At 43.8% G+C, this 121928-nt stretch overlaps 2 protein-coding genes across 7 annotated transcripts in view; both read left to right on the forward strand.

The window, feature by feature from the left end:
- hmg20a (high mobility group 20A) overlaps window positions 1-1032 on the forward strand; it is a 6674-nt gene extending 5642 nt beyond the window's left edge. For 3 of the 4 annotated variants that reach the window (XM_070544506.1, XM_015952168.2, XM_070544504.1), the window contains 2 exons: window positions 522-654; window positions 745-1032. In XM_070544506.1, the coding sequence (XP_070400607.1) occupies window positions 522-654; window positions 745-748 (137 nt within the window). In that variant the 3' untranslated portion in view covers window positions 749-1032. Of the gene's footprint in view, window positions 1-521; window positions 659-744 lie in introns of those variants that run through there. The other variant, XM_070544505.1, reaches the window with a different exon arrangement.
- Window positions 1033-8698: 7666 nt separating this feature from the next.
- Window positions 8699-112031, forward strand: peak1 (pseudopodium-enriched atypical kinase 1). Of its 3 annotated transcripts, none has more exons than XM_054743105.2 (7): window positions 8699-9120; window positions 56350-56431; window positions 83750-86885; window positions 86964-87177; window positions 96591-96817; window positions 105774-106576; window positions 107729-112031. In XM_054743105.2, exons 3-7 carry the CDS (start codon window positions 83873-83875, stop codon window positions 109007-109009), a joined length of 5538 nt encoding a protein of 1845 aa, XP_054599080.1. In that variant the 5' UTR covers window positions 8699-9120; window positions 56350-56431; window positions 83750-83872; the 3' UTR covers window positions 109010-112031. The 3 variants fall into 3 exon arrangements, with proteins under 3 accessions (XP_054599080.1, XP_015807657.1, XP_054599078.1); XM_015952171.3 differs by adding an exon at window positions 52088-52158 and having other exon boundaries at window positions 8701-9120; window positions 83750-87177; XM_054743103.2 differs by having other exon boundaries at window positions 8701-9120; window positions 83750-87177.
- The last annotated feature ends 9897 nt before the right edge of the window (window positions 112032-121928 follow it).

The following is a 121928-nucleotide window of genomic DNA, read 5'->3' on the forward strand; positions in this document are numbered from 1 at the left end:
TTCACATCTGGCCAGACAGAAAGTGAAAAGCTATGTAAAACATCCTGACACTTTCAAAATAAGTCATGTTCAGATTTCCAGTTGTTTAACTAGTAAAAAGGTATTTAGTTTCCTGTGAAACCTCCGTAGCCGAGTAAACGGAAGAGAAAATAAACCATAGAGCTTTGTACATACATGCATCCGTCTTTCTTTTTGCTTGTTATCGTGTGAACTGCTATAATCACATGTGGTCCTGCAATTCTTCTATGATTTCCTGACCTTACAGGACCAGCTGGGTGGAATTTTTTGGCTGCTGTTTCCATCTGAAACGCTTCCCATAGAAAGGGAGCTAGAGGGCAGAACATGTCATTATGCACCGCCTATGCATCCAGTGGAAAGTCACTGTAACGGGGTTAATGCATCACACTCGTTAGATCACTCCAGTACGGCTGTGTGACAGTTAGAGGGGAACTCTGAACATCCTGGCCCACAGTGACCTCTTGACTTGGAGTTTGGGAACTGACTATTTCTGGTGTTTGTAGGCAGCGGAGAGACGCCCACACTTGACACCATTGATTCTTACATGAAAAAGCTCCACAGCGTTGTTGTCAGCAGCCCGCAGGAGCACGAGCATCTCATCAGCACCGTGAGAGACGTGGTCAACCGCCTGGACAGGTAGGCGCTCCGTAGAGCCTCACATCTGCTTACTGCTAACCCAGTTTAAACCAGTTCTGATGTCTTTGTGTCTTCTTGTTGTTGGACCAGATAATCAAATGAAGGTCTGACGACGACTCCTCCCATCATGCCTCTCAGCTGAACACCATGAGCTCATTGTGACGACGCGTCTCACTTACCGTTATGTTATGAAACCTGTTTACGCCTGGGTGACATGCCTGTAGACATGTGAAGATGCGTTCTACTCGTTAATTCCTGTTTGGGTCCAACACAACAAGGAGTGTTCTGTTTCTCATAAACAACTTGTGCCATTGTTTGTTTTTTAGTTTGAAACATGTTTGTATTTTTAATAAATGTCTTTTCATTGAGTTCAAAACACCTCATTAGTCCCCGTACTTCCTTCCAATGTTACTGAATCTAGTCCTAGCTGGTTCCAAGTGGTCCTAGTTGATTCCAACTAGTCCTAGCTGGTTATAACTGGTACTAGCTCTAACTGTTCTTTGCTGGTTATAACTGTTCCTAGCTGGTTATAACTGTTCCTAGCTGATTCCAGCTGGTTCTAAATGGTTATAACTGGTCCTAACTGATTATAACCATTGTAATACCAATGCCCTATACACTGGCACTGGTTACTGAGGCGGTTGGTAGTCTTTACGTGCATTTAAAAGAATTGCAGCTTGTGTTTATTTCTGATGATGTTTATTAATTTGTCTTCTTCCAGAAAGTCCAGGATCCATTCACTGCAGTTAAAGTGGTTTTCAATGAATACGTTACTTGCCCCAACGACAGTCCGCAGAGTCCATTACACACAGCCACAGTCCTCGCCACACAGTAAAAAACTGCTTGTCCCGTCACAGCCACCTCGAGTCTAATCTGCATTGGCTTCAGTAGGCTGGTCCTTCCACAATCAATTTACCAATCAAATGAGGCCAAGCCTCCTCTCAGGTATGCAGAAAGAAAATGAAACCAACACATATGACTCCTACACCTGTTCCTAGCTGTTATAACCGGTCCTAGCTGATTATGACTATTCCTAGCTGGTTATAATTGGTCCTAGCTGGTTGTAACTCGCTGGTTATAGCTGGTACTAGCTAGTTCTAACAGGTTCCAAATGGTTATAACTGTTCCCAGCTGGTTATAACTATTCCTAGCTGGTTATAATTGGTCCTAGCTGGTTGTAAGTTGTCCTAGCTGGTTATAACTGTTCCAGTTGGTTATAAGAGGTCCTAGCTTTTTCCAGCTGGCCCTAGCTGGTTATAACTGTTACTTTCTGGTTCTAATAGGTTCCAAATGGTTATAACTGGTCCTAGTTGGTTATCATTGTTCCTAGCTGGTCATAACTAGTAGTAGCTGGTTCTAACAGGTTCCAAATGGTTTTAACTGGTCCTAGCTGGTTGTAACTGTTTCTAGCTGGTTCCAAGTGGTCCTAGTTGATTCCAACTGGTCCTAGCTGGTTCTAACTAGTTCCAATTAGTCCTAGCTGGTTATAACTGGTACTAGCTGGTTATAACTTGTTCCAACTAGTCCTAGCTGGTTCCACTGGTCCTAGCTGGTTCTAACTTGTTCCAGCTAGTCTTAGCTGGTTATAACTGGTTCCAATTGGTCCTAGTTGGTTCCAACTGATCCTAGCTGGTTGTAACTGTTCCTAGCTGGTTATAACTGGTACTAACTGGTTATAACTGGTCCTAGCTGTTTATAACTTCGTAGTTGATTATAACTTGTTCCAAATAGTTCTAGCTGATTATAACTGGTACTAGCTGGTCATAACAGGTTCCAAATGGTTATAACTGGTCTTATTAATCAATCAATCACGTTTTTATAGCGTTTTTCGACACCATAAAAGGTGACCAAAGGCCTTTACATAATAAAATAAAACCGTAGTGTATAAAAATAGAGATTACAATAAAAAGTTTTGCTCTGCTTGTCGGTCTTGCCACACAGGGTCACCATTTGCCCAATCATTATTGTGTTATGCCAAGCACAGTGCTCTATCGGTTTGGTGGGCGGGATGATGCAATGGAGTAGACGGAGCAGAACAACTAAGATGGCAACGCCTCAAAGCTCTGAACAAACTTTAAACCTCACCTGATGTCAAATCAGTGACTGTGTTGAGTCTGAAATCCAGTAGAACCCAGAATATGTTGTTTCCTACTTCAGAACTGGACCTTCTGAAACCAGATGTGGAGAAACCAGGTCTGATGAGCAGGAAACCTGAAAGGTATCATCTTCTCCTGATTAGAGCTGCAGCTTGCACAGGACCAGGAGCTCATATGTTCATCCCTGGAGTAGTGGCAGTAAAACTTTTTCATGTGCTGAAGACTCCCATCTTATTAATGTTGTTTACTTTTAAACTGGGGTCTCATCCTTCACATGCACTCTCCTGGTCTCTGAGCTAATTTGTATAATGAGCTTAACTGGAGCCTGATCTCTTTGATGTGGACTCAAAACTGAAAGTGATGAGGAGGAACAGGTTCAACATCTCTGCACTTTTCTCAATCCTTTCATTCTCTGTTTCATATCCATCTTTTAACAGAACCGGGAGTTTTATTCCTGCAAACACCTCCATGTCTGATGCTCTGCAGCCTCGAAGTGGGGGTGCTATGAGCTGGTTCCAGCAGTTCCTAGACCCAGAGAAGGGATGGGGGTGGGGGGTCTGGACGGTTCCTGATCACTGCTGAGTTTGACCCAGTTGGGTTTTTGTTCTGCTATGGGAGTCCTCCGTCTTTAGTAGAGATACAACAGACTTTAAAGAGCAAGTCACCCCCAAATCAACTTATTTTATCTGATAAATTATATAAAGGAGTGTCTAGACACGTGTAGTCAATAATTTGGCTCTTTAGTGCATCTTAGTTAAAATTTAAATATTCTGCCTAGAATTGTGTAGCGCCGAACAGTTTACTCGCAAACTTCAAAGCGATCCTTTTCAAACTGGCAGAGTCTTGGCTGCGGCATGGCTTCCTCGCTGTGCTCTTCGCTGGACTCACGAGATCACAAGGCCCCTCGAGACTTCGGGTCATGGTTTGTTCAACCGAACAACCAAAAAGAAAGAAATCACGTTATCACTGATGTCATATATGATATTGTTCCTCTCCACTGCCAGGATTAAAGCCATGAAAATCACACCGCTGCACTTCCGACCGGTGCTGTGAGTAAATAAGCCCTTGGGTCACACGTAAACTTCATTTGTATGTGTGGCACGAAACGAGGTCCCGGGCGCGATTCGATCCCCAGACTTCCGGGTGAGAGTCATGCACGCTAACCAGTCAGCCAAAGAGACATCGCCTTGGCCATGTAGCCGGGGTGCATGATCAGTCGGGACACTGAAGGACGCTCATGCTGCCACATCTGAAATTGCGTTGCTGCAGTATTTTATTTTGAAAATTATCGGGGATTTAACACTGAAACTGTGTGTGATTTCCTGTCCAGCTCTATGTTAACTGTGTAAATTGACATGTCTCAGAAGCAGCTCGCGGCAAAAATAGAACCTGATCCTATCTGGCGGCGCAGCATGCCGCTTCTGGGACGGGCCTGGAAATTGCCGCATTGCTGCTGGTTTGAAACGCTCCACAGACCAGTTATACTCAGTAGGTGGTCCGCAAGGCCCCTTCTTTGTGGCCTCAGGTTCACCAGCACCACCCCTCATTGGCTCTAGCATCGGCGGGGTTGAGCTGACGCTAGTGTTTAAGGGTCTGGCCCGCTAGGCCCCTTCGTTGTGGCACCTGGTCCACCAGCCCGCCCCCCCCCCCCCCCCCAACATCAAAGGTTTGAATTTGGGTACCCCTGCCATAGACCATAATGGATTCTCTTTGAAGCAGTGATGTTCTGCTGCCGTTGATGCTTTCAGTGTGAAACCGGGTTTGTACTCTGGAAGGGGGTGACTGGCTCTTTAACAAACTTCAGTCTGAGCAGTGGGATGGTGTTACCATGGTGACTGATTAGTGCTTTTAAGCATCCTTCATTGTCAGCTGTAGCTGTAAAAAGAATCCTTTAGGATTTTTGTCAGTTGGAACCCCAGCTGGAACGGGTCAGTCCAGCTGGACCCGTCCTGACTGACTCATGCGTTCCTCTGAGTCCGAATCCTGCTCTCCTCTCCGGTCCGGCGGTGACACCAACGCTGATCTGAAAACTTTGGGTGAACAGAGAAAATAATAAAAATGCATTTAAAGCCCTCAAAGTTTTCTGTGTTTTTTGATCTTCCTGTCAGATGTTTCTATGGTTACGGAGGGACCATAATCACAAGTATCCCATGATTTTCAAGGCTTAAACAAACATTTTGATAAAATTGCCCCAAATACTCAGCATCTTTTGGTCCTCTGTAGGTCACCCTGACCCCTGCCATCCAGCTTCTGGTCCAGATCCTGGTTGATGGAGCTCGTTCTCTATCATCAGTGTTTGGAGTTTGAGGTTTTGTTTGTCCCTCTGTCTCTTCAACCAATCAGAAAGGAGGTTCATCACAGGACGATGCTTTAGTTTATGGCTATAGTGGATTTTGTAATGACTGTCAACAACTCACCTGATGCATCTTCTTCCTGATGTTCCTCCATGAACACGAGGCAGCAGCAGGATGGAGCTCTTCTGAACGTGACCAAAGAGGAAACTAAGAGTCATCCTTCCTCCTCCTCCATCTCTCCACTCCCCCACCCTTGGAAAACTCTTGGCGTCTGTGTTTAGGATCTGGGTGAGTGAGGAGAGGGAAACAATGCCTGGAATGTAAAAAAAAAACCGAGTCATTCCCACGTGTCAGCTTGCTGCTCAGCTCCGCCTCCTCTCTGGTCCTTGTGACGGCTGCCCTAACGCTCAGGCTGACGAAGACCATAGCTGTACCCGGGTCTGTAGATGCCTCATCTACAAAAATGGTGTTAGCTTAGCTTGCTGGAGCTAACAAACACCAGGAGAACTGGAGGCTGGGGGGGGGGGGGGGGGGGACTTAATAACTTTGTCTTGACTCTGTTCAAGCTTCCTCTCTCAGGTCTTTATGGGAGGAACAGATTTCCTTTTCTGGGGGTGATTCCTCCTCAGACTGAACTCTTCTCTCACGCCAGCGTGTTAGCTCCAGATGCTGTCCCACACAAACCCACTGGGAACTAGAGCACGATCATTAGTCACTTGATAATCACAATGCTGCAATACAACACAGGAATGGTTACTGAAAGGAACGGCTTTACACCCATAAAAGACTCGTACATGATGAAAAACTAATCTGAAAACCTGCCAGAATCGACAATCTGGGTCAAAATTTATTACAGAAATAAATCTAAGTGATCTAAAAGATTCTTAATGACCTCATAAAGGTTTGCTACGCTTAAAGTTAAGAGTCAAATGCTCCAAAAAGGCACAAAATGATGAGATACAACCACCACCTAGACAGTTTCACATCTAGATGAGATAAACCGAGGTTTAGATCTTTCTGAGGGTTGCTCAGCCGTGTTTCTGTGGTCCCATTTTCCCTGCTGCAGAGGCTTCTGAACAGCCTCTGCTCCAACAGGAGCTACCGACCAATGCAATATAACCTAGAATGCTGCTTAACAACAGTCTGTGTAAATACATCTTTGTCTTGACAAGATTGACTTGCTAACAGCTAGTCTGAGTGCGGACAGTCTCAAAGCGTCTGGTGAACGTAGAGATCAGTGGTTATTTGTTAACAAACGCTAGCTTTAGCACATTTAAAACAAATGGAGCCCTACGGTGTTTCTCAATGTCAAGGCGCCTGGCCTCACAAGGCGATGTTCTGCGAGGCCAGGCGCCTTGCTTACAAGGACGCTGTCCTTCCTCGGTCAAACAAAACAGTTAAATGGAACAGACTTGCATCACGTGACCGCGTAACGTAGCGTGACATGGAAGATAACATTATATTTTATACATGTTAGTTTCAATATTAAAATATATCGAGCCTTTTACTTTTTAACTTGTTTATATATTTATATATTTGTTGTAATAAATACATACGTGAGTTACTACCTGCTAGCCACCGAAGCAGCAACTAACCATAGATAACTTTTTTGGATCTAAGAAAAAAAAACATTTTAAATTAGTTGACTTACTTTTAAACTTGAAATTTGCCTCTGAAGTAGCTGCCGGCTAGCCTCGGTAGAACATGAACATTGGAACACATCTTGGCGGCTCCCGATGATGTTTATCCTAGTCAACCAGTGCGGGGCCAAGACATCAAGGCGAGGTTCCTTGGCATTGAGAAACACCCCAAGTCTCCTCCGTTTCCAGTCGGCTCATGGGTCCCCGGAAGGATGAAAACATGAATGCAAGTCAACGGGGATAAAAACGCTAATTTCTAATCTGCTTAGCCTTATGCCCTGGATCACGCATATGCTGTTCTGCAGTTTAAATGAAAAGTAATGATGTTTGTTACGATCACGCCATTCAGGCACTTTGAGATTTATCAGCTTGTAAAGGTTCGTAACTAGCATGACTACAAATCGGACATCGGCACGTCGCATATGTGACGTTACCACAGTAGCGTAGCTGCTACTTACGACATGATCAGATTTATGGTGGTTCTTTCCTCCTGAAGGAAAGATTTGAAGTTCTCTGAACTGACAGCCATTTTCCTTCAGTTTTCTCCGTCTCTGGTTCGACGATGTCACTTTTGTGAAGCGCATTTGTAGTCCTGGAATTATTTTCACACAAAACCTAAAACAACGTTTTCCACTGTTTGAAAAAAAGCGAGTTCTTGGTATCAGAATGCATCTTTAAAATTCACGGACATCATGTGTGAAATCCATGGCACAAAACAAGCGGGATTAGAAAATAGCGTTTTTAGCCCCGTTGACTTGTATTCATTCTTTCGTTCTTCTGGGGACCCATGATCCAGAAGTAGATGGGTGTGGCTTGGGCTCAATATTAATGTGCTTTGGCCCACTCATACTAGCCTTTAGCTCATCAATCTATTAATTATTTCTTCAAACGGAGGCCCTTAAAAGGCCTTTCTCAACACATTACTGTTAAAATCTTTACCTAACTCACATCATGTCTAACGTTTCAGGTTGGTTCACCCCTCAGCATCAAACTGTCATGTACATCTTTTCCTGTCTGAAAATCACCAAGGATGGTCTTTATTTTCCTGGTGGAATAACCAGGAAAAGGAAATGTACAGAAGTGTGAAGGTTTGTGAAATAATATATTCATGAGTCACTTTAAAAAAGTTTTTACACCTTTACAAAAATCACTTTGAATCTGGATTTTCAGTTTTCCAGTGGCTTCATTTAGCGATGTGATCATTACAGATCAACATCAGTCATATTTTAATGCTTTTGCAGTGGTTTCTGATAGGAATGAATGCCCCGTGAGTTGCTCTGTGGGGAAAAAGCTCAGATGTTTCTGTTTGAGAACATAGAAGTCAGCTGGAGAAAGTGGCAGAAATCAGGGTTTAGAGTCTTGTTTCCTGATATTCAGACATCTCTCCTCTAATTGGCTAACAACAACGTGACTCCACCACTGACTTTGTTTGCTCTACAACGTTGATGTTTTATCTCCACAAATAACACTGGAGGGGTTCTACTGTGTGGTGGAGCTAATGCTAACAGGTAGCTTCTACTAGCCCAGACGTTCTCTGCTGTTTCCTGGACGCTAAGCCACCAACAGCCTTCCCCGTCGTGAGTCCAGATGGGTGAGTCCATGAATGTTAGTGACAGTGTGACGTAGATCTGTCAAGCTTGTCTAATCCTCGAGTTTCACCGTCTGTTTTCCATCAGAAGCTTAAGCAGGAGATAGGTGTAGGAGACTATTTTCATGTTCAGCCTGCATGAAACACTCAAGAGTGAGTGATCATTTTCACAAATAAAACTGGTTTCTCTGTTAACCTGGCCTTTAAGCCTACACGTCATAGTGCTGGTTTCAGTTAGGGGTTCAAACACTGAAGATGCAAACTCTTTCAAACACCAGCAAACCTCAAGCCCTTGTTAGAATTAGAAGCACCTGCAAGATCCGTTAGAGGAAATAATAATCGCACGGTCCTGGAAGCGTGTGGAGTCTGGGAAAAGCTATTTCATTCAACTGAGGCCATTCCAGCAGGTTGGTGTAATCCAGTATTTTTACATAGAAGGCCTCCCAGTGTGGTGTAACTACACATGAACCGGGAGCACTTTGTGTGCTGACTTGTACATTTGTCCAGGTAACGGTTAAAGGTGAGCGCTTGTAAGTCTCGAAATCTCATCCGAGTCAGTTTAACGTCTTTTAGGTGACGCGCGTTCACGAGCCTTCCTGGCCGCCCTGTTATGCCGTGGAGCTCGCTCCCGCGCCGCGCCAGCCACGCAGAGGGGAGACGGTTCGGTTCGGAACACCTCTGGCTCTCCCGGAGTTCGGCTTCGGTTCTCCGCTCCACGACGACGGTTGTAAAAATCCGGGATCTGGAATTGTTCGAGAAGCCGAGAGGAGCCGCGCGGAGAAGCTCCGAAAAGTTGTTCAGAGCTTCCTTCCGTTCCTCTGAGGAGAGAGTCTCCGCCACAAGTCACGGTGGGTTCTGCTGGTTCTGGTCTGGTCTGCGCAGCGGCGGAGTGTGTCTGATAGATCATAGAGGTGTGTGTGTCACACACATGATGAGAGTGTTGGTTCTGCGGTGTGTGAGGACAGTGGAACTTCAGCAGCTCCATCTGCTGCTCTAGAACACGGTCTAAAGACCCAGGAACGGTTCAGATGAGAAGTTTAGCCAGAGCAGCTGATCAGAGAGGAGCCTGTGTGGGACGGGGCCCCCGGGGGGGCCCGAGCACCGCAGAGGGGTTCAGGCCTGACCAGGGGCTCTCCTAGGGAGGGGCACACCAGGCAGAAGGTCCTGCATGGTGGTAGAGCTCAGCAGCAGCTGTGACAACAACAGTTATTCCTAAGTGGACAAGAACAACACAACAGCAGTCGTAAATAAAAGCGGCGTGTTGTCCCGGGTCAGCGCGCACCAGAAGAACTTGTGTTGCCAGTTTGTGGAAGATGATTTCGCTCCAGCTGTGTCTGTCTTTTCGCGGTGGAACCCATCTGCATGGTTCTATCTTTGCTGTTCTAAATGTTCTGCAGTGTAACTGCTCACCCTTTCACTTTAACGTGTTCTTTAATGACATTTTCTGTCACACCGCTTTAATGTTCTTGTTATTGTTGCTGCTGGAAAGCACATGGAATTACCTCTGTGTACAGCTGCCTCGCCTAAACCATTAAGGCTCGAACCCGAACCCTAAAAACACCTGTGTCATGGTCTGCGTCTGCCCCTTCCTTCATGTGCCTCCTGGCTTTTCTCCATCCCCTCCGGATTCCCTTTTGTGTCTCTTGGTGCCCTCATGTGTCCTTGTCCTTGTCATGTGTCAGTTAGGTGTCTTATGTTGTAGGCTTTAAAGTCAATTCCTCCCAGGTCCTGTGCCATTCCTGTGCTCAGTGTTTGTGTGTATGTGTTTGTGTGAGTCCTTCCCTCAGTTTTAGGTTTAGTTTTGGGTTTGAGGTTATCTGCCCTCCATTGGTTCTGTTTCCCCCATTTAGATAATTGGTGTCACCTGCCTTCCCTCCAGCCCTCACTCCACACACACCTGTTTCCTGTTTCCTTAATTGTTCTCCCTGTGTATTTAAGCCCTGTCTTGTCTCTGTTTGGTGTCGGTCCATTGTTTGTATGTTGTCAGCATTTGCCCGTGCTCAGTGTGAGGTTATAGTCTCCAGGTCTTCGTGCTCTTGGTTGAGCTTTTGGTCTCTAGGTTTTTGGTTCTCTAAGAGAGCTTTGGGTGTCCTGTGCTCATGGACGTAATTTTGGGGGGGGACAGGGGGGACATGTCCCCCCCACTTTTTCCAAAGTCAAGTTTTGACCCCTGCACTTTTTACCATCCAAAAACAATATTACGCTATATTAAATTGACACTGGTTGAGCTCTAGGACCAAGCAGAAAGCAACCGTTTGTGTTGAAGCCTGTTTCCCCTTAGAACATATTGTAAAGATACCCCCCCCCCCCCCCACACACACACACACTTCTAAAGTGAAAATTACGTCCTTGCCTGTGCTCCAGGACTTTTTGGATTTTGGCACGCTGCCTTAGATTTATTTCTGTTTCCTTTATCCTGCAAATAAAAGGATTTTTACTTTGAACCAACTTCTGCCTTGTTTCATCCTGGGTACTGCATTTTGGGTCCTACCAACACTGAATCGTGACAACCTGAATGCTGCTAAAGCTTCAGGTCAAGTCACGGTGTTCAGTGTAAATGAGTACACCCTCTTTAAAAGTACAACTGTAATCTATATCTCAATGAACATGTTCCGTAGAACTATATGGAATCATGGCTGATATAAGTTTGACCACAAAATCTGCGGTTTTACCTGAGTTAGCTGAAGCAACAGTGCCACAACGTAAAGTACTACCTCCAGTATTTTGTAGGGAAGTCCCGTTCCACTATCGATATCGGAAATAACGTCCCACAAGTACTGTATCAGATTATATCGGACTGCATCAAAAGTGTATTTCCTGTTAAAGTCTAAAAAGACAGTTTGGCTCAGTGCTACACTTGTCATGCACAGGTCTCCCGTGGTGGAACAGAACCGCTGCGTGTCATTGTCATGTTTAAGGTTCACATGTCTGCAACCAATGGTTAATAACATGGTTGCTTTTTTCATAGCTGCTGTTGCTGGATCTCTGTTTGAGTGATGTCACTCGATCAAACCTTTTGTACGTTCCACACAACAAAACAGGTAGAAGTATGGATGATTTGTGCCGATACCTTATCAGATTGATCTTGGTATCGGTCAGTATTGAAGGCTGCAATATCGGTACGGTATTGGAAGTGAAAAGGTTTATCGGGACGTCCCAGTATTTTGTACGACTGCCGTGATTCCTAAGGACAGAACCAGTGACGTGTGGTGAGGTCCATGACTGGGGAGGCACTGACTGCTCTGGAGTAGGACTTAAAATATATGATCCTGAAATAGAAGCTTGTATTGGATTTTTGACCTTGAATGAAATATTTTGTTGTTTTAAAACTTCTTGGTTAGGATTTGAATGATAAGGAAACTTAAAGCAACGTCTGAAAATGTTTTGGCTGAAGTGAAACACTTATCTGAGGCCAAACCTGATCACAACTCAGTGCATCCACCACACACAATTTTACACTCGACCCACTGAGAACTAAATAGTTAATATCAATTATTTACAGTCAAATTAATGAATCTTATAGAACAGAATTCAACTTTATTGGCATTGCACATGTACAGGTACAGGGCAACGAAATGCAGTTTGCATCCATCCAGAAGTGCTTTAGCCGTGATATAGATGTATTACAATATATATTAGCAATAATATAGATGTGTAAGTATGTTACAGAAATGGATCTATTACGCATGTTATAATGTACACAGTATGAAGTATGTTATGAATATTCTATGACTATAAGTATGTACAGGCTGTAGTTAATACAAGCAGTCCATGAGTTTAACGTGGGTCAAATGTCAGGAGGCAGAGTTCAGGAGTCTGACAGCTGTTGGTAAGAAATTGTTCTGGTACCTGGTGGTCTTAGTCCGGAGGCTCCTGTAGCGCCTCCCAGAGGGCAGCAGGGTGATCAGTGCATGTGATGGGTGACTGTGGTCTTTGATGATTTTCCCTGCCCTTTTCAGACACCGCTTCCTGTAGATGTCCTTTATGGCAGGAAGTGGTGCTCCGGCGATGCGCTGGGCAGTTTTCCCGACCCTCTGCAACGCCTTCCGGTCCGAGGCGGAGCAGTTCCCATACCAGACTGTTATACAGTTGGTCAGGATGCTCTCGATGGTGCAGCGATAGAAGTTCACCAGGATGTCTGAGGATATTATACCATTTGGTGGATTTATGAGTGTCACTGTAGTAGCCAAACAAATCCACCCCACCCATGTTCTTGTTGTAATCAACAACAGCATCAGGAACCAGAATGTTTTTGGTCTGCCACACACCAGCTGTTTTCACCCCGTGCTTGACAGACTGTCCACTGAAGGCTGCATGCACTGTGGAGCACATGGTGACCTCCCGTGTGTCCATCCACTTCACAAAGCATGCCGTCTTTCCTCAGCCACCGCAGATCTCCCCCATCAGCCTTTTTGGGTAGGTCGTTTTCTTGTGTTTTAGGAAAACCAATAAGATTTTTTCGTTTCCTAACCATTTTATCGACACAGACTGGAAAATGAATACAGGGTTTTTCCTGCATTCAAATTAGCGTGGCGGCCGCCTCCAGCTATTTTTGTGCCGCCCCAGCCAGATTTCACTCTGGCCCCAGCTATATGGACGTTATTTTAACTGCAGTGGCAGCGTTGCACCACTAGAGGGACGCTGTATCAGCAGCGGTACAATGAAAAACGCTAAAACCGCTGCAGACAAAGAAGATCAAAAACAGCTTTTCTCGCTAGTTGGTACATATCTATGGTTGGTGCTACTGACGTCCTGATTTTCCCCCAGGCTCTTCCATATAAGCCCTTTATTACACTGGCCCAGCTGTTGTCAGAGGAGACTAACACATCCCTGATAGCGGCCTTCCCAATAATTGAGAATTTAAAAACATGTCATCTTGTTGTCACAGGTAACGATAGTCCAACAAAGGAGAAGATGAAACTTGTGCAGGAAATAGATAATCGATGGAAACCAGGGTTTTTCCTGGCTCAAACTGAGGCAGAGGTGGTACCACGCTGACCATGCGCCAGAACATGCGTGCTCTGTGCATTTAACTGCCTCACTTTTTTAAAGGCTAAATATTTTTTCGTTAAGTGTTCTAATCTAAGCTTCTGTTGATTAATATAATATTCCATTTGACAACGTTTCAAGTGAAACAAAACTGGTTTGCTGCTAAAAATATGAAATAAAACAACAAAATTATCAGGCTGAAATAACAGACTCTTATTATGAAAGGCTCAATAATATGCATCAGATTGGTGTTTAGTTCCCTTTCACCACCTGATATTTATAGTTAAAATAATTTTATATATTTGACCTGCATTTCAGTAACATTTTAGGTTTGTATTAATAACACTCATCTTAGTCAAAATAACACATAAATATATCCAGTAAAATATAATGCATGTCATTAACATGCATTTGTATTGGAAATGGTAATAACATGTAATTTCTGCTGCTAACAATGTAATGGTGGCATGTCTATTATGTACGGGTTGGCCATAATCCAGTTTAAATGACGTTCAAAGATAGAAGCGTTTGTGAATTATGTACTACAACGGCTTGCTGTACTTCCTGCTCCTGTGTGTGGAGCAGTAATGTGACTGGTATCTGCAGCGGTTCTGATCCGTAGCACTGCAGGATGCAGAACAAACAGGATGGTGGGGACTTTTCATCTACTTGTAGATTTTAGTCTTTCTTAGATTTACCATCGTCATACATTTTTCTGTGCGCCACTTGATCGTGAGACTGTTACCCTTTAGCTTTAGCATTAGCCAATCTGCGTGTAGCTGCACTTTTGATCCCAAACTTTGGACCGGTTCTGCCTTTGTGCCTTTGCTGGTTCCATTATTTTCCTCCACTGCATCCAGATGACCACACTGTGCACCAGTAAAAAGCATTTTTCTAACACGTGACTTACTTTTGTTCAATAAAGTTCTGGGGAAAATAGTAATTCAAAGGTGTTGCGCCAGTGCTACGTTTAAAAATAAACATACACGCACAGACAATTTTTTTCGTCGCACTGTACAGCCCTGCTCTGATATGGAAGAGCCTGGGGGAAAATCAGGACGTCAGTAGCACCAACCATAGAGATGTACCAACTAGCGAGAAAAGCTGTTTTTGATCTTCTCTTTCTGTAGCGGTTTGAGCGCTTTTCAGTGCACCGCTGCTGATACAGCGCCCCTGTAGTGGCACAACGCTGTTGCATTAAAGCCTGATTTATGCTTCTCCGTCTGCGTTAGCGCGGAGACACGCAACGCCATTATCCGCCCATGCATAGGGCCCCGGCAGGTACGCAAGTACGTACGGAGTCAAGCCCACTTTTTTAAACATCCGTCAAACGAGATGGAGAATGCAAGCTTGTGATTGGTCAGGGCACCGTTGTCGTCTACACCGCCGCCATTGTAAACAGAGCCGAGGATAACTAGCGGCAGACACGGAGAAGCTTGAAGAATACCTCGTGAAAAAACTCTAAAATATGAACGTTTAATTCCCCTGTGACTGGAGGAGTGAAAAGATGCGCAGCAAGTGTTTCATTTGTGGACGGAAATGACAGGAAACGTGGGTTTAGATGTGGTGAGCGCATGAAGAGGTGGAGGAGGATGAGAGACAAATATGTCCATGTTAAAAAGTCTCTTATATACAAAAAACACGATATAAACACACTATCTTGGACCGATACATGACAGGATACCAGAGAATAGCGCTACGCCCTCTGTTGTCTTGCCGGGGAATTGCTTTGCAACACTCCAGGAGACGGAGAAGTATGAGAGCAAAACGCTTCCGTCAATCCGTGTGTGTCTGTCCCTTGCGGAGCTGATGGAGAAGCATGAATCGGCCTTTGTTTGTTTGTTGTCCTAATATCCAGCAGTTTGTATACAATTACCCCTTCTTTCCACCGGACGTGAAAGTGTAACGCCATAGCGGCGTTTTACCCACAAACCTCTGACTGGGAACGTTTCAGACACGAAACGACAGGGAAAGCTTTTCATGCCACTGGTCCTGCAAATTACAATATCATTAGAGAATTACAACACCACGCGTGATCTCAGAAAGCCACACATTAACCGGCAAGGCGAAAGATGCCTGCGTGTATCCAAAGAGGTCCGTGGTTTGTTTTCTGTTATGTTTGCATCAGCTATGGTGGTTTCACACGAAGGGAAGTACGTTTTTCTGCATGTGACTTTTATTTTGAAAATTTCCAGTTTCACCATGTAAAAAAATAAACTTTTGTTCATTGACTAAACATTTTTGCTAATTTTTTCGGTATGTGGACTACAACGAAACAAAAGAATACACGCCAATAAAGACCAAATTATGACAAGCATTGATTGACATTTTCATTGATGAATAAAAACGATACAAAAACTGACAGAAATGAAAATCCCGTCAGAAAATGGAAAAAATGGGAGACTAGAAAAAAAGAACCAATTAGCAAATGGAACAGGCGGGACTAGACCAGAAAAGAACCAATCACAGTCCAAAGCTGAACAAGCAAACAAGAAAAAAATGTAACCTGCAATTTGCTCTTTATCATATCTATAGTTATGCAGTGGCACAGAGTTAGATCTCTTTACTCCACACAGAAAAAGCAACGTGTGCGGAATGACATCACTTTGTTGCAGAGATGTTATTGGTTAAAAGCTGGCAAAGTAGAACACAGAAGCTACCTCAAAGAAGTGCTCTGTTTGTTAACGAGGTCGTAAAATGATGTAAAGTAAGTTAAGTAAAAAATAAGGATCATTCTGGATCTGTTTCATCATATTACAGAAGTATTGGATCAGGGTTTGGGATTGGTAGACACTCAAACTCAAATTACTCGGACTTGAGGGCAAAAAACCCTGATTGGGACATCCCTACTTGAAACGTGAGGACAGCGTCCATTCACGCTACACTTAGCTGCTGGTGGACAGGAAGTCATCAACCATAATGGCCGCTAATTGCTGTGAAGTAGGTTTTGCGGCTGTTTTCACGTGTGGTGGAGGGAAGGGGTTAGTGCATCAGAGTAAGATACCATTATTATCGTTTTGTGCCACACTGAATAATCAGTGAGGTTATTGCGATGTTTGGCTCGTGTCAGGGACAGAAGGAGTATAAAATAGTAAAACTAAACTGAAGAAGTCAGTGGACAGAAGCTGTCACGTTTATAATCAGAGACCACCAGAACCACTGAATCTGTTACTGATGATCAGAGCTGTGAGCTGAGGGCACGTTCCATTAGTCTGAGACACAAGTTCAAGTGAGTGTAAGTAAACTCACCAGAGCCCCGGCCCTTCCCCTTCTATCCTCATGTTGTAACTAAAGAAGTCACCAACATGGGCGCTCCAAGATCCCTCCATGTCCTGCAGACACATCCCAGGATCTGTGTGGGACAAATATTTGCTGGATCCCTTCCCTACAGCTCTCCAACGGGAACATACCACTCATTCTTGTAGCGAGCAGCAGGAAGACTCTGTTTGGTGTCATTTTGGTCTCTGTGGTCAACAGTCCTGCTTGGGCGTTGGACTGTCTGATAATGTCGGTCAGACATTAGCAGAAGTGAATTAAACTTTCTGTTTAGCTGGTTGTCGCTGTTCTTCACTGAGATCTGATCCCAGGTCTGAACCAGTGCTTGTGTGGTGGATGTCACAGATGAGTTACTGTCAGGGAGACCAGAGCTCGGGGTTTCTCCTGTATGTGGAAGATCTACAGGATGTTACGTAAAGTCTTCCAGTTCTTATTCATGCATCATTTGTGAAGAGGTGTGTATTAATTTCTGTATACTGAGTGTGTATAGACGTACTGCATAACTAAAGCAGATGCACCACAGACCTCTCTGTCTCTACCTCAGATCACGTGGAGCTGCTCCAACACCAAACACCTTTCGTGTCTCCACCCCACCCACAAGCGCCTCCATCCCAGTCTCGGTTATCGTCTCTTTGAGGAACTGATTAATTCATTCAAGTTTTTGAATCTTTTACTTTGACGTCCCATAAAACAAGTTGAACAGGTAAAACATATGGTTTTAGCAACTCATCAAATGACATTTAGTGTGTTTTATTGGTTTCGCCCTGACTGGGTCCGGTTCTGTCGCATCACAAACCTCAGATAAACACACGAGTAAGGATTTATGTTTCATTTGCACCAGCGGAGATCTTTAGAAGATAAAATAAAGTCGAGGTGAAGACCAGAGACAATGGAGGGGTTTCACGACTGCGGTCATGTATTCGGATGGGCTCTGTTACAGATTAGTGATGGATGTGTCATGTGACACCATGGCCTCTGACCCAGGCCCCTCTTTCTGATCCAGGACTTTCAGCAGGAGAACAGGTGTGATCTAGAGGTCAAGGGTCACATTAATACACGTGCATGCGCACAAAGTAGTAGTAGCACATTCTATGTTGAAGAGGGTAAAATGTTAATATCAGGAGAGGGAGACTGATGGCCCCCTCCATGAGGCTACCACAGCTCAGCGGGACAACATAGTAGCTTCTTCTGGGAAGTATAAAGTTAACAGCTGAAATAGCAGGAAACACAATTATGCAGATGTGTGTCTCCACTCTCCAGGTTGGTCTAGCCATGCACCGTTGTTGTCTCAGCTGGCTGATAATTCTTTGGGGTCCCAGTTGGTCATGTGATTCCTGCGGGATTCCCGTGAAATGGGAAATAAGATCACGTTACTGGGACAAAACAGGAAAAATAATCAACAGGAGTGGGAAGAAAAACACATTTAGGTTTTTGTTCAACGTGAAACTCTTGTGTCGTTTTAATTCACGTTTAGTTCTGTCCGGCCTTTCTGACTACAGTGGTTGTGAAAACACGCAGGACATGTTCAAATCCTCGACGTGGCCGATGCCTCTGTTCTTAGCTTGCCAAAAGGAAAGAATCTTCCTGAAAGCCACACATGGAGGCGGTTGGTTGATAATCTGCTCAAATTCGGTGACACGGACTTTATTTTCAATAATCCATCACAGATCTCTGGTCTCTGGAGCAGCTGGCTGAGGAGCGTTTCTTCCGAGCATCTTAATAGATCGGTGCGTCGTTAACCGCAGCTGCATTACAAACGCGAGGTCGTTTCTTCTTATTGTGATGTTTGCGCTGAACTAAAGCACCAGACAGAATGACCTTTTGCCCATAACGGCGGTTTGTTAGAGTAGCGTAACAAACAGCTGAGACAAACCCGCATCTCCGACTTTCAGCTTCAGCACCGTCTCTTAAAGGAACAGTAACATTAGACTGCATGCCTCACAATAACCCTTATGAACCATTACAGCATGTAGAAATGTTTTCATATGTATTCTGATGTTTCTGGTGTTTCATTATATTGTCTAATAAAATCTCATAATTTTATGATAAATTCTGTTGGTTTATTTTCTAATCACATTGATGGTTGTTTTTCTTATTATTTAAGCATTTTATTGTCACAACAAAATAAAAAGGTGCTTGCCCTTTGTGGTTCAAAAATATTTTCTGCCTGTTTGTTAGATGTGGCTCAAACATTTTTCAGACTGCTCACTGACTAGCAGCTGATTTGTCATTAGAAGAGGATCTTTTTTCATCTTTGTGCTCATGCCCGAGTGGCTGTGTGGCAAAAACAAGCTGTTATCAATACACGGCGTACACTTTTAAGACTTAAGACACCATGTTTGGTTCTGAACCGAGGTTCTACCAGCTGTTGGTTTCCAAGGGATGTCACAGCCCTGTTGGGTGTATATATACAGGAAGATCGGACACGTGTTCTGGTCCCATGTCACTGAGTGATTTATAAACCAGTAGGAGCACTTTGAAGTCTATTCTGTAGTTTACTGGTAACCAGTGTAGGGACGTAAGAACAGGAGTGATGTGCTCCGTTCTCTTAGTTCTTGTTAAGACTCTAGCAGCAGCATTCTGAACAAGCTGCAGTTGCTTCACAGCTGTTTTGGTAAGACCAGTTAGGAGACAATTGCAGTAGTCCAGCCGACTAGAAATAAAAGCATGAATAAGTTTCTCTAAGTCTGGTCTCTGTGACACTTGATGTTTGATGAAGGTGATAAAACGCTGATTTAGTTTCAGCCTTAATATCTCCGGGGAAGCTCAGGTCTGAGTCAATAACACCAAGATTTCTAACCTGGGTCTTTGTCTTTGTTGCCCTGGAGTCTAGCTGGCCAATAACATCCATTCTATCCTTCTTGTTGCCAAAGACAATAACTTCAGTCTTGTCTTTGTTTAGCTGAAGGAAGTTTGACTGCATCCAGACGTTTACTTGTTCTAGACACTGACAGAGTGAGTCCAGTAGACGACAGTCACTAGGTGATGCCTTAAAACACCTGCTGGGACTGGGAGGGGGTGGGAATAATGTTATTGGGATTGGGACTAGACCATTTTTTTTACGATGGGAGTGGGTTGGGAAAGCAAAGAAAATCCATTCCCGTGTCACCCTCTAGTCTCAATAGTTTACCGTTGTAGAGGAAAGAAAGCATTTACACCTACTTATGAGAAATTCACATTTACGCTTCGATCTATAAAACTATATAATTGCTTTAATAACGACAATTAATGGAAACCAAAATGGACACTGATTGAAATTGTGTCTTTCAGTACTAATAAAGTAAACAAATCTGTATAATGGGCAGTAATATTTGTAAACATGACAGGAAATGACATCATACCATCAAAAAATTAAAAGGTGTCAGGTCTGGGATGTACTTGCTGTTTAACGGCGTGGCGCGTACACTTGTTAAAAATGGTCGCCACGTGTAACTTGAGATAAAACAAGGGGGTGTACAGTGGTGTGAAAAACTATTTGCCCCTTTCCTGATTTCTTATCTTTTGCATGTTTGTCACACAAAATGTTTCTGATCATCAAACTCATTTAACCGTTAGTCAAAGATAACACACGTAAACACAAAATGCAGTTTTGAAATGATGGTTTTTATTATTTAGGGAGAGAACTAAATCCAAACCTACATTGCCCTGTGTGAAAAAGTAATTGCCCCCCTTGTTAAAAAATAACCCAACTGTGGTGTTTCACACCTGAGTTAAGTTTCTGTAGCCACCCCAAGCCTGATTACTGCCACACCTGTTTCAATCAAGAAATCACTTAAATATGAGCTGCCTGACACAGAGGCGTAGACCGAAAGCACCTCAAAAGCTAGACATTAGGGCTGTTATGTTTCCTAAATTATGTTTTTATTTATTTTTGTTAATTGTTTTTATTTACTGTTTTATTCACAGTTTTTATTTTACAAATTTTTTGTTTAAACTTTTACAATGTTGTCAAGCACCTTGTGGCTTATGCCAGGGAAAGGTGCTACACAAATAAAGTTTACTTAATTACTTAGCTCATTAGCTCTCCTGAACAGTTCACGTAAACAAGCCTATGCAAACACGTGACTATAGTGAAATCAGCAGTGGACTAAGGAGAGGAAAAAGTCACACATCAATCAATCCGATCAATCGGAGCACCCCTACTGACCAATCATAAACCTGTCTCGTGGATCTCACCCACTCATAAAACCACGCAGCCATATCCGTAGTAGATCAGGGGCTGCTAACTCATGCAGTAAGCGTGAGACACATGCATGTCACTCTTCACACCCTCTTGCGCCACACCTACAATTTATCATGCTGAAAAATACGAGTTCATCAATCTGATTGCATTGTACTTTGCACCCCCCCCCCCCCCCCCCCCCCCCAAGGAACCGCTGGAGACTACAGCCCATTGGGCTTACCAGCGTTTGCCAGAGGAGCTGTCGTGGTATTTGGCCCTACATTACCTCTGAGACTTTTTTTTAATGCACATATTACAAAACGTATTACATAGTACAAACTGAGTTATGTGATTGTTCCTGGACGATTGGATTGTTTCAACCCTACAGTTATGTAGGCTTTTTGAGTGTCTGGGATGATTTTTGTCTTCGTTGTCTGACACTAATAAGGCAGAATATTACAAAAGTCTTTTTATGGATGCATTGGTTAAACGTTAGTCTCAAGTTGCTGACATGATGCTGAAGGATGGAGAAGTGAGCTGTGGTGTTTCCACAGATGTTCATTAGTTAAGGTGTTTGAGGAACATCTCCACGTCAAATAATTACACAGTTTAGTGAAGTAGATGCTGCTCTGTGCAAACATATGCTGTAGGAAGAAGAGACATTATCTAGTACCTGTCTAGGTAAGAGTAACCAGGAGGCATCAAAGGGTGTTTCTCAATGCCAAGGAACCTCGCCTTGATGTCTTGGCCCCGCCCCGGTTGCCTAGGAGATACGTCATCAGGAGCCGCCAAGACGTGTTCCAGCGTTCATGTTCTACCTAGGCAAATTTCAAGTTTAAATGCAAGTCAACTGTCAACTATTTAAAAAATGTTATTTTAGATCCAAAGCAGTTATCTGTGGTTGGTTAGTTGCTTAGTAGTTGCAGCTCCAGTGGCTAGCAGGTAGTAACTTGCTTTTATTTTTAATTTAACAAACATAAGCGCAGTTTAAAAAGTAAAAGGATATATTTATATTGAAACTTACATGTATAAAATATAATGTTATCTCCCGTGTCACATGATGTTACATGACCGCCGTGGAAGCTGCGGTCACGTGATGCAGGTCTGTTCCATTTAAGCGTTTTCTTTGACCAAGGAAGGACAGTGTCCTCGTAAGTACGGCGCCTGCCCTTGCAAGACATCGCCTCGCAAGGACAGGCGCCTTGACATTGAGAAACAGCCTAAGTCTTTACCTGCCTGCCTCCTGTGCTCATCTGCACCTTTGGTCCTCCCTCTCCAACCAGGAGAGAATCCAGAGACAGCATTTGCTTCAAAGGCAGCTGGAACAACACATCTGTCACTCGGCCTTTTGTTAAGCCATAACGCAACATTCACCGTGAAACCGTGTCCCACCAGCCACTGGTAAACAAACACGGCCTGACCGTTGCTGACTCAACGTGTGTTTGATGATTCTGCCCAAATGAAATCAGCAGAGTCACCCATCTCTGCTGGGGGGGGGGGGGGGGGGGGGGGGGTCTCAGGTTACCAGCTCACTCTCATTAGCGGGAGTCTCCGGGTTCTCCTGGTCGTTAGGGTTTGTTGGTGTGTGTCACCAACAGGTTCAGACCAGAGGATTCTTTCAGGCAGCAGCCTCCTGCTGGGAGGAAGGGGTGGGGTGGGGGGGGGGGGCACTCCGAAATATATTCATCATTTATATCGGTCACAGATTTCTCTCCTGTTTACATTTGACTTCTATGTGTGTGTGTGTGTGTGTGTGTGTGTGTGTGTGTGTGTGTGACAGCGAGGTCCTGCCCAGATACTGGCATTCAGCCACCAGATTTAGGCCGGAGGAGGACCGGTGACTGACAGGAACAGAGGCTGCATACAAACCAACCAGGGAGCTTCACGCTACTAAACCAGACGCTCCTTTACCCACTTTTGCTTTCTGACGTATCAGAATTGGGACGGCATGTTCACAACATCAAAGGAATATGTCATCTTCACACGTCTGCTGTGCTGGATTCTTCCTCTGGTTTTCACTGGCACCATTCAGTTACTGTTCAGCTTTCCAAGTGTTTCTTTGTGTTGCTGATGAAGAGACGAGGTTTAAAATAGAAGCACGAGTTTACTCTGACATGCATACTTCTGCCTCTGCCAGCGGGCCTCCTGCCCTCTCGGCCAGGGTTCCAGGAGAACACCTGCACTGGGTTGGCAGATAGCAGATCATAGGAGCTCTGAGTGATTGTCATATTTCATTACACATAATTAAAGTGGAAATACCACAGAAATGGTCACCATCATGGGTGTTTCTCTCTGAAAATATAAAATGGGTTCAGCTTGTGTGACGGGTAGATCCGTACTTACTAAATGTATGAGTCATCATGAAAGATTAAGATGTGTGTGCGTGTGTGTGTGTGTGTGTTAGCGAGAACTTTATCAGGATGCTCAAAGATATAAAACCCACATTTGAACATCTGTGGTTTAATTCAGGATCACAGGTGTTGGTTCTGATTGGATCTCCATCAGAACAGCTGAGTATGAAGAGCACCAACATCTTACCCACCCTGGACCATGGGTGGACTTTACAGAGGTGTGGACTAGAGTCACATGACTTGGACTCGAGTCAGACTTGAGTCCATATTTTAATGACTTCTGACTTGACTTGATTAAATCTAAAGACTTACGACTTGACTCAGACTTGAATGCCGACGACTTGCGACTTGAATCGACTTGCATCTGTTGACTTGATGATGACTTGAGCACTTTTGATATTTTAGCACAAAAGTGACCCGACATGGACAAACATCTGGGTGTGATGTTGTACTCCTGAATGCAGCAGCACTTTGTTTAGAACCAGCTTCAGTTTCTGCTTGTTGGAGCAAATAAACGAAGCTTTAAGAAGCTTTAATTCTGGAATTTATTTATTATCATTAAATTGAAGTTGGACAGATGAGTTGGTGATGACTTGAAAATCCAAAGTTAAGGACATGGACTTGACTTGAATTTCCACACCATTGACTTTGGACTCGACTTGGACTTGACTCGAGACTTAACTGGAAAGACTTGTGACTTACATGTGACTTGAAAAGCAGTGACTTGGTCACACCTCCGGGACTTTTTACAGTTGGACCATTTGGTCTGCCATGAAAACCAGTACTAGGGGTAATCTGATGGCTGCATACCAGAAACACACACACACACACACACACCATCAGGTGGGCGGGGCTTACCAGCACAGGGTGAGCAACCATTCAGTAAGCTCTGTCAGCATGATCCACCAGAACCGCACCTGAAGCTGTGAGCTAATGCTAGCATCTCTTTCAGCGAGCTCCCACATCTGATGAAAAGGCTGATAACTGAAACTCTGGAGGCAAAAACACAAGGCTAATGACAGGAGAAGGTAAAATAAGACCCGGAACGATTAAACAGGGAAGAGAATAACCTAAACACACGAGTGTGACATGAACAACAACACCATCAACGACCTGGAGCAGAAACCTGACACAGGAGCAGAAGAAAAGACGCATGCTGGGACAGAACTGAGCCACAGACGAGGGAGAAAGAAGGCAAACAAGCTGAAGGTCTGGAATATAAAAGAATAAACTTGGCATGAATCTGGGGAGTGAGAAGAGCTGAGGGTGAATATGATAACTGCACAGCAAGTGGAAAAGTGAGCGGTAGATGGGAAGTGGGCAGGTTTGGAGAACAAGGGGAGCTAAAGGGGGCAGAAGCACAGGAAAAGAGATGAGACGTGGAAGAGACTGGGAGACGAGGACACAGACGGGAGAAAGTCCTCATCAGTGAGTCGAACAGGATGTGATTAGAGTAAAAATGGAGTTTCACACCAGATCTGTGTAATATCAGTTAGGAATAGGGTTGTCACGGTAACCGGTGTAGCGGTAAACCCCGGTAAAAAAGTTGACAATAATAGTAACCGTCTTGTTTTTTTAAAAGTATATTATCTTGGTGGGTTACCGTGGCTGCGGTGTAGGCGTGGTGACCCTTACCAGCCACCGTATCATCTGCTGAAGTTGCCAGCGGCACATGCGCACTTTGTTGTTTACGACCAAACGTTTCTTGAAGCTAAAGCTGAAATAATGGCCAAAGGAGGAGACGGCAGCACTCAGCACATTTATTATCCCTCAAAGAAGACAAAATGGGAAGTACGGGCATCTTTTGGACATTTGAAGAATGCCGAGGGCCAGTTGATAGAAGACGGCTATCCTGTTTGCAGCACGTGCAGAAAAAGTGTCTGTGAAAAGCAGCAATGCTTCAAATCTCATGATACATCTGCATGACCATCACCCACAACTCTACAGTCAACGCAAGGCAAGCTAACGTTAGCGTTTTAGCTAAAATGCGTGATCCGAGGATTTGGGTTGAGGGAGAAAGCAACGAGTCGCTATATAAAGCAGCCGCAGCGCCGCTACCTGTATATAAATCGTGTCGCGGACACCCCCATGTTGAAATGATGCTATGCATTACGGGGCTCCCAGGGGCAGATAAGAGTTGGTCTCTCTCCGAGAATAATTATGAATTTAACAATGATTACCGCCTGATGACATTTTCCCACATCTGCAAAGCTCACTGGAAGGACACAAACCGAGGACAATATTTTCCTGATATAGGGTTTATTACTCAAGTAAGGGTAAAAAAGTATCTGATTAGAAGGCTACTTGAGTACTGAGTATCATCTGATCTAATATTTTTAAAATGATGACATCAAACAGACAAAAAAATAAGGAGTTATGGGCAAATATTGGTATTTTAAAGACTAAAGGGGAAAAATGTAAACAAATAAACAACATAATTACAAAATAACACATTTTAGGCTAAATTTAGACACAAACTGAGGACAATATTTTCCTGATATACAGGGTTTATTTAGTTTTCTGAAAATGTAACACGTTTAAAAAAATACTGCGATAATACCGAAAACCGTGATAATTTTGGTCACAATAACCATGAGGTTAAATTTTCACACTGTGACAACCCTTGTTAGGAAGTGAGCTTTAAGTGCTTCTGCTTTACAAACAGGTGACTTCCTTCCCCTCCCATCTGATTTTTCTCTTTAAATAGAGTTTATTAAATGGGGTTCCTTATGAGAACGTTTGTATGACGTCATAAATGTCGGAATTACTAATAGAACAGACATGGGAACGTGCACCGCTTTCCTCTGATGCCTTTTGTCTGTCACAGTAATGGCTACCTCAAGGTTTTCACAGGTGAACATGCATTAATGTCAGCAGTTCAGCTCGGACTGAGAGACCATCTACAGGCTCTCTGCTGCTGTTCTGGATTCATCAGCTGATCAGACACTTTAAGTCTAGAGTATTGTGATTGTCTGAGCTTTAGAAACGGGTGTTTTCATCAGCTGGAAGCCACGATCCTCACTTATAACAGATAAAACATCTGGATTTACCTGGAATGAGTCCGTCTCATAGGTTAGTTTCACCTTTTAAGTTGGATTAGTGACATAAATGAACTTTTACACTTACACCTGTAACACACACACACCATAGCAGTTAGAGCGGTGTTGAAGGCCTCCTCCTGTACGAGAGGTTAGGTCTGCTGTGTTTCACTCTGCAACAGTTTAATTGTCTGTTTCCCTGCCTTTCTGTCAGAACTTGTCCTTCATCTTCTTTGTACCAACCGGAGCTTCTAAGGCTTGGCGAGTCTGCAGAGCTGCAATTAGTGCCGACCATAAACAACCAGGATGGCTGTGAGAGCTGCACGGGCGGCTGCCCTCGCAGCGGCAGTCTGGAGTTTCCCTTGTGTCCTCACGTGTCAGACGTAGTGCCAGTTGCCCACCGTGACACTTCAACTGTGCTCAGAGACTGCTGGAGGGTCACAGGAGAAACATTCAGGGTGGAAAACGTGCTTCTCCTGTAGATAGGCTGCAGACAAGGTGGTTGGCTCATCAGACCTTTCTCCGTTGATGATTACATCAGTGGATGGCCGTTTCCGCGGTCTGAGCTCCAGTCCAGGCCTCAGGCTCAGAGTTAATACCGCTGTTGTAGGGCTGGGCGACACAGCCTAAAGTCAGTATCACGATATGTCGAGGATTTCACCGCGATAACGATTAGTGGACAACTACAGGCATGCGCAGAGACAAAAGTTGTCCACTAGAGGGGGCTGTCACATTTTACGTGACTCAAGGTGGTCCAGCTTGTTAAAGGGACGCGAACGGTGCCAACCTACACACATCTTTTCATTTTTTAATATGAAATTCATCCACATGGGAAAAATTATCTGGATAAGGGTCAGATTTAATAAAACCGTCGACAGCAAATTCAATTAAACTAACTAAACTAAGCTAATGGTGAGCATCCCCTAGCTAACGTTACGGGTTGTTAATATAATATTTGTCACGAAGGTTAGTAGTTAAATTAATAACATATCATAAATGTACCTAAACAAGATGTTTCTAGTGTGTCACAGGGTAAGACAAAAATGCCCCCTTAGTGCTAATGTGTGGTTACTATAGCAACAACCCAAAACTATGACAGGTACGGTCCAGATCATTCTACAGAACGTTCCTGCTCCTCTAAAGGTTCTGCATGCAAGAGTTAATGTAAGGAAGTGGTCCCACCGCTGTAATGAGAGGTTAGAAGGTCATGCGTAGGTTAGGAGAACACATCAGGGTTTGAGGTACCACCTTCAGGGATGGTAAGATGTTGTTTCTGTGTCCACTCATCTCTCGAGCTGAGCTCCTCACACACCTGTGTTTCTCACCTGTTTTTGTATTTTATTCACGCCTCAGGAGGGCAGCTTTTACATTCCTACATCATATCCTTTAACACACTTTTGTCTCCTTTTTGTTCCTCCTGTGGAATGTTTTCCAAAACGGAGGTCCAGTGGAGTCCTGAAACTACAAGCTGAATGTAATGAAGCAGCCCTCCTTTAGCTGCCATAAGGAGATAGGTGGAGCCGTTCAGCCGTCTGACTGTTAGAACCATGACCCCTGTTAGAGCAGGAGAAAGGAAGTGGTCTGCTGGGTCACAGTAAAGACGGTCCTCGGGGACTTGGACCAAAGTGGTTTCAGGATTCTTTAGACCCATTACTGCGTTTAAAGACCTTCACTGTGGTCTGTTTGTACTAAAACGAATTAACTGTTCCCGGGTTATCAGACATTAAGAAGATAGTCAGTAGTTAAAGTAGAGTCCTAGAAAACGAGCCTTAACCACATGTTCACTGCATGAATGGGTTTTCACCAAGGGGCAAAAATGCACTTCCCCCTCACGCACTAGGGGGTGGAGCCAGAAAGAAGAAGAAGAAGAAGAAAATATCATTTCTATAGCGCCTCTCAAGATAAAAATCACGAGGCGCTTCACAAAAACAAATAAAACTGTTAAAATATAAAAAAGCATTTAGAAAATGTTTAAAAATATATTTTAAATGAGCAAAAATAGGCAATTGGGATTTAAAAGAAAAAATGTTAAGAAAAAGAGAGAGTGAATAGGAACGAGGGAAATCAGTGGATCCTGAGGAGGGTGGAATAGGTGGGGAGAGCAGAATAAAGAGAGAGTGGTGAAGAAGGTCATCCAAAAGCCAGCTTGAACAAGTGAGTCTTCAGCTGCTTTTTGAAGGAGACCACTGAGTCCACTGATCTCAGGCTCAGGGGGAGAGAGTTCCAGAGTCTGGGCGCCACAGCAGCAAATGATCTGTCACCTTTGGTCTTTAGCCTGGTGCTGCACAACCAGTAGGCTTTGATCACTGGACCTCAGGGACCTGCTGGGGGTGTAGGGACTAAGAAGATCACTAATGTAAGATGGTGCTTGTCCATGTAAGGCCCTATAGACCAGAACCAGGATCTTGAAATGAACCCTGAAGTTGACTGGCAGCCAGTGAAGCTGGAGGAGAAGCGGGGTGATGTGGGTGTGTTTGGAGGACTTGGTCAGAAGCCGAGCACAGACATTCTGAACCACCTGTAGACGGTTCAGGGAGGTTCTGCTCAGACACGTGAAAAGAGAGTTACAGTAGTCTAAGCGTGAGGAGATGAAGGTGTGGAGAACAGTCTCAAGTTCAGAGCGGGACAGAATGGAACTCAGCTTAGCAATGTTCCTGAGATGGAAGAAGGAAGAGCGAACAAGAGAACTGACATGAGAATCCAGGGTGAGAGCTGGGTCAAAGGTCACGCCAAGATTCCTGACAGAAGGTTTGGTATGAGAAGCAAGCTGACCAAGAGAGTCTCTGACTTTGGGAACCAGCTTGTCTGGGGCACAGATGAGGATCTCAGTCTTATCTTCATTCAGCTGAAGAAAGCTCCCAGCCATCCAGGTTTTGATAGAGTCTAAGCAGGTGCGTAACAGCTGCAGCTTAGACATCTCATGGGGCTTAAAGGAGATGTACAGTTGGATGTCATCCACATAAAGATGGTAGGAGATTCCTTTGAAGGAGCTCAGAATGTGCTGAAGAGGAAGCAGAGAGAGGAGGAAGAGCAGAGGCCCCAGCACAGAACCTTGTGGGACACCATGGGTAAGGGAGGTGGTGGAGGACCTAAACTTGGAGACGGCCACAGAAAAGGAGCACTCAGAAAGATAAGAGGAGAACCACTCCACAGCAGATCCTGATAGGCCTACCCAGTCTCTCAGCCTCTCCAGTAGCAGGTGATCGTCAACAGTGTCAAAGGCTGCAGTCAGGTCCAGCAGGACCAGAACAGAACAGTCCCCTGCATCACTGTGAGTCAGAAGGTCATTAGAGACCCTAAGAAGAGCTGTTTCAGTAGAATGAGCTCTACGAAAACCTGACTGTAAGCGATCATAGATGTTATGTTCATCAAGAGCAGCTGAGAGTTGTTTAGCCACAACCTTTTCCAAGATCTTGGAGATGAAGGGAAGTTTAGAGATGGGTCTGAAGCTGCTATGGAGAGAGGGGTCGAGACTCGGTTTTTTAAGAAGCGGGTGGATTACAGCGTTCTTAAAGTAAGCAGGGACCTGACCAGAGACCAGAGAAGCATTCATTATAGAGAGCACGCTGGGACCGATGGACTGAAAAGCACTTTTAAACAAAGATGAGGGTAAGATGTCGAGGGGGCATGCAGAGGTCTTCATAGAGTTAACTAGTTTGGTTAACTCAGGCAAAGAAACAGGAGCAAAGCTATCTAGGATGATGGGCCTGGTTGGAGTTGGGAGAGGCAGCGATAAGGCTGAAGGAGAGATGCTAGATCTAACCTTATTGACTTTGTCCACAAAGAAAGACAGAAAGTTCTCACAGTCTGCAACAGAGTGGATGGAGGCTGTAGGAGAGGCAGGAGAGACGATACTGCTGATGGTGTTAAACAGCACCTTGGGGTTCCCTTTGCTCTGGGACACCAGGTTGGAGAAATAGGAAACCCTGGCATCTCTGACTGCAGAGTTAAAGGATGACAGAAGATCCTTTAGGTGCAGCAGATGGACGTGGAGATGGGTTTTCTTCCACAAACGCTCAATTTTTCTGCATTGGCGCTTCAGGCTGCAAAGGCTGTCATTAAACCAGGGAGTAGGGTTCACTGCAGGAACTGATCTGGTTCTGACAGGACAGATGTTGTCCAGAATGGAGAGGCAGTGCTCGTTAAACTGAGAAGTTAAGGTTTCTGGGTCGTTATCAGAAGAACAGGGTGGATAAAAAGCAGCTGAAAAATTGCTAGCTGTGCTCTCATTAAGAAAACGAGAACTAACCATACAACGAGCAGGAGGTGGGGACGCAGAAACTGACAAGATAAAGAAAATGCAATGGTGATCTGAATTATAAACGTCCTCAGGACAAACACTATCAGCATTTAGATTCAGGGTAAAAACAAGGTCTAGAGTGTGCCCCCTGGTGTGTGTGGGGCTGGAAACATGCTGGGTAAAGCCGAAGGTGTCCATGAGGCTGGAGAAATTCATGGCAAAGAGATCGGAGGGATCATCAACGTGGATGTTAAAGTCACCAACAATCAGGACAGCTTCACAGTGGAGGATAGAAAGTCACTAAACTCCTGAAGGAAAGAACTGTTTGGACCAGGTGGACGATAGACCACAGCACAGTAGAACGGGTCCTTAAGCCCGACTTTAATCAGCTGCAGTTCAAAGGAAGCAAACTGACCAGAGGTTGTAGAGCTACATGGAAGATGGTCTCTGAAAATAACAGCTAGGCCTCCACTACGACCAGAACCCCGGGGCTGGCTAAGAAAAGAATAACCACTCGGGCAGAGTTCAATCAGAGCAGAATAATCAGATGTTTGCTGCCAAACTTCAGTCAGAAACAGAAAATCCAGGTTTTTAGAGAGAATTAGATCATTGAGCAGGAAGGTCTTACTGTTAACAGAGCGGGTATTTAATAGAGCCATGCTGAGTGAGGTGGAGGAATCAGAAACTACAGAAACAGCTGGAGTTAGTGGACGTAAATTAGCAGGGCTAGATCCACGGTGTTTATAAAAACCACTTATGGAGGGAACAGGAGGAGAAACCACTGAGGAATGAGGATAAACCGACCTTAAAAAACTTGGACGGATGAACCGCGCTGCAACGCGGCCTGGCGGGAATGCGGAAGTGGCACTCAGGTCGCCAAACAAAGGACAAGAAGCTAGAAGATCATGCCGATGTTTACTAGATAAACCACGCTTTAAGAGAAGTCTTATTCTCACCTGGATTCCTGCTCGTTTACCTCTTTTCCTCCGACGTTTTCCCGGGACCGGACAAACATCGCTAGAGGTGCGTAGCTCGTGATCGTCATTTGGCTCTGGACCAGTGCGCCGCTCAGATAACAAACAAGGAGGTACGTCCTCGGTGCATCTTGGGCGATATTGAACGAACGGAAGGACAGAAGAGACTGGCGATCATAGGAGATGGTAGCAGGGACACTACTGAAGAGGATCGCAGTTACCAAGTTTAAATAAACCAAAAATACCCAGCAAACAGACCAGCACGGAGGAGAGACTGCTACCACAAAAACAGCTCTCCTAATGTCTGAAAGAAGCTCCTTTATGAACGGAGAAACGCTCCCGGTGATTTTCTACATCTGCGGTAGAGACGAAGCAGCAGAGACCCCGGAAGTTGTTGTCCGTTGCCGGGAGACGAAGTCGGGCAAAACAGGAATGGGATCTAGTAGCGGACGGACATTGTTCCGGGTCTTCGGTATTTGGTGGAGATGTTAGTGAAGGCGGAGAAGAGGGCGAACTAGAGGAAAAACTGTCAGATTCCTCCTCTATTTACAAACTCCTGGGGATGCAACAAGTGGGCGCGGTGCGCCGACTACCAGATTTGACGTCGACAAATTTTTAGAATCCAGCCGTCTACGTCACTGACGCTTCGCTACAGCTCTAGCGCTCGCACACACACACACACACACACACACACACACACACACACACACACACACACACACACACACACACACACACACACACACACACACACACACACACACACACACACACACACACACACACATTAACCGACATGGATGCTTTGTCATCCTTTCTTACTATACTCAGAAATATGTTTAAATTCACGTTCAGCTTCATTATGTAATAGGGACAGCAGTAGCTCAGGAGGTACAGCGGGTTGTCCAGGAATTCAATTCAATTCAATTCAATTTCAGTTCAATTCAATTCAAAAATACTTTATTAATCCCAGAGGGAAATTGATTAAATTTAATCAAAAGGTTGCAGGTTCGATCCCGGCTCTGACCAGAGAACGCTGTTGTGTCCTTGGGCAAGACATCCCGCCATGGCTGCTGGTGGTGGTCGGAGGGTTTGGTGGCCTCAGGCTTCGCCTCTGTCAGTGCGCCCTGGGGCAGCTGTGGCTACATCGTAGCTCATCACCAGCATGTGACTGGGTAAATGACTGATGTGACTGTGTGTGAAAATACATTTAATTAATACCGTTGGAACATGGGAATGTTTTAGAACACTGGAACAGCGGGTTCGCTGTGTGTTTCTGTTTCCTTTGTCTTAAAGTGGTGATGTGTGTTTTCACAGCGCAGGACAAACACGTCAGACACTGACGTGTTTTAATGTTGTCCAACGAAAACGAAAAACGTTAAATGAACAGCGTGCCTCTTCCCAAAACTTGCCAAAACAAAACATGTTGATAGTTTGCTCTGATTCTGTGACAGACATTTTTTCAATAATCCTTCAGAGATGGTTTCTGGTTTCTGCAGCAGCTGCCCCAGGAGCACTTCTTCTGAGCATTTTAATAGATGTGAGCACTTTAAGCAGCTGTACTCCAAATGCGAGGTAACTTAAGATCATTTCTATTGTTATGATATTTGTGCTGAACTAAAACGCCCATCAGAATGACTTTTTGTCCTAACAGTGGTCCAACAGCTGAGATAAACCCGCATCACGTCTCAGTTTACTCTTCAACCAGCCAACGTGACTCTTAAAGGAACAGTAACGTAGGCTACAACAGCAATCACAAGAAGCCCTTACTAGAAATATTTTCATATATAGTCTGATGTTTTATAATAATTTATAATCAATCAATCAATTTATTTATAAAGCCCCTTCCCACCCCCAATCAAGGGGGCCCAAGGTGCTGAACAAGGTGCAGAGAAGCAGCACAATAAAACAGCTCTATAATAAAATACAGAGATAAAAACATTTAAAAACCAAAAAAGAGCTAAAAACAATAAAAATAGTGATCAAAACCATTAAAATGTGAATAGAAATAACTAAGAAACAGACCTAAATACAGCTTAAGCCTTGCTTTAAAAGCGGGCAGCGATGTGGACGGCTTGATTTCTTGTGGGAGTTGGTTCCAGAGCCGAGGACCCAGAACTGCAAAGGCACGATCACCCCTAGACTTACACTTTGATCGTGGTACCACCAAAAGGTCACTCTGACCCGAACGCAGCGATCTTCAGGGACGTAACGGGTCAGCAGGGAGGCTAAATAAGGTGGCGCTGATCCAGACAGGGATTGAAAAACTATCATTTATAATTATCTAATAAATTCATGATGAATTCTGTGGGTTTATTTTCTAAGCGGAGGGACTGTCTAGTCCTCATTGTCTGAATTTTGCAGACAGTCACATTGATGGTTCTTTATTCAAATTATGCCAACAGATTATTGTCACCACAAAACCCACTGTTAAACACAAATGTGAAGCACACGAGGACATCGTCCTACGTGGTTCAAAACTTTCCTGCGTGAGACACTCCCACGTCTGCCAGTTTGGCAGGCATGGGTCAAAAGTTTTCACAAACACTTCTATTAGTACTATTAGTACTACAACTACTACTACTAATAGTAAGACATTTAAAAAAAGGACCTACCCTCTGGCACAAGAACGTGGCCATGTGCCATAGATGCCCAGAATCCAGATTTTCAGGTGACGTTGAGGTGATCACACACTTTTCACAGCCAAGCCGGTTGTTTTGTGGGGGGTGCGCGGTGCGGCTCGGCTGGCAGTGTGCACCTCCACAAATGTTGGCCCTAAAACAAGTTGATGAACACTCCCAAAATGAGAAAACCTTAGATAATGCTAATAATTTTGCCATGGTGAATCAAACAGCTTAGAAATGGAGGTGCACACCTCCCACGGCCGAGCCAGTGGTTTTGGTGTAGAATATGTAGGGTGCCCGCTGCTGTTTGAGCCCCGGAACGATAATAAAGAGAACAACTCTTCCGCTGCAGAATGAGGTACCCGCCAGAACGACAGGTACCTCATTAATGATGAAGATCTTGTCTCTATCTCTCACTCTTATGCTGTTTTATCCTCCTTTAATGGTTATGTCTGTGTTTTATATGGTGTTCAGCACCCTGGCTTAAGGTTGTGGTCCAGTTAATGAAAACAGTAGCCGATGTAGAGACGTTTAGACCTTTCTCAGTGGCCTAGTGGTAGAGTGTCCGCCCTGAGACTGGGAGATCAGGGTTCGATTCCTGGTCGGGTCATACCAAAGACTTTGAAAAAATGGGACCCAATGCCTCCCTGTTGACACTCAGCATTGGGGGGGTTAAACCAACAAATAGTTCCCGAGCGCGGCTGTGTCTGCAGCTCACCGCTCCCCCAGGGGATGGGTCAAATGCGGAGGACAAATTTCGCACACACACCTGTGTGTGTGACAACTAATGGGACTTTAACTTTATGGTGACCCTTTAGATCTCAAACAAGCACAAACGTTTGATCCAACTGTTGGGAAGCCCAGAGAGCGCCATGGGAAATCTTAGATGTGGTTTTATGTCCAGTTAAGAGGTTTTTAGTAAAATGAATCCAGGATCTTCATCTGAGACCAGACTGTCATGAACTCCTCCTCTTAACCTCCTCTGCGGGCCTGGCTGGCACTGCACTCCAGTTCCCAGCATCCCTGTCACCGACGCTTCCCGGTGACGTCATCCCGCTGAGCCTATTTAAGGACCTGTCACAGCTGAGCTGGCACTCAGTCATCATCTCACGATAGATGCCAACCTATTCTAAACGACTAAACCTAATCTGCCAACTCTGAAAACCATCCGGGAAGAGAACTTCCCACGCTGTAATCAGTCACGACCAAACACCAGTCTCTCCGCGCCTGGGTCTCAAAGCCACACTCCAGCTCAGCCGATCGTACCTGACACAGACGGAGTTTCTGAGCCTCAGGAAAGTTGATGTTTATTGATTTTCAGCATAAAACACAGAACATTGATTCCTGGAGGCTCGCTCTGCTTATGGATGGTAGCATTTCCCTGATCTAATTGTCTGTGAGGATGAATGAATCAGTGTCCGACCGGAGCTTCCTGCCTTTAGTGGTTGTGTTTCCAGCGTTACTGAAGCTGCCCGTGACATCGTGCTGCTGAAGCTGGTTTTCCCTTCGGGGGCCGATTAAAGAGGTTTGGGTCGATAAATCCTTAAAAAAAGTGGACTTTCCAGGAAAAGGGTTTTGTGAAAACGGGAAAAGCCGGAGCTGTCCTTTGGGATGATTAAAGGAGCAGGTGTCTGGAATGTGTGCTGGTCTGCAGCTGTTGGAGGCACCATCACAGTGCCGACGTCTGTCGGATCCACGGCTCAGCCTGCTGCTTGCAGCTGCTCAGAGTATAGTTTTACATTTTTGAAGTTGCAATACTCAGGTGGTGTCTGTCTTTATTCTGTACCAATTATTGATTTCTGATTGAACAGAAAAGACACTGTGAGGTCTTGTTGGTCTGATCTCCACCAGCAGATGTGGGGGTGGTGGTGTCTCCCAACTGCAGCTCTGGACACCCTTCCCCCACAGGCTCCCAAACTCCCTTTCATCAGTAAAACGAGTGAACGTTCAGAAGACCCAGGGATTTTCACTTACCTTCTGTGTTTAGTTTTTTAATGATCCTGCAGCAACGCTCTACTGATGAATCCTGAAATGAAATACACCCGTAGTACCTGAATACCTGTTGGGTACATAACCGAAGGAGCACATAAGAATGGAACACTGAAGTCCAGTCTGGGATCTTGTAGCTTCACCGTATGTGATGCCTGAGCGCTGCTATAGATCCAGATAGTCTGACCTGATCTGCAGCGATCTGTCTGATCTTACTCTGTCTAAATAACATGAGGGGATCAGTAAACAGTGTAAGGTAACTTGTGAGTGACTGGTTAATTGTATAGAGTCTTGGGGGGTTGTAGAACCCTTGAAGGTGCTATATCAAAAACATTTAATATTTAGACTCTGTTTCCATTCATAAATGCAGATTTTGGGTAGATTTCCTCCAGAGAACAAAGTCCCAACTTCTCTCTTTGTAAACATTCTGCTACCTCCTGCCAAAGGCCCACTCAGCCAAATATGTACTCTGCTGCCAAATGGCCAAACAAAAGTAGACATTGGACAACTCTGCTGGGGACAAGAGAAACTATTTCTGAGATAGACCAGTGGGACGAGAAAAATGGGCTAAAATATTTATTAATTTATTTATTAACTTATATTTTAGGAGGATAAAACCACTTGAGATGAAACATCTCGTTTACCATTGGGTCCTCCTACCGTAGAGGAATAAAATACAAGAAGATAGAGGCAGTACACTATAGAACGAAACAAACTCAATCCAAAAGTAATTAACAAAAGACAACTGAGAAGATTAATGAACAGATAACTAAAGAAAACTGGACATAATAATAATAATAATAATAATAATAATAATAATAAATCCTGCTTTGGTACAACAACAAAAAGTCGGACAGCGGCTTCAAAACAATTACAGATCTGTTTCAGGTACTCATAGAGTTTTTAAAAAGGAGAAAGAGGAACTAGATCTTATATGAGCAGGTAACGTGTTCCAGTCCTGAGGAGCTTTAACATAAAAGGTACGTTTCTCTAAAACGAGGAATAACAAAATAAAGCTGATCATTGATTCTGGGATCATACACAGAGTTGAAGGATATTAATAACGTTTTCTGGTAAGATGGAAAATCAAAGAATATCCATTAAAACTAAATAAAAACCAGTGAAATTGTCGCCTGGTGTTTAAAGAAAGCCATGCAAGACGATCAGTGGTGTGTTCTAAAAGGGCAACGTAGAACAAGACGACATAAGCTATTGCAGGGTTTCCCCCAGCGCTTTATAAGCCTCGCGGCCCACCAGGCTTTGCTTGGTCACCCGCTAGGCTAAGCATCATGCCCCGCCCTCCTCGACCCTACCGTAAGTAGGGCCCTCCATCAGCTGAAACTGGTGAGAAACACCAGCGGATCATGTGCACGTGCACGCACCATTCCCCACCCGGTTCTCCTCAGCGGCAGCTCGGCGCATCTCTGATCGCAGCGGCGCCTGTCTGCTACGCGGCTGCCAGCTTGTGGAGCTCTCGGGAGACCTCTGTGTTCCACCCGGTTTTACCCAGCGGTCAGCCCGGGGTATCTCTGACTCAGAAGCTCCAGTGTTGTGTACAGTTAACTCCGGTTGTAGCTAGGTAGCTACCTCTGTCAGCTTAGCTCCCACCTCTGCGTTAGCTTTGGGTTAGCTTGTAGCTACATTGTTTCAGTTCGACGGGTGTCGTCAGTTGATCCCAGCCTTACAGCCCCACCCTCAGCTCCATCTCTTTTCCCTTTTTTGGAATTGTCTAGGTTTGACGGAACCTGTGACACGGTCAAAATGGCGGTGGTGGCCACCTCCTATTTTGGCTCAAAAACTCATAATTGGAGCCCAGGGAAACGCATTGTCCAGTATATATGTCGATGACACACACACGCGCACCTGCTGTCATGGACGAGCAACAGAACTCGGAATTCATACACCAAGCCCCCAGAGCACTGAATATGATTTAGATTTGTTGAGAAAAATTTAATTCTGAGCAAGCCAATGCTGTACCTTGTTAAAATTAAGCTGAAGGGTCTCCTGAGTTTCCAATTTGTTAGCTTTAGAACTGTATAAAATAGTGTCATCAGCATACAAATGAATCGAACAAGAGGTACAACAGAGAGGCACGTCATCTATAAAAATTGAAAATAATAAAGGCTCAAGTGAGGAGCCTTGTAGAATTCCCCTAACGATGCCCCGTGAGTTCGACTCACAACCATTAAATAAAACATATTGGGAATTGTGGTGAAGAAAATAATTAAACCAAAGTAAAGAAGACCTTGAGAAGCCAAAATGATAAAGTTTAAGAGCAAATAATGATCAACCAAATCAAAAGCTTTGGTTAAGTCTAGAAAAATTGCACCAGTAATTAGACCATTATCAAAACCAGAGTACATGTCGTTTGTAAGTTTTAACAAGACAGAAGTTGTGGAGAAGTGCTTTCTGAATCCTGATTGGCATTGTGAAAGTAACTTATTGGTATCAAGATAGTCAGATATTTGGATAAATACACATTTTTCAAATATCTTTACAATCAAGTCAATTATTGCTATAGGTCTATAATTATTGATTTCACAGCAATCATTCCCTTTATGAGGAAGGAAAATCTTAGTACATTTCCAGGACTTAGGGACTGTACAAGTGTTAATAGAAAGGTTAAAAAGCTGTAACACATTTGGAACCACCAACTGGAACAAATGTCTCTAATAAAAACTGATGACTCTCACTCTTGAGGGGTTATGTCCCTGCAGGAACAACCTGTTTGAGGTCAAAGGTCAGCACATCCTGCTAGAGAGCAGAATTCATGGTTCCATCCTGTCATATTGCATTTCATCACCTGATAATGTGTAGTTCCTTTCAATCACCCACACAGCCCAAAATCACAGGATGCCTTTGCTGCATTAGGAGGAATTCCCAAACACTGTCATGCTGCGACCTGATACGTCTCTTAGAGCCGTCACCGCCCAGCCTTTCTACTGCGCTGTGGCCTCCTGTTGCTGCACGTTTCTCACAAGCTTAGCTGTTGATAGAATGCAAGGCAGAGGTTGAAATATTCCTCAGTCCAAAGGCAAAGGTGTAGCAGCAGAGCCTTCTACAGAGGCTTCTGCAGGCTTTTTTTAAAGGGGACACGTTAGCATTATTTTTGTTACAATATCTGTGATTTATAACAAAATGTGTTCATGAAGATGTTTTGTTACATAAAATCTCACTAAGTGATCTCTGCAGTTGTTCCTGTGTGTTTCAGTACATCCCAGAACGAGCCGTTTCTGGATTTGTGAACAACCAAACACTTCCTGAGTGACTTGTCTTAGCATTTAGCAGCAGGTCTTCTAGGGATGCAACGATTATAAATGTTGGTGGTACGATTAAAGTCTGAGAAATAATCACGGTTTCACGATTGTCACGATTATTTTACATGAATTGCTTTCACATCTGTATATAAATCACACACACATTCTATAAATACCAGTAAAAGGCATGATTACGTTCTATAAAGGGGTTTGAACCCCTGAAATATCTGTTGTTTCTTTTCAGAGATGTTGCTAAGAAAAATGGACTCTACTACAATTTTGATGTTTTACCTCCACAAATAACACAAGACTGGAATAGTTCTGCTGTGTGGTGGGGTAGCTAATGCTAACAGCTAGACTTTCTCTGCTGCTTCCTGGACGCTAAGCCAACAACAGCCTTCCCTGTCGTGAGTCAAGATGGGTGAGTCCATGAATGTTAGTGACAGTGTGACGTAGATCTGTCAGGATTTTCTAATCCTAGAGTTTCACCGTCTGTTTTCTATCAGAAGCTAATGCAGGAGATAGGTGTAGGAGACTATTTTCATGTTCAGCCTGCATGAAACACTCATTATCAGAAATAATCAGTAAAATGTATTTCAGTGAACTACACATTTAATTATATTTGCCTAAAAGCCCTTTTTGAGTCTCTGTAAAAAGACAAAAGGGTTTGACTCAATCGCTGCTATTAACAACAAAAGTTGTCATTTTAAATCCTTTTTAAATTCACTGCATTTGCATTTTTTTACTGTGTGGGCGTTAGAATTACCCCCCCACTGTGAGAACAGTCATCAGCTCTAAAACCGATCTTCATCCACGTACGTCACACATCACGTGATCAGGAAGCAGAAAATCCATGTGTTAGGCGATCATTTTGGGCCGCTGCTGTAAAAAAAGTGAGGCGCAAACCGGAAAAGCTTCTGCCAATCACAAGTAACAACTGGATTGTTCTGATATTACTGTTAAATCCGTTCAGTCACTAATGTAGTCTGATTCGGAGCTAATCTGTCTGCGTAATGATCTCAGAGAGGATATGTTGGGAGTGTTGCACCTTTTTTTCTGCCACTTCTGCAGACATCGTTCTGAATTTCTCTGTTAGCAGCTTCAGGAGTCTAAAATATTCCCTCACAGGAGACTTGAAGCCTTTCCTAGGTGGAAACGAAGCAGTCCATATGGTTGTTGTTGCTGGATCTGCTGCATGCGTATGTTCCGTTTCACTTTCGCTGTGGTCCGTTAATTTCCTTTTTTAAATTTGCGGTGTTGGAGACATCTTTACGGTGGGTTAACTGCAGCGTTTCACACCGTGGTTAATAGTCAAACCAGTTAATCCTTGCATCCTTAAGCTCTGCTCCACTTCTCAGTAAATGAAAAATATCAGATCCTTAGCAATGTTGGTGGGTGGGGACTCAACATGTGTGTGTGGGGAGGGTGGCTATGCAAATTTCCCCTAATGTGAGGTCACAAAAAGGGACTAATAAAAACTGGTTGTATACCACTACACTCGACATTAGCTTCTAGTTTGAAGTGTGATCAGTTATGTGCCATCCAATAATAAAGACACGATTATAGCTTATCAAACAACTTTAACTTTTTAACCTGTTAATATTTCAATTCAATTCAAGTTAATTTATAAAGCGCCAAATCAGGACCAGAGTTGTCTCAAGGACCTTCACACAGTAAACATTCCAATACAGATCAGGTCATTAAGCCAATGTAGCAATCAAAACATATGAATTATGACCAATACGATGTGATTTTCCATACAAATATGAAATACCAATCTGATTGATCTTTATTCAGAAGATTCTAGGGTTCTTTGCTTCTTCAGGGACCATAAACACACTTCGTATTAATTCAGACAGAGTCAGGTATTTAGTTTATAAAATGAATTTAATTATTTTTCCTAAACTAATAATTTATACATGACAAGATGGTGTGGTGGATGTGAGGTGTTGTGATGAAAGCTAGATGGTGTGGCAACCATTCTTTGTATCTGAGAGAAGTTGTGAAACCTGGGTGTAAAAAATTTTGATGTTTGGTTCTAAACTAGAGAGTTGTTTATTAAGAACAGCATCAGATGCAATCTGCCGTGCCAAGTCTACGCACCCTTGGTGTGGAGGTTCTCGTTTGAGCCGGGTGGTCATGCTGGTCACTACCAGTGGAGTGAACTCTGATATCAGGAACCCGTAGACAGCTCCGATAGGACCCGTCCAGTCTGAGGTCCCTTGAGGTGAAGGCAGGAAGCTGGAATGCTTATTTGCATCTAAGGTTGATGTTTCCTTGGTTCTTAGAAGAGCCGGTTGTCTGGTATCAACCGCAGCATTGTAGACAGGCTTTGACTTAAGGTCAAAGGAGTTTGTTTCAAAAGAGGCTTCTTTCCCGATTTGGCCGAATTGGGGCCAAACCTCCCCAGAGGAAAGAAACCTCCAGAGGATCCTGGATACAAATGCTAGTCAAATGGAGGTAGGCACCTAAAACCAAAAGTAAATTTTACAAAGTTATGTTGTGTTCACAAATATATCCAGCTAAAACTTTCACTTTTAGCTTTGTAACAAGCTCGTCCATTTAAGTGGAGTAGCGTGTTTCTTAACACAGTAACGTAGCGTGATAAAATAAATCATTCGTGTTTGTACGATTAGAGCTAATACGTTCTAAAGGTAGTAAAATCTCCATCACTACTGTTGTTGATACACCTATGAATACATGAATACAAGTAACTCTCTGTTAATACAGCTTACAAAAGGTAATTAGCTTACAGAGGCAAGTCTTCGCTCCCCACCATGACCTGCTTCCTCTTGAGGTCCTTGCGCATTGCTGATGTGCTCCCATGAAAGGAGTTTCATTTTGTAGATCTAGAACTTTACATGCTTCTTTTTTGTCTTTGTAAAATGCTCCCAAAATATTGAGCTACGTTGCCAACTCGCCATGTTGTCTTTTTTCTCTGGTGATTGTAAATCTGATCTGGTGGTCAACTCTGCTCATGTTGCTTGAGCAGAAAGCAGCCGCTAAAGGTGCCGCAGCAGACAAGATTTTAAAAAGACTCATAGAAGAAACAACGTCGACTGATACATTTATAGTCGAATATTTTGTTTGTCAACGTCATCATGACGAATTGACTAATCGTGGCAGCACTAGTTTGGAGTGTTTATAGAAGCAGTAGAGACTGATATAGCAGGACTAAAGGATGCAAACAGCCAGATTAGCATAATATGTCTCCTGTAAACTGAACCTAAACTGTGGGATAGTTTAGGAAAATAAAGGTACAGTGTATAAATCAGAGGTTTTTTTTTTCCCCAAGCGTTTAGGGTCAAAGCAAGGAATAAAAAAAATAAATCTACATTGACTCACAGGCACATTTACTAAGAATGCACAATGCTAGTTTAAATTCCACTGCAGCTATTCCCAACATTGTCTTCCTCTCGAAACCAGGGTCATTAGGCTAACTGTGCAAGTTGAATAGAATAGAATAGAATAGAATAGAATAGAATAGAATAGAATAGGGGCTGCATGGTGGCACAGTTGTTAGCACTGTTGCCTCGCAGCACGAAGGTTGCAGGTTTGAAACTCGGCTGCGGCCTGTCTGCTTGGAGTTGCGTGGTCTCCCCATGCATGCGTGGGTTTCCTCCAGGTGCTCCGGTTTCCCCCACTGATCACCCTATAGGTTATGAACTGTAAATCGCTTTGGATAAAAGCATCTGCCAAATAAATAAACACAAACATAAATAAACATATAATAGAATAGAATAGAATAGAATAGAATAGAATAGAATAGACTTTATTGGACCCACAGTGGGGACATTTACTTGTTACAACAGCACTAATACTTAAGAGAATAATTTGAAGAAGAAGAATAATAAAGAAAGATGTATTTATACACAGGCAGTGAGCTAGTACTGTAACCTATGTAGCGTTGAGGATTGACTACATCACTCGCAAGCGTTGCAGAGAGGCTTTGACCTTGGGGTCAAAAGAGAAGATGGTCTTAAAGTGCTTGTTCATCTGATTGGCCTTATTGAGTGAACAGCGAAGACTGGCTAGACCAGGAAGTGTTCTAGCTTTTATGAACTTTTCTTTATAAACTTGGACGAATCAGAATTTGACACGTTTAAGAGGCGTTAATAAAATACCTCAGAAGTCACGCCTTCACTCAGATACTCAGAGGTTAAGTCTCAGTGTGAAGTGGAAATGTTTTTACTCATTTATGTGAAGTTGATGTTAAACCTTAATATTAATCTCATGATGTATCAGTATACTGATAGATTACCTTGTTAAATCAACAAACACTGATCTGCTGTAGGTTATGATCCAAAATATATCATTGCAGGAAAAACATTCATTTTAACACATCATTGATTAATGCACACATTATTCACACTCTTTGAGATTTAACAAGAGATGATTATATGACACTCATGCAACTATCAAGTTTTAAAAAGTCATTTATGATTCAAGGAAGATGAACTTTATACAGAGTGAAAGTGCAGAAAGTCTCGTCTTCCGACTTTGTCTTCTAGCACTTATTATGGCTAACTTATCTGGTTTTGAGGTCATAGATCCTTGCTTTTCTTGTTTGGAGGCCAAATAGATGTGATGCGTCCCTGGATGTGTGACGCAGTTTGTGTCTGGAAATTATAGGTTAATTTTTGGTCATTTTTGATGTGAATACTTGGCCTTTGGTACGTTACACCTACGACCACTAACAAAACCACAAATAAAAAATAAAAAAATCTTTTGTTCTAGAACTATGCAGCATACTGTAAGAGACACAGACATATTATGTACATCTGGTATTACACAATAACATTGTGTACCAGGATAGTGCCAGTAAAACTGAGGCGTTCTACACTCTTACTGCAGATGGGATGAATGATCTACGGCAGTGTTCTGTTTTACTTCTGGGATGTCTCAGTCTGCCTCTGAAGGAGCTGTCTATGTCTCCACAGTGGAACGCAGAGGGTAGGAGGGGTTTTTTTTTTTCGGATGGAGGTCATCTTCCCCAACATCCTCTTTTCACACGTCTCTTCAACTGAATCCAGCTCAGAACCAAGCTAGCTTTGTGAACTAGCGTGTTCAGTCTCTTCGATATAGGGAGCCTCAGTCTCCTCCCTTTCCGGTCGGCTCATGGGTCCCCGGAAGAACGGAAAAAATGAATGCAAGTCAACAGTGCTAAAAGAGCTATTTCTAATCCGCTTTGCCTTACCCCCTGGATCACACATATGTTGTGCTTATATTTAAATGAAAAGTAATGATGGGTGTTTCGACCACACTAGTCATGTACTTTCAGATTTATCAGCATGTAGAAGTTCGGAATTAGCATGACTACATCGACACGTTGCATATGTGACGTCACCACAGAATTTCCTACCCCCTAGCGTAGCTGCTACTTACCACATGACCAGATTTATGGTGGTTCTTTCCTCCTGAAGGAAGGATCTGAAGTTTGCTGAACTTACAGCTCTTTTACCTCAGTTTTTCTCCGTGTCTGGTTCGATGACGTCACTTTTGTGAAGCGCATTTGTAGTCCTGGACTCATTTTCACACAAAGCCTAAAATAGCGTTTCCCCCTGTTCAAAAATAAGCGCGCTCTTGGTATCAAAATGTGTCTTTAAAATTCACAGACATCATATGTGAAATAAATGGCACAAAACAGGCAGAATTAGAAAATAGCATTTTTAGCCCCGTTGACTTGCATTAATTTTTTTATTTTTCTGGGGACCCATGGGGCGGAAGTAGATAGGCGTGACTTAGGTTTCGGATTTCGGTCAGAGCTGCCTGCACCCCAACAGACCACAGCAGCGTGGATAACAGAGCCAACCACCGAGTGATTAAAGGATTTTAGCAGCTAGGAAGTCACTCTGATGGGCCTCAGCCTCCTCAAATGTCATATGCTGATATGACCCTGAGTTTACCCCTGAGTGCAGCAGAATACCTATTTTAAATTGGCAAACAGCAGCCAAATGTTCCTCAGGAAGGAGCAACAACCTAAACCAGTCGTGCTTCAGAGTCCCAATCCTTTGGGGAGTCTGGGCCTGAGTGGTCCGAATTCTTCACACGAACATCTAATCCTGTTTCTGCTCACTTTTCATGTCAGTCGTCTTCATATCAAGCTGCTTTCAGCTGACTAACAGAAAAGTGAATTATATCAGTGATGTATTCTTGGGGAAGATTAAAGATTAGATTTCAAAGAGTTATTTTGGGACTGACATCCTAAAAATAGAGCGAAGCTGTAAAGTTCAGCTTTTACTCACTGTTCCTGTCCATGCATCAGCAGCAGTTTGTCTTGTGAGGATTTGGTCTTCATGTCTGCAGCACTGGTTACAAGGAAAACAGATCCATGCATCATCATCATCATCATGTTTTCCATCATCACCAGTAGTTTTCTCTCTGACTCATGGATCGAGTCTAGATCTGATTGTGTGTCACAAATAGATTGTTCTGGGATCTTTTTCAGGATCTCTTGCAAATTTCATCAGAAATGCATTTCTACTGCTTCACTTTTTGAAGCAAAATTTCCAGTCCTGCAAGGAAAGACTTTTCTTAGATGTAAGCTGTGCAAAGCTTCTGCATGTAAACTCTAAATATTTCTTTTGAAAAATCACACACAGCCTGTTCACACAGTGATGCCTCGGGAGGTTTTCTCAGCACCGACTCACTTAACAGCCATTTGTCTGGAGCTGCCCAAGACATGTTGTTTAAAACTAGAAAAGTCCAGTTTTATGTAACAACATATTAAAAGGTCTAATCCTACAGGAGGTTTACAAAAATGCTAGACTCCATCATTTCATTGTTACAGAATGGAAAAGCTGTGTGACATCAGTCCATCCTATGACTAGAGGATCTGGTTCATTTTGTTCTGCCTCTCTTTTCATAGAGCTCCGTCCACTGAAACAGCTCTTCTTAACCCTTACCCAACGTTTAAATTTTCTAACGTTAAAGTCATTAGAGCACAAAAAAATGCACTTAGAAAGCTTCCCATAGAAATATTATATAATATTTCATAAGTCCCAATTTTTTTACATGAATTTCATGCTTGACTTCAGCCCTAACAAAATATAATAAAATATGTGTGTGTTTCTCAGATTTAACTCCTTTATTGCCAGGTTTATTAGCAAAACCCGAAGTTTGAAAACTGTACAAAAAATGAAAAAATCAAATAATTTTTTGTGTGTTATGTCCAGATGACCTTTTTTGTGGGTAAGTTGTCACAGCCTTGGAGTGTCACAAATAGGCATAAAAATATTTTTAGCTCACTTTGTAGTTTTTGTGTAATGTCATATTTTCGAAAATACTCACGTTAAAGTCATTAGAGCACAAAAAAATGCACTCAGAAAGCTTCCCATAGAAATATTATATAATAATTCATAAGTCCCAATTTTTTTTACATGAAATTCATCCTTGACTTTAGCCCTAACAAAATATAATAAAATATGTGTGTTTCTCAGATTTAACTCCTTCATTGCCAGGTTTATTATCAAAACCCGAAGTTTGAAAAATGTAAAAAAATGAAAAAATCAAATCATTTTTTGTGTGTTATGTCCAGATGACCTTTTTTGTAGGTAAGTTGTCACAGCCTTGGAGTGTCACAAATAGGCATAAAAATATTTTTAGCTCACTTTGTAGTATTTGTGTAATGTCATATTTTCGAAAGTACTCACGTTAAAGTCATTAGAGCACAAAAAAATGCACTTAGAAATCTTCCCATAGTAATATTATATAATAATTCATAAGTCCCAATTTTTTTTACATGAATTTCATCCTTGGCTTCAGCCCTAACAAAATATAATAAAATATGTGTTTGTCAAATTTAACCCCTTCATTGCTAGGTTTATTATCAAAACCCGAAGTTTGAAAACTGTACAAAAAATGAAAAAATCAAATCATTTTTTGTGTGTTATGTCCATATGACCTTTTTTGTGGGTAAGTTGTCACAGCCTTGGAGTGATGACTTTGTAGTTTTTGTGTGATGTCATATTTTCTAAAATACTCACGTTAAAGTCATTAGAGCACAAAAAAATGCACTTACAAAGATAGCCAGTTGAACACTTTATTAAAGCACATGAACAAAGAAAGAGAGAGAGAGTGTGTGTGTGTGTGTGTGTGTGTGTGTGTGTGTGTGTGTGTGTGTGTGTGTGTGTGTGTGTGTGTGTGTGTGTGTGTGTGTGTGTGTGTGTGTGAGAGAGAGAGAGAGAGAGAGAGAAACACAGAGGGGAGTGAGCTAACAGCTGCAGGCTGAGCACACAACTGTTGAGTGCTCCTTGCCCACAGCCTGTCCACATGCTTGGCAAAAGCGTGCATGCACGCTCCTCTTCCCCCTGCAAAGGTGGCATTTTTTCTTGGTCTGCTCCTGGGCTGGAGCTGTCTCTGCTTACTGCTGCACCTGCAACCAAGCTGCAGCGCTGCTGGACCGCGGCAAGCGAGTGCGCCTCGCCTGGGCTGGTCTCACAATGGAGCTCCCAAGCTCCTGCAAGAACAGCCTTCGGCAGATGCTCCTCTTCTGCTGGTTCCAGGCCGGTTCCACAGACAGCCACAGGACCAGGGCATTGTAGGCGCTCACATCTAACATGTTGCAGAAGAGCGACATGGGCCAACGTCTGGTCTTGCGACGGCAGCTGTATGTTGCAACAAGCTGGAATAAAAATAAATGAATAAATAAATTACATATGCAATTATGTTGGTTGTCAACGTTGGTTGTCATCTGCCCCTTTGCAGCGGTTGTAATCGATGATTACGGTCGGCTTCTACTGCGGTCCCTCCTGACTGACTTCCCCTCATCTTCAAGCTGCTGAAACACCTCCAGGGCTTCATTCACGTTGAAACTTCTTCTCATGGTTGCAGTTAAAAGAAATGAATCCTGATCTGAGTCTCATATATGTACTTTTAGTCAATTGGTGCACCTGTGTAAGCTGCACCTACTGAATGTAAACAAAATTCGACTCTGCAGGAATTTGTTTTGCAAAACAAATGTACGCCTTTGAAGTTTTTCAGCCTTCATCTTAGCTTTCATCCATGCAAATGCTTTATACTTATTGAAATAACATTTTGCAAAAGTAAAATTGTGAACGAGTATCTGAAATTTTCAGAAAATCCTTTGATTTTTGATATATAGCATGCCTTGGATGAATATTCATGAAGTCAACAGAGTGTGAGAACCTGTGCCCCCCCCCCCCCCCCCCCACCCACACACACACACACACACACACACACTCCCATTGCCCACACCTGCTCAACCACTCCAGATAATGATCACAGATCTGTCTTTTGAAGATCTGTAAAGTGCTTTGATACCTACATAAACGCATGCCTGCACAATCACACACAAAGTGACACATGTCAAAATGCTATTTTGCAGAATAAGCTAATTCTGTACATTCAGTAAGGCTTATTTTATGAAAGAACACTGAAAAAGCACAATTACCAAAAATTCAGAACACACACATGCAAACTATTGTATGGCATCTCTAAATAACACACAAACCATTTTTTTTGTGCAAAATATGTATTATAATGGGCAGTCAGAGGTAAAGAAATACAGCTAAATCATTCAGTTTAAATGCTGGGTCAGCCATTGCCCTGCTATATATGGAGAAAGTATGCCATGTAGTGAAAAACGGTAAAAACTGCTTCTTACATTTGTGATGAGACTGTAAACATGGGCACAATCATATATTTTTTAAATTATGCCAATATTTAAGCTAATTAAAAATATATGATTTACATGAAAGTCAATGGCACAAAAAATGCTTCAATGTGCTTAACTGTACAAAATGATTTCCACGTTTTAATAAAGTAGGTTGAATATTTTTTCAAACTTTTTTTTGTAATTCCTTCCAAAATACACATCCTCCATAAAAATTAGATAAATTGCATTAACATAGCCAAAGTTATTCAGAAAAATACACGTGTCAGCACAAAAAAATGCTCTAATGTGAGGTAAGGGTCTGAGTCGTGCTTCTGCGTCTGCGTCAGTGCGGAGACACACAACGCTATTATCCGTCCTTGCGGGCCTGCTGGAGAGCCCTCACAAGGACGGAGTAGAGCTCTCTTTTCTAAACATCTGTCCGTCGAAACTGAGAACGCAAGCTTGTGATTGGTCAGGGCACCGCTGTCGTCTACACCGCCACCTTTGCGCCCTCAAAAACATAAAGAGAGCCAAGGATGTCTACCACGGAGAAGCTTGAAGAATACCTCGCGAAAAAACTCTAAAAACATGAACATTTAATCCCCCGTGACTGGGGGGTTAGGGTTAGGGTTAGTTCCCGTGACTGGAGGAGTGAAAAGATACACAGCAAGCGTTTTATTTGTGGACAGAAATGGCAGGAAACGTGGGTTAGAGGTGGCAAGCGCATGAAGAGGTGGAGGAGGATGAGAGACAAATTTGTCCGTGTTAAAAAATCTCTTATATACAAAAAAAAAACACACACACAATATAAACACACTATCTTGGACCGGATACATGACAAGATACCACAGAACAGCGCTACGCCCTCTGTTGACCTGGCGAGGAACAGCTTTGCAACACTCCCCAGGAGACGGAGAAGTATGAGGGCAAATCATCTCCGTCCGTGTGTGCGTGTCTCTCCCTTTTGGAGCTGACAGAGAAGCATAACTCAGGCTTTAGGGTCAGACAGTCTGGTTCCCAAAGTCAGAGACTCTTGGTCAGCTTGCTTCTCACACCAAACCCTCTGTCAGAAGTCTTGGTGTGGGTAGGGGGTGGGAGACTGTGGGCGGGCCTGTGGGCTTCCCGCTGATATCTCCCGGGACTCTGCTGGCTGTGGCCCCCCGGGGCGATCCTCTGTGCCTCTCGAAGGGGGCGGGGGCCTTTCTGGTTGCAGTCTCCTTAGGGTTCCTGTGTTCTGGGGCAGCGCCTGGATCTCTAGGACTTGGAGCTCCCCCCGTCTCCTACGCATCTTTGGGGGGTGGATCTGTGGTCCCTCACACTCTGTTGGACGCTCCTATAGAGAAACCTTACATAAACAAGCGCGTGTACACACACAGGTGCTCACATGATGCTCTCAAAAGTATGGGCTTGGGCACGTTCAACACATGTCTTAAGGCTATGGTGGGCACTTAATGCACTGTGATTTATTATCGTGTGATTGTTCAGTTAAACAATGTTGATTTTATATTTCATCATCAGGTTGACGCAGTGATAGCTTGCTCCTGATGTATTGTTGTGTTTCCCTTTTTTTTTCTTTCTATTCCTTCTCTTTCTGCAGGTCTAGAAGCAGACTCTTGTTAATTATTGTATATTTATCAACCATCCTGATTAACAAGGTTGTAAAAGCTCATAAATGAAAAATCACTTTGATGTGTGGGGGAACTTTTCCAGGCCCTCTTGGGAGGAGAGTGCTGTAGCCTTTTAGCTGGAAGCTAACCGGTGCCTGGGGCTAACGGTGGGTTGGTTCATCGGCACGTGTCGGAGTCAGCCCGGTTATTATCAGCTGCTTAACGACACCAAGCGGACTCACGTTCACGTTTGAAAGCAACGCTGATTCCAGAAACCTCAGCACAAAGTGCGTTCGTTAATCTGAGCCAGCATGACGAACAAGGGAAGCGAGCGGAGATTGTGGAATTTTGGGGTAAGGGTCTACGTAGGGGGCAGGCGTATTACGTGAACGGACCCATCTGATTGGCCGCATATTAGAAGGGCTACATTTGATTGGTCAAATAATACTTCCGTGTAAAAAACAGAGCTGGTTTACAAAAAGCTGATGTATGACACGGATGGAAATGTTTGAACCAAACATTTATCGCCATTTTTGACGTGCTTTGCGATGGGCCTATCGCACGTCCTGTTATCGTGATGACGATAATTTTTCGATATTTTGTGCAGCCCTATCTTAGCGTGACCTTTGACCCACCTCTCACCCTGGATTCTTATGTCGGTTCTCTTGTTCGCTCTTCCTTCTTCCATCTCAGGAACATTGCAAAGCTGAGTCCCATTCTGTCCCGCTCTGAACTTGAGACAGTTCTCCACACCTTCATCTCCTCACGCTTAAGACTACTGCAACTCTCTTTTCACGTGTCTGAGCAGAACCTCCTTGAATCGTCTACAGGTGGTTCAGAATGCCTGTGCTCGGCTTCTGACCAAGTCCTCCAAACACACGCTCATCATCCCGCTTCTCCTCCAGCTTCATTGGGTGCCAGTCAACTTCAGGGTTCATTTCAAGATCCTGGTTCTGGTCTTTACAGCCTTACATGGACAAACACCATCATTCATTGGTGATCTTCTCAGTCCCTACGCCCCCAGCAGGTCTCTGAGGTCCAGTGACCAAAGCCTACTGGTTGTGCAGCACCACGCTAAAGGTCAAAGGTGACAGATCATCTGCTGCTGTGGCCCCCAGACTCTGGACCTCTCTCTGATGTTCCCCTGCAGTGTTTCGGAGAATACTTTGTAAAAGAATTTAGTTGCAGAATTCTGAAAACCTGCTTTAAAACGTATTTTGTAACGTGCTCGTTACTTTGCCTAATCCTGGTACTGTAATCTAAATATTTAGAATACTTCCCCATATCCCCTGAACAAAAAACTGTGATCCAGACCTGCATATTTTCGAGCTGAATCCATTATAAACTGGCCGGCTTTCTTCTGTTGTCCTATAACTTTCACTCGACTCCTCACCCCCCCTCATCTTCTCTGAGGGCAGCCAAACATGGCGGCCCTGTTAAGTAATGGTAAATGAGCTGTTCTCCATGTGTGGGTCCTTAAAGGTCAGAGTTTTATGGTAAACCATTAACATCACTGTTTTTTCCCTCTCATCACTCCTGGTTCTGGTCTGTGGTCAAGCTATCATGTTTTCCTCTCTTCTGAATATTTTATGACATGATGCCTTCCTCTGGCTCAGGCATTTCAGAGCTAATCTGGAGACACACTTGTAATGCTTCTCTTGTCACAAGCAGCTCTTTTTTCTTCTGCTCTAGACTATTAGGCTCTAATGGCCACAGGAAGTTCTGAAGACTCTTGGGAATTACAAGCCAAGTCTTAGGAAAAGGTAAGCTGCTTTAGAATGATGTATAATAGTGTTGTAAATACAGTCACTAGCCATTTTATTGGGTACACCTGTCCAACTGCACATTAACGCAATAACTAATCAGCCAATCACATGTTGGCAGCTCAGTGCATTTAGGCATGTTGACATGGTCAACACGATGCGCTGCAGTTCAAACCGAGCTTCAGAATGAGGAAGAACGGGATTTAAGTCACTTTGTGGCATGGTTGTTGGTGCCAGACGGGCTGGTCTGAGTATTTTAGAATCTGCTGATCTTCTGGGATTGTCATTCACAACCATCTCTAGGGTTTACAGAGAATGTTCCAGTAAAGGGAAAACATCCAGTGAGCTGTGGGCGAAAATGTCTGGTTGATGCCAGAGGTCATGGCCAGGCTGGTTCGAGCTGATGGAAAGACAACAGTAACTCAACGAAAATAAACAATCAATGATGAACAAGAGTCTGCTTCTAGACCTGCAGAAATAGAAAAACAACGCACAACAATACAACAAGAGCAAACTATCACTGCGTCAACCTGATGAGGAAATATAAAATCAACATTGTTTTACTGAACAATCACACGATAATAACTCACAGTGCATCTAGTGCCAACCACAGCCTTATGACGTGTTTAAAATGCCAACGTCCATACTTTTGAGAGCACCACGTGAGTACCTGTGTGTACACGTGCTTGTATATGTAAGGTTTCTCTATAGGAGCATGCAAAAGAGAGAGTGAGGGGCCACAGATCTGCCCCCAAAGATTTGTATGAGATGGAGGGAGCTCCAAGGCCCAGAGATCCAGGAGCTGACCCAGAGCACAGGGACCCCAGGGAGACTGCAACCAGGAAAGCCCTTGCCCCCCTCAAGAGGCACAGAGGATTGCCCCGTGAGGCCAAATCCAGCAGCTGGCAGAGTCCCGGGAGATATCAGCGGCAAGCCCACAGGCCTGCCCGCAGCCTCCCAACCCCAAGCCTGGCCGAGCCCGGAACCCAGCGACCCGGTACCCAGGGGCGACCAGCCCCGCCGGGGACCCAACAGAGCTCAGGGACTCAGATCCCACCAGGCAGCCACCCGGATTAATCAGGCAGACTCCAAAAATCTCAAACCCCTGACCCGGGAGCCGAGAACATTCAGGCAGACCAAGGCACCACACTCCACACCAAGTGTGATAGGGGGAGGATAGACGAAGATGTGTAGTAGCTCAAGAAGTCCCAGGAGAGGGGAGGAGTCCAAGACCCCACCTGACATAGACAGCCATGCTCAGACACAGTCACACACTCCTTCCCTCATGCTCAAACACACATACAACCTAAGACTCGCAGAAATGAATGCTAGACACCCACTCACGCTCCCCATACACACCCTATTCACTCTGGTCCCGGTATTGCCACACAAAGGGTACAACCATCACCGGTTCCCAGAGTTCACCCCTTGCTGCTGGGGTGCTGATGAGCAGGCACCCCCGCCCAATGCTGAGCAAAGCATCCCACCACCCCAGACCCCAATATGATGGCCAGCTCCCACCTCCTAGCCTCCAGCCCTGGGAAGCCAAGCGACAACAGAGGTGTGCTAAGACCCCTAGTCTCCCTCCGCCTGCTCCAATACAGTGTTAGTGCATGTTGATGAGGTGTATTCCATGGCTGTGGTGAGCAGGCACTGCAGGCATCATCTGGCCTACGCCAGCTGATGTAACCACACAACCCCACTTCCACCCACAGCCCTCTCTGTCTAAGTGCAGCTTAAAATTGGAAGTGGGCACCGGCACTCGGGATGAGGCTGAAAGATCCCCTTGCCAAATGCCGTTGAGTGTGCTCACTCCCAAGGCCCTAAATGTGTGTTTGCGTGGAATGTCATTGGTGCAAATAAAATTGGGGGACAGGTTGCCACAGGAATGCGGAAATGGGATCCATACCCAGATTTTAAATAAAACCAGTCAGTGGTGTTCGTTACTTATTATGCTTCAGTTTTGTATTTCATTTATTCCTTAAAATTTGTAAAAATTTAGCAATCTTTTATTTTTTATCTGCTGAATCTTTTAAGTATTTCTATTTTATATTTTCTTGTTTATTCCTATTTTCTATTCTCCATTTTTGCTCCTGTAATGATTGTTGTTGCTGCTGTGATGCCAAGCTTTCCCCACTGAGGGACAATAAAGGAATATTCTATTCTATTCTATTCTATTCTATCTGTAATCTTTCCTGTTTAAAATAGGTTAAATCTTTTTTCACAAGCCAACAACATAAATAAAAAATAGTAATTCTCTTAAATGAAAGTACCTCAGCTATTAACTCTGATTTCCTGCAATGCTCAACTGTTCCAGCCACACACCTGTACCCGTGGGGTGGGCTCTGAGCTGAGGAAGAGCTGTGTTGTTCTGTTCATCTTCATCACAGACAACAGCTGCTCACAGAGATAAGTGCTGCTGAACATGGAGAGCATCTGAGCAGCTAGACCACGCTGTTAGTCAGCGTGTCGGGAGGAGAGATGAACGCTGCAGGGGCTACAGAGTCAGACTGATGGAGTGTGTCGCTACACTGGAGTTAAATCATCTGTCTGGAAGTTGGTGGTGAGCTTTCTATGTCGGTGGAGAACAGATTACTGAGCTGTTAAAATCTCAGTTTCTGGGCTTCAGAGTCAGCTGATTTCTGAGTAAACTCGCTGAGTAAGAGGAGTTCTCAGTTTGTCCGAGGCAGAGGAGGTAATGCTGCTGATGCTAGTAGCATGGATTCTAACGACTTTAAAGACCGGTTTTTCTCCTTGAAGCATCATCATGTTCCGTCTTTGGTGAAACACATTCCTCCTGCATCGATCCTTCTCTTCCTGGACATGTTGGGATCATGTGTGGACAGTTTTTTTTTCACTTGTTACATTAATTAAACACGGATGTGGATACACTGCGACCTACTGGCGAAATACTGTCACTGCACTGGCAACAGTCGCCATGCATTGAGGGAAATGTAGTTTATAGTGAATGTAGGCTTTGACGCGGCATAGACCTATTTTAAGACACTTGAAACTCTCGCGGGCCACATCCGGACCGCCACATCAATGTGGCCTGCGGGCCTCGTGTCTGACACGTGCTTTGGGCCAAACTCACTGGGGTGTGTAAACTTTTCCACAGGGTCAGTTTGGTATTTTATTTTTGTTATGGTTTTTTCCACTCTGTGTGTTCGTACTGTGTTTTTGTCCGTAATCCATTTTTACTTCTTTTCTTACCCAGTTTAGTAAAAGTTGACCTGACATGTTTCAGCTAGTAGCTCTAGCTGTCAAGAACTGGTTTTCCCATCATCACTTTAAAATGCTCATGGGTAATGTGGACAGCCTCATCTTCTCTGTGAGCCGTAGCCACAGAAGGAAAGATGATGAAAACCCCGATGAGTTCCTCCACTGGCTCATCAGATTATAGTCTATGTTTGGGTTCTCTGTCCAGACTCGTTATTGAGCTGATTGACAGTGGCAACTAGGGTTGGGCGTCTTTTGATTTTGAACTATTCCGATTCTGATTCCTCGTTTCGGGGGACTCTGTGCTGCACACAGACAGCTGGTGTGATCAGCTCTGAAAAGTGCTGATCACAATTTGCAGATCACGTTTATTTTTCTCGGAGCTCGGCTGCGGATTCCTCTTCCGGTCGACATACTAGGAATCGAAATGAAAAACTTTGAACGATTCTGGGAAAAACTAACAGTTGTAACCGGTTCCAATCGATGCTCAATGGCCAACCCTAGTGGCAACCCTAACCCAACCTGCACAGTACAGGTGAGATGGGAAACTTGAAAACCTGGAGCAAAAGTTCATTTATGAGAGTAATAAAAGGCCAAAGTAATCAATGAGAGAGCCTCGTTCCCTTTATTTGTTATAATTGTGAAGATGATGGCTTACAAACCCCACGTCCTAAAGGTCAGACTATTAGATTATTACGTGAAATCAGCTGAAGAAGGGTTGTAAACATATGCTGGACCTCTGCACAGGTATGATGATACATGTGTACTCCGTTTGCTTTGACAACAACGGATTACCTTCTGCTCCACATTCTCATTGTTAGGGTTCACCTGCATGAGGAAACTGATAAATTCCTTAATATGGTGCAGCTTATATTAGTTTTCCTCTCGGGTTGATTCCCCCCCCCCCCCCCCCTATTTGTTATGTTTTGACTGTCATCATAAACACTGTCTGTTTCCTCTCTCCTTGTGCAGCTCCTCCTCCTCCTCCATTCACATTCTGCATTCATCCCGATGAGGCTCTTCCTTCCTCCGACGGGGTTCAGACCGGGCATTTGTAAGTATCGGTTCATGAACTTGTCGCTGCTGATCTTTAATCTCATGCCACCGATGACAGGATGAGCTCATCCTTGGGGACACGCTGTGTTGGGTTAATTATCTAGGCCATCTTTTCTGGGGGTCCATCATGTACCAGAAGTTTATTTTTAATCATTCTGTTGAAGCATGGTTGAAAAGCAATGTCTGACTTTCATTGGTTGAATTTCATAGAATTGTTATCTAACACAACTTTTTTCAGATTTAAGTTATTTCTCATCTGTCTTCTAGCTGTCATCATCCATCTCCGGTGATGGTTTATGCGTTTACCCGCAGGCAGCAGAGGACGCTGGCGCCCTCTGCTGCCTGCTTCCTCCTCGCTGATGACACTGTCCCATGCCTGATCCAATATGGATACTCCACTGTCTCTGTTAATGGTTTTGTGTCCATGTGTCCTCATTCCTATCGCTTCCTTGATCCTTCCTTTGTATTGTCTTGTTCTGTGTTTATGATCCGTGTGCCGTCCCACTGGACCATTTTGTCCACAACTGTAAACACATGTCCCACACTAGCAGCAGAAGGACATTTAGTGACAGCCCCATGTTGCTGGATTTCTTGTTTTTTTGTGTTGGGCTGTGACACTAGTCTGTGTTCAGGCTGGGACTTCAGTTCTGTCTCTCGGCTCAGGCTTTCCACTGAGCCGTGTTGTTGTGTAAAGTCTTTGTGTGCCTCGACAGACTCACCCACAAACTAATACAGAACACAACATGCCTAGGGAGACAACTTCCCGCAGTCACTTTCTGTAGCTGAATGAACTGCCTGAGAAAGACAGGAAGGCTGCTGAGGCTTAAAGGAATGTCCTCCGAACAGATGCAACCTCCTTGCGGCTTAAAGGTATTGACCAGACTCGGCCTAAAAATGTAGAAATCAGTATAACTAGACTTTAACATCTATATAAATATAAACTAGGTTCATATTGTTAGGGACTTCAGTCATAAATCATTACAGAAAAACCAAATCCTCTCCTCCAGAAGAACTGTGTTCCTCATATGTAACTCCAACACGTACAACAAGGTGGCTGCTGTTGCTAGTGTTGTTGCTAGTGTTGTTGCTAGTATTGTTGCTAGTATAGTTGCTAGTGTTGTTGCTAGTATTGTTGCTAGTACAGTTGCTAGTGTTGTGGCTAGTGTTGTTGCTAGTATTGCTGCTAGTATTGTTGCTAGTATTGTTGCTAATATTGTTGCTAGTGTTGTTGCTAGTATTGTTGCTAGTGTAGTTGCTAGTATCGTTCCTAGTGTTGCTAATATTGTTGCTAGTGTTGTTGCTAGTATTGCTGCTAGTATTGTTGCTAGTATGGTTGCTAATATTGTTGCTAGTGTTGTTGCTAGTGTTGTTTGCTAGTATTTGTTACTAGTGTAGTTGCTAGTAACGTTCCTAGTGTTGCTAGTGTTGTTGGTAGTGTTGTTGCTAGTGTTGTGCTAGCATTGTTGCTAGTATAGTTCTAGTCTTGTTGCTAGTATTTTGCTAGTATTGTTGCTAGTATTATTGCTAGTATTGTTGCTAATATTATTGCTAGTGTTGTTGCTAGTATTGTTGCTAGTATAGTTGCTAGTAGGGCTGCAACAAACGATTATTTGGATAATCGATTAATCGGATGGGGTCTCGACACGATTAATCGATTAACCGGATTACATGGGGAAATTTTTAAAACTGCTAGGGAAACGTTATTTCTCTCCTTCCTTCACTTTATTTAACACAACATTATTAGAAAACAGTTCAATAGCAGAAAAACAACATGCCATCACCTAAATTGTTTTATAAGGTGTATAGACAGAGACCCTAAGCTACATCTATCTGTGACCTAAAATGCTTGTTCCAAGTTAAACAGCTTAAGGGCAATTCTCATATGTTTTGTTTGATCTCATCTTTTGACATTTATTATAACTGGGGATGTCAAACAACTAATTTTTAAATGTAATTAAACATTGGCTGTGAATTAATCAAAATTGATCACTATTTCCAAAAATGACTGAAAAAATACCAAATAAAACAAAAGTAAATGAATGCCATCCTCCTTGCGATGATGCTCTGGGCAACTGCCATAAAGTCACATCAAGAAATGCTGCTGATCATTCCAATGATCCCAAATAGACTCACATTAGGCCACATGAAAGCAACTGAACCCAAAAATATATTAACCAGTATATAACTGCACTCTCACACAACACGCCTGCAGCAACAGTTAGGACTCCTCCCTCCCTTTTAAAAGTGTTTTTGCTTCCGAGGACATTGTGGTTGTAAAACCACATGCTAGTAGTCTGGCCCCGGTCTGATCAACCAGTTTCTGCGGGAATGTGACGGCGGAACCAGGGCCAGATTAACACTTTGTTGTACCCTGGGCAGCAATATTCAAGGGCTCCATCTAGGGCTGTCGCGGTTGAGGAATTCCCCCTGCGGTGATTCAGGGTGGCTTAATATTGCGGTGTGCGATATTATTGCAGCCCTTTTTTTATTGCAGTACTATCTAAACATAATGCTTACACATTTAAAAAAGGTTAAAAATTACCGTGCCTTCTTTTATAACACTTAACTGAATGCAGATCAAAGGGCAGTAACAACACAGATCGCAGTAACGTTTGTTTCTCCGACAGTCGGAATCCGACTGAACTTAAAAACAACAAAATTCAGGAGAAGGTTAAACTTATAAATGCAAATTTGGCTGCAGCATCTAACAAATAAGAAACAAGTCCCCATTTTGTTTAGTTGTTTAAAATCAAGCATAAAAAATTACATGTACCGGGCGCGCGCGCGCCGGGTGGGGGGGGGGTGGGGGGGCGCACTATCATTTCACTTTCATACACACGAATGACGGTGATTTATAGCTCGGTCACGTCCTTGTTACCTACAAGGAAAACCAGCATGTTAACCATACACGGTTTGAGAGAGGATCTGAGAGGGGTGGCAACATTTCCAGCAACACTGAAAACCCTCTCGGATGGTGCGCTCGTTGCACTAACGCACACGTACTTGCGTGCGACTCTGGCAAGCAAAGGGAATCTCTCCCGGTTGTTGCTCCACCATGTCAGGGGGGTTTCTTTAGGGTGGATGCATTCCTCCTGCAGGTAGCGAGTGAGCTCCAGCTCGGCTCAAACTCTCTTCGGGACGGTTGCAGAAGCAGTGCTTGTCCGGGACTTCAGCAGGTCTCCGAGCGTTTTTTTTTTTTTTTTTTTTTTTTTTTGCCGCTGGTGGCAGCTCTGTCTCGGCCAAGGACTCTGGCTGCGCAGCAGCTGACGTACTGAAAACCAAAGTGCTCCCAAAGGAGCGAAGTAACGTTTCGTTTTTATACCAGTGCAGCCATCCTTCTCAACATGCATCATTGAGTTGAACCAAGTTCAGTAATCGCGGTGGCCCATGATGCAGCGCGGTGGGCTTCTTCATATTGCGATATTTCATTTTTGCGGTTACCGCGACAGCCCTAGCTCCATCATCACGACCCGAGGATCACCATAATGTGGTCACATACAGAATATTTTACTGTAATATGCAGTAAATATACTCAATACTTGAATGCCTGACAACACGTAACCCGCCCAGAGTAACCTTTGACCCACCTCGTGTGGACTGACCAATGAGGAGAGGGTCTTAACTTGAGGCCCACTCTTCATTGGTCAGTCAGTCCAGACAGGGGATCTGTGCCTATGACGTCACACTATGGCAACGCCACACAAACCATGTTGGGACCCAATTTTTGTAAGAACTACATTAATATCAGATTCTGCCAATAAAATGGCTCTAAAACAATTCATATTGTTGGTCTCTCTTCCGTTAGACCAAGCACGGGTACGGAGTAGATGGAGTTAAACACCTTTTAAGTTGACAGAACGAGGAGACAAATGATCAGAAGTCCATTCACTGTTTCACCGCTCATGAGGGGGAGAGCCTCTGCAGCAAGTCCCGCGACCTGCTCTTGCCAGATGCTTCGGACAGACTCTCGCCGTTCTACTGAAAACGGCTGATTTTTATTGAAGATTACAGGAATGTTACATACGCAGTTTGCCATGTACATACGTCAATGATCATGACAGGTGAAAATAACAGCCTTGTTAGCGGACAGTTTCCTTGAGATTACCAGGAACATCCTGATATATTCATGACAGGAGAAGATACATTCACTGGTACCGAGAGGCACTGAGTGGAGATGGAATGTGCACACTCCCTTCTCTTGTGCAGGAGAAGATACACAGCTATTAATCTTTGTGTGAAGGCCTTGAGTATCTGAGCGAGTTTCCATAGCATAGATAATAAAATGAGCTTATAAGGTAAATATATATATATATTGCCTTGTTAGGCAGGATCTAACATGTCACAAGAACTTGTAATTCTTAAGATAAGCAGAAACATCCTTGGTAACCTGGTACAAGAAGAGACTGCAATGTCTCACTCCCTTTTGGAGTTCCTGCAGCTGTTTTAAGAGCTTGTGCAGGAGAGAAACACAGAGAGACCTTTATATTATAACATGATCCCATAATGAAAAGAGTAGCATGTAAGAATGAATAATAAAAGAGCTTATATGAGAGTTACATATATTTTCAATCCCCCTTTTGAACTCTTTTAAGAGTTCAATAAAGATATAAGAAATCAAAACAATAACACCAAATTCCATCAAAAAGAATCCAATAAGCAAAGTTTTAAAATACCAATACAAACAACCAATCAGATTACATTTACTCATCTTTCTAGCAGTAAACTAATACAAAAAACATGATCATACTTTCAACTGAACATGTTACAACATGTATGGATCGCATGCAACTCCATATGAGGGCGAAAAACCCTAATTATCATATGTTTATAGGGAAAATTCCCCCATGTCCCCCCATTTGTCATATCTCAATTTTGGGGCGAACGCCTGTTGGCATAGAGTGTGCATGCCTAGGACATCAATGATCAAAAGAAATAAAAACAACACAATCAAAAAACTCATAGAAATAAACAGTTTAAGGGATTGTTACAGAAATCACTCAATATTCTCACACTCTAACAACATCTTCTTCATCATGAGAGTCATCACTATCATCAGAGGGTTCCCCTCCCAAATAGATGTTAGGATTGGCTAGTAACAAGGGCATCTGGATAATTGGGTCAGCAGGTGGAGGAGAGATGGCAGTGGTGATCAATATGTGCATTCAGAATTGAGTTTGGGAATGCAATGAGTGTAAACATATATCTAATACTAAACAGGTAAATGAATAATAATATAAAATGAGTAGTGGGTATAAAATATAACCCTTGTAAAATAAATGAGGGTGTTAAATAGAACCCTTGTAGAATGTTCATAGGGTGGTTACTTCTTCCCCCTGTTGAGGTCCTTTCACTGGCTCCAGGCAGCTGCAGGGGGTGATGATGTCAAGATTCTCGTCCTGCAGGATGTGGTGGCAGCTTGGCATGCTACTGTAGTCAGCTACTTCTCTTCCTGGTTTTTTGGATCCTTTCTCTGGTTGGTCAGATGTCGGCTGCTTCTCTTCCAGGTTAGGCTCCTCCCGTCCAGCCGGACAGCGTGTGATGTCCTCTCCGTGATCCTGTATGGCCCGGTCCACCTTGGTTCCGTCCACTTCCTTTTGGTGACTTTTAGCAGGACCCAGACGCCTGGCACCGAAGGCGAAGCCTCTTCGTGTGTGTAGTTTTGGTCCAATGAAGGCTTTCTCGACTTGTGCAGTCCAATTGAGCTTTGGCAGATAGTTGGTAGGAAGATTCACACTCCGGCCGGACCAGAAGTTCCCCGAACCGATCGCCTAGGGATTAAAGGTTATGCACAAAAATGTCCTAGCTCTTACTGACCCTAGCCTCTGATACCTTCAACATCAGACACATACAGTTACGAACAGCAAGCGCAATTAAAGGTATAGTGACATCACGACATGGACACACAGACACACAAACACATACACATGCACATACACACACAGAGAGAGGGAGAGAGTAAGAATGTGTGTGGGAGAAAGAAATGAGTGGGATCCACTTTGCCACCAGCATCTCCACCTGTGTCACAGGGAAAAAATTACAAAGAAATTAAAACACAAAGCAAACAACAATAATTCAATGAGTATAAATGATCAAACTAAAATATACAACCATGCATGGGTTTTATAACAGTTCCGGCAACACTGGAGAGGAAGCCTTGTATAATGAATTCTTAAGATGTCCTTCATCAATTAGAGGTTATAGCCAAATTGTTTCAGGATCCTGAAGTTGAATTGGTCAATTTACTCAGAATAGCCCAATGGCTTTGTTGATGTTTCTCAAGGCTCAGCCACGCCCATATAGATAAATAAACAAACAAACAAGACAAACACAGTCAAACACACGGTCCATACACGTCTCTGTGCCCTCACACACCAAGCAAATGTCAGACTGAAGCGAAAGTGTGAAATACTTAACCTAACGCTAAATCAGTGGAAAGAAAAAATAAGACCTAAAGCGTGTAATCAAATTAATCCAACAAAACTTCCCATAACTGCTGTTCTAAACTCACGTTGCGATGTGATCTCTCCAATTAGAAATTAGGACAATCACTTTACTATCAATTCAACCAAAAAGGTTCAGGTTGTCCCTTACCTAAACTACTTGTCTTTCTTACCTTCTTTATTTTATTTTATTTTTTTAAGAACCTCACTTAGCACAAGAAATCCTAAGAATTAATTCACTACTTAAGGTTAATTTGTAAATAACGAAACTGCAGTTACAGGTTTGTTTGTGCATAGTATTGGTAATCAGCAGTTTTTTTCCTTATCTCCACATCTAGAAGTGTGTTTCTGTGCTACTTCTCCATCTATAACACAAGTTAGTATCATCCTTAAAGCATCTGAAATTAAGCTGCATTGCTAAATCAATAACGTGATTTGTGCTAAGAAATACTCCCCTATCCTCTTCCTTTTTCCAGTGGCGCTGAATGACAGATTTTAGATCAATTTAACGTTTTATCACTATTACGTTTCATTTAATTAATTTTGCTTTTTCTCTCTTATTTTTGTCTATTTATTTATTTATGTTATTTACTTATTTATCATGCCATCCTGTGATGATAATCTTAAAGACTTTTTAGCCAATTGTCGTCAAAAAGGCCATTTAAAAATATTATGTTAAAGATTTCACAAGATAAAAATGTGAACATAATTTTTATCGAATGAGGGGTACAATTATTCAATATTTTTGTGACATTATTTTCTACGTTAGAACTTACAGCTGATAGAAAAATATAGGATCAGCTAGGTTTGGCTAGATCTGTTGGGAAACTCAACGGAGCTGAAACAACACTGTTGTCTCGGATGAGATGTTCCATGAATCATTTAGTCAGCTGGATGCCAAATTATTCATTTAATGTTTATTTTTATGCAATGAATGGAATGGGATGGAACGTTACTATAAACTATCCGGAAATTTGCGCATGTTTGCTCGAAGGAGAGAACTGTTGAAGCCTAAAGCGTTCTCCTAGACTTATAAATAGACACCGTTTCCTTAACCAATGAAAATAAGTGATGACGCTGATGTATTCCGTTTTGAAAAGAAAATAAGGCTTTACTGCATGTCCGCTGCAGCTGAGAATCCTAGGACAATAAAGATTATATTGACGTCCAATGGTGAGTTGGGCTGAAATCCAGGTTACTAATCCTATTATTTATTTATTTATTGATATTATTATTATCTTTTTTTTTAGGCTAACTTTCTCAGTTAACTATGTTCTACAGTAGTTTAGTAAATTTTCCACAGTTCTGACATTTCATCAATTCAACTGGTTGTTGCCAAAAAGCCTTGTTCATTACCTGACTGCAGCAAGCACTCTTTTACTGGGTGTAACCATAGGAAACAGTCTCTTTTGAGCCTCTCTTTGTAAGTCCAGGATGACCACCGTCATTGATTGAAGTTCACATGTTAGCACACATGCTCCCCCTTTTGTACTTTGTTTCATCAGCAGCAGGGCAAATAAGTTTTCTGCCTCTTTGTCCATCTTGTAGTGCTCCCCGTCTTGATGTTATAAGTCACAGTTTTTGGTGAGGGCTTCCAGGTTCTCTTTGTATAGAAGTCAGACCCAAACATTCTTTGCAGCTGGTTGTGACAGGCCCACCCAGTAAAGTTCATGCCCGCCACAATGCACAGCAAACGTTTTCCTTAAATATGTTGATTGAGTTGAAATGACAGAACTTTCTCTTTTACAAATCAAAATCAACGATGGTTTCTAATATTTAGTCGACTTTATTGACTCAAAAATAAATCTGAACTACTTCCTATGCACAATTTGTTCTGAATCATCAAATCAGTTCTACACAGGTTTTAAACATTAAGCACAATCTATCCCAAATGCAAGATCCCTCCTTTCATTTTTTATTTATCTATTTTATTTTGGGAAAATAACTACCAGTTTTTAACTCAAAACAGCCTAGTACAGTTTCTAGCCAGGTTACAGGAAATAATACTTAGTTTATCTGTTTTTTCATTATTCAGCATCCCAAAATCCAGCCATTAACGTTAATGGTTCTTAAAGTTGAGGCAAGACAATTATTGGATTTTGTTTTATAGCAAGATTTAACAAATATTTTATTTCCTTACTGATTATTTGTTAATTTTATGGTTTTCATAAAGATGATCCTGAGAGGTTCAGAGCTGCTTTTCGCAGTACCCTGTGCTATTTTTAGACTGCGGAACTCCTGTGTGTAAAAGTGGGTGGAGTCAGGTCCCCAGGCTGAAACTCCAGTCATTTTCACTAGATCTGTCCGAGAGGAAGGATCTCCTGAATACCCTAACCAGAAGCCTTAAGGTACGTCCAAAACACCGAAAAATATCCTTTCTAAAGTCACAAATTGCTTAAAACTGCATGTTACACAGAAAAACTGTGAGAGCGAGGGAGTCCAGCTGACTTCACGGCCCATAATCAGACAAAATGCTTCCTTTATATCCACAACCATACAACTTTTGTATTTTAAAGGATTTTCTTGTCATCACACTAACGATAAATTCTTTTTCTATTGTTTCCACAGTCTCTCGAACTAAATAACCGTCTAGCAAAAACATGGACCGCACCCTGTTTCTCAAGCAGCTGCTCCCTCTATTAAAAACTGAGTCATTCAGAAGATCCAGCGAAAGCAGCTCATGCAAGAAGACACGCATCCACTCATTCACATGGCACAGACGACATTCTTTGTTTGTCACAGTCTTTTTTTTTTTTTTTTTTTTTTAAAGTAAGTCAGTTCGTCACTTATTTATTCTCTCTCTATATATATATAATATTTTAAGCACAGAATTTATTTAACACTGCACTGGTTATTTTCAGAATTTAATGCTTACTATGCTTTTAAGCAGGCCTTATGTAACATTAGAGCAAATCCAATTGCAATTTTTTTGAGAGCGCTCTGAGGAATAGTTTATATATTTATTTTCTGCAGATCTGTTTTGATTTTACTGTTTAGCAGCTATATGACTATATTTCTAAAATAAAGCTGTCATTTACATCCTTACTTGCGTTTCTTGGTGGTTTTTTCCCTTTTTTCATCTCCAGGTCACTTAACCCCCAGATCGGGGTCACTCACATGCTGCCCCACACACAAATGATTATCACGCTTCTACACTACATATGTATATATGTATACACATATACATACATACACACATACATATGCATATGTTACTTTAAAAACCTTTTATTTATTAACTTATGGTGTTCTGTTCAAAGACTGATCAGAACAGGGTTGCAGAATTTGAATTTTGCGTAGCTCCAAACATTAATTTTAGCACTGCAGTGTAATTTACATATACGAGTTGCAACTTTTTAAAGCTCTTATTTATCTTATTTATTTATTTTCTGGTACCGCATCAGGCCTTCACACACACACCCAGCGCTGTACACTCACACGCACACACATGGAGCTCCCAAAACTCTGCTCTGCATTCTGCACTCTCCTAGTGCTGCACTTTCAATCCAGAGCCGTAAGCAGCCTCTTGCTGCGCCTCACACACACAGGCTGAACTCAGCTTACACACACAGTGAAGCTTGTCTACAGCTGTGCCTTTTTTCTCTCGATTCTGCAGCCTTCACTTCCCAAATCTTTCTCCAGTTACCTCTACTGTTAACATCTACCCCTTTTTTCTTCATCGCCTCTTCCGCTGACTTTCTCAATAAAACCTTATTTCTCGTGGCTTCAACTGGGCTGCTTGTCATATTTAAACATTGCTCATTTTATGCAAAAACAGCCAAAAGCACGCAGAAATAGCCAAAAGCACTGCTCTCTTCACACAGAAGCAGTCAAAACATTTATCATCTTATGCAAAAACAGTTACCTCAGAACATTTTTCTCATCTCATGCAAAAGGTCCTTGACCTTTAAAATCCAGGGAGCTCTCTTTAGCCTCCCCTTCCCTTAACACAAAAACCAGGTCCTTGACCTTAAAATCCAGGGAGCTCTCTTTAGCCTCCCCTTCCCTTAACATAAAACCAGGTCCTTGACCTGTGGACTTTTAGGGTTCCCACACCTATGGATCCAGCCAAGCTTTATATAACCTCGTTATATATTCTATCCGCTCGTCAGCAAATAGTGTGGTCAGCCACGACCTGGAAATGGAACTTTAGGGCTATTCTATTAGCCCTGGGTCACCATCCCTTCATCTGTACTATTTCCTTTTCTCATTTACTCATTATACCATTAGAAAAATCCTCATTTCATTTCACCATTAAATCATTACAAAAAATCTCTTATTCTTTCTGCACTTGTCTCCACTTTCTTCTCCAACTATTATTTTAGGACCACAGCTACTATGATTCCGGACACAAAAGGCTTTGGATAAATCCAATGAGCAGATTTTAGAAAATAAGGTTCTGCTCACCTTGTTTTCCACCGCGGTGTTCTGTGCCAAGATCGTTCACTGGGTCGGTTGGTCAAATTGTCCTCCAAAAACTCCTTTTTCTTCAAAAAGAAAAAATCCTGTTCGTGACGCCAAATTTGTTGGTCTCTCTTCCGTTAGACCAAGCACGGGTACGGAGTAGATGGAGTTAAACACCTTTTAAGTTGACAGAACGAGGAGACAAATGATCAGAAGTCCATTCACTGTTTCACCGCTCATGAGGGGGAGAGCCTCTGCAGCAAGTCCCGCGACCTGCTCTTGCCAGATGCTTCGGACAGACTCTCGCCGTTCTACTGAAAACGGCTGATTTTTATTGAAGATTACAGGAATGTTACATACGCAGTTTGCCATGTACATACGTCAATGATCATGACAGGTGAAAATAACAGCCTTGTTAGCGGACAGTTTCCTTGAGATTACCAGGAACATCCTGATATATTCATGACAGGAGAAGATACATTCACTGGTACCGAGAGGCACTGAGTGGAGATGGAATGTGCACACTCCCTTCTCTTGTGCAGGAGAAGATACACAGCTATTAATCTTTGTGTGAAGGCCTTGAGTATCTGAGCGAGTTTCCATAGCATAGATAATAAAATGAGCTTATAAGGTAAATATATATATATATATTGCCTTGTTAGGCAGGATCTAACATGTCACAAGAACTTGTAATTCTTAAGATAAGCAGAAACATCCTTGGTAACCTGGTACAAGAAGAGACTGCAATGTCTCACTCCCTTTTGGAGTTCCTGCAGCTGTTTTAAGAGCTTGTGCAGGAGAGAAACACAGAGAGACCTTTATATTATAACATGATCCCATAATGAAAAGAGTAGCATGTAAGAATGAATAATAAAAGAGCTTATATGAGAGTTACATATATTTTCAATATGTAAATATTTTGCATATTTAATGCAAAATCTCATTTTTCTGCTTTAGTGCTGCAACAAGGTTTTATTAATAATAAATTATTATACCTTTTGTTTTACTACAGCATCGGTACGCTTCCTGTGCACAGATTATTAAGAATGCTTGTTTCAGCTGTGAGATTAGACGATAGGATCAATGATAAAATAAGTTGTCCCACACTCCATGAAAACTTTCAGAGAATCCACAAATAGTGGCTTTCAAATAGTTTTGTTACTTTTTGCAAGTTTAGAAAAGAAGCAGATGAGACAGCATGTCTGATAATTTAGTTTTTCATCTGATAATATTAGAACATGTCAGTAATGTCTGAGGGGCTTTTATAAACACCGTATAACTAACACTACTGGACAGGGTATGAATTACACAGAGGCTTCTGGGGAGCCCAGTTATGGGGGGTGGGAGGTAATTTTGCCTTGGCCCCAAAATGTCTTGAAACGGCCCTGGGTGTGTGACTGAGTTTTGAAGGTGATCTGAATTGTATCAGATGTATAAATACTACATGTGTATAACTTATTGTTTTTTACTGGTAAAAACGTGTAGTGGAGATAAATCTACCTACATTTTACTTTTCAACACTTCGTTTGGTTCTCTTGTTTTTATTTAACTATTTTCCTGTCCTGTCTGTCTCTCATCTTCCTGCATCTCCTCTTAATTCTCCAGAAAATCTGTTGCCTGGATTCTTACCTTTTCACCTCATCAGTTACTTTTGAGCAGATCAAAGGGATCTCCTGACCGCAAAGCGCAGAGTGCGTTATCGATGCGTCAGTGAGGTGAAATCACCGCAGCGCAGGTGATGAGCTCCGCAGTAGCGCGCTTCAGGCACACATAAGACAGAAAGTAGAGAACATGTGCAGACATGAACGATCCTGTGCTAATTATAGTTTTTTGGTTGCGCCACTTTGAGAATGGACCGTGCGCTGGAAGCAGCTGCCTGGATCGCTGCGCAACAATGCTCTGTGCCGCTCTCTGCTCAAAAGAGTCCAAAAATGATATAATATAGAAAACTTTTTTCCGGCTCCCCTGGATGTGTAGGATATACAGCTCCCCCATAATTCGATCCCTGCTCCTGGATGAAAAGCCGGACATTTTCTTCAATACGAGAACCCGCAGTCCGGACGCCCGGACAGAGAGTGAAAAGTAGACAAGTCCGGGGAAAACGGAACGTACGGTCACCATAGTCCTCATAAAGCGGGAAATTATAGATACAGTATTGTGCTCGTGCCCTGGGCCCTTTAGAGTTCGTGGGCCCTGGGCAATTGCCCAGTTAATCTGGCCTTGGGCGGAACCGGTTCGCAGCAGCGCGAACCTTGCGCTGATCTGCTGGCTCTCCCTCACGCTAATCTGCCGGCTCTCCCTCGCGCTGATCTGCCGGCTCTCCCTCGCACTGATCTGACTTGCTCTGCGCGCAACGGCGGGCGGGAAGGGGGGGGGGGGGGCGCTTTTGGGAGAGTTGTGTGACAGAACGAATCGATGACGCAATTCGTTGCCAACGCTTTTAGTAATCGATTTTCATCAAATTTATCGATTCGTTGTTGCAGCCCTAGTTGCTAGTCTTTTTGCTAGTGTTGTTGCAAGTATTGTTGCTAGTGTTGTTTCTAGTATTGTTGCTAGTGTTTTTGCTAGTATTGCTGGTAGTGTTGTTGCTAATGTTGTTGCGAGTATTGCTGCTAGTATTGTTGCTAGTGTTGTTAGTATTGTTGCTAGTATAGTTGCTAGTTGCTAGTGGTGTTGCTAGTATTGTTGCTATTATTGTTGCTAATATCGTTGCTAGTATTGTTGCTAGTGTTGTTTCTTGTGTTGTTCCTAGTGTTGTTGCTAATGTTGTTGCTAGTGTTGTTGCTAGTATTGTTGCTAGTATTGTTGCTAATATTATTGCTAGGGTTGTTGCTTGTGTTGTTGCTAAAATTATTGCTAGTATTGTTGCTAGTATAGTTGCTAGTCTTTTTGCTAGTGTTGTTGCTAGTGTTGTTGCAAGTATTGTTGCTAGTATTGTTGCTAATATTATTGCTAGTGTTGTTGCTAGTGTTGTTGCTAGTATTGTTTCTAGTGTTGTTTCTAGTATTGGTGCTAGTGTTGTTGCTAGTGTTTGCTAGTATTGCTGCTAATGCTGTTGCTAGTGTTGTTGCTAATATTGTTGCTAGTGTTTTTGCTATTGTTGTTGCTAGTATTGTTGCTAGTATTGCTGCTAGTGTTGTTGCTTGTATTGTGCTAGTATTGTTGCTAGGATTGTTGCTGGTATTGTTGCTAGTGCTGTTGCTAGTATTGTTGCTAGTGTTGTTGCTAGTATTCATTCATAGTTTTGATGCCTTCAGTGAGAATCTCCCCATGTAAATGTTCATAAGATAAAGACAACACATTGAATGAGAAGGTGTGTCCACATTTAATTAATTAGCTGTTTTGGCAAGTTTTAGTGTTCATCTTTATATTTCACTCTATATTATATTGTTTATACCTTATTTGGTATCATTCTTTTATGCACATCCTCACCTATGTGAATTTAGAGTCATTTCTTCATTTTGTCATACTGTAGCAGCCCACTGAACCTGAAAGGGCACACCAATCTAAATCTGAGTAGAAAAACTTACATATATATTTTAGTGAAAACCACAAATGTTTGTAGCGAAGCAATTTTTGCACTCAGAATGAAACTATGAGTGTGAGTAAAAACAAAAAGGTCAGATGTAGTAAACAATGCAAGGCTCAAGCATTTTTCATGCAACATTGCTGTTATGCTAAAAATGGAGTTCCACACTTTCTGTCTCTTCTGCCACTTCCAAAAATGTCCAGCAGAAGACAGAATCAGGTTTAGTAAGCCACTAAAATATATACAAATTAATACATTGTATACATATTTTATTTATTAGACTTATATTTTTCTAGGAGGAGAAATTGCTTGAGATGTATTTACAAAGATGTCATGACCAGAAGCCACAGTTTATGTGTGCCTAACCTCTGTCCTAACTTTCTTGGCCTAAGGTGCCAACAGAGATATTCAGATGTTTGTCTTGACATCCTGAAAATGTGGATGAACTCCGTGTCAGTGAAGCGCCTCACATCACAACTCCACCATTCCTGTTTCCGACTCCGTGTCCATAAATCCCTCTGTACGGAGGTAGCAGCCATTGCCCCAAATAAGGCCTTCCTTTTTCTCATGGTCCTTATTTCTCTAAAGAACTTGTCAAATTCTGTCGGTTCTAACTATACAGGAATTGATAGACTTCTGCAGAAACACCTAGATCTGTGGTTTGTATCTCAGCCTATAGGATGAGCTTGGTCTTGTTTTTCTTCCTGACTCCAAGTGTTAAACCATCTTCATCTTGACATGTATTCTTTACCAAAAATGTCTTACTTTTACTTGGATAAGCATGTTAAAGGACAACTGGTATTTAGTTTTAAGCTTCCTTTGTCGAAACAAGCTAGAACCATGATGCTAACTGGTTTCCTGTTTGCATAATAATGGGAGCAATGTGACCAGCGCTCCATCATGAGCCGGGGCATGGATTGATGCCAGAGGGTTAAGGACAGGATTTCTAGGAGCAGTCAAGGTGTTGATGGGGATCCGTTTTGGTGGCCTTAGGATCAGGTCTCTGCTTTTAGCAGATGATGTGGTCCTGTTGGCTTCATCAGAACGTGATCTCCGGCTTTTTGGTCTTAAGTCAGTTTAGGGTAGAATGCCTTCTCTGGGTCAGGGATGAGGTCCTGCCCCAAGTGGAGGAGTTTAAGTATCTCGGGGTCTTGTTCACGAGTGAGGGAAAACTGGAGGGTGAGATCGATAGGCAGATTGGTGCTGCGTCTGCAGTGATGCGGGCGTTGTACCGGTCTGTTGTGGTGAAGAGAGAGCTGAGCCATAAGGTGAAGCTCTCGATCTACATTCCTACCCTCACCTATGGTCATGAGCTTTGGGTAGTGACCGAAAGAACGAGATCACGGATACAAGCGGCTGGAATGAGTTTTCTCTGCAGGGTGGCTGGGCTCTCCCTAAGAGACAGGGTGAGAAGCTCGGTCATCCGGGAGGGGCTCGGAGTAGAACCGCTGCTCCTCCACTTCGAGAGGAGCCAGTTGAGGTGGCTCGAGCATCTAGTCAGGATGCCCCCTGGACGCCTCCCTGGTGAGGTTTTCCGGGCACGTCCAACCAGGAGGAGACCTAAAGGAAGACCCAGGACACGTTGGAGGGACTATGTCTCTCAACTGACATGGGAACGCCTTGGGATTTGCCCTGGAGGAGCTGGTCCAGGTAGCTGGAGAAAGGGAAGCCTGGGCCTCTCGATTTAGGCTACTACCCCAGTGGCACGACTCCGGATAAGCAGCTGAAAATGGATGTATGGCTCCTGTTGTGAGTCTGATTAGCTGCTGTTACACCAAAACTTCCACACTGAGAAATTGTCTAGTCTAGTCTAGTCTAGTGTACTCTAGTCTAGTCCAGTCTAGTCTATTCTCTCTAGTCAGTCCAGTATCTGATTCAGCCTAAGAAAGTGATTATAGCTTACTATAGGACAATATTAGAATATCATAAAATGTTGATATTTTTGCTCATTTCATTTCTTGGTGAAACTCATTTTTTATACAGAGTGAAATACACTGCCTGGCCAAAAAAAAAATAGGTCACACACAAATTTTTTTTGGTTGGACCACCTTTAGTTTTGACTTCGACACACATTCGCTGTTGCGGTTTCGGTAAGCTTCTGTAATGTCACCAGATTTATCTCCATCCAGTGTTGCATTAATGTTCCACCAAGATCTTGCATTGATGATGGTAGAGTCTGACCACTGCACAAAGCCTTCTCCAGCACATCCCAAAAATTCTCAATGAGGTTAAGGTCTGGACTCTGTGGGGGCCAATCCATGTGTGAAAGTGATGTCTCATGCTCCCTGAACCACTCTTTCACTATCTGAGCCCCATGAATCCTGGTATTGTCATCTTGGAATTTGGCCGTGCCATCAGGGAAGATGGAATGACCTGGTCATTCAGGATATTCAGTTAGTCAGCTGACCTCATTCTTGGAGCACATCCTGTTGCTGAGCCTAGACCTGACCACCTGCAGCAAGCCCAGATCATAGCACTGCCCCCACAGGCTTGTACATTAGGCACTAGGCATGATGGGTGCATCACTTCATCTGCTTCTCCTTACCCTGATGCACCATCACTCTGGAACAGGGTTCATCTGGACTCATCAGACCAGTTTTAATAATGGGTTGGATAGTTCTTAACTCAGTTTTAGTCGATTCTGCATCTAATTCGATGTTTTCTCTGTTGGATGCCGATGATCTGACTCTTCTCACACAGACTAACATCTTGTCCACGACCACCAGATGTGTATTTCCACATGGTTGAAAATAGAAGCAGCTCATTGCACCATCCAGGCCCATCCATTTTTGGCCGCTTATCCGGGGTTGGGTCGCGGGGACAACAGCCTAAACAAGGAGGCCCAGACTTCCCTCTTCCCAGCCACTTGGGCCATCTCCTCCGGGGGAATCCCAAGGCGTTCCCTGGTCAGCTGAGAGACTCATTGCACCAGTTGGGGTTAAATAACTTGTAGCTGAAAGATAATCACCCTGCAGTAATTTTCCAGTTTGAGGCTTCTGACTATTTGCTTAGTTAAATCCAGGTGGCGACTTTTCTTTTGGCCGGCTGTGCAGTGTATCTCAAGTCTTTTTTTCTTGTAGTTTGATTATTACGGCTAAAGAAAAACATTTAGTGTTTCAGAGAGTTAGAATGTCATGTTGGATCGGTGGATTGTTTTATTGTAAATCCTAAAAGCCTTGGTCCTGACCTCATGTCATAAAGTCTTCGTTTCACAGCTGACTAGGTCAAACCATTTACATTTGGTTTAAACGGCTGTTGTTTTATATCCAAGAACCCAGAAGTCCCTGCTGCTTGTCCCCTGAGTGGTGTGTCTCACTCTGCTCCACATCTGGACATGTGTGGACCTCTGGTGTTTTTCTGGGTTGGTCTCCCTGGAGACTTGCTCTTGTTCTTTCCCAGGCTACACTCGACCCACTCTCAGAGTTCTCACAAAACCAAAACAGTGCTGGAATGTGCTTGTTTTCTCTTTCTGCAGTGTCTCAGTCTGTGATGGCCTAATCTGAGCCTGTTCCTCCCTCTTATCCCGTTACACAGCTCTAAATCACGCCTAACTTATGGGATGTGATGGCAGACAGAGCACATAACAAGGACTTATTTTACACGGATTCTGTCTAGTTCTTGTGAATATTTACACAAACAGTGCCGTCAGCCCTTAGGCCCACTGACTGTGGTGTGACTTATCACAGTGGAGGTTGCAGAGCAGTCTCCAGGCCGTTTTCATCATTCAGGAAGAGAGATCAGCCTTGTGTGTGGACCCGGACTGATGCACAGTTGTGATACCCCCTCGCTGCCCTCAGGAACAACCGGAGCAGATACATATGGAGCCTTGCTGCTGCAGCAGAGACGTCATCCAGCTGAAACGTGATATTTAGAGAGGTTTCACATCACACTGGTAGCTGCATTTGTCTCATTATCTGTTTTCTGATGATTTTCTTAAAGCTTATATCTAACATGGTTTTCTATAAGAAAGCATCCAATAATAGTTTCTCACATGCAGGAACAAAACCTTTAGAAGTTTTCATACACGCCCGCGTTTCTGAAGCACACATGCATCAGTAAACAGATGAGATAAACCCCACTTAACAATTTGTGTTTAGACAACATGGAGGAGCCGTTGGTGTAGCAGGGTCACAGTGAGGTGGCAAGGCCATGGTTGGATTAATATTGGTGTTTTATTTCCACGTCTTTTTGCTTCTGAGTTCAGAGTTTGCCGACTTGCCTGTTCTAGAGTTTTCCTTATATAACAGTCTTCTATGGGCTTCTTTTGGCATGTACGTTTTTCTATCAGGCAAAAAAATAGGCATAACTGAAACTAATTGCTGGTGAAACTTACCATACGTTGTTGGGTATGTGTCACACGGACCATGAACACTTGGCGGAAGTCGTCGTCGTCTTCCTCCGCTGGTCCGGGTCGCAGGGGCAGCATCCCAACTAGGGAGCTCCAGACCGTCCTCTCCCCAGCCACCTCCACCAGCTCCTCCGGCAGGACCCCAAGGCATTCCTGGACCAGATTGGAGATTTAACCTCTCCAACGTGTCCTGGGTCGACCCGGGGGCCTCCTGCCGGCAGGACATGCCCGAAAAACCTCCCCAGGGAGGCGTCCAGGAGGCATCCTGACCAGATGCCCAAACCACCTCAACTGACTCTGTTCGATCCAGAGGAGCAGCGGTTCTACTCCGAGTCCCTCCCGAATGTTTGAGCTCCTCACCCTATCTCTAAAGCTGAGCCCGGCCACCCTACGGAGGAAACTCATTTCGGCCGCTTGTATTCGCAATCTCGTTCTTTCGGTCATTACCCAAAGCTCATGACCATATGTGAGGATTGGGACGTAGATCGACCGGTAAATCGAGAGCCTGGCTTTCTGGCTCAGCTCCCTCTTCACCACAACAGATCGGCTCAGCGTCTGCATCACTGCAGACGCTGAACCAATCCGCCTGTCGATCTCCCGATCCCTCCTACCCTCACTCGTGAACAAGATCCAGAGATACGTAAACTCCTCCACTTGAGGTAGGACCTCTCTCCCGACCCGGAGTTGGCAAGCCACCCATTACCAGTCGAGAACCATGGTCTCAGATTTGGAGGTGCTGATCCTCATCCCAGCTGCTTCACACTCGGCCGCAAACCTACCCAGCAAGAGCTGAAGATCAGAGCTGGATGAAGCTAGGAGGACCACATCATCCGCAAAAAGCAGAGACGAGATTCTCCTGCCACCAAACTGGACACACTCCACACCACGGCTGCGCCTAGAAATTCTCTCCATAAAGGTTATGAACAGAACCGGTGACAAAGGGCAGCCCTGGCGGAGTCCAACCCTCACCGGGAACAGGTCCGACTTACTATCGGCTCGATGCCCAACCCTAGATGGGAGCGAGTCAAAAAGACTGTGTCCAGGGTGAGACGGGTCAGCTGTGATCCGACCTGCACGCCTCAATGACCTGGAGGTGCACAGGTCCTGTATGGAGGGCAGTTTGCAGCCAATGGCCTTCTCAGCAGAGCGTACAACACACTGTAAAATCTTCCTGACCCTGATGGTAGCTCCAGCGTACCATCTATTCTTGTCCGGCATCACCGTTAGTGCCATTCTCTGTCGTCTGAGCTGTAGAAACACCGGTACAGCGGTCTGTTAAAGGTTGAATATAGAACAGACAACATAGTGGAATCTAGTGCAACAATAGAACAAGGTTTCCAGTCGTCAGTATACCTGGGCTCTCAACTGTCAACCATACTTATGAACAGATCTGTGCGTATTTGGTGCGTAGGACCGATTTTACACATTGTGTGGTCTTTACCAGTTTGTACTTGTGTGTAGAAATGTTCCTAAATATAAGAACAGCTCTAACCATGCGTACGAACAGCATCTAGTGGTAGAACACATGTTCCTCATCCATAAAATATTTTACCCAATAAATAACGATGTTGGTGGAAAAAACAGCTTTTTCGCATAACTGGTGCTAAATCCAATAAAAGACACATGTGACTGACAGGAATCTGACATTATAGCATGGCTGTTCTGTGTTGTTGGAGGATTTGGCACAGCATGCACTCTGTAGGGAACACGTCCTCCATGAGCGCACTGATCTCCCCGAAGGAGATCCTTCTGGAGCTAAGCTGTGATTTGGGACCCTTTGTGGAGCGACAGATAAACCGCATGAAAGACTACGACAACCCCGAATGAACCTCCTCTGCTGCACGATCATACACGCCACGTTGTCAAGGTAACCAGGCTGAATAACAGCTCAGGCTGCACTCAGGCAACATTTCCAAATAAAACTAACTCCAAGCAGAATGACTACTCAAATGTAAAATGTAAATAACAACCCGTTACTCTACGATTTATTCAGACCCCTCATCTGTCCCAACTGTATTTATAACCTCTGTAACTTGTTTGGTTCTTTTGCACTTCCGGAGCCAGTGTCTCAATCTCGCTGTCAAAATCTTTTTGGGGAGGTGGGAGGGGTGGGAGGAGACTCGGGGAATTTCCTCAAGTGCTGAGGACGTAGCGGCGGAGGAGTTTAGAGGAGTCTTTTTCACGTGTGAGGGAAAGCTGGAGCGTGAGATCGATAGGCGGATTGGTGCTGCATCTGCAGTGATGCGGGCGTTGTATCGGTCTGTCGTGGTGAAGAGAGAGCTGAGCCAGAAGGTGAAGCTCTCGTTTTACTGGTCGATCTACGTTCCTACCCTCATCTATGGTCATGAGCTTTGAGTAGTGACTGCAAGAACCAGATCACGGATACAAGCAGCTGAAATGAGTTTTCTCCACAAAGTGGCTGGGCTCTCCCTCAGCGACCACACAAGTGTTGGATCACGAGCAGCAAGTGTGACGTGGCTTCCTCACTGGGCCATGGCAGCAGGAGCCAACCGTCCAAACAGGTGGCCTGTCGAATGTCTGTTTTCTATTGGAAACTAATGCAAGAGACAGGTGTAGGAGACTATCTTCATGTTCAGCCTGCATGAATAACTCAGAGTGACCGATAATAATCAGAAATAATTATTTAAAAATTGCATTTCCGTGTTCCACATCTTTAATTCCATTCTCTATCAGTCTGAGCTTTGGAAACACTGACACTGCGGTTGGATCTGTTATCCACTCTGCTGTGGTCTGCTGGGGTGCAGGCAGCTCTGACCGAGACAGGAAGAGACTGAACACGTGGTTCTGGGCTACCAACTAGATTCAGTAGAGGAGATGCGTGACTGGAGGCTGATGATGAAGATGACCTCCATCTTTAGAAACCCTCCCACCCACTGCACTCCATTGTGGAGACCATGGACAGCTCCTTCAGAGGCAGACTGAGACATCCCAGTTGTAAAACAGAACGCTACCATAGGTCATTCATCCCCTCTGCAGTAAGAGTGTTTAACTGGTACTGGCATTATCCTGGTACACAATAACATCAGTGCTATATTCAGTACTTGTGCAATACCCGGATGTACATTAGTATGTCTGTGTCCTTTACGCTAGAATTTTTTTTTCCATTTTAATTGCTGAAGGCTATAATAATCAGACATGACAATCCCTCACCATTCCGCTGCTCTTCAGAATCAGAGAGATGGTTAAAATGCTGTTGAGTGATGACAGACTCCCGGCGTGTAACATCGTTTCATCCCACATGAGTGATCACTCTTAACTGAAGCTGGAATGGAGCACAGCAGACCAGGACGTTTATCTAGGAGGGCAGGGATGGTGGTCGATGGAAGACATCTCATCACGACGTTGATAAAACGGACATTCCTGATTATTGAACCGCCTGCCAGCAAAGTGGTCGGTGACAACAGCGGACGAGGTGTAGAGGACTCCTGATGTGTGTTCCCGTGGAGTAGCGGAGGTTCCTGGGTTTGGGTTCCTGTGGTGTCGGGGAACTGGATGTGTGAGGTGGAGGGTTGGCCGTGGAGGAGCTCACCTCCTGAGCCAGAGCAGGTGGTTCAGCGGAGTGTCGACGCTCAGCATCCTTCAGTATCTTGCGTCGTTTTGTTGGCTCAACAGTCTGTATGTCTCTTTCATGGTTTAGTGCTGAGTTTGCTTCTACTTGTGTGAGTTTATAAATGGTGCTTAAGGTGTGAGCTTGTTGTGCACACCTTCATCTCCTTACGCTTAGACTACTGTAACTCTCTTTTCACGTGTCTGAGCAGAACCTCCCTGAACCGTCTACAGGTGGTTCAGAACGCCTGTGCTCGGCTTCTGACCAAGTCCTCCAAACACACCCACATCACCCCGCTTCTCCTCCAGCTTCACTGGCTGCCAGTCAACTTCAGGGTTCATTTCAAGATCCTGGTTCTGGTCTATAGGGCCTTACATGGACAAGCACCATCTTACATTAGTGATCTTCTTAGTCCCTACACCCCCAGCAGGTCCCTGAGGTCCAGTGATCAAAGCCTACTGGTTGTGCAGCACCAGACTAAAGACCAAAGGTGACAGATCATTTGCTGCTGTGGCCCCCAGACTCTGGAACTCTCTCCCCCTGAGCCTGAGATCAGTGGACTCAGTGGTCTCCTTTAAAAAGCAGCTGAAGACTCACTTGTTCAAGCTGGCTTTTGTATGACCTTCTTCACCACTCTCTCTTTATTCTGCTCTCCCCACCTATTCCACCTTCCTCAGGATCCACTGATTTCCCTCTTCCCTATTCGCTCTCTCCCTTTCTTAACATTTTTTCTTTTAAACCCAGTTGCCTATTTTTGCTCATTTTAAATATATTTGTAAACATTTTCTAAATGCTTTTTTATATTTTAACATTTTTTTTTGTTTGTTTTTGTGAAGCGCCTCGTGATTTTTATCTTGAGAGGCGCTATAGAAATGATATTTTCTTCTTCTATTTAAGTTGGTTTCTGGTCCTTCAAAATTCAGCCGAATCAAAAACATCAATTAGTGTATGCTTTCGTTCTTTTTTAAACACAGAAACAGTTTTGTTTACCTGTTTGTAGCTACAGTTTCGCCGACGGCTGCCGGCTTCTTCAGGCTGACGCTGATGGTGGCGCGTCACTTCCTTCTCCGTTTATCTGCGGGCAGCAGAGGACGTTGTCGCCCTCTACTGCCCGCTCTCCCCTCTCCGACGATGCAGTCCCATGCGTGGTCCAGCGTGTAAACTCCGTCGTCCCTGTTCATGGTCCCACATCCACGTCTCCTTATCTCGATTGCTTCCTTGATCCATCTTTTGTATTTTTGTTGTTCGGTGGTTATGATCCGTGTGCTGTCCCAGTCCATTATATGGTTTTCTCTATGGTAGCTAACTCCACTTACTTCACATACGATAACACAATATACAAACAACTGGAAGGCTTCGCCATGGGTAACCCGTTATCAGCCACCCTGTGCGAGTTTTTCATGGAAGACCTAGAACAAAAAGCCATAGCCACCGCCCCCCCAAACTGCAAAATAAAACTATGGAAACGCTACGTAGACGACATACTAGAAATCATACCAAAAGGTCAAACAGAAACACTAACACAACACTTAAACAATGTTGACGACACGGGCAACATAAAATTCACTTATGAGTTAGAAACAGAAGGCAGCATAGCATTTATGGATATGAAAATCACCAGACAGACCGACGGGACTCTAAACATAAACACATACAGGAAACCAACACACACAGACCAATATTTATTATGGACATCAGAACACCCCACCATACACAAAATGTCAGTAATCAGAACATTATATCACCAAACAAACATGATAACAGAAGAGAGAGACCATAAACAAGAGGACAAACACATACAACACGCTTTAAAGACCTGCAGATACCCAACATGGGCAATAAACAAAGGAAAACAACAAACAAAAACAGAAAGCAAAGAACAACCCAAAAAAAGAACCAGAAACCCAGAAAGACAAGAACCAAAACCAGTGATAACCCTACCATACATCAGAGGCATAACGGAAAAAATAAGAGCAACAATGAAAAAACACAACATAAACACACCAACAAAGCCATACACAACAGTTAGAAACAGATTAGTACACCCAAAAGACAAAATATCAGCTGGACAAAAATGTTGAGTCATCCACGAAATCCCATGCAAAATATGCAATAAAACATACATAGGAGAAACCGGACGCCAACTCAATACATTAATAGAACACAGAAAGGAGTGCAAGAAAGAGGCAAATCGTAAACACACAAGAGCAGCAAAAGAAGAAGCAGAAAGTACAATAAAAAAGTCAGCCGTAACAGATCATTGCTTAAGAGAAAACCATATAATGGACTGGGACAACACACGGATCATAACCACCGAACAACAAAAATACAAAAGATGGATCAAGGAAGCAATCGAGATAAGGAGACGTGGATGTGGGACCATGAACAGGGACGACGGAGTTTACACGCTGGACCACGCATGGGACTGCATCGTCGGAGAGGGGAGAGCGGGCAGTAGAGGGCGACAACGTCCTCTACTGCCCGCAGATAAACGGAGAAGGAAGTGACGCGCCACCATCAGCGTCAGCCTGAAGAAGCCGGCAGCCGTCGGCGAAACTGTAGCTACAAACAGGTAAACAAAACTGTTTCTGTGTTTAAAAAAGAACGAAAGCATGGACTTAGAAAGACACAGCAAGAACACACCTAAGATGATCAATTAGTGTGTTATTGGATTTAGGTCGGGAAGGCATGGAGGACAGCGAGTGGTGTCCAGGAACCGCCTGCATGTTCTGTCCTGTACCTGGAGGACCCAGGACCCACCGCACCAGGGAAGGTCTTAGGGCTTCACCGAAGCCCCGAAAGCCAATGGAAAACTCATTTTTCTGAGTTATGAGTTATTTATTTATTTATGTATTCTTTTGCACAGCCTGGAAGGCAAATGTAAAAAGGCACATTTTTAGAAGCTTTTATTTTCCTAATTTGTTACATTTTTAGAGTTGCATAATAAACAGCTGGTTGTTTGGAGCACATGTCCTGCAAAAGCAGGAACTCAGAGACAAAGTGTTTTCAACCCAAGACAAAGACACTCGCACAACCAGAGCTGCTTGTTCAACAGCGGTTTCCTCTGTCAGGACTTCTGTTTTAGAAGCGTGACCTCCGCTGTCAGCTGCACCTCTATCGGCTGCAGCGTGACGCTAGAGGAGTTGTCATAAGCAACACGCTCCGAGTTGGCACCAAGGATGAGATCAGCCAGGGACTTGTCAGCTGCCATGTGGCACCGATTTTTATTTTTAGCTCAGGGAGAAACAAAAAAACAACCAGATTTGGCTTCCTCGTGGATGCAGCGTCAAATTCTGGGAAGTACCATCAGAGAGAATATCAGTAAACACATTTTCATTATTTAACCTGTTCCTGCTACAACTTTCTGTTCCATCAAGAACAATTAGTTGCTTAGAAAATGCTCCTTCTCAGTTTGTCGACTTTTATGTTATTGTTATTATTTTATTAGAGGGTTGTTTTTGCACCTGGCTGTCCTGTGTGTGGAGCAGCACGAGGCAACAGTCTGGTTGATGGTGGAAGCTTCCTGTGGGGATACAGCGAGTGTGCTGCAGCAGATTCCAGCTTCTCATCATTTCACCGTTTGGTCAGCACGTTTTGGGTCAGGAGTTCCTGCTTCATTATGTCTGTTGGCTGGAAGGGGTGGCTTTTGCACGACAGCGTCTGTCTGCACAGGATCTGACACACATTAGTCTGAGAATGATTCTCATGCTTATATCAGGCACAGCGTGCATCATGGCATCAGAATCAGCTTTACTGGTATTAAACCAGCATCCTGGAGCTAGGAGAGTTGACTTCACAAAACCGAAAAAGAGGAAACCAAAAACCGAAACGCTGAAACAAATGATCGTGTCAATAATTCAAGCCTGAGCAATTATGGCTAAGATGTGTACTAACCTCACTAAAACCACGGCATTGCAATGGATCAATTACAGAACCATGAAAATGTTCTTTCAGCACGGACGTAAGAGGGAACAGTAGAGATTAGGAGCTAATATCACATTGATCTAATATCAACAATGCCTTCATTGGGACCTCGGTCCGATACTTGAGGTCAGATCATCCCAGCATGTTGCCCTTAGAAACAGATACAGATAAAGAAGTGAAACTTAAGCGCAGAGACAATAGACAACTACCTCATCTGTTTTGCTGCTCTTTTTACCACCTAATCTTTTTTTTTATCTATATCTTAGTTTGCTTTGTACTCAAGGTTCTATTTTTGGTCCTTGAAGAAGCAGTTTCCCTCAGGCTGGTTGATAAAATTGTGCAAAGCTAGTTATGCAACATCTGAGGGTTTTAATTGGTTGAGCATCAAGGATTTGTCATGAATCTGGTATCTGAGCACTACTTGTAATGAGGTTAGTGAATGTGGGCTGGACACGCAGTAGTTTAGATGATAATAACTTTTCCTTCATCATTTGCTCTTGAGTGGAGCTGAAACTAATTCAGCACATTAAATCAGAGCGAGCTGGTGTCAGCCATGGTTGTGGCCTCGTTTACTTTCACCACTTTGTAATTTATACAGCATTGCTTAAAAAGAATTAGTTGCCTCATCTGAAGCCCATTTAAGTTTTAATATTTCAGATTTTTTTTGTGTTTGAGGTTTTCCCTCGGTGACGCTTTTAGAGTCTTTCAGGTCATGTGTTTCTTGGCTCAAGCAGCCTACACATAAACCCAACAGCTACATGAAAACAAGGATCCTTCTGCTGCTGTCCTTTTTCAAACTTCAGCCCAGTTGGGGTTTGCGGCCATCATGGATCATCTTTGAGAAGGAACAGTCTGCCACCTAATGGAGATATTGGAACACTGCCTTTCTTATTCATCCCTTTTCACCCTCAGATAATGTGGTCATTTTCTCTTCCTCTCCCACTCTAAAATCTTTGTTTCATGTTTCTAGTGTCATTTTAACATGTGATCTATTTATTGTCATGCCTATATGTTAATAAGATTGAACTTTGTTATAAGTACTGAGACATATGCCTCTGAGCAATTTAATTCTGATTGATGTTTTTTCCTGTCCTAACTTTCAGGTCCACTCATGTGAAGACTGGATTGTGGTCATCCCTGGTCTGCCACCCTTTGCTGTTCATTATTTCTTCATGGAGAGCTTTCCTGTGCACTGACCTGACTGGCCGCCTTTGGAAGCAACAGCGATGTCGGCCTGCAGCACTTTCACTGAGCATGTGTGGAAACCCGGCGAGTGCAAGAACTGCTTTAAACCTAAAAGTCTGCACTTTCTCGGTCAGGATGTTGGTGGGAGACCTCCCTCAGAACAGAGGCTTTTATCCAATCAGCAACAAAATTCACCTCCAGCTGGGATCCAAGCCAACCCCAACCCTATTACTAACTCCCAGAGGGCTGGGAGTGGACCTGCACGCTCAGGACACGTCCGTCCCCCAGTAGCCAAGAAGCCAACCATTGCTGTTAAGCCCACTATGATGCTGCCCTGCTCTTCTGCTGAACTGGATTCAGATGGCAACTTGCAGCAACCTACTAATGCAATAGAAGCAGGTACAAATTCTGCCTTCTCTGTCTGGAATCGTAATGGACTCAATCGTAAGAGTCCTGGTGGACCCAGTAACAACAATGATGGAGAAGAAGGCAGTGAGGAAATTGAAGGCTATGGACAGCTTAGCCCCAGGACACCCAGTGGAAATAATAACTGCAGTGGACTCACAGACGTCCTCAAAGAGATTGCTGGTTTGGGCCCTGACTCTAACTCCACACCCTTATGTGGGTCCAAGGATATATTCTGGGGGCGAATCAGTCGTTCGTATCGAAAGTCCTTGGAAAGAGGCCAACAAATGTCTAGCTGTCTGTCCATAGGAAGCAGCAGCAGCAGAAGTGGTGGCGGTGCTAATCAAAAGCGCGTATGCCTCAGTGAGAGTCCTAAGGTAATTAGTACTGAAGGAGGGCGCTTCTGCTACCCAGAGTTTTCCAGTGAGGGTGAAGATGATGAGGATGAGGATGGAGACACTGAGAAGGATGATGAAGATCACGAGAGCTGGGATGAAAGTGATGAAGAGTTACTTGCAATGGAGATCCGTATGCGTGGCCAACCACGATTTGCACATTTTCGTGCTGCCACCTTGTCTCCTGTACCCTTTGCTGCTGGAAAAAAATGGAACACTGTGCCACTTCGCAATCGCTCACTGCAGAGAATTTGTGCGGTGGACTATGATGACAGCTTTGATGAAATCCTGAATGGATACCCCTCAGTAGGGTCTGATGAAAGTCTTCTTCCCTATGGTCTTCAGCACAAGCAGGGCAGTGCTTTCCTGTCAAATTCAGAATCGACTACTTCTCCAGAGTCATCGTCGTCACTACAAGAGGATTCTCAAACTACTTCCAGCAGTGGGAGCAGTGCCCTCTATGTCTGTAAAAATGTCTTGCATTCACCCACTTCTTGTAAAGCACCTGTTCAATGCACATCTCCCCCAACAAAAGAGCCTGTGAAAACACCATTGAGTCCAGTCAGAGTGGCTGAAACACACAAAGCTGTTCTCGCCATTAGATTAGAAGAACAAGATGGTAGGGAAAGCATGCCTCAGGCCCTTCCTGGTCAACCAGTCACCATCTGTTTTAGTCCCACAGAGGAGCAAGCAAAACCATACCGCGTGGTAAATCTGGAAAAATCTGTCGTATGCAAGCCGTACACTGTGGTGGACGTTTCAGCTTCTATGGCAAATAAAGAGGACCAAATTCCAAATTCACAACAATCCAAAAACCCGTTAAAACCCTCCAGCCCTACATTGTTTTCTAGCGCTCCTTTAGTTCAGCCACTCTCCCCAGTGCCTCCTATTTCACCATCTTTTCCTTTAAGGCCAACATCACCCACAGCTGCTGCTCAGTCAGGACTCCCACGAAAGACCAAAGGCTTTGTCCGCTACCAAGAAGTGTGGACATCAAGTACAAGTCCTCGCCAAAAGATCCCTAAAGTGGATCTAGGGGTTGGAAGTGCCCCTGGTACCTCCATCACATCTCAGTTCTGCAGTCATAAATCAGCTCCCACATCCCCTGTGGCAGGGTTGTCTTCCTCCCGGACTGTACCTATAAAATCCCCCAACCTATCAGAGATCAAGTTTAACAGTTTTAACAATGCAGGCATGCCTCCTTTTCCTATTATTATTAGAGATGAACCAGCCTATGCTCGCAGCTCCAAGAATGCTGTCAAGGTACCTATTGTTATCAATCCAAGTGCGTACGACAATCTCGCTGTGTACAAGAGCTTCCTGGGACTCCATGGGGAGCAGTCTCAAACAAACAGGGCCAGTAGTAGGGTTACCAGCCATACTTATGAAGAAATCGGATCCTCTGAGAGTGTTCATTCGTTCTCAACAGATAAAACTCTCTCTGGGAGAGGCACATCCGAGCCGGCTTCATTTGAGGAGATAAAGTGTCCACTTGAACTTAAAACCACTACAAATGCTTGCACTGCACAAAGCACGGGGGGCTTCTCTCCATCTACATCTGCCAATATTCCCCTTACTGCAAACCTGACTAAAGTTAGTCTTTCTGGTAATACTGTTAAACAGAGTTATGCAGATGGTGAGGATACATCTAGTAAAGACGATGATGGAGACATATCTCTATCTTCTGGAACTGTTACAAGCCACAGGGAGGAGGCTAGTACTGTATTGTCACAGATAGTAGCCTCTATTCAACCTCCCCAATCTCCTCCAGCATCCCCCTCTGCACAAACCGACACCTTTGGTTCTGAGGAGCTGTATGCTCTCCCACCTGATGCCAGCAAGGAGATCCTTACTCGCCCTAAGTCTCTCTTTTCCACCACAGATGGTTGTCTTTCCAAGCAGAAAAAGGAAACCCCGTCAAAAATCTTGTCTAAATCCCAGAGTGCCTCTGCTGCTGTCCCACTGTCCAGTCCCTGCTCAGAGCCCAATGCCCCCTACCCCCCTCCAAGATCCACATCTTCCCCTTATCACGCTTCCAACATATTTCAGAGGCATTTTTGCAACTGGACCAAGGGCCCTGCCTCCAGTTCGCCTGTGCGGCCCGGTGACGGAGAAACAAGCCCTAGTGGGGAAGGAAGACGTGTTCCAACTGACAGCTCCAAACCTAAAAGGTGGATTTCCTTCAAAAGCTTTTTTCGCAGACGGAAAGACTCCGATGAGCAGCGAGAGAAGGCAGAAAAAGACAAGGAGAAGGGTAAGCTTGTTGGGCTAGATGGAACAGTCATTCATGTACTTCCACCTCCACCTGCTCAGCGTCAGCACTGGTTCACAGAGGCCAAACAAGACGATCCCTCTCAGAAACCAACCATTATTTTCACCTACAAACCCGAGGCACGCCCTGGTGATGGACAAGGAGAGCTGCGAGTGGAGAGAAGAGAAACTGATTTACCAGCAGATGGTGAAATCAAAGATTGTAGAAGTTTGGGTGGAGAGCAAACCCAGTCCTCAGAAACCACCAGAGAAGACGACGTTTGCACAGACCTCAGGTAAGTCTGGCTTTTATTATCCAGTACCACAGGAACATGGATGAATTCCTAATTTAGTTTCCATGATTGGGAGAATTACAGGTTAGAATTCAAGTGTTGGTTCTTTGACAGCTGCTGTTCTTAAATGAGGGAATCTATCTTTGTCTGTCATCAACATAAAAAATCTGAGGTGTTGGATCTTAAAATATTTGTTTACTTGGATCTGTTCCCAACCAATGAAATGCCTTGGTGCAATCTCTGTAACTTTACTTCAGTGTTACTCAAATTCATTCAAATCCCAGCGTCACTGGGTTCATCTTCCCAATGAACTGTCTTGCGTAATTTTCTCCTAAGATCTTTTGTTTTATTTTTGATCGATTAGTTTTCCCTAGTATGTCTGGAGGTATGTCTACACAAATGGATGTTTGTGTAAATTAGACTTAGGATTATTACATATTTCTGCTTCTGACGCAAAGTAAAGTTTGTTTTACACGTGTTTTACACAAACTTCATTAGTTGTGTTTTAATGACGTTTTTATTGGTGTTTTCCCATCATAAGAGATCACAAGCACTGAAAACAGAAACAAACAAGTCATCAGCAACATAGACGATCACCAGTCAATATTTTTAAAGATGAAGAAATTATTCAAATGGTCAAAACATTCAAGAACAAAATATCAGCTAATAGGACCAAAATGATCCTCGGTCCAAAGCATTGTTGCCCATGTGGTGAAAGCCACTGCACCCTCATTCAACTAATCCATGTAACTCACACGTTTTACAAATAAAAGAAAACGGGTACGATTCCCACGTTTTAATCGGGAGCTAGACACATGTTTTAAACGATGCATCTGTTTCTCTGTTTTCATGACTCTCAAAATATTTTCAGAAATATTATCTGTAAGATTTGATGAGATTGTCACAAAATACAACTGAACAGTCTGGCTTCAGAACCAGCAGCACCACTTAACTCACCAAGCCCCGTTTAAAAAATCACCACAGCTCTTGGGTGGGCCCCATGGAAGGTTTTTCCCACTGTTGGTTTGAAGACTCGTTTCTTGACATCAGCGGCTACAACCCATCCATGTTTTGCACCGGCAAAGAGTTGTTCCTGTCAGCGGGGGGTTCCTATCGGGAGTATCGGGAGGGAGGAGTTGACTGGCGGAATCTTAGCTACCCAATGAGGTCTGGCGAGACGCAACTTGTTCACTCGCCAATGCAGAGGTCCTCGTCAGCCCTCGGATTGGCGTCTTAAATGCTGGATCGATTGGAAATAAATCGGCTCTTTTTAAGGATCTATTTCTGGACGGACCAGCCAGCCTGCTCTTATTGACTGTCTTAGGTTTTGCCGGGTGGGTCTGCTTCCATCGTTGAATTATGTCCGCCAGGCTGCCTGGCTGTGAATAAACCGAGGCTATCAGGCAGAGGGGGAGGGCTATTGACTATACATCACTCCATTCTTCCACTGAAACGCCGTCCTGACTTGCTAGCTCCTACTAGCTTTGAGGGTTCTCTGTTTGAACTGAGTTTTAACCCTTCTCTTTTGCTTGTTCTCTGTTACCAGCCACCAAAGCACAGCACTGTTTTTATGAGTCTGCAGACCTTTTTTCTGACTATCTCCCCAAATAAGATCAGGCTGTGATTTTGGGTGATGTCTGCTGCCCATAAAAGCAATTGGAGAGTGACATTTTAGCCATTCTGGACTCGTTTGGTCTACATCAGCTGGTGCAGGGTCATACTCATGCTGGTTCTCATACCCTGGACCTAGTTTTGTCATTTAGACTGGATGTGCATGATTTGACCATTGTTCCTGTGGGTTTCTCCTTTGTTACATTCAGTGTTTCTGGGCTGCTTCCTTCATTTAGGAGGCAGGCTTCTGTTTGGTCTATGTACACTGTTGTTTGTTGCGGTTGCTCCGCTGCCGTTTCTCGTCAGTATCAGCGGAGAAGGTAGGGCCGGGGAGAGGGGGTGGGCAAATACGCTTAGCCTGTACTACACTGGCGGTGGCCTGGCTTTTAGAGCGCAGGGGAAACCCTGCCCTTTATGCTCATATTCTTCTTGCAAAACCGGCAGAAATCACCCGAAGACATGGTAATTGTTGCGTGAGTGAGTGAATGAAGCTTGAGCGAGTTGCTGTTTTCCAGGTGCACATGGTAAACATCATTTAAGTTACTGTGATTGGCTGAAGACAAAATATGGTAGCCAGTGCCAGCTGGGCACTACCTTGTGCATCCTCCAATCAGCTCAAAATATTCTACCAGATGGCCTTCCCACTTTCAGACGGTTTCTGCTGCAGAGATTCCAGATGGAAACGTGTAGACTCGACAGGGGGCGGGGCTGCACACAGGGACCTGAGTTAGCTCCGCCCCTCACCTCTGGAATTCTCTTCCCAATGAGATTCGCAACATTGACATAGAGACATATGCTTAGACATAGAGTCTAAGCAGGAATGTAGCAGCTGCAGCTTAGTCATCTCATGGGACTTAAACTGCTTTTTGTTTGTGTCATTTGTTGTCTGTGTTTTGCTTTTATTGATTTTAATAGTTTTATTGATTTATTTTAGCTGATCTTACTTTGTTACCATGCTGTGTTCTTTCTTGTCTTACTGTAAGGTGGAATAACTTACCATGTGCCATGAAAGGTGCCAATAAATAAAATGAATTATTATTATTATTGTTATTATTATTATTATTATTATTATTATTATTATTATTATTATTACGATGTGCAACGAAACATCTGGTGGTTGTGTAAAGGATGTTTGTCTGTGTGAGAAGGGTCAGATCATTGGCGTGTATCAAGCAAAGAAAAAAATCTAAGGAGATGCAGAAACGACTAAAACTGGGTTAAGAACCGTCCAACTGGCTTATTAAAACTGGTCTGATGAGTCCAGATGGACCTTGTTCCAGAGGAGGTTCGGGGAACATGAGACATCATTTTCACACATGGATTGGCCACCAGAGTCCAGACCTTCACCCACTGAGAATCTTTGGTATGTGAAAGAAAGATAAAAGAAAGAAAACAATATATATATATATATATATATGTGTGTGTGTGTGTGTGTGTGTGTGTATAGCGCCTCTCAAGATAAAAATCACGAGACGTCACAAGAACAAAAATTCAAAATTTAAATATGTTTCATTTAAACATTTTTTTTATTTAAAAAAAGTTATAAAAATTAGAAACAAATGTGTTTAAAAAATGTCAGGAAAGATAAAATCAGTGGATAGGGGCAGGTGGAATTGTTAGACAGAGCAGAACAAGGAGAGGGAGGTGATGAAGGTCCCACCAAAGACTGAACAGGTGAGTTTAAAGGAGACCACTGAGTCCACTGATCTCAGGCTCAACGGGAGTCTGGAGGCCACAGCAGCAGATGATCTGTCACCTTTGGTCTTTAGCCTTTGGTCACTGGACCTCAGGGACCTGCTGGCGGTGTAGGGACTAAGAAGATCACCAATGTAAGATGGTGCTTGTCCATGTAAGGCCCTATAGACCAGAACCAGGATCTTGAAATGAACCCTGAAGTTGACTGGCAGCCAGTGAAGCTGGAGGAGAAGCGGGGTGATGTGGGTGTGTTTGAAGGAGTTGGTCAGAAGCCGAGCACAGGCATTCTGAACCACCTGTAGACGGTTCAGGGAGGTTCTGCTCAGACACGTGAAAAGAGAGTTACAGTAGTCTAAGCGTGAGGAGATGAAGGTGTGGAGAACAGTCTCAAGTTCAGAGCGGGACAGAATGGAACTCAGCTTAGCAATGTTCCTGAGATGGAAGAAGGAAGAGCGAACAAGAGAACTGACATGAGAATCCAGGGTGAGAGCTGGGTCAGAGGTCACACCAAGACTCCTGACAGAGGGTTTGGTGTGAGAAGCAAGCTGACCAAGAGAGTCTCTGACTTTGGGAACCAGCTTGTCTGGGGTACAGATGAGGATCTCAGTCTTATCTTCATTCAGCTGTAGAAAGCTCCCAGCCATCCAGGTTTTGATAGAGTCTAAGCAGGTGTGTAACAGCTGCAGCTTAGACATCTCATGGGGCTTGAAGGAGATGTACAGTTGGATGTCATCTGCATAAGATGGTCGGAGATTCCTTTGAAGGAGCTCAGGATGTGCTGAAGAGGGAGCAGATAGAGGAGGAAGGTCAGAGGCCCCAGCACAGATCCTTGTGGGACACCATGGGTAAGGGAGGTGGTGGAGGACCTAAACTTGGAGACGGCCACAGTGAAGGAACACTTGGACAGATAAGAGGAGAACCACTCCAGAGGCCTACCCAGTCTTTCAGTAATGATAGTTGGTGAGCTGAATGTCTGATAACCTCAGCTAACACGAAAACACCTCTAACTCAGTCGTACAAGTACTGAACACACACACACACACAAACACACAAACACGACTATAGAAACACTAGTTAACTCATTACTTTTCAGCATGAGATGGTCTTCAGTCAAACACTTTAGGCAACAGAAAACATGAATTCATCAGAGACTGAAGGACGTTTTATTATATTATTACATCATTTCTTTAGTACTAGTTATTCATTGTTCTGATTTTCACGAGCAAATTCACAATGAAAGAACACTTCAGTCGAATGGACAACGTGAAAATGTTTAAAACATCGTAGAAAAGCCAAGCAGCTGATTGGCTGTGTTTGGCATTGCTTCCTATCAGATGTTTTTGAAGCTTCCTGACTGTTTAAGTGTCCATTTTCTGATTCAGTATATTTAGTTAGAATCATTTTAGCTGTTCTAAAAACACCTATAACATTGATTTCCAGCTTAATTGCAATAAAAACATTAACATTGTTAAATAATGTATTTATTTATAAGTTGAAATGAAAGAAAAGCACAAAAGGTCAGTGACCTAACCCTGAATGAGTGTATGTACATGTAAGTCTTGCTACATGAAGGTTGCTCTGTTGGGATATGAGGGGTTAACCATGCAGCTTTATTGGTGAGCAGTGGGCGTGTTCTACTCACACTCTTCACCTCAGACAGGTAAGACCTTTTAAGGAGGACCAGACAACCAAGAGGCCAGAACACAGGCAGGTTTAGCTCCTTACAGCCGTTCCAGCTGGAGGTTTCTAGGTCTAGAATGTGATTTCTGCTGCCTTGTGTTCAGGCTGATCAGATGGGGAGCTGTGTGAGTCAGTACAGTGGGTAAGAACACACACACACACACACACACACACACACACACACACACACACACACACACACACACACACACACACACAGACATCTCTGTAACCTGTCACCGTCCCTAGCCACGAGCGGTGAGGTTGACTTAGTGAGGACACGTTCCATTCCTGTGATTTGGACACAGAGTGGGAGACGCTGCGGCAGCGTTGAGCTTCTGAACAAGTCGGGTCCTGAAACTGAAGCATGAAGTAGCTATGAAGGTATTTGTCTGGTGAGGGCCCTCCTCTGGAGCTTGTTCAGGCACTTTTATGGCTGACTGTAAATGATTAATCGTTTGGTCTAATTTAGTTTTCTTGCTTGTTTCCTGACATGAAGAACAGGAGTGAATGTGTGAGGTAGAAGGTTGAGCTTATCCCAGGAAGCAGGATGACGCAGACATGGTGACTGGTGCGTACGGCGCTGTAGTCCTCGTCACGCTGTGGAGGTCAGCTCAGTCTTCATGGTTCCTGAGTCAGCCTCTGCACAGACACACCCTGGGCTGGTGTTTATTCAGACCGGGTCAGTCTAACGGATGTTGGGATGTGTAGAGCTGTGCTGCCGTTGATAGATACCCATCACATCCCATAATATTAAACCTTCACCGATAGAAACTAGAGTCCAGATGCCCCAGAGCAAAAGGAAGCTACGATGGTTGAAGAGCTCAGTTGGTTATTAAGTCATTACTGTTTATTATTATTATTATTTAAAATAATAATAATAATAATAATAATAATAATAATAATCACAGCAGTTGATAGCACCATTGTATCACAGAGAGAAGGTTGCAGGTTTGAATCTCATCGGCATGTGGGTGGTTTTTCTCCCACAGCCTCATTAGCCATCCTAACGGTGTGTGTGTGTGTGTGTGTGTGTGTGTGCGCGCGCGCGCGTGTGCGTGCGTGCGTGTGTGTGTGTGTGTGTATGTGTGTGTGTGTGTGTGTGTGTGTGTGTGTGTGTGTGTGTGTGTGTGTGTGTGTGTGTGTGTGTGTGTGTGTGTGTGTGTGTGTGTGTGTGTCTGTGATGGACTGACATGTCAAGCGTGTCTGGACAACAAGTTACATGTAACAAAACTATTTAAGTAAAAGTGAAGATGGTTGTTTTGTGGCTGTGGCTAGTTAGTGACGTAGGTGGTAGTTAGTGACGTAGGTGGTAGTTAGTGATGTAGGTGGTAGTTGGTGACGTAGGTGCTAGTTAGTGATGTAGGTGGTAGTGACGTAGGTGGTAGTTGGTGATGTAGGTGCTAGTTAGTGATGTAGGTTCTAGTTAGTGACGTGGGTAGTGGTTAGTGACGTGGGTGGTAGTTAGTGATGTAGGTGCTAGTTAGTGACGTAGGTGCTAGTTAGTGACGTAGGTGCTAGTTAGTGACGTGGGTGCTAGTTAGTGACATAGGTGCTAGTTAGTGACGTAGGTGCTAGTTAGTGACGTAGGTGCTAGTTAGTGACGTAGGTGTTCTGTTCCTCTACTGAGCGTCTCTGTGGGACTGGACTTATGTAGCTCTCAGGGACAACAGGACATGACTCACTTCTCGAGCAGCTCGGTTCTAGGGTTGTCACGGTATGAAAATTTAACCTCACGGTTATTGTGACCAAAATTATCACGGTTTTCGGTATTATCGCGGTATTTTTTAAACGGTGTTGCATATGTTCAGAAAGCATTGATAGTCCTGTTCTACACAAACTGAAATAGTTCTGAAAAGGTTTAACAGTGTTTATTAAACCTAAAATAACACAAAGCCTTAGCAAAAGTGCAACTTTTCACAAGTAAAGGAACAAATAGCTTATTTTTCTGGAACATGTTACAGTAGTCAGTGCAGGTTTAAATTATACAAATCCAAACATTCGAAACATAAACAATATGTAAACAAATCAAAGAAACACCACTTGTTTTCTCATTTACTTGTTTTCTTCATTATCAAAATGAAAATCTAAAACTCCAGTCCACACTTGACTTGAGCGCTGTACAAGTCAACCTTAAAAAAATATGTATTTAAAACAAATAGCCACTTTAAACAAATTACTAAAATAACTACTACACTATGTAATCAAATCCAAATGTTCAAGTATAAATGGCATTGAATAAGTAAACAAATCAATGACAAGGAACTAATTGTATATTTCTCTTCATCATCAACAAATAAGATGCTTCATCCAGCAACAGGGTGTCCGTGACACGGTTTAAATGCTGGCAGAGGACGCTGCGGCTGCAGTATATAGTGACTCGTTGCATTCTCCCTCAACCAAAAGTCCTCGCGTCATGCATTTAAGCTAAAATGCTAATGTTAACTTACCTTGCACTGGCTGTAGAGACGTGGGTGATGGTCACACAGATGTGCCATTAGATTCGAAGTGTTACCTTTTGCAGATACTTGTTTCCTGCACGTTCTGCAAACGGGATAGCAGTCTTCTATTAACTGTCCCTCAGCATTTTTCAGAAATCCCAAATATGCCCATACTTCCGATTTAGTCTTCTTTGAGGGCGGATGGATGTCCTGGGCGCTGCCGTCTCCTCCTTCGGCCATTATTTCAGCTTCAAAGTTTTGGTGCCGTTGCAAACTAAAAAGTGCGTGTGCGCGCCGCGGGAACTTCAGCTGAAGCGACGGTGGCTGGTAAGGGTCACCGCGCCGAAACCGCGGCCACGGTAAACCCACCGAGATAATTTAGTTTTTTAAAAACTGGACGGTTATTTTTATTGTCAACTTTTTTACCGGGGTTTACCGCTATACCGGTTACCGTGACAACCCTACTCGGTTCATTTTCCAGCTCCTGTTTGTGAAGGGTATGACAGGTTTGGTTAAGGATACCTCTTCTCCTCCAGTCATCTCTTTCTGGACAGTAGTAGGGCCTGAGGAGGTTTGATGCTGAGGCTTTCTCGAGTTCTTCTTTGAGGCCGTGGTCCTTGCCTAGTTTCTCCTGTTCCTTTTTCCTGATGTTGCATCACTCGGTAATGCCACATCAACCATAACAGCTGTCTTCTGCCGTTTGTCCGCCACCACAACGTCTGGTATATTCAATTCAATTCAATTCAAAAATACTTTATTAATCCCAGAGGGAAATTGATTGCTGTAGTAGCTCAGAATAATAATAATAATCAAGTCATCAAAGAGTTATTGTATATTACAATGACTGTTGGCAGGAAGGATCTCCAGTAGCGGTCAGTGTTGCAGCGAAACTGAAGAAGCCTCTGACTGAAGACACTCTTCCGTTGTCGGACAGTCTTGTGAAGAGAATGCTCAGGGCTGTCCATCATTTTCTTGATTCTCTGGAGAATCCTTCTTTGCATGATCTCCTCCAGTGGTTCCACAGTCGTCCCCAGAAGAGAACCAGCCTTTTTTATTAGGCTGTTGAGCCTTTTCAGGTCCCTGCTTCTGATGCTACTACCCCAACAGACGATGGCTGGAGATTACACTCTCAACAACAGACTTGTAGAAGATCTGCAGCATCTTGCTACAGACATTGAAGGACCTAAGCGTCCTCAAGAAGTGCAGTCTGCATATATATACATATATATATATATATATATATATATATATATATATATATATATATATAAAAATGTATGTATGTATGTATATATATGTATATATATATGTATGTATGTATGTATATATATGTATGTATATATATATATACATACATATATATATGTATGTATGTATATATATATGTATGTATGTATGTATGTATATATATATATATATATATATATATATAATATATGCATGTATACTTGTGTGTGTGCAAATATGACATTAGCATGCATGTGGGCATTTGTTCACATGTAGAATATAAGTTGTTTAACATGTGCGTCATTTGAAATGGGAATCTGGAAAAGATTGGATCAAAAAACACTTTTTCAATAGGAAAACATGTTCTGGTCTCATGAACATCAAACAAACACATGTGTACATATGTGTATACACATGTGTGTACACATGGGGTATAAAGCTGTTCTGAACAAGCACCACTTCTGGCCCAGCAGGATGGTGTTTGCTCTGGCACCAACTTGGTTGAGTGGCCCTACTGGTATCATCACGTGGCTCCTCCAGATGATCACACATCTTCTCTTCTTCTGTCCCTTCTGCTTGCTGTCTCAAGCCCTCATACACAGAGGCTAAATTGGTGAAACCCAAACTAATCAAATGAAAATATTTCTGTGTGGGAATAAAATCCAGAAGTCATCATGTTTATTGTTCAGATCAAGAGTGAAATTCTGGAATAGAGGATGAACCAAACCAAAATAACTATGCCATTTTCTGTCTCATGTGCAGCCAGGTTCCAGTGAGCCGGGCCAGAACCCAGGAGCTACCCAGCATCATCTCTCTGCCTGCCAAAGTCAATCTGGGCCTGGTGTTTGGGGAGAGTGGGGGGAGCCGTGCTAACCTGGTTACCGCTACGGCCTCGGCCAGCGAGGGCAGCGCCAGCCTGGGAGAGCCTGAAGAGGATGGGAATCACTCTACCACCTCCAGCCAGCGCAGTGCCACCTACAGCAACCTAGGTAAGCAGCCCAGGTGGCATGGAAACTCCGGTTCGTGAACTTCCTGTTTGACCTTCCTCCTGCAGCAGCACACAGAGTTAACTCCCTCATGAAACTACTGAAGCTCTAAAATCTCCACACAGTCCACCCTCTGACCTTCTGCTCTCCAGAGTAACACACGTCATCGAGCACGTGTGTGTGTCGAACTCGGCCACTTTCACAGACGATGAGCTGCATAATGGAGGCAGAAGCAGAAACTCATCGTTCATGTGGAGCATCAACTAACATGTCTTAGTCTAAAACTCAGCATGAAGGGAATGTTTACCTATTTTTTTGGTGGTAATAATATTAATATGGAGTATCAATAATATTGAACCTTTAATATTCGATTGATAATGTAATCAGGTGCTTTGGGTTTGCCAGGGAAACAACACTTTATTATATTTTGACACAGAGACAAACATTTAGTTATAAAATCTGTTTATTACTATATTACTGCTACTAATGCTGATGCAGGACAATTAATAAACAACGATGAAATAGATCGTAGATGTTACTGAGAGTCTGATTAGGTGTCCTAGAAAAATGTGATGTCTGGGTTTATGAAATAATCAGGCTAACCATCCAGCACCAGCGTGTGAGCTACGGTACCCGCACGATAGGCGTTCTCGTAGATCTGTCCGGCAAGCAAAGCCAGGCGAGTGGTGGGACTTCTGAGATCCAAAGGCTGTAGTTTCCTCTGAATCCACACGGCTGGTCAGGGAGATACGTCTGCGGGCGCTGGCAGGCGTTTGCAGGTTAGCAATGGTTGTTTGGTCTTGGAAAAGGATGGTTCGTGCAGCTAAAAGTATCCCACTGGAAGATTTAGTTTAATCCCCCGAAGGATGGTAATTTAGCATGAAGGCTGGCACTGCTTTGCTGAACTGGTGAATATAGGAAGTGTTACTCTTTTAAAGGGTCATTATGGAAGTTTGACAGCCAAAACATGTATAGAAATAATAAATGTCTTCTTCATACATTCTCCTGCAATGCCCTGGTCCTGTAGAATGAGCCCTGGCATTTTTACTGTGATTGCCTGTTTTTCTGTAAAATCACAGAAAAAGAGAGCTGCTCGGGTCGAGCAGGCTGCTTCATGCGCGTTCACGCTCAGGCGTAGCCCGTAGCTTTAGCAGCAGAGAGAGAGGCATTGCCACTTTGTCGCTGTTCCTAACGCCTAGTGACAAACCTAGCTACATTTCTGAGGACCCTTAGCTACTTTCTGTAGAACTTTCTTCTAGATATTTCCTGCAAATTAGCAACAAAATAGCCATTTTCGCTCCGAACCGTTCTTTGAACGTTTTTTCAGCTGTCATCAACTATATAAATGTTACAGATACAAAAGACGTCACTGGCGCTTCAGCTCACCTAGTAAGACGTCGGACTCTCATGCAGGAGAACTGGGTACGATTCTGTATGTTAACATAGTGTATTTAGAGTTTTTTTTGCATTAATGGTATACTTTTTTACAGTAAGATGCCCAAATTTTTATTTGAGACTCGCCGAACGGCATTGAATTCACAGATAAAAAAGATGTGGGTTCAACTTTTCACTTTGTCGGCTGTGCTGAAGAGAAAGGTACAGAACCAAATTATTTAATTAGCTGCGCGTTCTCCTGTCCTCTGTCCTCCGGGCCACACACACACACAAGGGACTGTCTCAGCTGTTATTTTCGTTAAGGAGTGTGCACGTACAGCATGCGTGCCTCGTGCACGAGCCTACTATTGAAGCTGCCGTTACGCTTTTGGCCTGAGGGGGCAATCGCGAGCATAAAAATTCAAAACTCCGTAAAGTCCCTTTAAGATCTCAAATAAGGCATTTCAAGAATAAACATGTTGATTCATTCATTACCGTAAAGCAGTCAAGGCATTATTAAATCAATAATACAATTAAATGTGATATAATCAACCTGTAGAGTGAAAGAAATCATTTATGAGACAAATATAAGATTCTTATAGGGGACTGTTTTGGTATGAAGAAGCGCAGCATTCCAGGCAGATGAAACCAGCTGGACGTCTGATGACCTCTGCCCACTGGTAGGGCAGGTTGTTGACAAATGTCATAACCTTTGCCTTATATGGCCTTCTCCTACGCTACACTGAGTCTCCACAAAGACATAACATGTATTATTGCTTGTTTGGTTTTGAGCTGGGTGTACTACACAACCATGTGTCTGGCAGCCGCGCTGCGGGTTAATCTGACTAATTAAGTACTTACTTTGTTCTCCGAAGGATCCTGATTGTTTAACCTGACATGGCAACATTAAAGCCCTGTATGGTAACAGCAGATGTGATGAAAGCCAGTGTTTGTCATCAGGTGACCCACTTGCCAGCAAAAGGAAAATTAATTTTTAAGTTATTATTAGCGAAGCAAGTAAACAGGGAGATGTGCCACCATCAAATTATCCCCAAAAATCTATCGTTACATTTTTTTTTAACATTCTGTTTGCAAACACACTTTTCTTTTGTCTTTTCCTTTAATTGATGAGCACTTCCTCCGCCTCCGTAAGTCCGCTCAAGTAAAGTTCAGTGGAAAAGAGGTGACAGAGTTGTACGTTAACAGGTACATCCAGAGAGGTCCAACGCCTATGAAAAGATAAATAAAACACACTGACTGCCTGTTTGAACCTCCAGGCTCCTGTAGCAACTCTTCTTACCTTTTATAGCCTTTTCTATTCCTTTGTTTTCCTGTTTCTGTTGTTTATGAAGCTTTTTTAATGGTGTGTTTGTGAAGCTCTGCTCTGTGGGTAGATGTGTTGTGACTGTGTTCAAAGCCCTCCAGTTGGCCGATGATGAGCTGCCTACACTCTATTTTTACTTCTGCATGCTGCTAATGAGGAACTAGAGAGCAGGGTGTGTTTAGCAGTGGGTTTGAGTCAAAACTCCCAGAGTGCATCATGTTGCTTTGTGGGGAGAGACACAAACATCCTCTGCCCTAAGAAGTCTGGATTTAATGTGACGACGTGACTTAGCTCTTGTATCAGTGAGGAGGGGAGTGTGCCCCTCGTGTGTTTTAACCAGAGAGCCTCTCTGTGATGGTGACACTCAGACATGGAAGCAGAGAGCAGCGTTTTACTCGGATGCTAAAGCCTAAAGGCGTCAGTGGAGTCCAGGTAGGCTTGTTTTTCCTCTTGGATCTACTGTTGTTCCTGTCTGTCTCCACCTGCTTCATTCTAACTCTCTTCTCGCCTCCTGACTTGCTAGTTTGTTGCTGTCACAGTTAGTTTTGTTGCTGCTGCTGCACAACAATCACTCTGCAACAAGATCTTCATCCCCAGCTCCAACACAGATCAGGGTCGTGTTTTCCACACGCTCTTTGGTCCAGAGATAAAAATCAAAACCCAAAGGAAGTTTGTTACTAGTTATTTTATCCGAGGTTCTAAACTACATGTATTTGCATGCAACTGTGAGGAGGACGTGAGTTTCTACAGCAGAGAAGAGCTGGTGGGTAGCTATGGAGCAGAGCAGCTGTGACAGTAACAACGACCTCATCATCAAAAGCCAGTACATTCTGCCACTTCGAGTGAATGTAAAGCCGCATTTACCTGGTTGTTGAATACAGGGGGCTCTGCTGTAAACTAGTAATGCTGCAAAGGTGAGGGAGACACGGTTGGTTTATTACATACAGCAAGACACACCTCCTTACAGCTGCACGTTCCCATCCACTTTAGTGTCGGCAGCATGGTCGCAGTAACGCGAACAGTGCTAGGCTGAGTTAGTGCTAACGAAAGCCCGAGCTGCCTTTGACAGCGGTAGCTGTGGCTACGTTGTAGCTCATGCACACCAGCATGTGAATGTGTGTGTGAATGATTGTGTTGTGAAGAGCAATGGGGGGTTGTAGAACTCTTAACAAGGCACTATACAATGACAGGCCGTTTACCATTTTATTGGATGACAGGAAAATAACAACAGAGGAGAACGTTGGAGCACCACTCACCTTCTGAACTGAGAAGACTGTGGTTTCTATACCCTACCAAGGTTTATGTTTATGTACACTACCGAGTTCAACGTTTATGTACACTACCGAGGTTTACATTTATGTACACTACCGAAGTTTACATTTATGTACACTACCGAAGTTTACATTTATGTACCCTAATTCCATTTTTGGTTCTTTTTAAAACACAGGAAAGGTTTTTCTTTACCTTGCTGACGTACGTTTCGTTTGCCGACTGCAAAACATCCTCAGAGCTGACGCTGATGGTGGCGTCACATCCTACTCTGTTTATCTCCGGGCAGCAGAGGACATTGTCGCCCTCTGCTGCCCGATCTCCCCTCTCCGTCAGCGTCAGCCCTGAGGATGTTTTGCAGTCAGCAAACGAAACGTATGTCAGCAAGGTAAAGAAAAACCTTTCCTGTGTTTTTAAAAAGAACCAAAAATGGGATTAGAAATTAAACACAGTAAGAACACACCAAAGATATTTATGTACCCTACCGAGGTTTACATTTATGGACGCTACCGAGGTTTACGTTTATGTACTCTACCGAGGGTTACGTTTCTGTACACTACCGAGGTTTACGTTTCCGTACCCTACCGAAGTTTATGTTTCTGTACTCTACCGAGGGTTACGTTTATGGACGCTACCAAGGTTTACGTTTCCGTACACTACCGAAGTTAACATTTATGTACACTACAGAGGTTTATGTTTATGTTCACTACCGAGAACATGGGCCACAACATTCCCTACACTCACCACCCACCCCCTTGAAATTTGCTGTCTAGACATTCGAGTCCTCCTTTGTACATTAAACAAGCATCCTGGAAGTATCTGGACTCAGGGGATAGTAGAAGTAATACCCAGGCCATTATTCAATTCAAGTTTATTTATATAGCACCAAATCACGACAAGAGTCGTCTCAAGGCACTTCACATAATAAACATTCCAATACAGGTCAGTTCATTAAGCCAGTCAGAAAAAGGTTTTCTTTATAAGGAACCCAGCAGGTTGCATCAAGTCACTGACTAGTGTCAGTGACTTTACAGCAATCCTCATACTAAGCAAGCATGCAGCGACAGTGGAGAGGAAAATTCACTTTTAACAGGAAGAAACCTCCAGAGGATCCTGGCTCAGTATAAGCAGCCATCCACCACGACTCACTGGGGATGGAGAAAACAGAGCACACACACACACACACACACACACACACACACACACACACACACACACACACACACACACACGTGCACACACGCACGCACATCCTTACACAACATATATACCAAGTAGTGTTTCTATGGCTACATTGTTATTTCTTAGTAAATACTCTATATTCTATTTGGTGAGAGATAAACTGTATTGTATTTATCCTAGTGAATCTATAATTAAACAGGTAAACTAGTAGTAGTACATTCAATGTCAGCAAAAGTAAAATATTATAATCAGGAGAGGGAGAATGTTTAAGTGGTTAGCAACAGTGTGCTAGTCGATGGCCCCCTCCATGAGGCCACCACAGCTCAGCAGAACATCATTGTAGCTTCTTCTGGGGAGAAAAACACTTGGAAAAAAAATAAAGTTAACAGCTGAAATTGCAGGAAATAATACAGTTAAAGAGCAGATTGTAGAAGACAGTAGTCGAGTGTGGAAAGTGGTCAGTATGTCCTCCAGCAGTCTAAGCCTATAGCAGCATAACTACAGAGATAACTGGAAAACCTAGACTTTTAGATGGAGGCATGTTGGAGGCAGGGCAAGGGAGAGCCGTCTTTACCGACTGTACACTCCACCTCCCTCTACTCTCCCACTTGTCCAGATTTAGGCTAACATCAGATTTTAACCATAGGCCCTATCAAATAAAAATGTTTTAAGCCTATTCTTAAAAGTAGACAAGGTGTCTGCCTCACGGACTAAAGCTGGGAGTTGGTTCCACAAGAGAGGAGCCTGATAACTAAAAGATCTGCCTCCCATCCTATTTTTAGATATTCTGAGAACCACCAGTAAACCTGCAGTCTGAATGAAAAATGGTTGCTACTCCTCCTCGCCCTGTACTTGGAGCAATATGATGATTTAAATAATTAGAAGGAGTCGACTCATTTAATCTAACATAGTCCTCTTGCTGCAGCCAGGATTCTGTGAGAGAGAGCAAAGAAATCTGATAATCACAAATCAAGTCATTAACTAACAAAGTCTTAGAAAAAATAGACCTAATGTTCAATAACCCACATTTATTTTTTCTAGTTTTCTGCTCAGTTGAATTTATTCTAATATTTATGAGATTTCCATGATTTGCTTTATTAAGCCTGATATTTAATCTGTGTGATTTTGGCCGTGGGCAGGACACTGTCTCTATGGGGTAGTGGGTGGGTAACAGTGCTGAAGCTGCAGAGGGGGGTGTTAAAGTACGGCACGTGTGACCTTCTGGAGAACTTTATTTAGGTTTATCACTAATGTTTGAACCAGTTGATGCCACAGGGCTTACATTGGTTCGTATAAAGAGTAGAAAGAGCCAAACTGTTTAGAATCCTGTTAAACCAGTGACTGTCATTGCCTTCTTCACTTTGTGATTCATCAACTTGTCAGGAAACAGAAAGATGTCTTTCATGTTTGAAATTACAATGATGACCAATCATGAACTTGTGTTTGTTTTGGCCTTTAGCAGTAGCGTTAGCCTCAGTGCCTGTGAAGTGGACCTAGCTGATGAAGAGTTGACTGTGGCAGCCATCTTTAATCAGGTTGGCTCCAAACAGCGGAAAGTTTCATTAATCAGTAATGATATTGAAAACTGGTGATATTGTGTTAGTTTTCTAATAGAAATGGCCGTTTGAAGTTCCCTAAAGTGCTTAAATAATTTGATGATTTAGAATATTGTAAACAGAAATCATTTATTGCAGTCTCATAGTTGTTAGTGGTTCTGATTTAGTGATTATGTGATAGCATGTGGAGATCCCTCTGGCTGCATGGGAGACGTCTGCCTTCCTTGGGTGGATTACTGCAGATTGAGACAGGAACACATTAAATGTGTTGGTTCCAGAGAGGATTAGCATTTACTTCATCCCCACTGCTCCCTCCTAGAGTCTTACTGCTCTTTTAAAGCCGTGGCAGCCTGACTTTACGTGAAGAGCCGCTCATCCCATTGGGATAGGAGGAGGTGACTCACAGACCAGGTCTCTGTGACCTTTTGAACCCAGCTTTACCTTTGGTTTGGGATAATGTCATAGCTGTTGTGCTAAAGGACTAACGTCTTTGTCCTTGGGAACTCATCGGGCTGTTTCATCTGTACTCTTGTGTCACTTTCACACCTTCTTAGGGTTGGGCATCGTTTGAATTTGAACGATTCCGATTCCTATCGATTCCTGATTCCGATTCTTTGAAGAGGCAGGATCCAAAACGTTGTGTTTTAAGTGAGCCAGCTGACCCCAGATCTGCAACGTGCTTCAACATGAATTTTGATTCTATGAACAACAACATCACCTTCACTTAACCCTTTGATGCACGAATTATGAAATTTTCAACCATGATTTTTTTAAACAGTTTTTTCTTTCATCTTTAGGTGTGAATGAAACAAATGTCATATTTACATATCTTTTGTAACATTTAATCATTTACAGATAATTTATTACATGTCCACCTCAGTGGACAGCGTGCATTCTGAACATGAAACATGTTGGCTTGACTCACTGAAGTACAAATGGAGGGGCTCAAAAGCAATAAAGTCTTCAACAGCTGTGCTTAATAGCAAAAATAAATAAATAACAATTTTGAGTACCTGTCCACTGTAGTGACCATTATGCATCAAAGGTCTAGACAAAATAGGGTTTGAAGAAAGATGAAAGACTTTCTACACACAACCAAAGTCTGGCAACCAAAGAAGCCTCTAGGATGAGAGGCTGAACGTCTCCAGCATAACCAGGAAAGTCCAGCTGCTGCAGCTAAAACTCTGACGATGACCAAGTCCAGGATGAGTCTACACCTGCAGCAGCGACCTGAAACTTAAATGTAGCTGCTGTCAGTAACATTCTAACAGATTTTAAACTCTCAACTGACTAAATAGTTCAGAAGAGAAAGATTTAGTATGATTATGACTGTTATTACATGTATTATCCCTGTGGTCCACCACAGAGAGCTGCTCTAGCTTGATGACATTATTTATTCTACAGGTTGTTGCTCAGCCCTCTGACGGTCAGCCTCACACAGACGGGGTAGGCGAGGGGCTGCGTCTGCTGATGCTCGTCTTAAATCCACTGTGTTGACGCATTTTAGTTTCTCACAGCAGACCATGCATCACCTCATGACTCACGGCGTAAACGTTTGGCAGATGCATTTGTTTCCATGTTGCTGCTGCGCTCATGCACGGTGTGAGGGAAGGGGGCGATGCTGCACTCAGGGCCTCTGTGGGCTGCAGCGTAGCAGCAGAAGGGCAGCTGGTGTGATCGCCTCTGAAAGGCGTCGATCTGAATTTTCAGATCACGTTTTCTTTTTTCACAGAGATCGGCCGCGGATTCCTCCTCCAGTCGGCGGACTGGACGCAAAACTAGCAATCACAACTTAAAAACTTGAACAGTTGTGGGAAACCCTGACGGTCAGTCTCAGTTCCAGTTGCTGCTCGATGCTTGACCCTATTCACGAGAAACAACAAGCCGTTAGAAGTGGAGAGAAGCAACCTGCCCTTGTCCTCTCGGCAGTGGGCTGGGATGTTACTGCCTGTCTGTGTTTGTTAGCATAAGGTCTCGTGAACCCATGGACAGATTTTAGTGACACTCAACGTCTCCTTTTGATTCTACCACTGAGAAACGTTAAGATGGCTGACACCGCTAACCGACGTTAGCAAAAGTATAAAATGTAGAACTATAAACACGTCTTCTATCCTGCTTCTGTATTCTGTTCATCATGAATACTTCAGGTGAATCGGTATCATCGGATCAGATCAGAGCCGTGCACGAATTAGAAGCTGATGTTAGGGTTAGAAGCAGTAAGACGGGAACTAACGTCTCCTACTTTCTCCATCAGGACAATCCAGAGCCAACATGATCCCACTGAAGCAGCCACGGAACATCAAATCATCCAGCGATACCTTGGCCTCCATTGACCTGGATGTCTCCACTGATCATCTAGCACCGAAACCAGCTCCGCCTCCACTCCCTAAGAAGGTGGTTCCTCGCTCTAGCACTGAACCCATTCTGGGATGTAAAGAGAATACCCATGGACCCCTGAGACCTCGAGCTGAGGCTAAACCTGGTGGCACCAATCTGAGCGTGGCCAACCCCATCTATGACCTGGACTCCACCTGGGAGACGGCTAGCCAGGGCTCATCCCTCAGCTCTGAGGCTCATCGAGCCCAAGACCATGACAGTGGTGACTCCTTGGAGAGGCCTTCAGCTTCCAGCAAGGCTCGCCTTACCAACAGCACGTCCTCTCTGGTTCCCCAGCCTACAGCTGCTGCTCCCACCTGTGATAGGGACACCAGAGCGTTCCTGAGTACAGAGTCTCTGGCTGGCAGGGGTTGGGCTGCAGGCCGAGGTGCTGCTGGAAGAGGATGCTCCAAACCTCAGAGACCTGCGCTCTACAGGGGCCTGGACAGCTGGGACGAGGTGGTGGGAAGGATCAGAGGGCTGCACACAGACACCCTGAGGAAGTTGTCATCTAAGTGTGAGGATCGCTTCATGGCCGGCCAGAAGGATCATCTGAGATTTGGCACCCACAGCTGGTCCCACTTCAGGCTGACCACCGGTAAACCATGCTGTGAGGCGGGAGATGCTGTCTACTACACCGCCTCCTACGCCAAGGACCCACTGGTCAGCTACGCCATTAAGGTGAGGTGTGTGTGTGTGTGTGTGTGTGTGTGTGTGTGTGTGTGTGTGTGTGTGTGTGTGTGTGTGTGTGTGTGTGTGTGTGTGTGTGTGTGTGTGTGTGCTTGCGTGTGTGTGTGTGTGTCTGCAGCAGCTCTACTCGGAGCCCCTCCCAGATATCGGAACATCAAATTTTATAGCAGCCTGTGGGGGGTGACAGAGCCCTTTAACGGCTCGTTCTGGACGTTCCTGAAACAATAACGCTGCTGAGGTCTTCATATGAGAGAGGTGTACAGGTGAAGCTCTAAACATGAGATTGTGGAGCAAGAGTTCATTTATGTCACTATTCCAACTTAAAAGCTGAAACTAACCCATGAGACAGACTCATTCCAGGTAAATCCAGATGTTTTATCTGTTATAAGTGAGGACCATGGCTTCCAGCTGATGAAAACCCCCGTTTCTAAAGCTCAGACAATCACAATACTCTAGACTTAAAGTGTCTGATCAGCTGATGAATCCAGAAAAGCAGCAGAGGTTCCTGAGCCATTAGATCAGCGATCCCCAGCTCCCTTCCCTGAGGGCCAGTATCCAGCATGATTTGTTGTTTTCCTAGTCCAACACACTTGGTTCACCTGCTCACCCGGCTCTGCAGAAGCCTTTGAATCAGCTGATGATGACAACCAGGTGTGTAGAAGCAGGGACAACACCATAACATGCTGGAGACCAGCCCTCAGGGAAGGGAGTTGGGGATTGCTGCTTTACATGGTCTCTCAGTCCAAACTGGATTAATAACATATTCTTGTTTCTCCTGGAGTGAAAAGAACTTCATAAACAAATTTGGAATCGACCATCGAATATCAGTAAAAACGTCATAAACACTCGTTTATTATGCAGATTCTACTGTCATCAAAGTATTACGTTTCAATCACTCAACAGCAGAACTCTGCCACCTGCTGGTTGGACTCGGTTCCTGCAGACTGACCCATCGGTGTTGGTTTACAACACGTGCTTTTACCTTCTTTCTACTGCGACTAAATTCATTTAATCTGTTTTTAAGTTGGATGTTTGGCCAGGTGACCCCATCTGAGTGGGTTCTACCGGCTTAAACAAATAATGTCACAGAAAATAGAATAAAAGGAACCTGATTATTACCCGTTTGTGTGCGTTTGTCTCCAGATTTGTCGGAGCGACATGAACGACACACAGCAGCAGTTTTTCCACAGTCTGGCTGTGAGACAGAGTCTTCCTGTCCACTTCAACATCCAGCAGGACTGTGGACACTTCCTGGCTGATGTCCCCGTCCGAATGCTGCCCTGGGAGGAGGAAGATGAGGACGGTGAAGAGAAGGAGGGAGACATGGAGACAAACGCAGAGAGAGGCGGTAAGCTGAAAGACTCTCAGGCTTCTTCCTCCAATGATAAACTAGGAGAAGCAGCAGGGAACCTGAAGACGGCTGGTGGTCTGAGGAGTCGGGTGGTGGTGATCACCCGAGAGGTTCCGTTCCAAACGGTGGCGGACTTTGTCAGAGCAGGTGCAAGCAGACATGAAAGCCACCCAGAGCTGTACGAGCGACAGGTCTGCCTGCTGCTGCTGCAGCTCTGCTCCGGCCTGGAGCACATGAAGCCCTACCATGTGACCCACTGCGACCTGAGGCTGGAGAACCTGCTGTTGGTCCAGTGCCAACCCGGAAACCCCTGGAACCTGGATTTCCTGGAGCCCAACAACAATAGCAGCAGCAACTCTGGTGCGAGCGCCGCTGCCACCACCACTTGCCCCGCCCGCCTCATCATCAGCAACTTCTCTCAAGCCAAACAGAAGAGCAGCCTGATGGCGTCCGACCCCGGCACGCTGCGCAATCGATCCAGGCTGGCCCCGGAGATCATTACAGACACGCAGTATCGCAAGTGTGACGAGTTCCAGACGGGCATTCTCATCTACGAGATGCTGCACAGACCCAACCCGTTTGAGGAAGTGCCGGACCTGAAGGAGCAGGAGTACACGTGGGAGGACCTGCCTCCTCTGCCCGTCAGGTCGCTGTATTCCCAGGGCCTGCAGCAGCTGGCCCGGTTGCTTCTCACCGTTAACCCGTCCGAGCGCATCCAGATATCCGAGGCCCGAGCCTGTTTGCAGTGCCTGCTCTGGGGCCCCCGGGAGGACCTGTTCCAGGCTCTGGGCTGCAGCAGCGTGTCGGGGGCCACCGCGGGTCAACGCGAGGCCACGCTCCAGAACTGGCTGGACCTGAAGCGGACTCTAATGATGATTAAGTTTGCAGAGCGCTCTCTGGACACGGCGTGCTCTGTGAGCCTGGAGGACTGGCTGTGCTGTCAGTACCTGGCCTCGGCCACCATCGACACCCTGAGCCTGGTGGTCCACATCCTGCAGCAGCCGCCCCAGACCCAGCAGAACCAGACGCACCTCGCTCACACCCTCCACTTGACTCAGTCACAGCCACTCTGAACTCCAAGCCGTTACCATGGCAACTTCCCCTTCCCTCTGTGATCCCTGAACAGGAACCAGCTGCTGCAGAGCTGGATCCTCATTGGTCCACCCAGGAAGGGGTGGGGTCTCATGAAGGTCATCACATCACACGCTGCTCCACCGATCAGCAGGCTGGTGGACAGCTGAGACTGACTCAAGTTTGGTCCTGTCCCATCCGTCAGAGCAGATCAGTCACACGGACACGTTAGATTAGAGAACATGCCGGGTATGTTCTACAGCCCAAGATCATCCGGGAGGTTCATCAGCTGGTAGGCCAACGTAACGGCTGTCCTCCTTTAGGGTCAGAACCACCCCAGCTGCTGGTTTATGGGCTTTTATTTGGTTGCTGTCGGAGGAAAAACACGAGATTGGATCGATCTGAAGTTAGTGTACTGGCACATAAGCGTCCTTTTATTTCAGCTCTCATCTCTTAAAGCAACGTGGGTTTGGTTCTGAACGCTTCCTTGTTACTGGTGACCTTTGCACCATCAGCTTTCTGTCGGTGTAGGACACCTGATGTCCCACTGAGACAGTGGACAGGAGAAGGAGTTAAGGATGCTGACTAAGTCAGAATCCCACCCATCCGCTAACTCCGTGTTTTCCCTCCACCAGCCAATCACGATGCAGCGTCTCCAGCCCGGAGAGGTTGAGACTGTTTTGGTCCGGTTGAACCTAAAAACAGTTTGGGCTTAAAGGGACTGTAAGGAAGTTTGAAGTTTTTATGCTCGCAATCGCCACTCAGACGAACTGCAGTTTCAATAGTAGGCTCGTGCACGAGGCGTGCATGCTGTACGTGCACACTCCTTAACAAAAATAACAGCTGAGACAGTCGTGTGTGTGTGTGTGTGTGTGTGTGTGTGTGTGTGTGTGTGTGTGTGTGTGTGTGTGTGTGTGGCCCGGAGGACAGAGGACAGGAGAACATACAGCTATTTAATTAAATAATTTGGTTCTGTACCTTTCTCTTCAGCACAGCCGACAAAGGTTTAAGATGGGTCAGTCCTCCTGCATGCTCAGATCATTCCCTTCCCTTGCTTGAAAAATTGTTCCAAAATGAAAGTTGAACCCACATCTTTTTTACCTGTGAATTCAATGCCGTTCAGCGAGCCTCAAATAAAAATTTGGGCATCTTACTGTAAAAAAAATATACCATTAATGTAAAAAATAAACTCTAAATTAACTATGTTGACATCCAGAATCGAACCCAGGTCTTCTGCATGAGAGTCAGACATCTTACTAGGTGAGCTTTACTCTATTAACAGTCACAGTATCTGTAAGTTTTATATTCTTGATGACAGCTGAAACAACGTCAAACCAAAGAACGGTTCGGAGCGAAAATGGCTATTTTGTTGCTCATTTGCAGGAAATATCTAGAAGAAAGTAGTTAAGGTTCCTCAGAAATGTAGCTAGCTTTGTCACTAGGCGTTAGGAACAGCGACAAAGTGGCACTGCCTCTCTCTCTGCTGCTAAAGCTACTGATAGCAAATGCTACAGGCTATGCCTGAGCGTGAACGCGCATGAAGCAGCCTGCTCAACCCGAGCAGCTCTCTTTTTCTGTGATTTTACAGAAAAACAGGCAATCACAGTAAAAATGCCAGGGCTCATTCTACAGGACCAGGGCATTGCAGGAGAATGTATGAAGAAGAAAATTATTATTTCTATACATGTTTTGGCTGTCAAACTTCCTTATAGTCCCTTTAAACACAAATGTCCAAAAATGTTTCTCCACAAGTTTTTTGGCTCCGATAAAAGTTTTGATTTCCAGACTTCTATCCTGAAACTGAAGTTCTTTTTGTTACTTAGCCCTGAAGCCAGCGAGCCAGGAAGTGGTTGTAAAGTTGTAGTTCAGTCTGAGATCCGGACCTTAGGAGCTCATCCTTCTCCTGTGCCAGTCATGTGAAAGTTACATCAGAAGACATCCCGACTCCAGAGTTTCTCTCAGACTGTGACTGACGAGGACGATGGTGAAGATTCTCAGCCATGACCTTCAGAGTCCTATGTGGAAACAGCTAGATTTCTCTTTTCTCTGCGTGTTCAGCTCCAGAAGCTGGGCTGGAGGTAGGAGGCTCAGACGCTGCGCTGATAGGGCAATAGAGATCACTACTGAGCGATAAGGAGCCTCCCTGTCCGATCGGCTCATGGGTTCCTGGAAGGTCTCAAGCGTCTGGCCCCTCCCTCTTTTCAGCTTCCTGTTTGTGTCATCGGTGCTGACGATTCTCGTGGACATTTTGGTGGTTTATGTGGTGCTGTGGTCTCCTGCTCCAGTGGGAGGAGCCTGGCGGTGAGGCTGAAGGTACCCTTTAGCATCTTAGAAGAGAAGCTTCCTTTAGAAACAGAAACCAACAGTGGAACATGGCGGCTGTCCCGGGTCATGTGACCAAAGCAGGTCACATGGTGGCATCACTGGTGACACTAGCGGGGGATGGAGGAGAAACCCAAGTTTTAGAACAGATGGCACAGTTTGGTCTCCATGGCAACCAGACTTGTTTTTGTTTAAAAGACCAACCAGAACACGTTTTCTACTTTACCTGCAGCAGGTGTGCTTTAGGGATCAGCTGAGGTGTGACGTGTGTGACAGCACTGCTGGCTGGCGTCTTGAGAGATTATATAGTCAAAACCACAGAATTATAATCTTCATCTATTGTAATCCACACACTACAGAGAAGCTCTGTTCTCAGAACGGAATGATCTTGTATCCATTAGAGCTTCAATCGATGTTCTGCCACCGGGAACAGTGTCCTGCTCTATGGATCCACACACACACACACATACACACCGATGTACAGTGTTTTTACTGAGATTTGTGACCATGCCTGATGAAAGAGAAGAACCACTTTGGCTGAAGCGAGTTTTAAACACAACAACTCAGCAGCTTGTGTGAAAATGCAGATGTGTGTCTTCTCTGAGAAGGTGAAGAACACAAGTTCTAGTGCTTCTGTACAGATGTGTCTGCCATCTTTGTTAAGCAGCTGTAGCAAAACAATAAATCTATGTTTTTGATAAACACCTTTGTCCTGTATGACTTGTGGGCACGCCCTGAGAGGACTGGAAGAGGAACAGAACGCTTCCTGGAGCGTTCCCGTTCTCATCCGTGTAACGATGTGTAAGTGGGTACTTTTAATAGAATATAAAGGGATTCAATAAAATGTAATGTTGCACAAAATGATGGTTTATAAATGTTATTGAGCCTTTAATATTGGATTGCTGATGAAACTAGGTAGTTTGGTTAATCCTGGGAAACAACACTTTATAATAATTTGACACAAAGACAAAAATATAGTTTATGAAAATGAATTTATGACTATATTAATGATGATGAAAGGTAAATGATTGTAAATGGTGACACAGTGATGTTAAATGAGACAATGAATGAACTCTGATGAAACATGACCTGGTGTGTTTAAGAGTTTTCTAAGTGACTCAGAAAGGTGTGATGTCTGGTTTATTAAATACATCTGGCTGTTTGTTGGATGTAATTTAACAAGTTATCAGATTAATATCAACCACTCTGACGCCATTGTTCAGTCTACACACCCTGGATCATGGAAGCTCTGGAGATCCGGCCTGCAGGTGAAGCCGTCTCTCAGAGCGAGTGAGTGGACTTCTGATGTATCTGAAGATCGTAGACACCCTCAGCATATGCACGGCTGGTCAGAAGATACTTCCCAGGTGGCTTCTGGTGGACGGTTTCATGTCTGATGAGTGGATGATGGATTGAATAAATAATAATAGTTGATTCAAAAGGATGGTTCATGTGCTGCTGAAGTTATTCCACTGAAACATCTGGTTTATCCCCACAGGATGGTCATTTGGCATGAGCTGTGAGCTTTGGCTGGAACTGGTTAAAACAGGAAGTGATTCACTTTTAATGAAATGGTTGTTTATAAACTTTGGCCAACCAGATCTGATTATTGTGTCTAGATGTTTACAAAGACCCTCAGCCACTCCCCTTTCTGTGATGCTTAGAAAGCTTATTTCACCTAATGTATGGAGTAAGTCTGTTACACATTCTTTTGTTCATGCACTATTAATATGTAAATGATAATTAATTGATCATTAAATCATAGTAGACTCATTTAGTGTATTTAAGATTGAAATAAGTCATGAATTAATAACATTTATGTTGATTAATAATTATTAAACCACTTTAGACAGAACATTCATGGTAGATAATTGTAATTATTACCAACTTGTGAAGAGTCATTGATGAGACTAAAGATTCATTTTATTAAAAAGGGAAAAGCCTCGACTTCTTCATGAGACCTTGGAGTTGCAGCAGGATGTCCGTAGTGGCAGAAGAGGAGTCAGGAAAAGGAATTGTTTTGACCATCTTCTGGATGCTGCTGCTAGGGATGGTTAATCATGGAGTTGTTTTGGTACAGGGAAGAGAGGAAGCTGCTGGACACCCGACTGTTTGACCTCTGACATTGCTGTGGACAGCTCTGTGTAATCAGGCCAACACTTTAATCCTCCCGCATTGCTAATTGGCTCAGGTGGGCCCAGCAGCTTTTTTTGTTTTTAGGAGGGCACCACTTCACCTTTGCCAAGGGATAAACTATCAACCATGTTTAACCACCCCCGGTCCTGGAGGGGTCACCTGATAGGGCGATGAAAGGGTTAAAAGGTCAAAACTAAATAAACTCAATCAGGTTCTTTCATGCATCAAACTCCACTGGGAGTTCTTCACTGGGACCAGGTCAGCGTTGTTTAAACTCCTTGAACCGCTACCTTACTCAGTGTGTGCGTGTGTGTGCGCTCTGAGAAGGAGAGACAAACAGTGACTGATCAGAACAAAGTGCCAGGATGGCAGCCCTCGTCTGAGCTCCTAGTAGGCGTGCTTTTACCCACGTGCCTTGGACTGGTCACATGGGCTCATCCACCTGTAGGAGGAGCAAGATCGGGTCCATTGTGGCTCCAGAAGCAGACTTTTTGGAGCCTAATCCCCAAAATCCAAAACATGTATACCAGGGGTCAGAACCTACACATGTTCAATGGGGGACATTGAGAGGGCCAGATTAAGTGATTACTTCTGCGTTGAGCCACTAGGGGGCGATGGCAGTACACCAGCCTCCCTATACATTAGAACTGTGTCTCTAACAAAACCGTCAGCATGAAGTTACGGCAGAAAACTTCACCTCTGATGACAAACAGACGGATACGTGTTCGTACCAGCGGGTGCCTTTAGATTATAATCTGAGACAACAGCACAACACAACCCTCCAAATAAAACAAAACAAGTTAAATGGAAATCTTAATATATCTGAAACACTTTGTTTCAAATGCATTTACAGTTAAGTATTGATCTACAGATTACAGGCTCTTATACCTAGGGGATGGCTCCTGAGTTTGGACTCCTGGTATCTGCTTCACAGCCACAACACCCTTCACTGTCCTCCATGATGTAATGGGCTGGTTGTGAAGTAGAGTGTAGGTATTTGGCTGTGGCTCCTCCTTCTGGGAGTGAGAGCTCTGTGTGGACTACCTTCCCTTCCTTTGTCACTATCCGACCACACTTCTCATGTCCGGTTTCATCTGCCTGGAATATTGTGTGCTTTTCCATACCAAAATAGTCCCGTTATTTTGTTCCTACGCAGGCCATCTGGAGCTACTCCTTCAGGAGACCGGACTTTCAAACTCTCGTAAACGATTTCCTAACTTTACAAGTGATTACAATCATGTTAGGCTTATTTCAGCCCCGGAGTTTTGGGGCTCAGACCGGCCCAGTTCAGACTCACGACCCATTAGTATTAATCATGTAATCATAACCGTATATGTTAAGTCAACAACAATTCATGTAACAGTGCGCTGTAAGTAAAGGTGGCTTCATAAAGTAGGTTTATTTCGGCACCATTTCTCCAACATTATGACATCATTTTTATCAACATCAGGACCTTTATTCTGTTCCAATCGGTGTTCAGATGTACCCAAACCTTAAAAGTGAAATAAATAAACTACATTAAAAATGCACTTATAAACACTATTATATCTTGTCCTCTCCAGGGGAAAAGGTCCATCACAAGTTATGTTTCATAAATATGAGAACATGAGTTAAAGGGTGAATCTCCAACATCAGAATGTCCTTTACTGCTAAATCTAATATAAAAACGTTATAGATATCACAGATATCTAATCCATAAAGAGAATAAATAGATGATTACACTGTTGTCAAACAGTTTGTTATTCATGTTATAACATAGCTTTATAATGATGCCATTATGTCTTCTTCTGCACAAGAGTTGTGTAACGTCCAGAAAGAGTCATTTTTCATCTACAGTCTGACCTCTTCACTATCCGGTCATCTACAGACATAATTCTGCCTCTGTGTGCCCTCTAATATTCCAAGCTGCAAGAAAGGTTCCACAGTACAGAAGAAGTGACCTGAGTTTTATTAATTCCTATGTTATGATTTTCTGGCAAATCACAACGTGCCATGATGTTAAGGGGGTATTTTTTGTTGCCAAACTCAGAAACACTCCTTCTTCAGATAGAAGATGCTGATTTTGTGGATGAGAAAATCTTTATGTGTCATGACATTACTGTACCCTTGTGGAGATATGCACGTGTGTGTGTGTGTGAGCTTGTCAAGTAGACTGATTATGAAACAAACGGATCATTGCAAGGACACATTCATTTCATTCTTATTAATTTAGGCACAGATTAATCAAAACATTTCATTTAACCCCTTGTTCATAGTTATATGATTATCTATGTATTTCATTTCATCATTCAGTATTCATTATTATAAAAGTTTGTTCTTATAATGGTTCGATCCTTTATTCTGTGCAGGACAGTCTAGATAAGCAGATAGGCTTGGTAGAAAGGCCTTGCTGAAGGGAACGCTGTGTTAACAATCTCAATGTCAACAACACTGTAGAACCTTTCTTGCAGCTTGGAATATTAGAGGGCCCACAGAGGCAGAATTATATCTGTAGATGACCGGATACTGAAGAGGTCAAACTGTAGATGAAAAATGACCCTTCATGGACGCTACAGTCATTTTAAAGAAACATTAACGAAGGCCTAAGCAGTACACTGGTCTCTAGGCATCATCATCCAAACACACGAGCATTTATTTCTCCGAGTACGAGACTCTTCTGGTCAAACTGATCCTGTCTGTGTTTAGCAATGCTCTTATGATGTTTAACCTTTTCCTTGTCATCAATCAGGACTTATTTATCATCCATTGACTCCTTAAATAGACAGTTATACCATACAACAGTTTGTACTTTAATATTGTGGAGTTTCACTTACTAAACCAGCTCCATGTACTCCTGTTCCTCTCCTTTCTCCTCTGGACAAACTATGATGGTGGGTCCTTGTAGTTTTATAAACGGTGTGATGGTGGGTCCTTGTAGTTTTATAAACTGCTGATTACACTGAAGCAAACATCTCTGCTGTGAGCTACATTTTCTGTGTATCTTCATTCCTATTTCGTTCATTTTCCAAACTGTTTATTTTTCATTCTCGGATGTTGGAATTTCCGAGGAGAAAGTGAACGCCCCATTAGCAGAACGGAAGCTAATATATCAAGCTAACGTTATCTTAAACATTTTATTTACCTACCAGAGTAGATTAAGATGATGATGCTTCACTTAGATCATTGTTGCTGGTTTCATCATCACCCAGTTACCCATCACATTTAGTGAAGTGGACCCAAACGTCAGAACCTTTCTACTCTGCCACGCTGCTTTGTTTACAGCTCACCCACAGTGACTGACGACATCACGCTCTTGTGCCAACGTGCAGAATGGGTACCGAAACAAGGCACTGTTTCATATGACATGAATTGGTACTATGGAATTCGGTCGGTGCCTTAAAAAGTACCAAATTCGGTACCCATCCCTAGTTACGTTAGGGCACACCGGCAGAAAATAAAAGGCCGAGGCGACCTCGAGGCGGCCTCGGGACAGCGTGGTAGCAACATATCTGATCAAAACCAGGGCCATGACTGAACACCGTCACAAAAAGAAAAGAAAAAAAACCTGAAGAGTTATAAAACATTACATTTTATTTATTTATTTATTTTTTGGTGTGTTACCTGACATGATTGCCCCCTTCTGCATAGGTAGGGCAGCCTTGGGGATCAACCCAGTGGTCTGATGACTGACCACCGGTCCAAAATAAAGAGAGCACTGGCCCTTGCGGCCCAAACATCAGAACGGCCCACCGGGAATTGTCTAGACCCTTTGATTAGCCACTCCGGACCTGGTCTTACCTACAATGAATGTTTAATCTAAAGTGATTTAACAATGTCTTGACTGCTTACCAGTAATGAATGAATCAATCAACATAAATGTTTATACTTGAAATGCCTTATTTCAGATCTTAAATACACCAAACGAGTCTACTTGATGATTTAATAATGATTTATTATCAGTTATGTCACATATTAATAATGGTATATTACCAAATGACTTTTTAACAGATTTACTTCACATTAAGTGAAGTAAGCTTTTCTAAGTGTCTGAGAAGGGAGATGTCTGAGAACTCTTTGAAAACGCTTATAAAAATTTCTCAAATCTGGTTGGTTCCACAAAAATTAACAGTCAATGATGAACAGGGTTCTTCCTCTAGACCTACAGAAAATGGACACACAACAATATAACAGGAGCAAGCTGTCACTGCATCAACTTGATGAAGAAATATAAAATCAACATTGTTTTACTGAACAATTACATGATAATAAATCACAGTGCATTAAGTGCCAGCCACAGCCTTAAGACATGTGTTTAAAATGCCCAAGTCCATACTTTTGAGAGCACCATGTGAGCACCTGTGTACGTACACGCACTTGTATATGTAAGGTTTCTCTATAGGAGCGTCCAATAGAGTGTGAGGGGCCACAGACCCCCCCCCCCCCCCCCCCCCAAGATGTGTAGGAGATGGAGGGAGCTCCAAGTCCCACAGCACAGGGACCCCAGGGAGACTGCGACCAAAAAAGCCACCCGCCTCCCTCGAGAGGCGCTGAGGATTACCCTGGGGGGCCACAACCAGCAGCCGGCAGAGTACCGGGAGATATCAGCGGCAAGCCCACAGGTCCGCCCACAGCCTCCCACCCCCCAGCCGGCCGAGCCTGGAATCCAGCGCCCCGGGACCCAGGGGGTGACCACCCCCGCCGGGGACCCAGCAGAGCCCAGGAACCCAGATCCCACCAGGAAGCCACCGGGATTAATCAGGCAGATGCCAGAAATCTTAAACCCGCTGACACGGGAGCCGCGAACACACAGGCAGACCAAGGCACCACACTCCACACCAGGTGTGGCAGGGGGAGGGGAGATGAAGATGAATAGCATCAAAAGAAGTCCCAGCAGAGGGGAGGAGGCAAAGGCCCCACCTGACATATACAGTCATACACAGACACAGTCACACACACCCTCCCTTGTGCTTATACACACACACCCTAAGACTTACAAAAATGCACGCCGGACTCCCACTCATGCTCCCCATACACACTCTACTCACTCTGGTCCCAGCACTGCTGCACAAGGGGTACAACCATTACCGGTTCCCAGAGTTCTGGCAGTTTGGGCATTGTCTGGCCTACGCCAACTGATACCACCACACCACCCCTCTTGCACCCACAGCCCTCTGTGTCAAAGTGCAGTTTAAAATTGGAAGTGGGCACCGGCACTCGGGATGAGTCTGAAAAATTCCCCTGCCAAATGCCGTTGAATGTGCCCACATCCGGGCACACCAAGGCCCGAAGTGTGTGTTTGCGTGGAATGTTGTTGGTGGAAGTGTTTAAGGTGCAAATAAAATTGGGGGCCAGGCTACCACAGGAATGTGGAAATGGAGTCCATATCCCCACCCCCTGACTTGTCTACCCCCCCAAGGTCCTATGTGCATGTTTGTGTGATGATGTGAGGGAGCAGGAGGAGAAAAATGTGTGGGGATGGGGAGGAATGGCTGGTTGGCCTAAGCCCTCCAGGGAGCCAGCACCCCCACTGGCCCCAATAGGCACCTCTGCTGCCATAATGCCACCCAGGGCATGGAGACCCCAGCCCATCTTGCCAGCGCCCAAAGCAGCAGCATCGCAGAGCCTCACTTAGTCCGAGGGCACCAACCCAGCCCCACCCCAGCAGAATATCAACTCCCATCCCTGCATTTGTACAACTTCCAGAATATATAAGACATAGGACATCCAGGTAAGGTTGGGTCCTCCTCTCCTGGAAATCCCCCTCCCCTGTGATGGAACAGAGTTGTTATTATTCCAGAGGAGCCAAGGTCCACCTGAGGCCCATGTACTGCCGCTTGCTCCTGCCTTCTTCCCGGCAGCTTACGAGTCAGAACCTCACCCCCAAGTCCCCTCCCAGATGGGACTTGGGGACAGGATTATTCCAGATGGTTGTGCGTCTGCATGGTACTAGTGAAGACTGTCATTTTTAGATACTCCCACCATGCTTCCAGAGAGGTGCTGATATTAATACTTTTAAAGCCTTCATATTTTCTTATGCTTGAGCTAATAAATGGTAAGTCTGAATGCTCCATCGTATTGCAAAGTGTCTGTTCTACAGCTAACCAGGACTCATCTAGTGGGTTGTCTTGCAGTCATCTTGGTATATATTGCAGCCTGTTAGCTAAGAAATAATGATAAAAGTTGGGTAGATCCAGTCCTCCTCTGTCATTGGTCTTCTGAAGCGTTTTAAAGAAAATTCATGGTGGTTTGGATAGAGTTAACTGGAAGTCATTTGCAACTTTACATACGTTTGGTTTTGGGAACTTCATAAACTGGTGTAACGGAATGAAATGACTGTTTTCCACCTAAAAGTCATTTCCCCCTCTCCTCAGCAAGAACTAATCTGCATGAGATATTGCGTCAAGGTCATGCATTTGCTTCTAAACAGTTTTCCTTTCCAGCCCAAGAGAAGAATGAAGACAAAGGACTCTTTCTTTTTAATAAATCAAAGAACTCTATTTTTAATAAGCTAATCAAACAAAATGTTAGTCAATAATAAAATGTGAACCAATTTGTGAAATGAAAATGTTAATTACTTTATTATAATCCTATAGAATATAATAAGTAATATAACTTTAAATGTTTCAACTAGAGACTGATCACACGTAGCATTAAGACATGACACATTGCTTTACTGATCCAATCAGAATTTGCCAGCTCTGACGGAGGCGTGGTTTTGGTGGTGCTTGGTAAATCTTTCATCTTTTCATTCGACCATAAACCAAATCATCCGAAGTATAAAACTATGCCCACGTCATCTTTAACACGGTTCAAAGCGTTCTAGAGAAGTTGTTAGGGTGGCCAATCCGTAACTTTCCTCTTCAGCCGAAAGAACCAACGACAAGCTGGATAAAATCTGTTGCATTTTACCAACCAAGCAATGGTTCATTTCAGAATAAAAGCTGAACTCATTGACCCTCCGGGTCCATCTGATGCTGTCAACCAACTGTCGCTTTTTACCTGGAGACAATCCAAAGACTAGTCTGTCGTACTGCTGACTCTGTTTCATCGGCTCCGGTGTCGGTACAGGATCTGCTCGGGTGCAGGATCGGCTTGGGGTCCTTCGACTGCCGATGACGTCAAGGTAGTTGATTGGCTGAACATGAAGCTTACGGAAGTTACATTATCACGTTATGATTTTGATTGGTCAGAACAAATTTGCGGTCGTAGTCTTAGCGGTTGTAGTCCTGTAGTCCAAAAATCAACACTTTTTGGAGAAAATATGTTTGAATTTCTAAAGGAAGTGTAAAATATAAGCAAATGATAAACGGTGACCCTCAAAAGCTCTTGATGTTGATGAAATGGGGCAAAATAAAATATAATAGCTTTATTGAAAGACACCAAGCAATATTTTGAGTCTAAGAATGCATTTAGATAACAACTAAGGAAATATACAGATGAACTCCACATTAATACAAACAGATATGGCTTCACATATAAGAACTGTTCTATTTTTTGTCAGTCCGATGTTGGTTTTATGCAGTTTCACATTCTTTACAAAACAAAGATAATATGGTGTTATATTAACAAATTACACTTATAAAGAAAACATTTAGGTTTAACAAAACTGCTGATGTCTTTCCAAAACGTATGTGTGAAAGCCGAGTAGATTTGCAGTAATGTGACGTCATCGGCAGTCGAAGGACCCCGAGCCGATCCTGCACCCGAGCAGATCCTGTACCGACACCGGTACCGAAAGAGGGGTTCGAGGACCTGGCAGTCTGTATCTGTATGGAGGTCTCATTCTAAGGGTATTTGTGGAGCGACAAAAATGGTGTCTAATGTTTTTTCTGAATCTCCGAATCAAAGCTTATCGCGAAGACATCACCTTCACTCCCATCAGAACTAATCGTTTCTCCAGATTTGCTGGTTCTGAACAAGGGTTGTCACGGTGTGAAAATTTAACCTCACGATGATTGTGACCAAAATTATCACGGTTTTCGGTATTATCACCGATTCAACCGAAACTGCATTCGGATTTTATTTAGAAATATGACGACCGGAAGTATGTTAGCTTATGTTAGCGTTGTGTGTTGAAACCTACCCCGGCCATTCGTTAATTCATTTAAAAAAATTACAACTGTATGTTAAATGACAACTACATATGAACTTAAGAGAAATAATTGATAGATTTTGCGTAATATTTTATATTGAAACCTATCAATTACAAGTGTAAGTATGTTTGCCGTTTTCCGTAAATATGTTTGCTGTTTTATTTTGTAATGTATCCCGTGCATTTCCTGTCCTGATTGTCCTGACAGTGGAGCCTCCACCGGAAGCAGCCTGACAGTGGAGGTCTGCAGCCAGGTGCTCTTGGCCCCATTGGGAACCCATGGTCCAGATGAAGGTAAATGGCTCCCAATTTCCCAGAATGCACTGTGACCCGAAAGGTTTGAATGGCTGCTGATGACTCGGGGTCATGTATGTAGAACAGTCTGCAGGAGC

The sequence above is a fragment of the Nothobranchius furzeri genome, chromosome 14 (genome assembly GCF_043380555.1).
Source record: "Nothobranchius furzeri strain GRZ-AD chromosome 14, NfurGRZ-RIMD1, whole genome shotgun sequence".
NCBI classification, from domain to species: Eukaryota; Metazoa; Chordata; class Actinopteri; order Cyprinodontiformes; family Nothobranchiidae; genus Nothobranchius; species Nothobranchius furzeri.

What these genes read in the sequence shown, in the direction of transcription:
- peak1 (XM_015952171.3), top strand. Translation starts at nt 83,873, where the DNA reads ATGTCGGCCTGCAGCACTTTCACTGAGCATGTGTGGAAACCCGGCGAG. An exon ending in GACGTTTGCACAGACCTCAG is followed by an intron (nt 87,178 to 96,590) that starts GTAAGTCTGGCT and finishes TCTCATGTGCAG; the next exon opens with CCAGGTTCCAGTGAGCCGGG. An exon ending in TGGTCAGCTACGCCATTAAG is followed by an intron (nt 106,577 to 107,728) that starts GTGAGGTGTGTG and finishes GTTTGTCTCCAG; the next exon opens with ATTTGTCGGAGCGACATGAA.